The sequence below is a fragment of the Jaculus jaculus genome, chromosome 19, assembly GCF_020740685.1.
Source record: "Jaculus jaculus isolate mJacJac1 chromosome 19, mJacJac1.mat.Y.cur, whole genome shotgun sequence".
Classification (NCBI taxonomy): Eukaryota; Metazoa; Chordata; class Mammalia; order Rodentia; family Dipodidae; genus Jaculus; species Jaculus jaculus.
The window spans coordinates 58,587,188-58,722,320 of NC_059120.1; the positions used below are offsets into that span (position 1 = coordinate 58,587,188).

At 52.2% G+C, this 135,133-nt stretch overlaps 10 protein-coding genes and 1 non-coding gene across 26 annotated transcripts in view; 5 read left to right on the forward strand and 6 right to left on the reverse strand.

The window, feature by feature from the left end:
* The first annotated feature begins 31,794 nt into the window (after positions 1-31,794).
* Positions 31,795-41,554, forward strand: Efna1 (ephrin A1). 2 transcript variants are annotated; one of them, XM_045138379.1, is made up of 5 exons: positions 31,795-32,001; positions 35,830-36,125; positions 39,659-39,724; positions 39,865-39,915; positions 40,608-41,554. In XM_045138379.1, the coding sequence occupies exons 1-5, from the start codon at positions 31,910-31,912 to the stop codon at positions 40,718-40,720; spliced, it is 618 nt and encodes a 205-aa protein (XP_044994314.1). In that variant the 5' UTR covers positions 31,795-31,909; the 3' UTR covers positions 40,721-41,554. The 2 variants fall into 2 exon arrangements, with proteins under 2 accessions (XP_044994314.1, XP_044994315.1); XM_045138380.1 differs by lacking the exon at positions 31,795-32,001 and adding an exon at positions 34,294-34,412.
* Positions 38,693-38,794, forward strand: LOC123456115. The gene has a single exon (XR_006634335.1). It is a non-coding gene; the product is annotated as a U6 spliceosomal RNA (small nuclear RNA).
* Positions 41,555-44,021: 2,467 nt separating the features above from the next.
* Slc50a1 (solute carrier family 50 member 1) lies at positions 44,022-46,338 on the forward strand. 2 transcript variants are annotated; one of them, XM_045138316.1, is made up of 6 exons: positions 44,022-44,112; positions 44,451-44,528; positions 44,639-44,762; positions 45,210-45,371; positions 45,860-45,979; positions 46,060-46,338. In XM_045138316.1, exons 1-6 carry the CDS (start codon positions 44,033-44,035, stop codon positions 46,159-46,161), a joined length of 666 nt encoding a protein of 221 aa, XP_044994251.1. In that variant the 5' UTR covers positions 44,022-44,032; the 3' UTR covers positions 46,162-46,338. The 2 variants fall into 2 exon arrangements, with proteins under 2 accessions (XP_044994251.1, XP_044994252.1); XM_045138317.1 differs by lacking the exon at positions 45,210-45,371.
* Positions 46,339-46,394: 56 nt separating this feature from the next.
* Positions 46,395-48,811, reverse strand: Dpm3 (dolichyl-phosphate mannosyltransferase subunit 3, regulatory). The gene is made up of 3 exons (XM_004667238.2): positions 48,726-48,811; positions 48,322-48,634; positions 46,395-46,590 (listed from the first exon to the last, which is right to left on the reverse strand). Exon 2 carries the CDS (start codon positions 48,627-48,629, stop codon positions 48,351-48,353), a length of 279 nt encoding a protein of 92 aa, XP_004667295.1. The 5' UTR covers positions 48,630-48,634; positions 48,726-48,811; the 3' UTR covers positions 46,395-46,590; positions 48,322-48,350.
* Positions 48,812-64,898: 16,087 nt separating this feature from the next.
* On the reverse strand, positions 64,899-70,007 carry Krtcap2 (keratinocyte associated protein 2). Of its 3 annotated transcripts, none has more exons than XM_012950877.2 (5): positions 69,605-70,007; positions 68,629-68,783; positions 68,414-68,477; positions 65,267-65,333; positions 64,899-65,051 (listed from the first exon to the last, which is right to left on the reverse strand). In XM_012950877.2, exons 1-5 carry the CDS (start codon positions 69,816-69,818, stop codon positions 64,931-64,933), a joined length of 621 nt encoding a protein of 206 aa, XP_012806331.2. In that variant the 5' UTR covers positions 69,819-70,007; the 3' UTR covers positions 64,899-64,930. The 3 variants fall into 3 exon arrangements, with proteins under 3 accessions (XP_012806331.2, XP_044994444.1, XP_044994443.1); XM_045138509.1 differs by lacking the exon at positions 69,605-70,007 and adding an exon at positions 69,478-69,585; XM_045138508.1 differs by lacking the exon at positions 69,605-70,007 and adding an exon at positions 69,442-69,548.
* A 251-nt stretch (positions 70,008-70,258) lies between these two features.
* Positions 70,259-84,319, forward strand: Trim46 (tripartite motif containing 46). 7 transcript variants are annotated; one of them, XM_045138734.1, is made up of 11 exons: positions 70,328-70,344; positions 70,809-70,894; positions 71,674-71,935; positions 72,567-72,910; positions 74,910-75,053; positions 75,256-75,351; positions 78,591-78,844; positions 79,110-79,231; positions 80,219-80,521; positions 81,864-82,161; positions 83,217-84,319. In XM_045138734.1, exons 2-11 carry the CDS (start codon positions 70,871-70,873, stop codon positions 83,608-83,610), a joined length of 2,241 nt encoding a protein of 746 aa, XP_044994669.1. In that variant the 5' UTR covers positions 70,328-70,344; positions 70,809-70,870; the 3' UTR covers positions 83,611-84,319. The 7 variants fall into 7 exon arrangements, with proteins under 7 accessions (XP_004667296.2, XP_044994671.1, XP_044994672.1 ...); XM_004667239.2 differs by lacking the exon at positions 70,809-70,894 and having other exon boundaries at positions 70,259-70,344; XM_045138736.1 differs by lacking the exon at positions 70,809-70,894 and having other exon boundaries at positions 70,259-70,344; positions 81,864-82,093; positions 83,217-83,375.
* Positions 84,320-85,117: 798 nt separating this feature from the next.
* Positions 85,118-90,851, reverse strand: Muc1 (mucin 1, cell surface associated). Its single transcript, XM_045137893.1, has 8 exons — positions 90,834-90,851; positions 90,358-90,529; positions 87,626-89,403; positions 87,474-87,526; positions 87,178-87,314; positions 86,911-87,032; positions 86,679-86,828; positions 85,118-85,500 (listed from the first exon to the last, which is right to left on the reverse strand). The coding sequence occupies exons 1-8, from the start codon at positions 90,834-90,836 to the stop codon at positions 85,426-85,428; spliced, it is 2,490 nt and encodes an 829-aa protein (XP_044993828.1). The 5' UTR covers positions 90,837-90,851; the 3' UTR covers positions 85,118-85,425.
* Positions 90,852-93,037: 2,186 nt separating this feature from the next.
* Positions 93,038-105,647, reverse strand: Thbs3 (thrombospondin 3). Its single transcript, XM_004667242.2, has 23 exons — positions 105,420-105,647; positions 103,873-104,079; positions 102,969-103,225; positions 102,779-102,881; positions 102,097-102,123; positions 101,837-101,919; positions 101,698-101,749; positions 101,421-101,569; positions 100,996-101,136; positions 100,739-100,816; positions 100,272-100,424; positions 99,956-100,066; positions 99,760-99,867; positions 96,816-96,975; positions 96,420-96,538; positions 96,238-96,290; positions 95,766-95,959; positions 95,407-95,585; positions 95,263-95,311; positions 94,864-95,060; positions 94,448-94,620; positions 93,424-93,563; positions 93,038-93,336 (listed from the first exon to the last, which is right to left on the reverse strand). Exons 1-23 carry the CDS (start codon positions 105,496-105,498, stop codon positions 93,278-93,280), a joined length of 2,871 nt encoding a protein of 956 aa, XP_004667299.1. The 5' UTR covers positions 105,499-105,647; the 3' UTR covers positions 93,038-93,277.
* Positions 105,648-107,093: 1,446 nt separating this feature from the next.
* Mtx1 (metaxin 1) lies at positions 107,094-113,845 on the forward strand. The gene is made up of 8 exons (XM_004667245.2): positions 107,094-107,213; positions 109,199-109,268; positions 109,395-109,474; positions 112,301-112,393; positions 112,501-112,683; positions 112,793-112,869; positions 113,263-113,417; positions 113,507-113,845. The coding sequence occupies exons 1-8, from the start codon at positions 107,133-107,135 to the stop codon at positions 113,719-113,721; spliced, it is 954 nt and encodes a 317-aa protein (XP_004667302.2). The 5' UTR covers positions 107,094-107,132; the 3' UTR covers positions 113,722-113,845.
* A 271-nt stretch (positions 113,846-114,116) lies between these two features.
* Gba (glucosylceramidase beta) lies at positions 114,117-121,649 on the reverse strand. The gene is made up of 11 exons (XM_004667246.2): positions 121,464-121,649; positions 121,034-121,136; positions 120,599-120,790; positions 120,340-120,486; positions 119,109-119,242; positions 118,724-118,896; positions 117,697-117,934; positions 115,858-116,082; positions 115,388-115,551; positions 114,628-114,744; positions 114,117-114,539 (listed from the first exon to the last, which is right to left on the reverse strand). Exons 1-11 carry the CDS (start codon positions 121,488-121,490, stop codon positions 114,434-114,436), a joined length of 1,626 nt encoding a protein of 541 aa, XP_004667303.2. The 5' UTR covers positions 121,491-121,649; the 3' UTR covers positions 114,117-114,433.
* Positions 121,650-130,445: 8,796 nt separating this feature from the next.
* The window catches only part of Fam189b (family with sequence similarity 189 member B), a 9,039-nt gene continuing 4,351 nt past the window's right edge, over positions 130,446-135,133 (reverse strand). For all 6 annotated transcript variants that reach the window (XM_045138768.1, XM_045138766.1, XM_045138765.1 and 3 more), the window contains 5 exons: positions 134,626-134,695; positions 133,841-134,419; positions 132,323-132,391; positions 131,915-132,171; positions 130,446-131,167 (listed from right to left, as the gene is read on the reverse strand). In XM_045138768.1, the coding sequence (XP_044994703.1) occupies positions 130,994-131,167; positions 131,915-132,171; positions 132,323-132,391; positions 133,841-134,419; positions 134,626-134,695 (1,149 nt within the window). In that variant the 3' untranslated portion in view covers positions 130,446-130,993. The remainder of the gene's footprint in view (positions 131,168-131,914; positions 132,172-132,322; positions 132,392-133,840; positions 134,420-134,625; positions 134,696-135,133) is intronic.

Consider the following 135,133-nt stretch of genomic DNA (forward strand, 5'->3'; position numbering starts at 1 on the left):
ATACACCAAATTATTGGTGCATTGGTGTACAAGGACCCAAAATCCCTGTATCACAAGTTGAGGAACTGAGTTTGGACCTACCCCCTACCCCCCCCCCCCCACCGCAACACCTAGGTAAAATGCTGAGCATGGTGGTACATGTTTGTAATCCCAGCTCTGGGGAGGTAGAGATAGGGAACTCTTGGGGCTCACTGGCTAATCTAGGCAAATTGGTGAGTTCTAGATTCAGTAAGAGACCCTGTTTCAGGGCTGGAGAGATGGTTTAGCAGTTAAGGTGCTTGCCTGCAAAAGCCTAAGGACTAAGGTTCGATTCCCCAGGACCCACATAAGCCAGATGCACAAGGTGGCCCATGACTTCCACGTGTTCCTGTGTACACACTTGCACACACATGTGCACTCATACATGTTCACACCACACACACACACGCGTACACACTATATATATATGTACTTTAAACCGCAGCCTGGAGCACTAGGGGTGTGGGTACAGGCACAGTGCTGGAGCATGGATTTGGCATTTGTGAGGCCCAGAGTGAGATCTCCAGCTTCCAAAAATAAAAATCACCCTGTGGTGTGGAAGATCCTCTCAAAGTGCCTATGACCTTGCTGGGGCCCAGCCCCCAAGGAGATCAAGGAAGAGACAGCTTAATTTTTAGGTGGGCAGCTAGGAGAGGACCCAAAGAGGGGACCTCACCCAGCCTGCTTCAGCAGAACTCGAACTCAGTGTCTGACCCAGTCAGGTCTCTCGTGCCCCCTGCTTGGGCACGCAGACAGCCTCCCAAGCCAGCGCCCGGAGCCCAGACCAATCTGCTCTTCCTCTGAACTCACCCGAGCCTGAGGGTGGAGGCCACCACCATAAGATCACAGACGGAGCTGGAGGGATGGCTTAGCGGTTAAGGCGTTTGCTTGCAAAGCCAAAGGACCCTGGTTCGATTCCCCAGGGCCCACGTTAGCCATACGCACAGGGGGCACATGCGTCTGGAGTTCGTTTGCAGTGGCTGGAGGCCCTGGCGTGCCCGTTCTCTATCTATCTGTCTGCCTCTTTATCTCTCTCTGTTTGTCATTCTCAAATAAATAAATAAAAATAAAATAAATTAATAAGAGAAGGCAGTCTGTTGGGCTTGCCTTCAAAAAATAATTAAATTTCTAAATAAAATACTAGTAAGTGATTTTTTTCCTGTTTTTCTTTTTCTTTTATTTTTTTCCTCTTGTCAGTGTTAAGACTTCATTGACCCCCACTTTCTCTAACACCACTGCACAAGTACTGCGCCCCACCCTCCAAGAGAATTCAATGCAAAATTTTAGCTAAATCAATATTAAGCATTTAGCTGGTTATGAAACTAACAATTATTCACAACTGCGCCATGTATTATTCTATGATTCATTCTATCTCTTTTCCAACATTTTATTTTGCTTGGAACTAATAATTAACTGGAAAGACCAACAGCCTGATGGAGAAAGGCCAAAGCCTAGGAGCAGTTCGCAGAAAGGAGCTGCAAATGGCTTTTCAATTTTTAAAAAGATGCTCAATCTCACACAGAAGATAAGTGAAAATTAAAACTACATTGAGACAGTATTTCTCATTTATCAGCTTGGCAAAGATCCAAAAGTTTACAACGCAGTCTGTTGATGCGGCTTTGGGGAACAGGCGGTTTTCTGCAATGCCAGCGGTATAGCTAAGCAGTAAAACTCACATGGAGGGAGATGGGAGACAGCAAGCAAAATCACCCCGGGCATGTGTCCTTAGGCCCGCAGCTCTGCCTGCCCCTTTAGCAACGAGGAACGAGGAACGCACGAGATGCCGGCAGCCACCAAGGCACTCCTTCTGGGGAGGACCAGTTCAGTAGATCACCGCAGGCCCCACCTTGTTCGCTGGTCACGAGAGCAGAGGAGAGGCCTGGGGGGACGTAGTCTGCAGAGAAATCAGCCCTTAGAACAGCACCCCCAGCAAGGCTGGAAGACGCAGGCAGGGCCTTGCTTCCGTCACGCGAGTTCAGTTAATGCCGCTGAGCTGCACACTTCAATTCAAGATGGAAAAGCTGAAGGTGGTATTTTTGTAGTTGTTGTTTAAATATTTTGCTTTATTTATTTATTTGACAGAGAAAGAGGGAGAGAGGGAGAGAATGGGCGCACCAGGGCCTCCAGCCACTGCAAATGAACTCCAGACACATGTGCCTCCGTGTGCATCTGGCTAAGGTGGGATCCTGGGGAATCGAACCTGAGTCCTGTGGCTTTGCAGGCAAGCACCTTAACCTCTAAGCCATCCCTCCAGCCCTGGGTTTTTGGTTTTTGGCTGTTTTTTTGTTTATTTGTTTCTTTTGAGGTAGGGTTTCACTCTAGCCCAGGCTGACCTGGAATTCACCATATGGTCTCAGGCTGGCTTTGAAATCAGCCCTGATCCTTCTACCTCTGCATCCCAAATGCTGGAACTAAAGGTGTGTGCCACTATACCTGGCTCAATTTTTCTAGTCACAAAACCAGTAATTTTCCAGAGGCATATTTAAGAGCTAATTTTAAAAAGTGACTGCCTGTTCTGGGGGAGCCTGATTGTGTGCAATGAATATGCTTTTGATTGATTGATTAGTTGATTTTTGGTTGTTTTGTCAAGGCAGTATTTCACTACCCTAGGCTGACCTGGAATTCTGTAGTCCTGGGCTACCCTGGAACTCATGGCGATCCTCCTACCTCTGTCTCCCAAGTTCTGGGAGCCAAAGGCATGTGCCCACCACAACCACCTCTGATTTTGCTTTTTAAATAATTTTGATTTGGGGGCCTGGAAAGATGGCTCAGTGAATAAAAGGCTTGCGTGCAAAGCCTGGTGGTCCTGGTTCAGTTCCCCAGTACTCATGAGAAGCCAGATGCACAAAGTAAGCATGAAACCTGGAGTCCATTTGTGGTGCCAAGAGACTCTGGTGTGCCCATTTTCATTCTCTCTCTCTCTCTCTCCTCCTGCTTGCAAATAAAACAAATTTGGGGGGCTGGTGAGATGGCTTAGGGGTTAAGCGCTTGCCTGTGAAGCCTAAGGACCCCGGTTCGAGCCTCGATTCCCCAGGTCCCACATTAGTCAGATGCACAAGGGGGTGCACATGTCTGGAGTTCGTTTGCAGTGGCTGGAAGCCCTGGCACACCCATTCTCCCTTTCTCTCTGTCTCTTTCTCTCTCTTTCTGTCGCTCCCAAATAAATAAATAAAAATTTAAAAAAATTTTAAATGGTTTTGGTTGTTTCTTGATTTTGATTTTGGTTTTTTGAGGTAGGGTCATGCTCAAGCCCAGCCTAACCTGGAATTCACTTTGTAGTCTTGGAGTGCCTTTGAACTCACAGCAATCCTCCTGCCTCTGGGATTTAAGGTGTGCATGACCATGCCCAGCAGTTTTGGCTTTTGAGCCATTCGACTATATTACCAATTCCCAGATGAATTTAACAGTCAGATCTGGTGGTTCAGGCCTTCAATCTCAGCTACTCTGAAGGCTGAGGTAAGAAGATCTCAAGTTCAAGGCAAACCTCCACAATTCATTAAGACCCCTGTCTCAAAATAAAGGGGAGTGGATGGGCATGGTGGTGCATATCTTTAAATCCCAGCACTTGGGAGACAGAGGTAGGAGGATTGCTGTGAGTTCAAGGCCACCCTTAGACTACATAATGAATTCCTGGTCAACCTGGGTGAGAGTGAGACCCTACCTCAAAAAACCAAAAATAAACAAATAAATAGAACTAGCCGGGTGTGGTGGCGCACACCTTTAATCCTAGCACTCAGGAGGCAGAGGTAGGAAGATCACCATGAGTTCCAAGCCACTCTGACACTACATAGTGAATTCTAGGTCAGCCTCAGCTAGAAGGAAATCCCACATTGAAAAACCAAAATAAATAAATAAAAGGGGGAAAGTGGGGCTGGAGAGGTGGCTTAGCTGTTAAGGCACTCCTCAGCAAAGCCTAACAAGTTTGATTCCCCAGTACCCACGTAAAGCTAGATTCACAAGGTACCGCAGGTGTCTGGAGTTCGTTTGCAGCAGCAAGAGCCCTGCTATGCCCGTTCTCTCTCTCTCTCTCTCTCTCCCCCTTTCTCTCTACTTACAAATAAATGCATAAGATTTTTGAAAGTTATTGTGAGGCTGGGGAGATGGCTCAGTGGTTAAAGTCACATGCTTGTAAAGCCTCACAGGCGGGGCTCAATTCCCCAGCCACCCACATAGCTGGACACAAGAAGTGGCACAAGTGTTGTGTTCATTCGCGGTGGCAAGAGGCCCTGGCACATCCATGCACCACAATTAATCATTTATTTAAAAACTCAGCTATAATTGCATGTTTTGTTAGGTTTGGTTTTGCACATGGGTGTGTGTGTGTGTTGTGGTATGTGTGTGTTGTGATGTATGGTGTGTTGTGGTGTTGTGATGTGATGTGTGTGCGTGTGTGGTGTACACACATTTACATGCCCTGTGGTAGTCCTGTGCTCTCTCTTGGGACTAGGGGCGTTTGCCAGCTGTGACTGAGCTTATGGTACCCATGCTCAGAGCCTAATATCCCAATGGCAGGAGCCTAAATGTCCGGTGTCCATTGCTGCCCTGCGTGCTCTTAAAAACTTGCTGGATGAGGGCTGGAGAGATGGCTTAGCGGTTGAGCGCTTGCCTGTGAAGCCTAAGGACCCCGGTTCAAGGCTCGTTTCCCCAGGTCCCACGTTAGCCAGATGCACAAGGGGGCGCACGCATCTGGAGTTCGTTTGCAGAGGCTGGAAGCCCTGGCGCGCCCATTATCTCTCTCTCCCTCTATCTGTCTTTCTCTCTGTGTCTGTCGCTCTCAAATAAATAAAATATTAAAAAAAAAAAAAACTTGCGGGCTGATTCTCTGTCAATGGTCCCCTTAGGGACTGGGGCTAGGGGCCAAGAGGTTAGAACTCTACTGGTTTCAACTCCCCTCGGGCCCGCATTCTTTTGCAGGAAGTGCCTTTAGCCACTGAGGGCCCTTTTACCCCATTCATTTTTGTTGCTGTTGCTTTGTTTTGAGAGAGAGGTAGACAGACAGTACGACACACCAGGTCCTCTAGCCAGACAAACTCCAGACACATGCGCCACCTTATGCAGCTGGCTCACATGGGTCCTAGAGAATCAAACCTGGGTCCTTTGGCTTTACAGCCAAGGGCCTTAACAACTAAGCCGTCTCTCCAGCCCTCACCCCATTCTTGATTGCTAGTTTAGCTGGAGATAAAATTTTAGCTGGGAAATGCTTTCCCTCACGGCTTCAAGTTTGTTGATTCTGGTCTCCCACCTTCTGGCGTCGCCATGTAGAAATATAAACCGATTCCTGATACTGTATGTGACTACAAAGCTTTATCACATTCCTTCTAACATGTCAGTTCTTGGGCTGGGGAGATGGCTTAGCAGTTAAGGCATCTGCTTGTGAAGCCTAACGGCCCAGGTTCAATTCCCCAGGACCCACATAAGCCAGAGACACAAGGGGGCACATGCACCTGGAGTTCATTTGCAGTGTCTGCAGGCCCTGAAGCACCCACTCTCTCTTTCTCTCTGCTTCTTCCTCTCTCCCTCTCTCAAATAAATAAATAAATAAATAAATAAATAAATAAATAAAATATTTAAAAAATAAAATGTCTTAGCTGGGCATGGTGGTGCATGCCTTTAACCCCAGCACTAGGGAGGCAGAAGTAGGAGGATCGCTGTGAGTTTGAGGCCACCCTGAGACTCCATAGTGAATTCCAAGTCAGCTGGGGCTAGAGTGAGACCCTACCTCGAAAAACCAAAAATAAATAAAATAAATAAATAAAAATAAAAAATAAAATGTCAGTTCTCGTAAAATTTCTTGTATCATTTCTTTGATAACTTCTTCACATCTTTTTCCTTCTACTACTTGAATGCTCAGTCTCCTGGAAGGATTGTCTAATTTTTATATTAAAAATATATATATATTCCAGGCATGGTAGCACATGCCTTTAATCCTAGCATTTGGGAGGCAGAGGTAGGAGGATCGCTGAGAGTTTGAGGCCACCCTGAGACTACATAGTGAATTCCAGGTCAGCCTGGGCTAGAGTGAGACCCTACCTTTTATTAAAAAATAAAGCTAGGGCTAGAGAGATGGCTTAGCAGTTAAGGCACATGCCTACAAAGCCAAAGATCTGAGGTTTGATTCTCCAGTACCCACGTAATCCAGATACACAAAGTGGGGCATGCATTTGGAGTTTGTAGCAGCAAGCAGCCCTGGCGCACTCATCCATTTTCTCTCTCTCCCTCCTACCCCACCCCCACCCCCGCCTGTCTCTTTCAAGTAAATAAATAAAATGTTGTTTTTATAAATATTTTATTTATTTATTTATTTATTTATTTATATGACAGAGAAAGAGGGGGAGAGAGAGAGAAAGAATGGGTACAACAGGGCCTCCAGCCTCTGCAAACAAACTCCAGACGCGTGCACCCCCTTGTGCATCTGGCTAATGTGGGACCTGGGGAATCAAACCTGGGTCCTTTGGCTTTGCAGGCAAATGCCTTAACCACTAAGCAATCCCTCCAGCCCCAAAATGGTTTTTTGTTTTGGTTTGTTTTTTTGAGGAAGGGTCTCACTGTAGCCCAGGCTGACCTGGAATTCACTATGGAGTCTCAGGGTGGCCTTGAACTCACAGCGATCCTCTTACCTCTGCCTCTCGAGTCCTGGGATTACAGGCGTGCGCCACCACGCCCAGCTTCCAAAAATGTTTTTTAAATAAATAAATAAATAAAACAAGCTCATACCTGTAAGTCCAACACTTGAGCAGTGGAGGCCGGAGGATCAGGAGTTCAAGGTCATCCTCCACTGCTAAGGAAGCTCAGAGTCAGCGAGGGCTACATGAAACCTTGCCTTAAAATAATGGACCAGAGACAGGCAAGGTGGTCCACGCCTTTAATCCCAGCACTTGGGAGGCAGAGGTAGGAGGATCATTGGGCAATTTAGGGAGATCTGTTTCAATTTTTTTTTTTTTTTTTTTTTTGAGGTAGGGTCTCACTCTGGCCCAGGCTGACCTTGAATTCACTATGTAGTTTCAGGATGGCCTTGAACTCATGATGATCCTCCTACCTCTGCCTCCTGAGTACTAGGATTAATGGCGTACACCACCAGAGCTGGCACGTTCTCTCTCTCTCTCTCTCTCTCTCTCTCTCTCTCTCTCTCTCTCTTTCTCTTTCTCTTTCTCTCTCTCTCACTTTTCTTTTCTTTTCTTTTTTTTTTTTTTTTTTCAAGGCAGGGTCTCACTCTGGCCCAGGCTGACTGGAATTAACTATGTAGATCAGATCTCCCTAAATTGCCCAAACTGGTCTTAAACTTTTGGTCCACTTCAACCTTCCCAGTAGCTGAGGTTATAGGTGTGAGCCACCATGGATGGCCAGATACCCGATCTTTATGCTCCGGTGTCTGGTGTCTCCCTGACACAGGGGTGTCTGAGCCTAGGCCTTCATCCTCTTCTAGAATGGAGGCAGGAAAAGATTAATGTCACCAACGGGGAACCAAGTCCCTTCTGTTGTCAGGACCTCAGTTGGCACATTCATGTTGCTTCATGGTGTGTGCTTTCAAGACAGACATACAGGCCTGGTCAGATGCACAGACTTCCCAGGACCAACATGAATGGTAGTCTATGGGAACAGGTCCAGCTGTGGAGGTACCTGAGCTTGGTACAGGTGCCTTTTCTTTTCTTTCTTCTCAGGGTGGCCTCGAACTCACAGCAATCCTCCTACCTTTATCTCCCAAGTCCTGGGATTAAAGGCGTGCACCACCACGTTTGGCTCCAACTTTATTTTTATGTATTTATTTGAGAGAAAGAGGCAGAGACAGGGAGAGAGAGAATGAGCGCACCAGGGCCTCCAGCCACTACAAACAAAATTCCAGACACATACGCCCACTTGGCATCTGTCTTATGTGGGGTGGGTCCTGGGAAATCAAACCAAGGTCCTTTGGCTTTGCAGGCAAACTCCTTAACAGCTAAACCATCTCTCCAGCCCCACCCCTTTTTTTAATTGATTTTTATTTTATCTAGAGAGAGAGAGAAAACGAGCACACCAGACCTTCTGCCACTGCAAACAAACTCCAGACACACACGTCACTTTGGGCATCTGACTGTGTGTAAACACTGGGAATTCAAACCCAAGCCATCAGGCTTTACAAGAAAGCACCTTTATCTGTTGGGCCATCTCTCCAGCCTCTGGTGTCCTCTGGAAAGAGGACCACAGTGTCACTCTCAGGTCCCCCGAGGGTAAACCTGCAAAGTAAACACTAATGTGAGGTCTGACATCCCCAAACCTTTGCTACACGCCACGTGTCCCACACCACGCCACACGCATCACGAGCCATGTCTAGAAGGACTTTGCTCAGGGCTGTTCAGTTTTGCAATACTTCAAGGAACAATGTTCCAGTTCACACACTAAAGCAAACAACATTCTGGAAATTTCTAGGACTTAGAAATGCCCTTGTTTGTGTCTGAAAGCTCATGTCTTTGCCACAGTTTGGATTTAGGCACTGGGAGAGATCACAATATAATGGACCCCAAATCAATTCTGATACTGCTTTTTTTTTTTTTTTTTTTCGTTTTGTGAGGTAGGGTTTCACTCTAGCCCAAGCTGACCTGGAATTTACTATGTAGTCTCAGGGTGGCCTCGAACTCATGGAGATTCTTTTATCTCGGCCTCCTTAGTGCTGGGATTAAAGAAGTGTGCCACCACACCTGGCTGTTTCTTTCTTTTTTTTTTTTAATTATTAATTTATTTAAGAAGGAGGGGCAGAGAGAGAGAGAGTGAGAAAGGGAGAATGGGCACACCAGGGCCTCCAGCCATGGCAAATGAACTCCAGACACATGCTCCACCTTGTGCATCTGGCTTACGTGAGTTTCTGGGGAATCAAACCTGGGTCCTTAGGCTTCACAGTCAAACACCTTACCCACAAAGCCATCTCTCCAGCCCCTGATGCTGCTTTGTAAAGAAACACTTTCCACGGTCATCCTCCATGACCACAGACCACAGACCCGCCACTGTGTCCACATGGTGGCAGAGGCCAGTGAGACACTGCCCTCCAGGAGCAGCACGGTGGGCTCTGAATCCCATCCCGAGGCTGTGAGCCTGGAGCAGTGTGGCACTCAGGCCCTCCGGTGCCTCCCCAGGGACACCAGCCCCAGCCCTGCAGAGTCATTGAAGGGTTAATGTGGCAGCTTGCATGCAGTGGCGATGTGCCTGATACATCATAGATGGTTAAAAAGCAGTCATAGTTATCACTAAGAAGTAAAAGTCCTCCTGCTTCCTGGATGTCAGGCAAGTATTGAATCATAAAGGGCAACTGGAGTTCAGAGGGTGTGGCTGTCACCAAGTTGTCCTTTGTAGAAGGCATAGAACTTAATGTAGTATTTACCAGGCAATCTACAGCATTCCTACTGGATTTCAGGTAAACAATGAGGTTTTTTGTTTTTGTTTTTGTTTTTCCCTTGGTTTTTCAAGATAGGGTCTCACTCTGTCCCAGGCTGACCTGGAATTCACCATATAGTCTCAGGGGGCCCTCAAACTCACAGTGATCCTCCTACCTCTGCCTCCCGAGTGCTGGGATTAAAGGAGTGTGCCACCACACCTGGCAACAATGAATTCTTAAAATATAAGTATAACCCAAATATTGCATCAGACTTTTTTGTACTAGAAATCGTTCATTGGGGCTGGAGAGATGGCTTGGTGGTGAAGGCACTTGCCTGTGAAGTCTAAGGACCCCAGGTTGGATTCCCCACTACATAAGCCATATGCACAAGGTGGTACATGTGTCTAGAGTTTGTTTACAGCGGCTGGAGGCCCTGGCATGTCCATTCTCTCTGTCCCTCCTATTTATTTATTTATTTATTTATTTTTTGAGGTAGGATTTCACTCTAGCTCAGACTGATCTGGAATTCACTATGTAGTCTCAGGGTGGCCTCAAACTCACAACAATCCTCCTACCTCTGCCTCCTGAGTGCTGGATTTAAAGACGTGTGCCACCACGCCCAGCTCTCTCTCTTTCTATCTGCCTCTTTCTCTCTCCCCTCTTCTCCAATAAATAAAACATTTTTAAAACTTATATTTTATTTACTTATTACTATTTAAGAGAGAGAGGCAGATAGATAGATAGATAGAGAGAATGGGCTCACCAGGACCTCCAGCCACTGCAAACAAACTCCAGAAACATGTGCTACCTTGTGCATCTGGCTTACGTGGGTCCTGGGGAATCCAACCTGGGTCCTTTGGCTTTGCAGGCAAATGCCTTAACTTCTAAACCAGCTCTCCAGACCTAAAATATATATTTTTTGTTAATTTTTAAATTTTTTATTAACAACTTCCATGATTATAAAAAATACCCCGTGGTGATACCCTCTCCCCCCCCCCACTTACCCCTGTGAAATTCCACTCTCCATCATACCCCCTCCCCATCTCAATCAGTCTCTCTTTTACTTTTGATGTCTTGACCTTTTCCTTCTCTTATGATGGTCTTGTGCAGGTAGTGTCAGGCACTGTGAGGTCATGGATATCCAGGCCATTTTGTGTCTGGAGGGAGCATGTTGTATGGCATCCTGCCCTTCCTTGGGCTCTTACATTCTTTCCGCCACCTCTTCTGCATTAGACCCTGAGCCTTGGAAGGTGTGATACAGATATTGCAGTACAGAGCACTGCAGTCATTTCTTTCCATCACCATGATACCCTCTGAGTTGTCCCAAGGTCACTGCCATCTGAAAAGAGAAGATTCTCTACCAAAAGTGAGAGTAGCATTAATATGAACATTAACAGAAGTGCTTACTGGGCCATTTGATAAGCATAGTATATACTGTTGGCCAGACAACAGCAGACATTACACCCCTCTAAAATATATATATATATATATATATATATATATATATATATATATATATATATATATATATATATTTTTTTTTTTTAATTTTTAAATTTAGGCTTTATTTTCACACACTTCCCAAAAACATTGTCAGACACCAGATTGGCGGTGAGAGGACAAAGCTTGGAAGTTCACCCTCTGTCCAGGTAGCATGCTACAATGCAACATCCTTGATGGACTCCTTGTCAAACTGGTGACCACACTCCCTGGTACCTATAAAATATATATATTTTTTAAAGAAAGAGGTCATTTACTGTTAATCTGAAACTCAGGCTTACCTGGGTAAATCCACAGTTTTATGTGCTGGAGTGGTCGAAACGGAATGAAAGGGCAGCACAGAGGGGCTGGTTGAGGAGAGCCGGGGGAGCCCCGGGCTGCGGGCTGCGGGCGCAGCTGCCACAGCTGTGCGCCCGCCTTTTATGAGCTCGGCACCGGGCCCTTGAGGGAGTCATTACTCCTTACACTTTACATAGATGAGGGAACCGAGACTCCAGACCGTGGCCTTCCGAGCACCTGTTTCTTCCTCTGCCCCGTATCCTGGGGGCATGGACACCCATGGAAATGTCGGGGTGTACCCTAGCCCCCCCCCAAGTACAGTCCCTTTCAGTACAGTCACTGTGGCAACAGCAAGAGCATAGTTTTCTCATGCCCCCCCCCTTCCCTCTCTTCCTTCCTCCCACCTAGCTTTTTCTTTTTGCCTTTTTTTCTTTTTGGAACTTGCTTTTTTAAAAAAATATTTTTATTTTTTGGTTTTTCAAAGTAGGGTCTCACTCTGGCCCAGGCTGACCTGGAATGCACTATGGAGTCTCAGGCTGGTCTTGAACTCCTGGTGATCCTCCTACCTCTGCCTCCCCAGTGCTGGGATTAAAGGCGTGCGCCGCCACGCCTGGCGGAACTTGCTTTTGAAAGCCGAACACAGTAACTGTGCTTAGAGGTTGCCACTCCCTTTGCCATGCCCACTTTACCAGGCTACGTTTTGGGTGCCTTTGTGTTCCACAGCCTCTGTCACACAACCACCATGAGGAACCGTGCCCAGTGCCCGCAGTGCCACCATCCTTCATGATTCAAGGGCCGGGTGACCCTGGGATAAACAGAAGTCCCCCAGACCTCCCTGTCCCACATCTTCCCCAAACAGATCACGAGACACATGCCACGTATCGTGATGACAACAATTAACCCACCTTTTTGGGTTTTTTTGGCGTGTGTGTGTGTGTGTGTGTGTGTGTGTGTGGTGTGGCTGGTGTGTGGTGAATACACGTGTGTGCAGATGCACACGCCCCTGTGCACGTGCGTGAGGAAGCCAAGATAAGAAAGCCAGGTGTCCGTCTCTTGTTACTCATCCGTGTATTTCTTTCCTTGAGATTGAGCAGGGGAGGGGGGCTCTCCTTCAACCCAGAGCTGCTGTCAGCCAACAGTCCCTAGGGATTCTCTAGTTTCAATACCCCCAAATACTGGGGTTACACATGTGTGAGGCCATGCCCAGCTTTTTGGTTGGTTTGTTTGTTTTGTTGTCTTTTTTTTTTTTTTTTCAAGGTAGGGTCTCACTCTAGCCTAGGCTGATCTGGAATTCACTCTGTAGTCCCCCAGCCTGGCCTCAAACTCACGGCGATCCTCCTACCTCTGCCTCCCGAGTGCTGGGATTAAAGGCGTGCGCCGCCACACCTGGCCATGCCGGGTTTTTTGTTTGTTTGTTTTTACGTGGGTTCTGGGGAGTTGAACCTGGTTCTCTTCAGCCAAAGAGGCCCTCATGTTTAAGTGGCAAGTGTCCTAAACTACTAGGCCATCTCTCCAGCCCTAAAACCACATTTTTTAAAAATTATTTTTATTTGAGAGAGAGAAAGAGGGAGAGGGGTAGAGAAAGAGAGAATGGGCACGCTAGGGCCTCCAACCACTGCAAACAAACACCGGATGCACACGCCACCTTGTGCATCTGGCTTATGTTGGTCCTGGGAAATCGAACCTAGGTGCTTTGGCTCTGCAGGCAAGCACCTTAACTTGTAAGCCATCCCTCCAGCCCTCAATTTAGATGTTTAATTTCCACAGTTCTAAATTAATTATGATTATATTATACTCTAAATAATGCAAAGTTCACAGCATGAAGTTTTTTGCTTGTTTGTTTGTTTTTTTAATACCCTAAAGTGTGATAGCTTTTACCAAATGAGGTTTAAAAACAACAAATTAGGCCAAGGTCAATGAGGGATCTTTTCTTTTCTGCATGGGAATTCTCTCTTAGAATAAAACAACACAAGCAAGGCTGGCAGGATGGCTTAGTGATTGAAGAGCTTGCTGGCAAAGTAAAGATCCAGGTTCAATTCCCCAGTACCCACGTAAACCCGGATGCACAAGGTGGTGCATGCATCTGAAGTTTGTTTGCTGTGGCTACAGGCCCTGGTGTGCCCATTCTCTCTCTCTCTCTCTCTCTGCCTCTTCCTCTCTCTCTCAAATATATAAATTAAATTTAAAAAGAAAAAACAAAGAGTAAATAAATAAAAGAGAGACTGACTGAGAGGGGGGGATGGGGATGGAGAATGGAGGTGCAAAGTGGGGGAGGGAAGGGAATCACTATGGTTTATTGTCTATAATTATGGAAGTTGCCAATAAAAAAAACAACAACAGCCGGGCGTGGTGGCGCAAGCCTTTAATCCCAGCACTTGGGAGGCAGAGGTAGGAGGATCGCCATGAGTTCAAGGCCACCCTGAGACTACAGAGTTAATTCCAGGTCAGCCTGGACCAGAGTGAGACCCTACCTCAAAAAAAAAAAAAACAACAACAAAAGAAAAATAAAAACACCACAAGCAGCAGCAGCAGTTGAAGTCAATAAGCATTGATGGAGCCCCACTCTGGGCTCGCGACGCTTCAGGGAAGGCGACAGCCAAGAAAGACGCATTTCTGATCCTCAAAGCACTTGTCATGGGGAAGGGACACATTTAGCTAAATTTCAGAAGAGAAGGAACAAAGTAAACATTGTAACAGACAAAATGTCACAGGGTCCCAGAAGAAAGAGTGAGTAATCCTGGCTGTGGGGACGTGGTACGGAGCCAGGCCAGAAGGACGGGTAGGATTTGGGCAGCTGACAGAGACATGTCAGACGGAGGCCCGGTGCGCACACCGGTGCCCGGCCACAGGGCACAGGGCCTCCCTCCTCATCTCATCAATCAAGCTGTGTGCGGCTAGACTCTGCCCAGGGCATGCTGCCAAGTACAAGTACCCTCTCTCCTAATTCAGAAACGAAAATCACATACTTGGCACTCGGGAGGCAGAGGTAGGAGGATCGCCATGAGTTCGAGGCCACCCTGAGACTACATAGTGAATTCCAGGTCAGCCTGAACTAGAGTGAGACCCTACCTCGAAAAACAAAACAAACAAACAAACAAAACATCACGTACTTGGATTTTCAGCCTTCGAGGCCTTTAACTAGTGACTGTAACTGTCAGCTGGGAGTGTTGGCGTACACCTTTGACCCCAGCACTGGGTGTGTTGTGTGTTGGGGGGTGCGTGTGTGGGGGGTGTCGTGTGGGCAGATGCACAGGCCCCATGCCCACTCGTGTGAAGGGCAGAGGAGGAGGTCAGCGCTCTCCTAAAGCTCATCCGTGTGTCTCCGTGAGGGGGTGTCGCTCAACCACAAGCCGCTGTCTGTCAGAGACGGCTGGGGATTCTCCAGTCTTGGTCCTCACACCAGGGCTACAGATGTGCATGGCTATTCCTAGCTTTTACTTATCTATTTATTTGTGTGTGTGTGAGAGAGAGAATGAGACAGATAGAGAGAGAGAGAATGGGCATGCCAGGGCCTCTAACCACTGCAAAGGAACTCCAGACTCATGTGCCACCATGTGCATCTGGCTTACGTGGGTCCTGGGCAATCCAACATGGGTCCTTCGGCTTCGCAGGCAAGTGTCTTAACCACTAAGCAATCTCTCCAGCCCCCTTTCCTAGCTTTTTACATGGCTTCTGGGGAGTCGAACTTGGTGGTCTCCAGCCCAAGAGCCCCTCACGCTTAAATGACCAACACTTAACCACTGAGCCACCCGGAGCCCTTGGACCCTCCCTTTTGCACAGCCCTGGCTTTAACCACTGAGAAATCTCCCCAGCCTAATATGTGGGTGTTTTTTTTTGTTTGTTTGTTTTTGGTTTTTTTTGTTTTTTAAAGACGCTAATTTCCCAGACCAACTAAACCACCCTCCAGAGGCTGGAAGGCCCTTTACGTACATTCCAACACTAGGAACACACACCCTGACCAACGACCGACCTCTCTCCCAGCCCCGGATGCTCAGGGCCCCTTGGCATTTTTACCTCTACCTCCCTCCCTCGTTAACTCGACCTCCAGGCCACACATGCACATGCGTTACCAGCGCCAGACAGGAAACACATTGGAAGGATTTGAAACAATTTTAAAATGGGCCTTCAAATTTTACAGCTTACTTGACTTGCCCAAGGGGGGAATCCCAGCCCCTTATATAAATATCACCCCAACAGGCCTGTGCTGTAACCCACCCAGCCCAGGGAGCTGGTCCTCTCTGGCTGAGACTGGGTCTGGGGAAGGGGGAGGAGGCGGGCTGGAGACTTCTGTTTATTTTTTCCATTTCATCTGTGTCATCTGTAGTTACCAGCTTTCCTAATCATGTTTATTCATTTTATAGGCACTCCCAGTAGCCAGGGGGAGAGAGGCGTGCTCTCTTTGTTTCTCAAATCATTAGCCACCCAGAAGGCACTGGGTGGACTTGGGAGCAAGAAGTTTAAAGAAAGACTGAGATCAGGGTCGGGTCCCAGAATGAGGACAGCTGGGCCCAGGAGAGGCCTCTGGCCCTGTGTCTGCGTCCATCCTTACACGCTCTGTCTCACCAGGGTGGCTCTCCTGCTAGCCAGGTTGCTACTGTTTGCTCCACTTGATTACCTTCACTAACATATAGTACTCATACAATATAAGACAATAATATTCACACAGTTAAGTTTTTTGGTTTTTCAAGGTAGATTCTTACTGTAGACCAGGCTGACTTGGGATTCACTGTGGAGTCTCAGGGTGGCCTCGAACTCACAGCGATCCTCCTACCTCTGCCTCCCGAGTGCTGGGATTAAAGGTGTGCACCACCACGCCTGGCCCACATGTAAGTTTTTTTTAATGTATTTATTACTTTATTATTATTGTTATTATTGTTGTTGTTGTTTGTTTTTCAAGGTAGGGTCTCACTCTAGACCAAGCTGACCTGGAATTCACTATGTAGTCTCAGAGTGGCCCCCAAACTCACAGCGATCCTCCTACCTCTGCCTCCCAGGTGCTGGGAATAAAGGCATGCGCCACCACTCCCGGCTTTCTGTATTCATTTTATATGTGTGTGTACAGGTGCACGTGTGCCACAGCGTGTGTGGAAAGCACGGTCTAACCTCTCCGTTTCCATGGGTTCCTCCCCAGTGGATTCAATCATGGATGGAAAATAATAGGAAAAACAAATGTGGCTGCTGAACAAGTGCAGATTTTGGTTGTTATTATTCCTTAAAAAATACAATATAACAACTATTTAAATGACATGGCAGGAGGCAGAGAAAAGAAAATTTCCCAGAAGCAATGCCCAACACCAGAAACTTATCTTGATCTTCATGTATGGGCCAGGAAACGTGTACGCCTGAATTCACCTGCATAATGTCATGCACACAGCAAAATACAAAGATTGTGGCAGGTGTGGTGGTGTACACCTCTAATCCCAGCACAAGGGAGACAGAAGTAGGAGAACCAGTGTGAGTTCAAGGCCAGCCTAGGCCTACAGAATGAATTCAGGTCAGCCTGGGCTATAGTGAGACCCTACCTCAAAAACAAACAAGCCGGGCGTGGGGGCACACACCGTTAATCCCAGCACTTGGGAGGCAGAGATAGGAGGATCACGGTGAGTTTCAGCTCACCCTGGGACTGCATAGTGAATCCCAGGTCAGCCTGAGCTAGAGTGAGACCCTACCTCAAAAAACAAAAACAAAAGGGCGTACTAGCCTGGGGAGATGGCTAGGCAGTTAAAGGCGCTCACTTGCAAAGCTTGCCGGCCTGGGCTGACACAAATCCAATTTCCCAGAACACATATAAAGCCAGATGCATAAACTGGTACATGAGTCTAGAATTCATTCACAGTGGTAAGAGGTCCTGATGTGCCTGCTCATTCTCTCTCTGTCTCTGCTTGCAAATAAATTAATTAAAATATATTTTAAAATAGCCGGGCGTGGTGGCGCATACCTTTAATCCCAGCACTTGGGAAGCAGAGGTAGGAGGATCACCATGAGTTTAAGGTCACCCTGGGACTACATAGTGAATTCCAGGTCAGCCTGGGCCAGTGACCCTGAAGTGTGCGTGTAAAAATAGAAAAATAGCCAGTCAGTTAGAGGTTAAGGCACTTGCCTATGAAGCCCAAGGATCCAAGTTTTATTCCTCAGTGCCCACATAAGCAAGATGCACATGGTGGTGCGTGTGTCTGGAGTTTGTTTGCAGTGGTTAGAGGTCATGGCTTATCCATTCTCTCTCTCTCAAATAAATACAACAAAATATTTTTAAAAAGAATAGCCAGTCATGATGGTGCACGTCTTTAATCTCAGCACTCAGGAGACTGAGGTAGGATGATTGCTGTGAGTTTGAGGCCAGCCTTGGGTTACAAAGTAAATTCCAGGTCAGTCTGGGCTAGAGTAAGACCCTGCCTTGAAAAAAAAAATTAAGTTGATAAATAAATGGAGTATTTTTTGTTTGTTTGTTTGTTTGTTTGTTTGTTTGTTTGTTTGTTGAGGTAGGGTCTCACTCTAACCCAGACTGACCTAGAATTCACTATGGAGTCTCAGGGTGGCCCCGAACTCACGGCAATCCTCCTACCTCTGCCTCCCGAGAGCTGGGATTAAAGGCATGCGCCACCACGCCTGGCACTATTTTTATTTATTTATTTGAGAGCAACAGACAAACACAAAGAGAAACAGGCAGAGAGAGAGAGAGAATGGGTGCGCCAGGGCCTCCAGCCACTGCAAACAAACTCCAAATGCATGCACAACCTTGTGCATCTGGCTTACATGGGTTCTGGGGAGTTAAGCCTTGAACTGGGGTCCTTAGGCTTCACAGGGAAACACTTAACCACTAAGCTATCTCTCCAGCCCCCAAATAGAGTACTTTCATCTCCCGAGGAGCTCCATTCTGGCTGCTTCCAATCAGTCTCTACACAAACTACCTGCAGTCCCATCTCCGTCAACCCCTGGGCCATCCGTCTTCTATCGATGACAGCGCCCTGCTCTTCAGGGGACGACAGGAGTGTGACACTATTCCTACCCTGCCCGGTTCCAGTCCTTCAGAGTATACAGGCACAGTAAACGACATGCAGCGATGTCAGGAGAGGAGAGCTCAGTTGAACCTGGAGTCTGCTAAGAGACAGAGGTGAGGGATTTGATTTGCCCTCAGCTTGGCGGTGATGTGGCGGGCAGGAGCCTGACGATCAGCAGCTCGGAGGGTCTGCGCCAGGCTTCGCTGACTAAGTGTAGCCCAGAGTGGGAGAGATGAGCCGCTTCAACCTGTGCGAGGGACCCAGCTCTTCTTTTTTTTATTCTTTTTAAATTTTTATTTATTTATTTGAGAGCAACAGAGAGAGAAGGAGGCAGAGAGAGAGAGAGGGAGGGAGAGAATGGGTGCACCAGGGCCTCCAGCCACTGCAAATGAACTCCAGACGCATATGCCCCCTTGTGCATCTGGCTAACGTGGGTCCTGGGGAATGGAGCCTCAAACCAGGGTCCTTAGGCTTCACAGGCAAACGCTTAACCACTAATCCATCTCTCCAGCCCAGCTCTTTTTTTTTTTGTTTTGTTTTTTGTTTTTTGTTTTTTGTTTTTTTCGAAGTAGGGTTTCACTCTAGCCCAGTTTGACCTGGAATTCACTATGTAGTCTCAGGGTGGCTTTGAACTCATGGTGACCCTCCTACCTCTGCCTCACGAGTGCTGGGATTAATGTCGTGCGCCACCATGCCCCGCTCCTTCTTGATACTGACGGACTGACAGCTGGGTCTTCAGCTCCGGTCCCCTTGTCCTTGGTTGTCCTTGCCTAGGACAGAGCAGGTCCTTCGGTGTGCCCAGGCTTTGGGCAGGCCTGGGCGGTTGCCCCAGTAGGAGCTGTGACAAGACCACAGAGAAGCTGAGGGCTCGTGCACACTGGGGCCAGAAGTCACCAATGCAGCCACGAGGACACTCGCAGGGCCTGGTCCCGCTGGCCTAGGAAGCTCCCACCTGACTCCAGGAAAAACTGCCGTTCTCAGAAGAGACTGGAATCTGTACGGTACAGCAAGGGGCAGGTGCCCAGAGCCATCCCCCATCCAGCCCACAGAAGCCGACTGTGAGCCGACCAGGCCGCAAATGAAAGCTGGAGAGATAGCTTAGCCCTTAAGGTGCTTGCCCGCAAAGCTGAAGGACCCGGGTTCAATTCCCCAGTCCCCACTTAAGCCACCTGCACAAGGTAGAATATGAATCTGAAGCTCGTTTGCAGCAGCTGGAGGCCCTGGGTATGCCCATTCAATATCTTCCTCTCTCCCTCTCGATGTCTCTAGTAAATAAATAAAAATAAAACTTAAAAAAAAAAAAAGTTGAGCTGGGCGTGGTGGTGCACGCCTTTAATCCCAGCACTCGGGAGGCAGAGGTAGGAGGATCGCTGTGAATTCAGGGCCACGCTGAGACTACATAGTAATCCAGGTCAGCCTGAGCTAGAGTGAGACCCTACGGAAACAAACAAAACAAAAGTTGACGGATCAAACTCACAGTTGGAAACTCAAATGGCTTTCGTGGGAACCCCTCAGCAGAGGTGACACAGGAGTGGGAAAGCCCTGCCGCCGCTGGCTCCCATGGGCCTGGCTGAGTAACGGAAGGTCTCAGCAAGTATATACAATTATCCTTTCACAAGAGCCTCTGGGGATTGTCAGTAATATCTGAGGGAGCCCTTTCTCGACAAGGGAGGGCCTAAGTGTCCTTAGAATGTGGTGGGGGCAAATTGGATTGGAATTTGCTGTCATCACTATAAAAACCACAATCATGGGGCTGAAGAAATGGCTCAGCAGTTAAGGCGTTTGCAAAGCCAAAGGATCCAAGTGTGATATGATTCCCCAGGACCCACATAAGCCAGATGCACACGGGGCGCATGCATCTGGAGTTTGTTTGCAGTGGCTGGAGGCCCTGGCGTGCCCATTCTCTCTCTCTCTTCTATCTCTCTCTCTCCCTGCTTGCAAAATAACAAATAAAATTTAAAAACTAATTAAAAAAACACAATCACGATAATTAGCATAACATCTAATGCAAAGTACTTAACAAACATTATCTCATTTAATCCTAACCACAATCTGATGTGCCCTCAGTTCCTGGATGGGAAAACAGATGAGGCTGTGATTTGCCCAGGACCAGGTAAATTAACATAGCTAGGATTTAACTTTCTGAAATCTGTCCCCAAAGCCCACACTCCGCCTGGATGAGGCCTGGGGAAGCAAGTGGTCTGGAAACAGGTGCCAAGAAATTCCTTCCAAAGTGGGCCATCCTTCCTCTCACCTCTTCCTTCCTCCCAGGGCCGCATGAGGAGGGAGGAAGGCAGTAGCCTGGCATCATGTGGGAACTGGAGAACCCAACCTGGCGGCGCACGCCTTTAATCCCAGCACTCAGGAGGCAGCGGTAGGGGGATTGCCATGAGTTCAAGGCAGAGAGAGAGAGAGGCAGATAGATATATAGAGAGAACGGGTATGCCACTGCAATCAAACTACAGAAAAGCATGCGCCATCTTGTGCATCTGGCTTTATGTGGGTACTGGGGAATCAAGCCTGGGTCCTTAGGCTCTGGAGGCAAATGCCTTAACTGCTAAGCCATCTCTTCAGCCCTCAGGTCGAGTTTAAGGAGAAACAGATCTAGGGAACTCTTTTTATTTATTTATTTATTTATTTGAAGTAGAGTTTTACTCTAGCCCAGGTTGGCCTGGATTCACTCTGTAGTCTCAGGGTGGCCTCAAAGTCTCCATCATATCCCCTCCCCCTCTCAATCAATCTCTCTTTTATTTTAATGTCATCATCTTTTCCTCCTCTTACGATGGTCTTGTGTAGGTAGTGTCAGGCATTGCGAAGTCATGGATATCCAGGCCATTTTGTGTCTGGAGGAGCACGTTGTAAGGAGTCCTACCCTTCCTTTGGCTCTTACATTCTTTCTGCCACCTCTTCAGCAATGGACCCTGAGCCTTGGAAGGTGTGATAGAGATATTGCAGTGCTGAGCACTCCTCTGTCACTTCTTTCCAACACCATGATGCCTTCTGAGTCGTCCCAAGGTCACTGCCATCTGAAAAGAGAAGATTCTCTACCAAAAGTGAGAGTAACATTAATATATGGGTATAAACATTAAAAGAAGTGCTTATTGGGCCATTTGATAAGCATAGTATATACATTTAGCCAGACAGCAGCAGACGTTACACCCCTAGGACTCATGACTACCCCTGTTTTAAGTTTTCAGTATCAGGAATGTATTCCCTCACATGGAGCGGGTCTCCAGTTCAATTAGAGGGCAGTTGGTTTCCCCCATAACAGACGTGCCACTGTTGCATCCATTGGTTCATTTGGCCTGGCTGGCCAAGTATAAGGCTTGCAGTATCCACTGTTAAGTATCTTCACTGGTGATTTCTCTCTTCCACTGAACTGAGTGCAGAATGGCTTCTTCCAGCTTTCTGTCAGCTGGTCTACCTGGAGGAGGTTCTCAGCTCAGTTCCAGCAGGACCACTTCTTTTTTATGAGAGAGAGAATTGGAGTGCCAGGCCTTCTAGCCACTGGAGTCAAACTCTAGATATGTGTGCCACCTTGTGCATCTGGCTTACATAGGTTTTAGGACTCGAACCTGGGTCCTCAGGCTTTGCAGGCAAGCACCTTAACTGCTAAGCCATCTCTCCAGTTCATCCACTTCTTTTCTAAAAAATATTTTATTTACTTGAGAGAGAGAGAGAAAGACAGAGGGCATGCCAGAGCCTCTAGCCACAGCAAATGAACTCCAGATGCTGTACCACCTAGCGCATCTGGCTTCACGCAGGTACTGGGGAATCACACCTGGCTCCTTTGGCTCTTCCAGCAAGTGCCTTAACCACTGAGCATCTCTCCAGCCCAACTACTTCTCAGCTGTGTATTCTCAAGGCACAGTGGGCTTCTCTGTGCTTCAGGGTTGTTGTTTATTTTTTTTTTTTTTCTGTGCAAAATGAAGATATCGATGTTAGCTCCTTCTTATTGTGAACATGAAGTTGAAGTGTGTTAGTGCACGCAAAGTGCCTTCCGTCAAGTGGAGGATGTGTTCTATAAACACAAGCTAAAGCCGGGGGCACGCCTTTAATCCCAGCACTGGGGAGGCAGAGGTAGGAAGATCTCCATGAGTTCAAGGCCAGCCTGAGACTCCATAGTGAATTCCAGGTCAGCCTGAGCTAGAGTGAGACCGTACCCACTCTCCAAACATTCAACAGCTCTCTCTACCTTCCCCAGGAATCATAGGTCCCTATAATCTTATTCTGAAGCCTGCCAACCCCGAAATGCCCCAGCCCATTTCATCCCAGGCCCTTGGGAGTCTACTCACTGAAGGACCTCCACATCGACCGTCTGCATCTCCCAATAGGCATCTGTGGGGCTTTGTTCCCTGTATGTCCCACAGTTCAGCGTGTACTGCCCCTGGCCACGTTTACCTTACCACCTTGCATTCCAGCTGTTTCTATAGTTTTATTTGTTTGTTTTTCGAGGTAGGGTCTCCCTCTAACCCAGTCTGACCTGGAATTCACTATGTAGTCTCAGACTGGCCTCGAACTCACAACGACCCTCCTACCTCAGCCTCCCGAGTGCTGGGTAAAGACCTGTGCCACGGTTTTTTTATACTTTTGACCCACTTCTAGGCGGTTCTGGCTCCCTCCTTGCCTTGCCTTCCTGCTGTGCTCCTTGTCCTCCTCCCCACCATCGACGAGTACAGGCCCTGTTTGACACAGCTCAAGACTCCCGGCATTTAAGGCATTGTTAGTGAGCTTGATGGTGCCAAGCCCATGAGAAGGAAAAGCAGGAAAGGACGGGACAAGTAGAATGGAGTCAGGAAGAAGGAAGAGGAAGGAGGTTAAAAAAAAAAATAGGTGTAAAGGAAAGGTGGAGGGAGGGCTAATCAAAATCTAAGAGGATATAAATAAGTCATATGGAAATCTATTTTTCTGCACAATAGAGCACTCAGGAGCCATAGACTGTTACTAGAAAATTTTCAGTGCCAGGGATGGGATACCTTCCACTGAGTTGCTGGCCAGGGAGGTCCCTGATGTCCCAAAACATTATAGACCATTGCCAAGGCCCTTGGTTTCCCACCAGGAATGGATGGTAAGACCCTGTTGCTGAAGACTCCACATACTTGGGCTGCAAGGCCACTGAGAAATCCTGCTGGAACTGAGCTGAAAACCTCCCCCATGTAGACAAGCTGACAGAAAGCTAGAAAAAGCTATGCTGCATGCAGTTCAATGGGAGAGAGAGAAATAACCAGTGAAGATACCCAACAGTGAACATGGCAAGCCTTATATTTTGCCAGCCAGGCCAAATGAACCAACAGGTGCAATAGTGACATGTCTGTCGTGGTGGAAACCAACTTCCCTCTAATTGGATTGGAGGCCTGCTCCATGGGAGGGAATAAATCCCTGATACTGAAAACTTAAAACAGGGGTAGTCATGAGCCCTAGGGGTGTAACGTCTGCTGCTGTCTGGCTAAATGTATATACTATGCTCAGAAAACTGCCCAGTAAGCACTTCTCTTAATGTTCATACCCTTATATTAATGCTACTCTCACTTTTGGTTAGAGAACCTTCTCTTTTCAGATGGCAGTGACCTTGGGATGACTCAGAAGGCACCATGGTGCTGAGAAGAAGTGACAGAGACTCCTCACTCACTCAGCACTACAATATCTCTATCACACCTTCCAAGGCTCAGGGTCCATTGCTGAAGAGGTGGCGGAAAGAATGTAAGAGCCAAAGGAAGGGTAGGACTCCTTACAACGTGCTCCTCCAGACACAAAATGGCCTGGATATCCATGACCTCGCAGTGCCTGACACTACTTACACAAGACCATCATAAGAGGAGGAAAAGATGATGATATCAAAATAAAAGAGAGACTAATTGAGAGGGGATATAAGAGTGGAATTTCAAAGGGGAAAGTGGGGTGAGGGGAGAATTACCATGGGATATTGTTTACAATCATGGAAATTGTCAATAAAAAGTATTAATTAATAAACAAAAATAGGCTCTGGGCATGGTGATGCACACCTTTAATCCCAGCACTTGGGAGGCAGAGGTAGGAGGATCTCTGTGAGTTCAAGGCTATCCTGAGACTACATAGTGAATTCCAGGTCAGCCTGGGCCAGAGTGAGACCCTACCTCAAAAAACCAAAAAAAAAAAAAAAAAAAAGGCTCCAAGGACCTGGTCCTCTCATGTTACTCCCCCTGACCCATGCAGATGCCAGGCAGTAGAGCTGGCAGGTTCCCTTTGGGTACAGGCTATTTTTACCTATCATTGTGATCCAGGGAACTTTCAAAAGTCTTCCTGTCTTGCGCTCTCTCTCTCTCTGCTTGAAAATAAATAAAAATTTTTAAAAAATAGTTGCATGGAGAAAGTGGTCTTGCCTCTATCTCACAGACAAAAGCAAACAAAAAGCAGGCTCAAAGAGTTAAATAGCTTTCTCGAGTTGCCACAGCTGAGAACCAAATACAGGCTTCTCGACCCAGTCTTCTGGCTCACAGGTTGCCTTACCTGGTATCCTGTGACTCTCCTATGCCCGCAGCTGCCTAATACACAAGTAGATGAGCCACATTCTGCACCACCATTTGCAAGCTAGGCCAGGCTCAAGTTCTGGGGGACTCCATCTCAGAACCAGGACCCCCTCGTGTCCTTCTAGGGCCTCCCACATGACCCATGTCCTCCTTCTGCCCATGCACAGGGCTCTGGTTTGGGGGAAAGCTGCTTTCCTATAACTCCTTCCTTTTCCCTCTCTGCACACACTCCATTGCCTTGCCCGAAACTCAGCACTTTGTACCAAAACCAACGTGAAGCCAGATGCACAAAGTGGCTCATGCATCTGGATGAAGTCTGTTTGCAGTGGCAAAAGACCCTGATGTGCCCATTTTCTTTTTTCCGTCTCTCTTTCCTTGCAAATAAATACTAAATGCATTTTAAAAACATGAAAGGAGGGCTGGAGAGATGGCTTAGTGGTTAAGGCACTTGCCTGTGAAGCCTAAGGACCAAGGTCTCACTCCAGCCCAGGCTGACCTGGAATTCACTACATAGCCTCACGGTGGCCTCGATCTCATGACAATCCTCCTACCTCTGCCTCCTGAGGGCTGGGATTAAAGGCATGCACCACCACATCCGGCCAAGGTGATGATTTTGAGGGACCACCGGACTTCTCAGGGGCGGTGTCTGGGGTGGCTTGAGATGTGGGTCTGGATGGACGTTGGGTCACTCAGCGCTTGCCTGCAAATTCTAAAGACCTGCATTTGATTCCCCAGTACCACATAAAGATGCCCAGGCTTATGCATCTGGAGTTTGTGTGTAGTGGCTAGAGGCTCTGGCACACCCATTGTCTCTCTCTTCTCTCCCTATGTGTAAATAAACAAATAAAATCTAAACAATAAATAAATTATTTATTAGCAAGCAGGGAGGAAAAGAGAGAAAGAGAAAGAGAGATTGGGCACACCAAGACCTGTAGACCCTACCTCGAAAACCAAAAAGTACCAATAATAACTAATAAATACAAACAGAGGAAAGCCTTCGGAGCCGCATGGTGATGCAGGTGGCGTCAGGAGTTCAAGCCAGCCTCGGCTAGGAGAAAGAGAACACTCTGGAAGACCGTTGTTGCCTCCCAACCTTTCTCGTTGTGGCCCCTGAAGGCAGAGGTGGGCTTGCCTTACCTTTCTGAGGGAAGGTAAATAAATGTCTATTCGCCCAGAGAAGTCACTGATGACGGAGCAAATAAAACGAGTCCATCCAAGTCCAGCGCAGTGGACCAGTGAGTTTCAGGGCTTATTTGTGGTGACTTCAAAATAGCTTCATCACTAAGGAGCCCCAGCATGAGTCACGGCCCCCCAAATCTGCATGGGTGGAGTCCTCCTCTGCAGCTGGGAGCACTCACTGGTGTGCAAGAGGAAGTCACTGGGATCGGGAGACTCTCCTCCCACTCCTACTTCTTCCCAAGGGAATATTTACAGGTAGAATCTTGTGAGAGAGTGTTGTGTGTAAGCTCAGCCGCTCCGATTCAAGATGGTGAAGGCTATGTCATCTTCAGAGGACAGAGTTCTGCGCAGGCAGGCCACCTTGTCATGAGGGTCTTGATAACAGCAGAACAGAGACAGCGTAGGGCCTTTGATGATAACTAAATTGATAGCCACTTCTAACCCTTGATTAGGGAGAAAGGATTAAGCGTTCACTGTTTAAATAACTAGTCACTGGCAGTGCATGCAAACCTTTAATCCCAACTGTAAGTAAGTTCGAGGCCAGCCAGAGAGTACATAGTGAATTCCTGGTCAGACTGGGCTAGAGCAAGACCCTACCTCGAAAAACCAAAAGAAAAAAAAAAAGCCAGTTTGGGCAACAAATGAGACTCTTGATGTTGGAGAGATGGCTCAGTGTTTAAGGCACTTGCTTGCAAAGCCTAAGGACCTGGGTTCAATTCCTCAGGAACCATGTAAAGCCAGATGCATACATAAAGTGGCACATGCATCTGGAGTTTGTTTGTAGCAGCTGGAGGCCCTGGCATGCCCATTCTCTCTGTCTCTCTTCATCTCACTCTGTTTGCAAATAAAATAAATTAAAATATCTTTTAAATATTTGGAAAAAATAAGTCATTTATCACAATATCAAAAGCAAGCAAATCTCACAAGCAAAAGGCTGTCTTCTCCCCTTTACATCCCTCTATCTCCTAACCTTCAAAGATTGCGCAGCTGGGCTGGGTGTGGTGGTGCACACCTTTAATCCCAGTACTTGGGAGGCAGAGGTAGGAGCATTGCCATGAGTTCGAGGCCACCCTGAGACTACATAGTGAATCCCAGGTCAGCCTGAGTTACAGTGAGACCCTACCTCAAAAAAAACAAAAAAAACAAAAAAAAAAAAAACACTGTAGCTGGGTGTGGTGGCTCATGCCATTAATCCCAGCACTTGGGAGGCTGAGGTAGTTTGGTGAGTTCGAGGCCACCCTGAGACTATAGAGTGAATTCCATGTCAGCCTGGGCTAGAGCGAAACCCTACTTAGGAGGAAAAAAAACAAGAACAAACAAACAAACAAAACGCAAAACTGAGATCTGGAGAGATTGCCTAGTGGTTAAGGCACTTGCCTGCAATACCAAAGGACTCGGGTTTACTCCCCAGGACCCACGTAAGCCAGATGCACAAGGCAGAGCACACATCTGGAATTCACTTGCAGCAGCTGAAGGCCCTGTCGTGCCCATTCTCTCTTTCTCTCTATATGCCTCTCTCTCTCTCTCTCTCAAATAAATAAAGTAATAAATACTGAGCACACATTGCTAATAAAGTGGGAGACGTGCACTTTATTTTTCACAGTGACCTTCAGAGAGTGGGGCGGAGATGTCAAGGCTCAGGGACCACTCTGCCACAGCCCACCGGTACCTAGAGATGCTCTGGGTAGGAGGATTCAGCGAGGTTAGGTGTCGGAGTTGGGGCTAGACGTGCTAGGCAGCGCCTCACCCTGCGGCTCTGGCCTTCCCCTGGGTGAGCCATCAGGCCAATGCCGCTGGTAGCTTTGGTTCCCCAGTCTAGAAATGCCCTCTGGGAGGACAATGCCCCAGCCATTCCCTTCCTGGGGGCAGCACCTGCTCAGCCAGCACACTCAGAGTTAACCCTATGGGGCAGGAATTCCCAGACTTGCTCACTGAGGGAATTTCCCAGAGACCTCAGACACCCTCACCACTTGAACCCAGACATTCGCCTGGGAGTGGCGATGATGCTGAGTCAACTGGGGGTACACAGTCTAGTAAAGGAGAGGAGAGCCGCAGGGGGCAAGCAAGGGACCAGGGATGCTGAAAAGCCAGGCTTTGGTCCCTTGGGTGGTCCCTATGGGGATCGCACAGCGCCTGTAAATCTCCTCCCTGGCCACCAGGCGGCGCAGCGTGCAGGCAGTGCGGACGGGTGCAGAGGTCCGGGTGGAGGGACGGCAACCACTTAGCAAGCGTGTCCTTTAAGATTTTTGTCTATTCCTCTGCTCCCCAGACTCCAGGAAAAAAAAATAATTAATAATAATAATAATATGCACCAAACGCAAGCGCCCCCCGCCCCCGCTGAATGCAGGACTCGGGGAGAGCGGGGTCTTTATCCGAGCCCCATCCTTCCTCACCAGGGACCCACGGCGATGCAGTCTGGAGCGGTGGTGCACCAAGCTGATAGGCTGCCTCTAAACACAAATGCACGGGCAGGGTCGAGGCCCGAGGGGGTCACAGCGCCCACCTGACTTTCTGCCCGTCGTCTGTCTCCCCCACGGCTCGCTGCAGCCCAGGAGGATGCAGACAGGGCGGGCGGAAGCAGACGTGGCCGCGCCGGGCTGGGCCCAGCGAGCCCGAACCTGCCCAGCGAACGCCGCGCCGCGCGGGACCCGACACGTCCTCGCCCAGTCGCAGCTCGCCGAGGAGCGAGGAGTCCACCCCCGAAATCGTCTCCTCCAGGGGTAACCCCGGGCTGTCTTCTCGACAGCAGCAGCACCACCACCACTGCGCCCCAAGTTTCCACCTTCACTGAGAACAGTGAGTGACCTCATTCAACAAAGACACCACCTTATGCTGGAGAGAGCACAGCGTTAAAAGCCCTTGCTTGCAAAGCCGTATGCTACAGGTTCGAATTCCCAGTACCCACGTAAAGCCAGATGCAAAAGTGGCACTTGCGTCTGGAGTGCCTTTGCAATGGCAAGAGGCCATGGTGCAGTGCCCATCCCCCCTCTCTCTTTGCAAAGGAATTTTAAAAAATTGTTGTTGTTTACAAAATAGGGCCTCACTCTAGCCCAGGCTGATAAGGAACTCACTCTGTAGCTCCAGGCTGGCCTTGAACTCAAAAAGATCCTCCTACCTCTGCCTTCCGAATTAATGCAGGGACCAAAGAAGTGCATCATCACGCCTTGCTCGGTTTTTTTTTTTTTTTTTTTTTTTTTTTAAGTAGGTTCTCACTCTGTATCAAGCCCATTCTAGCCTAGGTTGACCTGGAATTCACTATGTAGTCCCAGGGTGGCCTCCCAACTCTCAGCGATCCTCTTACCTCTGCCTCCCCAGCTGGGGTTAAAGGCGTGTGCCACCACGCCCGGCTATTTATTTATTTATTAAATATTTATTTATTAGAGACTGAGAGGATAGAGAGAGACGGAGAGAGAAAGTGTGTGGCCGTGCCAGGGCCTCTAGCCACTGGAAACGAGCTCCAGACGCATGCCACACCATGTGCATCTGGCTTACCTGGGACCTGAAGAATCGAGCCTGGGTCCTTAGGCTTCGCAAGCAGGTGCTTTAACTGCTAAGCCATCTCTCCAACCCTATTTATTTATTTATTTATTTTGCAAGCAGAGACAAAAAGCAGAGAGAGAGAATGGGCACGCCAGGGCCTTCTGCCACTGCAAGCGAACTCCCGATGCATAAGCTACTTTGTGCATCTGGCTTTTACGTGGGATACTGGGGAATCGAACCTGAGTCGTTAGGTTTAACAGCTGAGCCATCTCTCCAGCCCCTATTTTTCTTTTTTTAGACTAGGCTGACGTGGAATTCACTATGTAGTCTCAGGGTGGCCTCGAACTCTCAGCGTTCCTCCTACCTCTGCCTCCCGAGTGCTGGGATTAAAGGCGTGCGCCACCACGCCCGGCCCTATTTTTTTTTTTTTAAGACACCTTTTGCAATCTGTTCTGGGTCCTACGCCAGGTGCCGGCAGTAGGACAGAGAACGGAACAAGAACCCGTCCTCAAGGCGCTTCCGTTCTACGAAGCACGCGAACTAGGATGGTGTACTCCCACCAGGGGGCACGTGGGAGACCGACACCCAGGTGTCCCTCCCAGGTGAGCAAAAAGCGCGTGAGGTGCGGCCGCGGGGCGGGCGGGTAGACTTCGGACCCGGCGGGAGTGGCGGGCCGCACCTCCGATGGACGTGGAACTCGAGCACGTCGCCTGGGGCAAGTGTGCGCGGGGAGCGGCCGTGCGCAAAGACCGTGACCGGGCCGCGGGGTTACTGGGCCCAACACCTAGCTGGCGCTCAGGGAATGTTTACGGTCAGCATGACCAGTCGTGCGCACAGTCTGGGGGAGGAGGCCGGCCAGAGCCCTCCTCCGCCCCAGGCTCCTCCCCCACCGGGGTCAGAGCCGGACTGCCGCGGCGTCCAGGCCTTGGGTAATTACAGGGGCAGTCGCCAGGCCTGGCCGTAAAAAAAAAAAAAAAAAAAAAAAAAAAAAGAGGTTGAAACAGCCTGGGAACCCTGGAAGCTGGGCCCGAGCCCCAGGTCCGCGGCTGGCCCTGATGCGCAGCCGCAGGGAGAGGCTGCCGGGGGGCGCACACACACACCCGGTGCGCCCCAGTAGGGCGCACAGCCTGGGCCACCAACACAAGCCGAGGAGCTTAGCTGCAGGGTCTCCGGCCCCTGCGAGCGCGCTCGAGCCTAATCAAACACCTGCCCGCCCCACCCCAGCCCGGGGGCCCACCCCCGCCGCCAGCCCCCGCTCCAGACGGCGGCAGATCCCCGGCTCCGAGCAAAGCCCGGAGAGGCAAAATTCCCGCAAGGGTGTCCACCCGGCCCCGGGGGATCGGAGGGGGGAAAGGGGACTCGATCTGGGCTTGGATGGAGCCCAACCGCACAGACGGGCCCAACTCAGCCTCACCAGCTCACCCCACCCCACCCCCCGCGGCTCTCGGAGCCCCCTTCCCCTCTTCTTCACGCGCCGTTCGCAAACATTAGCATGCGTATGTCAGAGACTTTCACACGCTTCCACGCATGCGGCTGCGATAGTTTTCGCAAACGTCTTCACACTTGCGCGCCATCACACGTCTCTCCACCCGCCAAATGTGCATGTGTGGGTTTATAGTTTTGTCACCCTGCGTGCCCATGTTTTCACAGTCCATATGCATGAGCCCATTCGCTTCACACACATACACACACACACACTCTCTCTCTCTCTCTCTCTCAATCACACGGGTCATTAGTGTCCCTAAAAATACGAACGGAGTCCCTCGCCAAACCGGGGTCCTCGTGCTTTTCCCGCGCAAAAAAACACGGAGGCCCTGGGACACCCGTGGCCCCAATCCGCACACGTTACCCAGTCGATCACACACACACACAGCGCCACACTTTATTCCCGGCATCTCGGCGATGGATGACACAATCTCTCGGAACAAAGACAACATTGACAAACCCAACAAAAACAAACAGCCGCGTGCGCGTGGGGAGGGGCCGCCCGGCCGGAGCGGAGTCCGGGGACGGGGATGGGGAATGGGGGGAGGAGAGAGTGTGGGAACGCGGGCGCCCAAGGCTGGGTGTATGTATGGGGGGATGAGTATCCAGCCAAGGTGTGTGCCCATCACCCCGACCCCCGCCAGCCTCGCAGCCCGGCGGGGTCCGCACCCGAGCCCGCTCCGCGCGCCCCCAGCCTTCACGTGCGTCTCGCTGCGCCCAGCACCGCGCAGACCTCCGAGGGAGCGCGGGCGCGGGGTCCCCGGGTTGGAGGGGTGCTCTATGGGAACCGAGGAGGCGCTCACTACATCCGCCCGAGATCCACCGCTCCCGGGACCTCCGCAGCGCTCCCCCCCCCCCCCGAGTCCTCCCCTCCTCCAACCCACCAGCCCCCAACAAGCCCCGGGGCAGCCGCGCTCCGCGAGAGGCGGGGGCGGGGGCGGGGCGGGCGGCGGGCGGCGCCGACCCAAAAGGCGGAGTCGCGCTGCGAAGGGGCCAGAGCCCGAGCGCCTCGCCGCCTGTGTTGGGGGAGAAGCCAGCGGGAACCCAGACCCCGAGGAGCCCCTAGTTCCCCACCCCACCCCAGCCCCGTCTGGCCTGGCCCTGCCCGGTCCCCCAGCGCTATGGAGTTCCTCTGGGCTCCTCTCTTGGGTCTCTGCTGCAGTCTGGCCGCTGCTGACCGACACACCGTCTTCTGGAACAGTTCAAATCCCAAGTAAGCCCCGAGACTCCCTCTGGCAACCTGGGCTCCTGGCTGGTAGTGCCTGCCTTCTCCTCACCCTCTCCTAGGGTAACTGGCCCGGAGCAGCTCCTGACCTGGGCATAGGGGAGGTGGCAGGGGTGGGAAGGATTCTGTAGTTTTCTTTCTTTTCACATTCGCCTAGTAACTGGGAGCACCCGGGCCCATGCCTACTTACAGGGGTGCTGTTTCTGCCCCCTGGCACCCCGTCACTGTAAAACTGAGCGTTTCTGCCTGGAGTATAAACAGCCCTGGCACCGGCCTCTGGGGCTCTTTTAGCCCCCACCGCTCGTGAAACTTGTGTGCCGCTGGGGCATTTGTCCGCAATGACAGGCACTTGCCGACACCCAGAGCAAGCGGGTGCTCAGTGTAATCCCGGGAAACCCCTCAGGAGGGTCTTAAAGCTTTTGGCTTCTAGGCACTGATTGTGTATTTAAGACCCTAAAGACTCTTCCCCAAGAATTTTGAGGTGTGGCGTGTCAGACACACGCGGTGCAATTGGGCAGGCCGAGGGAGTGAGCTGAGCCCTGGGCACCCCCATGGTGCTGGAAGGGCAGGTGCCCAGCTTCTGCAGACCTGTCAGCTCCCTTTGGCTGGAGTCCAGCGCTGGGGCAAACCAGTGGTGGGCTTGTCCATTTGACACGGGAGGTGAGGATGAGGTGGGTCACAGTGCAGAGCTGGTGAGAAGGTCACCGGAGGACCGACTTCTGGAGGAGCCGGAGGGCTTCAAAGGGCCCCCGAGGGCTCTGAGCAGGAAGGAGTTAATTGCTCCTGGTCAGGTTTTAGGGCTGCGAGGCAGATCGTAGTGGGTGAAGACTCCGTCAGGACCCTTTGTTCTTGCCCTTGAGTTTTCTGAAGTTATGGGAATAATATTTTCAAGGAAACGTGAGGGGCGTAAGGTGGAGCCAAGAGGGAAAGACCTAACAGCTGGGGACATGGGGGGGGGGGAGTCACCAAAACCACTAGTATGCCACCCCTCACCCCCGCTGTAGCGCACCTGCCTCCCACTCCCCTTCAGAAATATTTTGTGCCAACGTCCTGTGGCCTTAGGGCTTTGACTGATGAGGGATCTGTTGTCTGGGGCATGCTGGGAGGGGAGGAGGAAATAGCCAGCTGGCCATGGGGTACTACAGGGTGTCCCAGCCGGCCCTCCAGCTTCCCACTCCTTGTGTCTGCCCCTTGCTTCCTTGACGCAGTCTGCCCTAGTGGGAGAGAGCAAAGTCCCTGTTTATGCCCGTGCCAGGTGTTGGCTGAAGGAGGAGTGGGGTGGACAGGAAACCATGGGGGGGTTGGCCTTTTCCGTTCCCAAGCTGCCAGGTTTCCTTTCAGGAAAGAGCCTCTTCCTTGCTCCCCTCCCTCACCAGCAGCATGGCCCCTTTCTGAAAATGAAAACTAACAAACGGGCTCCAAGTGGAGACGGCACCCCCGAGAAGGAGTCTGTCTGTCCCAGCGAGTGTAGCTTCCGCCTGCTCAGAACGACGTGGGAAGCCAGCTCCAGGGGAGTCCCAGGGCCATCCTAGCTGGGCCCCACTTGGGGACAGAGATGAGATGCCAGTGAACTGGGTAGACAGGAAGCTGGCTGGCATGGGTGGCTCCGGGCAGTGGGCCGTTGGCCCTTGGGTCTCCAGGCCCTGGGCAGGTGCAGTGTTCAGAGCACTGCAACGGGGAACTGAGCCCTGGGCCCCCCCTGTGATGATGGAGGGGTAGTTCTCCCTTTGCCCAGGGTCCAGGGCCGGGGCAAACCAGGCATGAGCTACCCTGGGGTCCCGAAGGCTGTGCCTTTGACAAGGTAAATTTTCACAGGTTCTCCTGTGTGCCAGGGAGGGGAGCACTGGTAGATGAGGCATGAGTCAGTCAGTGCCCGTCACGGGAATGGGGGAAAGACGCCAGGCCCAGAGCTGAAATACCTGTTCTGAAATGGCTTCTGTGTTTATCTCTCCAGAGAGGAATTTTAAATGCCTCCCTCTGCTCCGCTCGCCTCTCTCCAGGGTGGGGGAGGGGCTCGTACATTCCCTTCTAGAGGTTACAAGCTGCTGCAAGGCCCGGGTCTCTTTAAGGATCTTGATGTCTGGGGCAGTGGTTGACCACCCCTGAAGCCCAGTTCTGCCCCTCACACTCTCCACCCCGCCCACCGCACCACCACCCATGCCCAGGGCTTGGGTTTGGAGCAAGTTGGCTGCCAGCTCTGCTGAGTTTCTCACTGGCAATACTTGGGGGGAGCGGGCGGGGGGGATGGGGGGGTGGAGTGGCAGTTCAGAGAAGCTGACCAGCTTTAACTGGAGGGAGAAGGCACTTTCCCCTGCTAGGACCCCATCCAGGCTGGAGCCAGGTGTCTGGAACTGGGGGGAGGGGACGGTGGGCAGTCTGGCTGGAGCCCCAGGGCTGGGGTGAGTGTGTGTGGAGGGGGAGCGGACTGGGGGAGGGGAGCTGGCTCCACCTGGGGGTGAGGGGAGGGCAGAGGCAGCCTCAGGTCTGAGAAACCAGGATGTTTGGGAGTACCATGGGAAAATGAGACCAGAAGACCGGGGTATAAATCTGAGTAACAAAAGAAAGGGAGATTTGAGCAAACTGATGAGAATGGTTTACGTAAAGGACTGGGCCTTTATCTGTGGGCCTGGGGACAAAGAGAGGCTGGGAAACTTGAGGCTTAGTGGTTGGGGGAGAATGCCAACAGACGGAGAGGAGTTGAACGGCTCAGCAGTTTAGGAGAGAGACAGGGCTCCCTGGATCTTGACCACAGAACGCCCCAGATTGAGGTCTGCCAGGTGGACTGGCATTCACAGGAGCAGCAGCCTGTCGCTTACATTTGGGGAAATGCGTAGAAGAGAATGAGGAGTTAAGAAATACTTAGAAGCCCGTCCCCTAGGCAAATACCTGGGGAGTTGTGAAGAGTGCCATGGTACTTGAAAGGCACTGAGTGGAGGCTGTTTGGAGGATGGTGGGGAGACGGTAGTGAGGGCAGGGCTGTGGTGGTAGAAAGAGACGTGAGAGATCAAGATCAGACGGGCGGGAGTGGTGGCACACACTCTAAATCCCAGCACCCTCTTTTGAGGAGGAGGTAGGAGGATCGCTGTGAGTTCAAGACTAGCCTTAGACTACATAGTGAGTTCCAGGTCAGCTTGGGCTAGAGGGAGACTCTGCCTCACAAAAACAAAAGAGGAAGGAAAAAAGAGAAAGATTGAGAAATCAAGATCAGTCAATGTTGGGAATTGAGATTTTTTTTTTAACTTAAAATTTTTTTTTGTTAGAGAGAATTGGGGTGACAGGGCCTCAGCCACTGGAGTTGAATGCCAGGTGCTTGCGCCACCTAGTGGCCATGTGTGACCTTGCACTTGCCTCACTTTTGTGCATCTGACTTAATGGGATCTGGGGAGTCAAACATGGGTCCTCAGGCTTCTCAGGCAAGCGCCTTGACCGCTAAGCCATCTCTCCAGCCCCCCCCCCCTTTTTTTAAAACTTTTAAAAATATTTTATGATTTAGTTGAGAGAGAGACAGGCAGATAGAATGGGCATGCTAGGGCCTATAGCCACTGCAAACAATCTCCAGATGCATGTGCCACGTTGTGCATCTGGCCTATGTGAGTCCAGGGAAATTGAACATGGGCCCTTAGGTTTCACAGGCAAGCGCCTTAACCACTAAGCCATCACTGCAGCCTGGGAGTTGAAATTTCGGGAAAAAAGAAAAAAAAAATCTTTGGTGATCCTGTATGAAATGTGAGGGATAATACCGTTACCATGTGGAGACTGCAGATCATGGCCTGGGTTCTGAGTGACCACCGCTTCTCCCACTCTGCATGGACCCAGGTTCCGGGATGAGGAGTACACAGTGCACGTGAGGCTGAACGACTACCTGGACATTGTCTGCCCGCACTATGAGGATGAGTCCGTGCCCGATGCTGCCATGGAGCAGTATACCCTGTACCTGGTGGAACATCAGGAGTACCAGATTTGCCAGCCCCAGTCCAAGGACCAGGTCCGTTGGCAGTGCAACCACCCCAATGCCAGGCATGGTCCAGAGAAGCTGTCTGAGAAGTTCCAGCGCTTCACGCCTTTCACCCTGGGCAAAGAGTTCAAAGAAGGCCACAGCTACTACTACATCTGTAAGTGCGCGGGGACGGACCACGGTGCGCGAAGCACAGGCACAGCCATGTGCTTGGAATTCATTGCCTCAGGCTGGCCTCGAACTCACAGCGTTCCTCCTACCTCTGCCTCCTGAGTGCTGGGATGAAGGGCGTGTGCCACCATGCCTGGCCTGAATTCTTTAAAGAGGAAGTCTCTTTAAAAAAAAAAAAAAAAACTTCTTTATTAAGTTTTATTTATTGATTTACTTGAGAAAGTCAGAGAGAATGGTGCGCCAGGGCCTCCAGCCACTGCAAAACAAACTCCATGCGCATGCGCTACCTTGTACATTTGGCTCGCGTGGGTCCAGGGGAATCGAACCTGGGTCCTTTGGTTTTGCAGGCAAACGCCTTAACTGCTGCTAAGCCATCCCTCCAGCCCCTGAGCCTGAATTCTATCTGTTGTTGTTCATTCCTCATATCACAGATGTGGAGTGAAGTTCTACTGGGTACTGGCACTCTGCTTGGCACTGTGGGCACAAAGATAAAAAGCACTTCAGAGTTCATGTCCTCGGGGAAGCTGGGAAAGAACTTACAGGTCACCAGGCCAGCGGAGAAGCGTCATGTGATGCATAGGAGCAACGACGGGGGTTGGGGCGGGTGTTGGGAAAGCGACCTGCGTGGCTGCCAAGGTTGAAGACAGAGCAGTGTAGAAATAACTCAGAAGGATGAGGGACGGGGCAGGGGGTTAACTTAGCACAAAAGCATGCATTCGAAAAGACCATGAGGCCAGGAGTGGAAATCCCAGCACTTGGGAGGCAAAGGTAGGAGGGTCACTCGATGCCAGCCTGAGACTACCGAGTGAGTGCCCAGTCAGCCTGGGCTAGAGTGAGACCCTGTTTCAAGGCGGGGGAGGGGAGCAAGCAAGACTTGTTCACAGCCTGGAGAGTGGACAGGACAGGTTCTGGGAGCCCAAACATTGTTACTTTATCCTGAGGGCAGTGTAGTTACAAGGTCAACTTGGTATAGACCAGATCTAGCACTCACTTTTAGTGGGGCTTAGGCAAGGGTGGTATAAAATAGCCCACATGAAGAGAAATACATGGCAAAGCCTCCCCAACTTTTTTTTATTTTTGAGGTAGGGTCTTTCTTTAGCCTTTTCTGTAGGTTATCCTGGGATTTACTGTGCAGTCTCAGGGTAGTCTCAGACTCACAGCAGTCCGTCTACCTCTGCCTCCCGAGTGGGTGCTTTGACTAGAGGCGTGTGCCACCATGCCTGGCTGCAACTTTTTTTGTTGTTTTCAAGGTATGGTCTCACTCTGGCCCAGAGTGACTTTGAATTCACTATGTAGTCTCAGGGTGGCCTTGAACCTATGATGATTCTCCTACTTGTCTCCTGGGTGCTAGGTTTTAAAGGCATGTGCCACCACCATACCCAGCACACAACTTTTTTTTATAAGCTTGTTCTGTCATATATATATATATATATATATGACTCCAAAGATGGCCTCTTGCTGTTGTTATTATTGTGTTGTTGTTTTTTTTTTTTTTTAGGTTTTTGGTGTTTGTTTTTTCAAGGTAGGGTTTCACTCTAGCCCAGGCTGACCTGGAATTCACTATGGAGTCTCAGGGTGGCCTCGAACTCATGGCGATCCTCCTACCTCTGCCTCTCGAGTGCTGGGATTAAAGGCGTGCGCCACCACGCCCGGCTTGTTGTTGTTATTATTATTTTATTTGTTTATTTGAGAAAGAGGCAGAGAGAGAGAGAATGGGCACACCAGGCCCTCCAGCCCCTGCAAACAAACACTAGACATATACACCACCTTGTGCATCTGGCTTATGTGGGCCCTACGGAATCAAACCTAGGTCCTTTGGTTTTGCAGGCTTAACCACTAAGCCAGCCCTCTCACAACTTTAAAAAAAAATTTGAGAGAGAATGGGCACACCAGGGCTTCTTGCCACTGCAAATGAACTCCAGACATATGTGCCACTTTGTCTGGCTTTACATGGGTACTAGGGAATCAAACCTGGGCTGTCAAGCTTTACAAGCAAGTACCTTTTAACTACTGTGCCATCTCCCTAGCTGGCATCTCACCCAACTTTGGGCTTAGAAGAGTGAAAGATGGAATATATGGAAGGAACACGTGTCTATGTCCTTGTCATGTTCTCTGCTAAAGCTAAGAGTCGCTCCAAAGAATGGGAGGTAGGCCAGGCGTGATGGTGCACCCCTTTAATCCCAGCACTCGGGAGGCAGAGGTAGGAGGATCCTGTGAGTTCACGGCCACCCTGAGACTACAGAGTGAATTCCAGCAGCCTGGGCTAAAGTGAGACCCTACCTCAAAAAAAAAAAGAAAGAAAATGGATGATGAGACAGAAAGCTAGCCAAAAACAAGGTATGAAGCAAGGTTAAGCTGGGCATGGTAAAACATCTGGTGTGGGGACACACACCTTTAATCCCAGAGGTAGGAGCAGGAGGATCGCTGAGACTTTGAAGTCACCCTAAGACTACATAGTGAATTCCTGGTTAGCCTGTGCTACAGTGAGACCCTACTTCAAAAGGCAAAAAAAAAAAAAAAAAAAAATTAAAAACCCAAAATAATAATGACAGTGTACACTTAGGCAGCACATATACTAAAACTGAAACAATACAGAGATTAGAATGGTCCCTGGACAAAGATGACATGAAAATCTATGAAACAGACCATATTTTTTGTTAGAAAATACTGTGCTACACAATATATAATAGAGCTAGGTGTGGTGGCACAAGCCTTTAATCCCAGCAGTTGGAAGGCAGAGGTACGAGGATTGCTGTGAGTTCAAGGCCAGCCTGGAACTATAGAGTGAGTTCCATGTCAGCCTGGGCTAGAGTGAGACCCTACCTTGAAAAAAAAATCTATATATATGCATATGTATATAGAGAGAGGGGGGAGGGAGCACACGCCAAGCATGGTGGCATGCCTTTAGTACCAGCATATAGAGGCAGTGGTAGGAGGATCGCTGTGAGTTTGAGGCCACCCTGGTTCTACAGAGTGAGTTCCAGGTCAGCTTGGCCTAGAGTGAGACCCTACTCTGGAAAAGAAGATATATATATATAAATAGTAATAATTTTTTTTTAAAGTGAACAAGGGTCGGAGAAATGGCTCAGCAGTTAAAAATGCTTGTTTCCGAAGCTGATGGCCCAGGTTCAATTTCCCCAGTACCCATGTAAAGCCAGATGTACCAAGCGGTGCAAGGGTCTGGCATTTGTAGTGACAAGAGGCCCTGGTGCACCCATACTCTCTCTCCACTAAATAAATAAATGAATAAAATTTAAATAAATAATGAGCCAGGTGTAGTGGGCACACCCCTTTCACCCCAGCGCTTGCCAGGCTGAGTAGGAGGATCACTGTGAGGTCCAGGCCACCAGTTCCGGGTCAGCCTGGGCTTGAGTGAGACCCTACCTCAGAGACCAAAAAAACAAACAAACAAACAAACAAGCAGACAAGGAGCTGAGAAAGCAGAGCTAGGCCCTTTTGAACTTATATTGTCTTCCGACATAGGTCCTTTCCTTAGCATGATGTGCATTTATTTTACAGCCAAACCCATCTACCATCAAGAAAACCAGTGCTTGAAGTTGAGGGTGACTGTCGATGGCAAAATCAGTGAGTGTCCAGCCCTAGGGGCCTCCTTCCTCTGTCTCTGACGCGCTGGGTCTGGTGATCTGGAGTGGGAAAGCAGTGAGCACTCAAACCCCGCTGCCTCCTGGTACAGTCCCTCATCAGCCACCACTTTTACCTTTCAGCTCACAGTCCCCAGACTCATGCAGATCCACAAGAGAAGAGGCTCTCAGCAGGTGGGTAGGCCATGCTAATTGGGGCCCTGAGGCATAGGGAAGAGCTTTGCTTGAGGAGGTGGGGTACCAGAGATGTTTTGTTGTTGTTGTTGTTATTGTTTTGTTGAGGTAGGGTCTCACTCTAGCTCAGGCTGACCTGGAATTCACTATGTATTCTCAGGGTGGCCTCGAACTCACAGCTATCCTCCTACCTCTGCCTCCCGAGTGCTGGGATTAAAGGCGTGTGCCACCACACCCAGTTTGTTTTTTTTTAAATAATATTTTTTGTTTATTTTTATTTATTTATTTGAGAGTGACAGAGAAAGAAAGAGGCAGAGAGAGAGAGAGAGAATGGGCATGCCAGGGCCTCCAGCCACTGCAAACGAACTGCAGACGCATGCACCCCCTTGTGCATCTGGCTAACGTGGGTCCTGGAGAATCGAGCCTCGAACCGGGGTCCTTAGCCTTCACAGGCAAGCACTTAACCACTAAGCCATCTCTCCAGCCCTGGTTTGGTTTTTTGAGGTAGGGTCTCATCCCTCTAGCTCACTAGCTCAGGCTGACCTGGAATTCACTATGCAGTCTCTTGGCAATCCTCCTACCTCTGCCTCCCCGAGTGCTGGGATCAAAGGCGTGCGCCACCACGCATGTCTTGTGGGACGGGGGCTGGGCAAACCCTGTTGAGCTGAGAGCTGTGCCCTCTCGCCTTGCAGATGACCCTGAGGTGCGGGTTCTACACAGCGTCGGGCACAGTGCCGCGCCCCGCCTCTTCCCGCTGGCCTGGGCTGTGCTGCTCCTGCCCCTGCTGCTGCTGCAGACCCAGTGAGAATGACTGCGCCCCTGAGCCTGACTCGAGGATCCAGGATCGAGGATCGAGGATCGGAGCTGGGCTGAGGGGTGGGGCGGGCACCCGTCGTGCGCCCTGTCCCGAGGCCCCCTCCCAGGGAACTCCTTCTCCGTGCACAAGCTGCCAGCCGCCACCCAGCAGCCTCAGAACGGGGGTCGTGACTAGGGGTTTTCCACCCAAAGGAGTTCCACCAGCCTGACCGTGCCCTTCCTGCCTCCACTTCAGAGGGATGGAGAAAGAAGTGGGGAAGGTCCTTTCCCTGCCTTTTAAGCCAAAGAAACAAGCCCTGCAGCCCTGGCCCTTTGAGATGGCCCAGCGGGAGCTAAGCTGGAAGAGCCTGAGGCCGTGCTAATGGACAGCAGCGGACTTGGCAAAGACGCCCTTCCGAGGAGACAGCCAAGATACCCAGATGAACTGACCGAAGGAAAAGCTCGAGACGGCTTCCTGAGTGGGGGCCAGGTACGGGGGGTGGCCGTGCGCTTGCGCTGACCCGGCATCTCCACCAGACTTCCATCTGTGAAGCGGCCAAAGAGGTTTGTAGCACTGCAGCCTCCCTCTCCCAGGGCTGCACTTCCTGGAGCTGTGCCAGCAGGGGGCTGTGCCAACCTGATCTTAAGAGTATAGCTGTTAAGGGCAGTGCCCTGTGTGTACAGTCCGCCTAGAATGTAGCTAAAGGGCAGGGCCCATGTGTACAGTACCTGTATATAAACTTTGCCATGTGTCTGCTGATTTATACAACTGGAGTTTTTGTTTTGTTTTGTTTTTTTTTATACAGTGTTATTTGTCTCTTAATAAAGCAGTTTGTTTTTTGGACATGTCTTTCTGCCCCTCCACATCGACTTATGATTGCAGAGTCCCTGCTATGTGCCAGGCTCTGCTGTATTAGAAGAAACTGGTGCTGGGGGCCGGGGCAGGGGGGCTGATGCCCACTTGTAATCCCAGTGATTGTGATGTCTGAGGTGCAGGGACTACAAGTTTGAGGCCAGCTCCCAACAACTTAGACCTCGCCTCAAAATAAAAAATACGGGGCTTGGGCTGAAGAGATGGCTTAGTAGTTAAGGCATTTGCCTGCAAAGCCAGAGGATCCAGGTTCTATTCCCCAGGACCCACATAAGCCAGATACACAAGGGGGGGGCGCATGCATTTGGAGTTTCTTTGCAGTGGCTGGAGGCCCCGGTGCGCCCATTCCCTCTCTCTGTCTCTTTCTCTCAAAGTAAGTAAATAAAAATAAAGTTAAAAATATATATATAGGGCTGGGGATGTACCTCACTTGTAGAGTGTTTATCTAACATGTGCAAGGTCCTGGGTTCAATCTCCAGAACCACTAAAAGAAAATAGCCAGGCATGGTATCTCATGCCTGGAAGCTGAGGAAAGGGGGTTACCTAAAGATTGATGCCAGCCTGGGCTTTATACAAAGTTAAGACCCTGCCTCGAAATAAGTTTAAAAAAAAAAAAAAAAAGACTGGAGTTGTAGCTAGACAGTACAGTTCTGACCTTAGCACGTCTGAGGCCTAAGGATCAATCCTAGGTAGAAAAAAGAAAAGAAAAAGAACAACTTGGTTTGAATTTCTCTCTCCAAATACATGCCTCTCACCAGGTCAAAAGAATTGACTCTTACTGGGGGGGGGGGAGCTGTGAGGAACAAGACCGCTCCCCACCACAGTAACCCTGGTTCTGTCCCAGCCCCATTCTGGAAGTTTTTCCTGTCCAACCTCTACCCCACTTCCACCCCCTCGGCGTCCGGCTCTGGCATGGCATTCAGGTACTCATGCTGTCTGGATGAGTCAGGGAAGCTGGAAGCCGCTGAGGCATGTGCCCAGCCCCACAGCGTAGGAAGGAAGCTGGGAGGGAACGTTCCCAGCAGTAAGTAGGTTGGACTTGGGGGGCAGGGAGGGTCAGTGGACTGAGCAGGTCATGTAAAGTTGGCCTCGTGGCTGAGGAGAGAGAAGATGGCAATACCTGGAGATGGCTGTGACATGTATATATGTTATTTGAGAAAGAAGCAGACACAGAGAGGCAGATAGAGAATAGGCAAACCAGGGCCTCCAGCCAACTGCAAAAGAGACGCATGTGCCACCTTGTGCAGCTGGTTTACATGGGTCCTGGGGAATCGAACCTACGTCTTCTGGCTTTGCAGGCAAAAGTTAAAGATATTTATATAGCCCGATTTTTTTTTTATTTTTAATTTTATTTTTATTTATTTATTTTCTGTTTTTTCAAGGCAAGGTCTCACTATAGCCCATAGTGACCTGGAATTCAGTATGTAGTTTCAGGGTGGACTTGGACTCAAGTTCCTACCTCTCCCAAATGCTGGGATTAAAGGTTTAAAGCATGCATCACCATGCTAAATTTTGATTTTTTTTTTTTTTGGCCCTTTTTATTTTGTGTGTGTGTGTGTTTTCGAGATAGGTTCTAGCTGTAGCCCATAGTGACCTGGAATTCACTATGTAATCTCAAGCTGGCCTCAAACTCAAGATGATCCTCCTACCTCTACCTCCCAAGGCATGCACCACCATGCCCGGCTAGATTGTGATTCTTAAAAAATCAAAGAGAGGGGGCTGAAGATATGGTTTAGCGGTTAAGCGCTTGCCTGTGAAGCCTAAGGACCCCGGTTCGAGGATCCATTCCCCAGGACCAACATAAGCCAGGTGCACAATGGGGCGCATGCACCTGGAGTTCATTTGCAGTGGCTGGAGGCCCTGGTGCGCCCACTCTCTCTCTGCCTTTCTCTGTCACTCTCAAACAAATAAATAAAAATAAAAAAAATTTTTTAAAGATTTGAAAGACAAAGAGGCACGTACAGACAGAGAATGGGCGCGCCAGGGCCTCCTGCCACTGCAAAACGAACTCCAGGCGCATGCGCCCCCTTGTGCATCTGCTCAACGTGGGTCCTGGGGAATCGAACCTGGGTCCTTAGGCCATCCCTCCAGCCCCTGGATTTTGACTTTTGAGTTCTACCGCTCAGAACAGTGGAAACAAAGAGTGGACGCGGCGGGTGGCGGTGATGCTCCAAGACTCAAGTAGGACGAGCAGCCTCGGGACACCCCCAGCGGGCCCGGGAAGACGAGCCAGGAGGGCGCCCCACCCCGCCGCGCCGCGCCGCGCACACACGGACACGCGCACGCGCGCGCGCAGCGAGGCCGACTTCCGGCGCGCCGTCCTGGGGAGGGCGGGTTCCGGTGAGAGCGCGGGGGCGGGGCCTGCTCTCGGGGGCGGGGCCTGGACGGGGCGGGGCGGGGCTCCCGCGGCGGGCTTCGCGGAGGCGCGGGCGCGGCCCCGGCGGTGGCGGGATGGAGGCGGGCGGCGTGGGCGACGCGGTGCTCTCTGGAGCCTGCGTGCTCTTCACCCTGGGCATGTTCTCCACCGGCCTGTGAGAGCGAGCGCGGCCGGGCCGGGCCGGGCCGGGGCGGGGGCAGTGCCAGGAAGTCGGGACAGGAGGGGCAACGACAGACGTGGCCGTAATCCCGGGCTGCGTCCGCAACGCAAGGGTCAAAATGCACCAGCTTCGCGGGGGTGGGGGGGGAGGCGCGGAGGGGACTGGGTGCAAAGGGGGCTGGGGGGAGGGACTGGTCACTCGTCCCGAGGGAGACGGCCAGGACGCCGATCTGCTGCCGTTCGTTGGGGAGGGGGTGTGTGTGTCTGTGTTGACAAGCACTGGGGAGCACAGCCACCCGCCCCCTAACTCCTCCCTTCGGGTCCCCATCACAGCTCGGACCTCAGGCACATGCAGAGAACGCGGAGCGTGGACAACGTCCAGTTCCTGCCTTTTCTCACCACGGATGTCAAGTGAGAGGACCGACATCTGGGAAAGGCAGAGGGAGGCGGGAGGCGCCCCTGGGGAAGGTCCTGTCATGTTCATCCCCATTCCCGCGGACCATAACCACCACCCCCCGCAGCAACTTGGGCTGGCTGAGTTATGGGGTCTTGAAGGGGGACTGGACCCTCATCATCGTCAACAGCGTGGGCGCTGTGCTTCAGACCCTCTATATCCTGGCCTATCTGCGCTACAGCCCTCGGAAGGTAAAAGCCCTCCACCTCACCCACGCCCTGCCATGGTGGCAAACATTGGTCCCTAGAAGGCTGTAAAAGGCTGGCACTACTTCCTTTTCCTAGATAGGCCCTCTAGCCTTCCCTTTCTCCTTCCTCTCTGAAGTCAGCCTTCTGAGATTCACACAAGCCCTCACCCCCACAATTCTGGCAAGTCTGGTCTCCCACCTAGCCTGGCATGATAGCGCACGCCTTCATCCCAGCACTCAGGAGGCAGAGGTAGGAGGATCACCATGAGTTCGAGGCCACCCTGAGACTCCATAGTGAATTCCACATCAGCCTGAGCTAGAGTGAGACCCTACCTCGAAAAACAAAACAAAAAGCTGGCTTCCCCACTGGTGCCTGGGAGAAGGCAGGATAATTCCAGAAGGGTCAGCGTACTCTGGGTCCATCTTCAAGTAAGACCTCTCTTCCCCACAGCACGCTGTGCTCCTACAGACTGCAAGCCTGCTGGGGGTCCTTCTCGCGGGTTACGGCTACTTTTGGCTCCTGGTGCCCAACCTTGAGGCCCGGCTTCAGCAGCTGGGCCTCTTCTGCAGTGTCTTCACCGTCAGCATGTACCTCTCACCACTAGCTGACTTGGTGAGTTGGGGTGGCCAGGAGGTAGAAGAGATTTGACAGGCCAGGTTCCCTTAGTCAAAGATTGGTTTACAGTCCAGACAAAAGGGAGACTGAGGGCTGGAGGGATGGCTTGGCAGTTAAGGCGTTTTCCTGCAAAGCCAAAGGATCCAGATTCAATTCCCCAGGACCCACGTAGGCCGGATGCACAACGGGGCGTGTGTATCTGGAGCTCATTTGCAGTGGCGGGAGACCCTGGAGCACCCATTCTCTCCCTGTCTCTCTCCGTCTTTCTCTGTCAAATAAATAAAAATAAAACTTTTTTTTAAAAAACAAAAAGGGAGATTGAGCTCCTGGAAAGGAGACAAGGCAGTAGAGGTGGGTGATTAGTAGGAGGCAGAAGAAAAAGCCTGGGTGACAGATCACAGAGCCTTTGGCCTTCTTCCCTGAGGAAATCCATAGGCAAGATGGAAATGTTATTATGAACCTGGACCATGGTTGTCTTTCCACAGGCCAAGGTCATTCAGACTAAATCAACCCAGAACCTCTCTTTCTCACTCACCATTGCCACCCTCCTCACCTCCGCCTCCTGGTCGTTCTATGGGTTTCGGCTCAGAGACCCATACATAATGGTAAGCAGAATGTGGATGGAATGACAAGCCTACGACGTGAGAAATGGACTCCTGTCTTCATAGAAGACTTCTGATTTCAGGTGCCCAACCTTCCAGGAATCCTCACCAGCATTATCCGCCTCTGGCTTTTCTGGAAGTACTCCCTAGGGCAAGACAAGAACTATAGGCTCCTGCAAACCTGAGGCAGCTCAGTGGCCATAGGCACCTCAATGCCAACGCGATACCAAAGAGAGCTCCTTGCTTCAGCTGGTCCTACTGACCAATTCCATTGGTACAGCAGGTTGCAGGAGGAAAAGGAAAAAAAAAAACAAAAAACCTTGGGACCAAAGGAATCAAAGAAAAACTTTGACTTAGAATATCAGGTGGGATATGATATGAAATCATTTTTTACAAAGAGATTGTCATTTTTAATTTTGGAAATTGGGGTGGTATCTTTAGAATGTGCCTTAAAATAAACTCTTCCCCATCCCTGTCTGTCACAGATCATGCTTTACTCCTGACTCCCAGCTTGTCTGGTTGGATAAAGGGTGGGTCCACTTATTCTCAAGCTGTCACAGTTGGCTCAGAAAAGGTATCTGAAAGAATCAGACGTTGCAAAGACCCAGGAATACCTGAAAAAAGAAGGTACACCTGAAAGTTAGTTATTTAAAAAAATGAAGTTATGGGGCTGAAGAAATGGCTTAGCAGTTAAAGCGCTTGCCTGCAAAACCTGAGGCCCCATACTCATTTCCCCAGGACTCACATAAGCCAGATGCACAGGGTGACGCGTGAGTGTGAAGTTCGTTTCCAGTGGCTGATGGCCCTCGTGCGCCCATCCTCTCTGTCTGCCTCTTTCTCTTTCAAATAAATAAATGTTTAAGAAAGAAAGAAAAATGAAGTTATGGTTAAGTACTTCTTGCTCTGCCTGCTGACAAAAGCCCCATTATTCCATCATCATTTGTGAGGCTGAGCAAGGAAGATCACAAGGTCCAGGCCAGGCTGGACCACACAGCAAAACCACCTCAGGGGCTGAGAACACGGCTCAGTGGTAAAAGGTACTTGCAAAGCTTTCTGCACAGGTTCAAATTCCAAACCTTCCAAGTAAGCCATACAGAAAAAGTGGCACAAGCATTTGGTATTCATCTGCAGCAGCAAAAAGTCGCAGGATACCATTCCCCCACCCCCACATAAGCAAATAAATTAACAATTAAAAAAAAGGTTACAAAACAAACAGAGCTGGAGAGATGGCTTAGTGGTTAAGGTGCTTGCCTGCAAAGCCAAAGGACCCAGGTTCAACTCCCCAGGGCCCACGTAAGCCAGATGTGCTTCTGGAGTTTGTTTGCAGTGGCTGGAGGCCCTGGCGCACCCATTCTCTTTATCTGCCTCTTTCTCTCTCTCTCTCTCTCTCTTAAATAAATAAATACAGCTTGGGATGTAGCTCAGTTGTTAGGAGTGCTTGCCTAGTGTGCAGGAAGCCTGGGTTCCACCCCCAGCATGGCTGTGATCCTGGCACTTTGAAGGTGGAGGCAGAAAGATCACAAGTTAAAAGTCATTCTCATCTCTGAGTTTAAGGCCAATCTGTGATACAACCCTGTCTCAACAAAAAAGGATTTCTGGACTAGGAGTGTTGAACAAATGGCTTAGAGGTTAAGGTGTTTGCTGCAAAGCCTAAGGACCCCGGTTCTATTCCCCAGTACCCATGTAAAGCCACATGCACAAGGTGGTGCATGCAGTAGCTAGAGGCCCTGCCATGCCAACTTTATGTTTCTCTCTCAAATTTAAAAAAAAAAAAAAAAAGCTTAAGAAAGGACTAACAGGGCTGGAAAGATGGTTCAGTGGTTAAGGTACTTGCCTGCAAAACCTAAGTACTCAGATTCGATTTTCCAGATCCCACGTAAACCAGATACACGTGGTGACACTTGCATCTGGAGTTCCTTTACAGTGGCTAGAGGCCCTGGTGTGCCCACTTTTTCTCTCTCTGTCTAATAAATAAATAAATCACCAAAGGGGCAAAAGGGACTAGGGATGTAAAATGGCAGTCCCAGGCTGACCTGGAATTCACTATGGAGTCTCAGGGTGGCCTTGAACTCATGGAGATCCTCCTCTCTCTGCCTCCCGAGTGCTGGGATTAAAGGCGTGCGCCCTGGAGAGATTTTTAAGAAGGGCTCTGCACCTCCTTTGGAGCACAGATGGGGAACACAAGACAGACGTAGTGGGGTGCGTCTGAATCCCAGCACTGAGGAGGTTGAGGCAAGATTGGTGCGAATGGCCAGGACTAGATAGACGGTATCGAAGCAGAGTGTAGGGCTGACACACTGATTCCTAATCTCCACACTCAAGCTACACACGGTTAGAAAATACACCTGCTCTTTAATGGGAAATGGTTCGGGTGTCAGAAGCGAAGGCCCCTGCGGGCTAGGTCGGCTCGGGCCTCCACGATCTGGTCCTGCAGCTCTCGGGCGGCGTCCTCGCAGTCGTGGAAAGTGGCCAAACGATAGCCCACAGTGCCCAGGGCATAGCAGCCGGCGGACACCAGCAAGTAGGCGGGCAGTGGCCACAGGACCTCCTGGCATGAGGAGGGCAGCTCCAGGCCCAGAGCTCCCATGGTCAGGGCTGCCCAGGCGGAACCCAGGAGAGCCAGTGCCCAAAGCCACTGCGCTAACTTCGTCATGGTCGCTGGAGGAAGAGAAAGCAAGAATGTGAGGCCCTTTCCACCCTGCTACCCTGCTCTGCCGCTGAGACTCGGCCCCATTCTTGGTCGCGTTACCTCCTCGGCAGCAGTCTAGTTGCCCGCGCCGCCCGTCTAGCGTCGGCGTCCCGAAGTCCTTTGCGACAACCCTCCTCCCGCACTGCCTGCTGGGAATTGTAGTTCTCAGGACAGCGCCTAGGGTGCTCCGGGAGGCACGCTGGTTTTGGCCACTTACATATGGTTCTGCTCCGCAAATCACAGTCTGCAGGAGCGTCTGCATTGCTCCCCTTCCTCCCCCCCACCCTCCCTCTCTCTCTCTCTTCCTCTCCCTCGCTCTCTCCCTTTCTCCCTCTCTCCCTCCCTCCTTCTCCCTCTCTCTGTCTCTCCTCTGGGCCCATTCAAAGCTGGCGTGGTAATTATGGAAAGTTAGAGGACACTTCCAAACTTTGCGACAGGATGGGAATGTCATACAGTAGTTCTTAAAATTCTTCCAAGCTGGGCGTGCTAAAGCACAAATTTAATCCCAGCCCTCAGGAGGCAGAGGTAGGAAGAGCTCCGTGAGTTCAAGGCCACTCTGAGACTTCATAGTGAATTCCAGGTCAGCCTGGGTTAGTGCGAGACCATACCTCGAAAAGCCAAAAAAAAAAAGATATATGAGTTTGAAATCTGACGTAATTTTGGTTTGGTTTGGTTTGATTTTTATTTATTTGAGAAAGACAGAAAGAGGCAGAGAGAGAATGGGCACACCAGGGCCTCCAGCCACTGCAAACAAACTGCAAATGCATGCGCCACCTTGTGCATCTGGCTTATGTGGGTCCTGGGGAATCAAGCCTCAAACCGGGGTCTTTAGGCTTCGCAGGCAAGCGCTTAACCGCTAGGCCATCTCTCCAACCCTTAGCTTTGGTTTTTAGATGGTAAATTCATTGCAAATGCTTGTTGTTTTCCTTCCTTTTTTTTTTTTTTTTCTTTCCTCCCTCCCTCTCTCTCTCTCTCTCTCACCCATTCCCTCCTTCCCTGCCCCTCTCTCTTTTGGAGGATTGAATCCAGGGCCTCTCACATGCTAATTACCTGTTCTACAGCTACATTCCCAGGCCTGCAATGGCTTTTCCAACGACCCATCTTTTCTTCCTGGCGATGCTGTCTGTGACATGATTTTATTCTGTTGCATTGACTTCGTGAAGGAGGTGCTAGATTGCAGTGGTAACCCATGCCGGCTCCACGTTGTCTAGGTTTTGTTTCAGTTTTTCCATGTGCTCAGTAGTGCCAATAACACTGTATGTTTTAGAAAGAAACAAGACAATGAGGCACTCACCAAAACCATCTGGCACCCAGCAACCCACAGGTGAATGTCTACTGTCCTGGAGATCCCTGGGCCAGCAAAACAGCGCAGGAAGAATGCCCGGAATCCAGATTGCAGTTGGGTGGCACAGTATGCTTCTGATTTATCTCAAGATCTTGGGCAAGTTCCCTTTGGCCTCTATGTGGTTTCTCATTCAGACAGAGATATTAAAAATACTATAGCGTGTTGTAAAAATTAAATACGGTAATGTCATACATACTAACCCCTCAATGAATGTTTGTTGTTCTGCTTCTAGTCATTATTATAACTTTATAATTATCATCTGTCTTTATATAGAGAAGGGGTGAAACTTCCTATTGTCTGGAGGATTCCCCCCCACCCTGGGGATGATGGTGTTTCCAGGCCAGGTCTACTGGAGTAAATAAAATAGAATTTCTGATTCTACAAGGCTGATGTCCAGCCCCTGCAATGTATTAGTATTTGAAAGTCATTGTGACTAGTGGAGGCTTTGATTGAGCAACCAGTAAAGTATGAGATTGGGGTGAGGATGAGTTTTTTAAGCTTATATGTAAGTTTTAAAAATTAGAAAAAAAAAACAAAAAGAAAGAAAGAAAAAACAAAACCAAAAAAGATCAGGGCTGGGCATGGTGGTGCACACCTTTAATCCCAGCACTCAGAAAGCAGAGGTAGGAGGATCACTGTAATGAGTTCAAGGTCACTCTGAGACGACATAGTGAATTCCAGGTCAGCCTGGACCAGAGTGAGATCCTGCCTCAAAAAACAAAAAACAAACAAACAAAAAAATTCAGGCCAGGCATGGTGGTACATGCCTTTAATCCTAGCACTCAGAAGACATTAAAAAAAAAAAAAAAAAAAGATGGAGGTAGGGCAATTTTCTTTTGCTTGTGTGTGTGTGTGTGTTTTCAAGGTAGGGTCCCACTCACTATGTAGTCTCAGGGTGGCCTGGAACTCACAGGAATCCTCCTACCTCTGCTTCCTAAGTGCTGGAATTAAAGGTGTGCGCCACCATGCCCAGCTTGTGTGTGTGTGTGCTTTAATGGTGATCAAACCCAAACACAGGCCTTGTACCTGCTTGGCAAGTGCTCAACCAATGAGTTCCCTATCATAGAAACTGAACATTTAGGGTGGGAGAGATGGCTTAGCGGTTAAGGTGTTTGCCTGAAAAGCCAAAGAACCCCAGTTTGATTCCCCAGGACCAACATAAGCCAGATGCACAAGGGGGCACATGCATCTGGAATTTGTTTACAGTGGCTAGATGCCCTGGCATGTCTATTCTCTCCATATATATCTGCCTCTCTCTCTGCCTCTTTTGCTCCCTTTCTCTCTCAAATAAATTAATAAATAGCCAGGCATGGTGGTGCACTCCTTGAATCCCAGCACTTGGGAGGCAGAGGTAGGAGGATCACCATGAGTTCGAGGCCACCCTGAGACTACATAGTGAGTTCCAGGTCAGCCTGGGCTACAGTGAGACCCTACCTCAAAAAAAAAAAAAAAAAAGAATAAACAAATAAATAGATGAAATTTTTTTTTAAAAAAAAAAGAAGCTTAACATTTTATTCTAATTTCCACTTTCCTAATATACTCCATTCCCTTACCCTCTTGATTTACATGTATACTACTTTTTGGCTTAAATCTGGACAAAAAGTACTGCATGCATCTGGAGTCTGGGCTGACAAGAGACCCTGGCACCCCCCCTCCACACCACACTCATGCAAATGAATTAATTAATTAGAAAACAAATAAAGCAATGTGTGGCATTTAGGAGGCATGTGACAAGGGCCAGTGACTTATTAAGAATACCTACATTGGGCTGGGAAGACAATTAAAGGCACTTGCCTGCTTGCCAAGTCGGCTGGCCCTGGTTCAATTCCCAAGCCACCCACATAAGTCAGACGCAAAAAGTGTTGTAAGTGTCTAGCATTTGTTTGTAGTGGCAAAGGGCCCTGACACCCCCCCCCCCAACACACACACACAGACACACATGCCAACAAGTAACTTTTTTAAAAAGAGGATAGCTGTGGCGTTATGTAGATGCACCTCAGTGCCGGATGTCCACATCGGCCCTGTTCTACCACGAACCCAACACCACGCCCAAGTCATCTGAAGGAAGTTAACCGTGCAGACAGCTTAACATGCGTTTGCTGGGATTATTTTTTTCTTTTTCTTTTTTGGTTTGTTTTGATTTCTCAAGGTAGGGTCTCACTCTAGCCCAGGCCGACCTGGAATACACTATGGAATCTCAGGGTGGCCTGGAACTCACGGAGATCCTCTACCTCTGCCTCCCAAGTGCTGGGATAAAAGGCATGCGCCACTACGCCTGGCTTCTGCTGGGATTTTCTGCTCTCCTGAGGTTAGGTAAGGTTTCAGGAGACAGATTCCGGAATCTGAAAGCCACTTATTCTGGTCCCCTTGGAGGGAGGAAGGTGCACAGAGAAGTAAAACACAACAGAGGCGGGGAGGTGCTGAGTTGTCCGGAGGAAGGCTTCTCGGGAGCCCAGAAGCTTGAATTGATTCTGGGCGGGTGAGTAAGACCTGTTCAGGTGGCGGGGAGCGGAGCCAGGGCCTGAACAAAGGCCCAAAGGCATGGGGAGTTCAGGGTGAGTAACCCTGTGTCTGTCTGCTGCAGGAAGAATGCCCCAGTGGGGGTGGTGGGAGCTGAGGCCGGGAGAGCTGGCCAGGGACAGGTGATTAAAGATCTTCACTGTATTTGTGTTGGGGACGTAAGGTCAGTCTGGCTTGTGCAAGACCCTGAGGTCACTGTCAGAACTGGGGAGGGGAGGGGAGGTGAATACTTATGTTGGGGGCTGGTGGGAGGAGTTATCAGGGGTCTCACCCCATGGCCCTAATTCAGGGACTCACTGGTGCCAAAGTGATTACTAGGTCCTTGGGGAGGGCTCCCGAGAGCCAGGTTGTGTCCATCCCTGTCCTCGGGGGCACCCACAGTTTCCTAGAGGCAACAGGACACACATACATATAATCAACAAAGACACATACTTAACACAATTACAGACAGGCTTTAGGGAGAAATGATAGCTCAGGGATGTGGTGCCTACTGGAGGAAGGGCTCGGTGAGACTGGGTTTCCAGAGAAGGCAGCCTAGAGTACCCTAGAGGGAAAAGATGACAGCCTGAGGGAGGAGAGACCTGGACTGCTGGGAGCCTCACCCCATTCATCGGGGTTCTGTGATTGGCAGTTGACTGAGGGTGGCAGCTGCGTTTCAACAAGGAGCTTGAAGTACCACTGCCTTGCTGCCAATGGGGTTCTCTCTCTCTCCTTACAAATAAGTAAATATTTAAAAATACATTTGGGCTGGGGGTCTGTAGCTTAGTGGTAGAGCACTTAGCCTTTTTTAAACAATTGCTTTTTAATTTTATTATTATTATTATTTTTTGGGGGGGTGGTTTTCAAGGTAGGGTCTCACTCTAGCCCAGGATGACCTGGAATTCACTATGGAGTCTCAGTGTGGCCTCGAACTCACGGCAATCCTCCTACCTCTGCTGGGATTAAAGGCATGCGCCACCACGCCTGGCTTTATTTTATTATTATTTTTGTTTGTTTTGTTTTTTCCTTTTTTTAAAGACTTTTTAAAAAATTGTTTTTAAACTTTATTTTCATTTATTTATTTGAGAGAGAGAAAGAGGCAGAGAGAGGGAGAAAGAATGGGCACACCAGGGCCTCCAGCCATTGCAAATAAACTCCAGATTCATGCGCCCCTTTGTGCATCTGGCTTACATGGGTAACAACCCAAGGTCCTTTGGCTTTGCAGGCAGATACCTTAACTGCTAAGCCATTTATCCAGCCCCAGCCCCCTTTTTTATACCTCTATTTTTATTTATTTGTGAGGAGAGAGGCAGAGAGAATGGGCGTACTAGGGGCTCTTGCCACTGCAAATCAACTCCAGGTGCATGTGACCCTTTGTATATGTGGCTTAACATACTGGGGAATTAAACTTGGCCCAGCAGGCTTTGCAACCAAGTGCCTTTAACGGCTAAGCCATCTCTCTAGACCCACTTATGGCCTCCCCCCACACACACAAAAACAGTGTTTGAGGCTGGAGAGATGGCCTAGCGGTCAAGACACTTGGCGGCAAAGCCAAAGGACAGTTTGGTTCCCCAAGCCACATGCACTGGGTTCCCCAGGACCCAAGGAGGTACATGTGTCTAGAGTTCGTTGGCAGTGGCTATAGGCCCTGGCATGCCCATTCTCTCCCTCCCTTCTTCCATATATACACACACATACATATATACACACACATGTATATATGTGAGTGTGTATGTATGTATATAGTAAAATTTATATATATATATATATATATATATATATATATATATATTTTTTTTTTTTAAGAGTGTTTGAAGCCGGGCATGGTGGCGCACACCTTTAATTCCAGCACTGGGGAAGCAGAGGTAGGAGGATCGCTGTGAGTTCAAGGCCACCCTGATACTACCTAGTGAATTCCAGGTCAGCCTGGACCACAGTGAGACCCTACCTCGAAAAAAACCCAACAATAACAACAAAAAAAAGTGTTTGAATCAGGGTCCTCTGCAGAAACATTACCAAGAGGGAGAGGGTATGATTGATTGTTGATCAAGTAGTTGATCAAAACCTTGGCTCACGAGTTCTGGAGGCCGCACACCCAAAGCTCACAGAGTGGGCTTCAGCTGAGACCGGGGTGGCTCAGTAGCGCCGCTCCGGTGTGAAGGCCGTGCGCTGCAAGCTCTCACTTGCACATGGGAGATCAGATACCTTGTGTTCTATTTAGACGTCTGCTGTTTGCATGAGGCCTGTCCCAGCAGGGAGGGTAATCTGCTTTACTCAAAGTCTACCAATCTAAAAAAATTTTTTTTTTCAAGGTAGGGTATCGCTGTAGCCCAGGCTGACCTGGAATTCATTATGTAGTTTCAGGGTGGCCTCAAACTCACGGTGATTCTCCTAACTCTGCCTCCTGAGGGCTTTATTTAAAAATTATATTTACTTGTTTATTTGCAAGCAAAAAGAGACAGACAAGAGAGAGAGAGAGACGGAAAGAAAGGGTGCACCAGGGCCCCCAGCTGCTGCAAACAAACACCAGATGTGTGTAGCACTTTGTGCAAGTCGCTTTCTGTAGGTACTGGGTCGTTAGTTAAGTGCCTTAACCACTAAGCAAGCCATCTCTCCAGCCCCTAATTTCCTCCCACCCTTCCTTCCCTCCTTCCATCTTTCTTTCTTTTTTTTGAGGTAGAGTCTTACTCTAGTCCAGGCTGACCTGGAATTCACTATGTAGTCTCAGGGTGGCCTGGAATTCACAGTGATCCTCCTATCTCTGCCTTCTGAGTGCTGGAATTAAAGGTGTGTGCCACCATGCCCACCTTGGCCTTTTTTTGGAGGTAAGGTCTCACTCTAGCCCAGGCTGACAGCAATCTTCCTACCTCAGCCTCCTCAGTACTGGGACTAAAGGCATGCCCCAGGTCAGTTTTCATTGTTTTTATGGTAAATGTTAATCTTATAAAAAACAACTTTGCAGGGTTGGGGATATAGCTCAGTGGTAAAGTGCCTGCTGAGTACAGTGAGGCCCAGGGTTCCATCTCCAGCACCAGAAACTAAAAATTAAAGGAGCTCAGGCGGAAGAGATTGCCCAGTGGTTAAGATGCTTGTCTGCAAAGCCTAACAACCCGGGTTTGATTCCCCAGTACCCACCTGAAAGCCAGATGCACAAAGTGGAACGAGCATCTGGAGTTCATTTGCAGTGGCTGCAGGCCTTGATGTGCCCATTCTCTGTCTCTCTTCTATCTCCCTCTGCTTACAAATAAATAAATTTTTAAAGGAGCTGGTTGCCGGGAGTGGTGACACACGCCTTTACTCCCAGCACTGAGGAGGCAGAGGTAAGAGGATAGCCAGCAGTTCAAAGCCACCCTCAGACTACATAGTGAATTCCCAGGTCAGAATGAGGCCCTGCTCACGATAGTGCACACCCTGTAATCCTGACACCTGAGCAGGTGGAGGCAGGAGGATCAGAAGTTCAAAGCCAGCCTGGGGCTGACCCTTTCTCTGCTCAGCATCACATCACTGCTCTATCATTTTTCCTAAAAGCCTGTCTCAAATTTTGTAAGAAACACAAGACTTTGTCTCAAACACACACACACACACACACACACACACACACACACACACACACCACGGGGGGGGGGGGCAGTTGCTGTTGTCACACAGGAAACAGCATTTGTCAAATGCAAGCCAGTGCTCCATTCAAACCCTCACGCTCATACCCTGAGGTAGCTGTTCTTGGCTTCATTTCACAGTCAGCCTCCGAGATCACTCAACGTGCCCAGCCCCGCAGCCTCAGCTCTTGTGCCTAAAAATGTAGCCAAGTGGGTAGAGTTCTGGCCTACCATTCATGAGAACCTGAGTTTGATCCTCAGCGCCAAGTAAAACCAGGCATGAAGTGGTCAATAAAAAAAAAAAATTAAAATTAAGGCGGGGGGGGGGCTGGAGAGATGGCATAGCGGTTAAGCGCTTGCCTGTGAAGCCTATGGACCCCGGTTCGAGGCTCGGTTCCCCAGGTCCCACGTTAGCCAGATGCACAAGGGGGCGCACACGTCTGGAGTTCGTTTGCAGAGGCTGGAAGCCCTGGCGCGCCCATTCTCTCTCTCACTCTCTATCTGCCTCTTTCTCTCTCTGTCACTCCCAAATAATCAAATAAATAAATAAAAATCTTAAAAAAAAATCAAAGCCTGGCGTGGTGGTGCATGCCTTTAATCCCAGCACTCAGGAGGTGGAGGTAGAAGAATCGCCGTGAGTTCGAGGCCACCCTGAGACTACATAGTGAACTGCAGGTCAGCCTGGGCCAGAGTGAGACCCTACCTCAAAAAAAAACCAAAAATTAAATTAAATTAAAAACAACAACAAAAAAACCAGGCGTGGTAGCTATTGTCCTAGCCCTCGGGAGACAGAGGCAAGAGGATCAGGAAGTTCAGGGTCACCCTCAGCTACAGTTTGAGTTCAAACCCAGCAGCTCTTTCCCACTGCCACACACTGCAGAAACCTTGAAGCTCTCTGACTCATAACTGGGCCCAAAGCGCAGTCTGGAAACAGAGGCAGGAAGGGGTGGGGCTTCCTGGGGTGCTCACAGCCAGTAGCTCACATACATACACACATGTGCCCCAGTCCCAGAAGTCCTTGGAGCAGCCTGAGGTCATGCCTGGGGACACTCCTTGGCCCAGACACTGAGACACAAAGGGCTTCCTCTAGAACCTGGAGCTGTCGACAGTGAGCTGCTCTCGGGTCCCCTGGGCAGTGGAGGCCTGTCTCAAAGGGACAGGCCAACTTTCCCTGTTCTTCTCTTCCTTTCCCGATTGCCTGAGGTGAGAGGACTTCTGAGAGAACCATGAGAGCGCCTCTCAAGTCCACAGAACCATTTGGCTCCAGCTTTATTACCACACAGGGCCTCAAATTTAGACTTCTGGTGTTATCTCCAAGTGTGACTAGTCACACTGTTAGAAAAGGGGAAAAAAAAAAACAAACAGACAAAAAGAAAGGACTTACATAAAATTGAACTTTTTTTTTTCAACATAGGGTCTCACTCTAACCCAGGCCGGGCTCCAACTCACAGCACAGCAATTCTCCTACTTCTGCTGGGATTAAAGGTGTGCACCACCACACTTGGCTGGATTGAATTTTTTTTAATTAAAAAAAAAAATACTTTGCTTTTACTTGTTTGAGAGAGAGAGAGAGGCAGGTAGAGAGACACAGAGAGAGAATGGGCGCACCAGGGCCTCCAGCCATTGCAAACTAATGCCAGATGCATGCACCACCCTGTTCATCTGGTTTACATGGGTCCTGGAGAAACGAACCTGGGTCCTTAGGCTTCATAGGCAAGTGCCTTAACGCTAAACCATCTCTCCAGTCTTGGATTGAGGATTGATATATATATATATGTATATGTATATGTATATGTATATGTATATGTATATGTATATGTATATGTATATGTGTATATATATATATATATGTAATTTATTTATTTATTTTAAGTTTTGAGGTAGGGTCTTGCTCTAGACCAGGCTGACCTGGAAGTACTCACTGTGATCCTCCTACCTCTGCCTCCCTAGTGCTGGGATTAAAGGCGTGCGCCACCATGCCCGGCCTCAACTCACACCTTTAAATATATATGTGTGTGTATGTATGTATGTATGCATGCATGCTTTTATATATATATATGTATGTATGTATTTGACAGAGAGAGAGAGAGACAATAGGAGTGCCAGGGCCTTCAGCCACTGCAAACAACTCCAGACACATGTGCCACCTTGTGCATTTGGCTAATGTGGGTCCTGGGGAATTGGACCTGGGTCCTTTGGCTTTGAAGGCAAACATCTTAACATCTTAACCTCTAAGCCATCCCTCCAGCCCGCCACCTTTTTTAAAAAATATATTTTTAAATTTATTTTAGAGAAAGAGAAAATGGGTGCTCCAGGGTCTCTAGCCACTGCAGGTGAACTCCAGATGCATGCGCCACCTTGTGCATCTGGCTTACATGGGTACTGGGTAATCAAACCTAGGTCCTTAGGCTTCGCAGGCAAGTGCCTTAACCACTAAACCGTTTCTCCAGCCCATAATTCACACCTTTAATCCAAGCACTTGGGAGGATTGCTGTGAGTTCAAGGCCAGCCTGGGACTACAGAGTGAGTTCCAGGTTAGTCTGGGCTAGACACTATCTTGAAACAAACAAGTGGCTAGAGGCCCTGGCACACCCATCAATTTGTGAAGTGTAGCCGTGCCTATTTTTCTGTAGTGGTCTTTGAACCTCCTTAAGTCCTGGGGACCTGGATCTCTCCAGCTGGCTAAGGAGCTGAATCCTCCTGAGCAGTTGCTGAGAGCTGTGGTCTAGGATTTACACACACATCCCACCCACCCCAGGGAGTCTCCACCCCCTGCCCAGGCCCCAGTGCTATAGAGGTTATGTGGGCATGGCTGCCCTGTTGTAGCCCAGTGGTGTGCCTGCAGCTGTTCGCTCTGGGTGTTGGGAATGACTAACTTTAGAAAGGTCAGCTAAGAGCTTCTCTCTGAGACTGGAGAGATGGCTTAGCGGTTAAGCGCTTGCCTGTGAAGCCTAAGGACCCTGGTTCCAGGCTTGATTCCCCAGGACCCACGTTAGCCAGATGCACAAAGGGGTGCATGCGTCTGCAGTGGCTGGAAGCCCTGGTGTGCTCCTCCCCCCACCTCTCTCTCTGCCTCTTTCTCTCTCTGTCACTCTCAATTTTTTTTTTAAAAAAAGAGCTTCTCTTTGCCTCTTCAGGAACTCAACACAGCAGTATTACAGCAAAACATCTGTGGGTCCAGCAGGTAGGAGGAGAGGGTTGGGGAGGGTTGGGGCACATGCTTCAAGCCCTGCCCCCATGCCCTAGAAACTTCCAGATTGCTGGAAGGCAAAGAAATGTACCTAAAGGGAGCAGTTAAGACCCCCAGACTGGCAGCCTTAAGGTTCCAGTTCCAGCCATTGTTTGCTTAGGAGGCATCCTGGTTAGTGACCCGAAGTCAAAGCTCACTGTGCACACAGCAGGCCAGCCCGGAGGCACCCCAGAAGGGCAGGGCCTCCCGCCTCCCATTCTTCCAGGGTTCCTTCCCACAGCTCCCAGGCTGGCTTCACAAAGCACTTCAATGCGTGCCTTTTGTATCTGTCTCTGTGTCTCTCAGCATCTCTGTCTCCACAGGTCTCTGGCTGTCTCTTGTTTCCCAACATCCTTCCAGAGCCCCTGGGAAGCAGAGCTGGGGGTGGGGGGAAGGCAGTGGGAACAGGCCAGCGTCCTGTTCTCACCAAGGACAATAAGGGCCGGAAAGGGCTGGAGCCAAGGCCTGGGGTAGACACCCCCCCCCCCCCCCCCCCCCGCCTTGCCTGCCCTGGGCGCCCCAGGCCCTGCCCTGTGCCATTAGCATGCCCTAAATGCCAGGCGCCCCTCATGCTAATGCTCATCCTGGGGAGGCTATTCCTACCAGAGTTTAGAGGAGCTGCTTGCCCTGGGTCTCAACATCCCACTGTCAGGCCCAAGGGTGGTATCACAGGCTGCCCGAGGGGCACATTCCAGGGTGAGAAGCCAAAGGCCAGGCCTCCAGCACAGACCCCACCCCCAGATTATTTACTCCTGTTTCCGGAGCTGTCTGCGGCTGCCTGCGGGAGTGTCGCGGCCATGTGTGAGGGCGGGTGGGCAGCCTGAGGAAACATCTGGCTTCCCTCTGTCCTCCAGCCCCGGGGAATGTCCCTCTCTCCCTCAAGTCTACTGCCTCTGGGGTGGAGCACAGCGTGCGAGAGCCCAGGGCCAAGAGGTTAGGTCCTTGTCCTTTTCACCCTTGGGTCTCCCAGAAGCCACCAAGTCACCGGGTCTTCACACCCCCTTACTAAATGACGGTTTGGTGGCTGCGATACCCCTGCCAGGGTTAATTGGCACGTCAGGTGCATGCAGCTTGCAGCTAGACAGCGCAAGATAGGCTGGGCGGAGACCTGCTGTTGGCGCCAACCTGCTCTGTAGATGTGCCCAACCCCTGAAGAAGGGTTCATTACTCCCCGGGCCACGCACTGCCCCAGGTCTCCCAAGGTAGGTGCTCAAATCCCTTGGCACTGCTCTGACACTCACGCTATCTTCCTCGCCATCCCCTAGCTACAGGAGTGACACTAACCGCCTGGCAGCCCCACCTAAGCAAGTCCTCACTGTGGACGGTCGGTCCCCTCAGGGGAGGACCGGCCTGGCCCGGCAGGCCTGGGACCGAGCTCTTTGCACACTGCTCCCCCTGCAGGAGAACGTCAAGCTTTGACAGTAAGACCAGCTGGAGCAGCGGTTAGAGGTACTTGCTTACAAAGCTGACAGCCTGGGTTCGATTCCATAGTACCCACATAATGTCAGATGCACAAAGTGGTATGTGCATCTGGAATTCCTTTGCAATAGTAAGAGGCCTTGGCATGGGCTGGAGCGATGGCTTAGCAGCTGAGCGCTTGCCTGTCAAACCGTAGGACCCCGGTTCGAGGCTCGATTCCCCAGGACCCACGTTAGCCAAATGCACAAGGGGTGCATGCGTCTGGAGGTCCTTTGCAGTGGCTAGAGGCCCTGGTGTGCCCATTCTCTATCTATCTATCTATCTGCCTCTTTGTCTGTCGCTCTCAAATAAATAAAATAAAAATAAAAAAGAGGCCTTGGCATGCCCAAACTCTGTGTCTCTCAAATAAATAAGTTCTTTTTAAAGGGCTGGAAGCTGGGCGTGGTGGCGCATGCCTGAAATCCCAGCACTTGAGAGGCAGAGGTAGAAGGATCACCATGAGTTCAAGACCACCCTGAGACTACACATTGTATTCCAGGTCGGCCTGAACTAGAGTGAGACCCTACCTTGAAAAAAAAAGGGGGAGGCTGAGGCCAGGTGTGGTGATGCACATCTTTAATCTCGTCTTTAATCTCAGCACTCGGGAGACAGAGGTAGGTGGATCACTGTGAGTTCGAGGCCATCCTGACAGCACATAGTGAATTCCAGGTCAGCCTGGGCTAGAGAGCTACACCCTCCCTCATTAAAAAAAAAAAAAAAAAAAAAATGGGGAGGGGGAGCTTAGTGGTTAAGGTACTTGCCTGAAAAGCCAAAGGACCCAGGTTCCATTCTCCAGGACCCAAATAAGCCAGATGCACAAGGTGGCGCCTGTGCCTGGCGTTCAGTTGCAGTGGCTAGAGGCCTGGTGCCCTCATTTTCTCTCTCTGCCTCTTTCATAAATAAATAAATAGACCTTGCCGAGAGTAGAGGCGTATGTGAAAAATCCAAGCATTTGGGAGGTTGAGGTAGGAGGAGCCCTGGTGAGTTTGAGGCCAGCCTCTGACTACATAATGAATTCCAGGCCAGCTTGGGCTAGAGAGAGACCCTACCTGGAAAAAGTAAAGCAAAAAAAGAAAACAGGACCTGGAACCAAGACTCAATCCATTTTGGACCTGTTTTCTTCCTAACAGTCCCACATTATCACAGCTCTCTCCCTCCCCCTCCCAGTGGGTGAGCTTGCAGCTAGAATTGCTATTCTTTCAGGGTGGCAGCCTCAAGTCCTCCCGAAGGTGGGCTTCCTCTAGCTATTAGCTGCCACCCCTGGGGACCAAATTGTAAGGGAGCGCAGAGCCAAATCTCCAAAGCCATGAGCTCGTCACGCCCTCTGCAGGTACACTGGGTAAACTACACAGCACTCACTCCTAAACCAAGGAATAAAAGGAACAAATGGGCATCTGGAGGCTGGGGAGATGGATGACTTCGCAGTGAAGGCGGTGGCCTGCAAAGGGAAAGCACCCAGGCTCGATTCCCCAGCACCCACGTAAGCCAGATGCACAAGGTAGGGCACGTGCCTGGAATTCATTTGCAGTGGCTGGAGGCCCTGTCATGCCCATTTTTTCTCTCTCTCTCAAATAAATATTTTTTAAGATTTTATTTTTATTTATATATTACAGGCAGAGAGAGAGGGAGAGAAGAGAGAGAGGGAGAATTGTCATGCCAGGGCTTCTAGCCACTGAAAACGAACTCTAGACACATGCGTTACTATGTGCAGCTGGCTTAAGTGGGACCTGGAGGATCGAACCTGGATCCTTAGGCTTCCCAGGCATGTGCCTTAACCTCTAAGCCATCTCTCCAGCCCTAAATAAGTATTTTTGAAAGTGCAGCTTAGAGTCCTCTACTTCTAGACAGGAAGTTTTATTCTCATTCGTCCTCAGTGGGTCTTCTTCCCTAACTTAGTCCCCTCCCTCCCACTTAGATCATTTTGTTCTAGGTGGTGGAAGGGTTAGTCCTTTCATCCAGCCAACCCTCTGGGCACCAAGGCCTGCTGTGGTGGCATGCACCTTTAGTCCCCACACCAGGCAGAGGGAGGAGGAGTGCCGTGAGTTCCATGCCAGTGTGGGCTAGAGCAAGACCCTACCTCGAGAAACCAAAACAGAAACAAAGATAGAACCAACATGGCCACCTGCTTCATTTCCATCAACACTACCTCAGAGGCTGGTAGCCCTGCCATTGTCATTTTCTGTACCTTGGCAAAACTTACTTCTAAGTTTCTAATATCTTGCAAGACGGAGGGGGAACAAAGGAACCAGAACAGAGTGGAGGGAGGAGTGACTAACTTGGGAGGACTGAACACAGGCATGTGCCACGCGCAATGCAATGGATGGGTCCAAAGGGCAACATCAGTAGGCACTTCCGCTTGCAGACTTGCAGCAGAAGGGACAGGGCTCAGCTAGGGAGCTGGAGCAAGGTGGAACTCCATGGCATAGGAGGGAGGGTCCTGCCTCCCCTTCCTCTTGTAACAAGAGCCCAGTTCTTGCCTGGCATGCTTACCCTCTCCTCACAGGTCAAAGGTGCAGGGCTGGGGAGATGGCCCAGAGGTTAAAGGCACTGCTTGCCAATACCTGACTGCCTGGATTCAATTCCCCAGTACCCACATAGTCAGATGCCCAAAGTGGTGCATGCATCTGGAGGGTTTGTTACTTTTTTAATTTTTGGGTTTTCGAGGTAGGATGTCACTTCACTCTAACCCAAGTTGACGAGTTCACTGTGTAGTCTCAGGATGGCCTCAAACTTACAGCGATCCTCTTACCTCCGCCTCCTGAATGCTGGGATTAAAGGCATCTGCCACCATGCCTGGATTATTTGAGAAAGAGGCAGAGACAGAGAGAGTGAGAATGGGCATGCCAGGCCCTTCAACCCCAGACGTGTTCACCCCGTTGTGCACATGTACGACGTGTGTGCTTGCGTCACTGTGCATCTGGCTTACGCGGGACCTGGAGATTTAGACAGGAATTCTTAGGCTTCACAGGCAAGTGCCTTAACTGCTAAACCATCGCTCTGGCCCCTCTCTTTTTTTTAAGGTAGGGTTTCACTCTGGTCCAGACTGACCTGGAATTAACTATGTACTCTCAGGCTGGCCTGGAACTCACGGCAATCCTCCTACCTCTGTTGGGATTAAAGGCATGCACCACCACACCACGCTCTTTCTTTTTGAGGTAGGGTCTTGCTCTAGCCAAGCTGACATGGAATTCACTATGTAGTCTCAGGGTGGCCTTGAATTCAGTGATCCATCTACCGCTGCCTCCTGAGTGCTGGGATTAAAGGTGTGCATCAGCACCTGGATGGAGCTCTTTTCAGTGGCAAGAGGCCCTGGTGCATACATGTGCCCGAACACATTCACACACACTCTCTCTCTGATTGCAAGGCACATATTCACACACACTCTCTCTGATTGCAAACCACACATTCTCACACACACACACACACTCTCTCTCTCTCTGATTGCAAACCATACATTCACACACACTCTCTCTGATTGCAAACCACACATTCACACACACACACTCTCTCTGATTGCAAACCACACATTCACACACATACTCTCTCTGATTGCAAACCACACATTCACACACATACTCTCTCTGATTGCAAACCACACATTCACACACTCTCTCTCTGATTGCAAACCACACATTCACACACATACTCTCTCTGATTGCAAACCACACATTCACACACTCTCTCTGATTGCAAACCACACATTCACACACATACTGATTGCAAACCACACATTCACACACACACACTCTCTCTCTCTCTGCAAACCACACATTCACACACTCTCTCTGATTGCAAACCACATTCACACACACACACTCTCTCTCTGATTGCAAATCACACATTCACACACACACACTCTCTGATTGCAAACCACATTCACATACACACACACTCTCTCTGATTGCAAACCACATTCACACACACACTATCTGATCGCAAATAAATAAAGCGATCGCAGATCGTTCCTGCACTTGTTCTCCCACAGTGACTCACAAGCAGGTGGCTGTCGCAATGGCTGGCGCGCTGGAGTTCTAGTGGACTTCCATCCTGGAGAAGGGTACGGGCATTTGGCAGAGGAGGCTAAAACACACCACAACTCACAGAGCTACAAAGAATCAACTTTATTGGATATTCCGTGTTAGTTCCTCTTCTTGCCCTTGCCAGTGACCTTGGCTGGTGTGAGGACTGGAGCCGTGGCCTGGTACAGGGTAGAGGAGATCTTGTTGATGTAGTACAGACCAATCATGGAGAAGATGAGGCTACAGGGTCAAAACAGCAAGGTCATGGCATCAGTGCATGCCGGCAGCCTAGCAGGACAGACACTAGCTCCAGGGAAAGACCATGGTCAGGAGAAGGGGGAGCAAAGGAAGAACAGAGAAGTTGTGGGTACTGTGGGCTCTGCAGGAACCTAGCAGGATCCAGTGACAGGCGGCAAGGCATACGTGTCCCCCTCACCCAAATGCCTGGAACGTACCACGTGGTGACACAGACTCGGTGGATGAGGCCCGACGCAAACAGTGCCAACAGCAGGCAGAGGAGGACTGGGGAGGCAAGAACAAGGGGGGTCAGGAGGTGCTGAAAACGGAAATACGAGGCATTCATTTGCGGCGTCTCAGAGAAATCTGGGGTTCTCTAAATCTTGGGAATCTGCTTAGAAGGTCACTGCATGGCAACAGCTGAATTACTGAGGCAAGCACTTGAACCATTGAACTCTCTTCACCTTTGCATGCACACTCTTGGGGTACACATCTGCACACATATAGACAAGAAAAAAAAAGCTGGATGCAGTGGTAAGTGTCTATACAGCTACTCCAGAGGCTGAGACAGGAGGATCACGTGAGCTAAGGAATTCAAGATTCAAGATGCCAGTCTGGGCAACACAGGGAGTTCCTGTCTTAAAAAAAGGGGGGGGGGGCAGAGGAGGCTGGAGAGATGGCTTAGTGGTTAAGGAGCTTGTCTGCAGAGCCTAAGGACTTTTTTTTTTTTTTTTTGGTTGTTTCAGGTAGGGTCTCAGGGTGGCCTCGAACTCACAGTGATCCTCCTACCTCTGCCTCCCCAGTGCTGGGATTAAAGGCATGCACGTCACCATGCCCGGCACTTCTTTTTAATTTTACATTTTTAATTTTATTTTATTTCAGACAGAAAGAGGCAGATATAGAGAATAGTGGGCGTGCCAGGGCCTTCAGCTGCTGCAAATGAACTCCAGATGCATGCACCAACTTGTGCATCTGGCTTATTACATAGGTCCTGGGGAATCGAACCTGGGCCCTTTGGCATTGCAAGCAAATGCCCTAACCACTAAGCCATCTTTCCAGCCCATAAGGACCCATGTTTAACTTTCCAGATCCCACAGAAGCCAGATGCACAAAAGTGAGGTAAGTGCAAAGTTACACATGCTCACTAGGTGGCAAAAGTGTCTGGAATTCAATTTCAATTTCAGTGGCTGAGGTCCTGGTGTGCAAATTTTCTTTCTCTCTCTCTCTCTAAAATAATCTCTGTTTTTAATTTAAAAAGTGAGGAATGGTGGCACAAGCCTTTAATTCCAGCACTCCAGAGGCTGAGGTAGGAGGATATTGAGTTTAAGGCTAGCTGGAGGCTACAGAGTGAGCTCCAGGGAAGCCTGGGTGAGTGAGCTATACCTTGGGGAAAAAAAAAAAAAAAGGAGAGGGGTGAGGGGTGGCTGGGCGTGGCGGCACACGCCTTTAAACCCAGCACCTGGGAGGCAGAGGTAGGAGAATTGCCATGAATTCGAGGCCACCCTACCTCAAAAAAAAAAAAGAAAAAAAAAAAAACAAGCTTGTTTCCAGTCCTGCCAGGAAGAGGGTTAAGGCTTTTCCAACAAGACTGCAGATAGGTGGGAAGGCAGATAGCATGGCAAAGGGGCCCCACCTGTCCACCTGGAGAGGACAAGGAAGAAGACAGAACTTTGCTCCTCAATGATATGTGTGTATGTTCCAGAAGATAAACAAGTCAGGGCTCAGATGATGGCTCAGCAATTAAGTGCACTTGCTTGCAAAGACCACTGGCCCAGGTTCAATTCCCAAGCCATCTACATAAACCAGGTGCAAAAAGTGGCACACATTTGCTTGCAGTGGCAAGACGCCTTGGTGTACACATGTACACACACCCAAGTAAGTAACTTTAAAAGGAGATGAAGTCAGTATTCATGGGATGAACTGTAACAGAGACAACTCCTGGAATCACTGAGTAGACAGAGTTCTGTGACTAGGTGAGGAAAGCAAAATCTAGAAGGACAAGGAAAAGTGGACACCATGACTGACCTTTGTTTTACCTGAAGAAGGTTCCACCTATGGTGGCATCTACTGTAGATTTCTGAGTATGTGGTATTCCTTAGGCTACCTGGCCTTGATATACCTAAACTGCTTTATGAACTTAATTATCCATAATTAAATCAACAATTCTCAATTACATCAACAATTAAACAAGGATTAATCCATACAGAAAATGACCTAACACTTATTCTCATTTGGTCAGGAGTCCTACTGCCATAAAAATCCAGTGTAGGGCTGGAGAGATGGCTTAGTGGTTAAGGCACTTGCCTGCAAAGCCTAAGGACCCAGGTTCAATTCTCTAAGTCCCATGTAAGACAGATGCACAAGGTGGCATTCTCTCTCTGTCTCAAATAAAAATAAAATTTTTAAAGATTTTATTCTGATTATTTATTAGAGACGGAGAGTGAGAATGGGCACACCAGGGCCTCTAGCCACTGCAAAGGGACTCCAGATGAATGTGCTACCATGTGCACCTGGCTTATGTGGGACCTGAAGAATCAAACCTGGGTCCTTAGGTTTCTCAGGCAAGTGTTTTAACCACTAAGCCATCTCTCCAGCCAGAATTTTTAAAAAATCCAGTGTAACACTTAGGCTCATCACAATCATCTTGATCGACGACATTACTATATTTGGTCTACTTCACACCAGAACCCTTGGGTGAACCTGGTCCTGCTTGTTCTTCCAGTGGGACAAAGAGCACCGCCCTGATGACGGGTACCAGACACCAGCTCAAACTTGACTGTTCCCTTGACACCTTCCCCGGGAGCTGGCCAGGTATCTTACTTTGGAGGTCTTCTCTGCAAGGAACTAGCCAGGAACTAGATGCGATGCCAAATTCAAAAGCACCATCTAAAGCCGGGCGTGGTGGCGCACGCTTTTCATCCCAGCACTGGGGAGGCAGAGGTAGGAGGATCACTGTGAGTTTGAGGCCAGCCTGAGAATAAAGTGAATTGCAGGTCAGCCTGAACTAGAGCAAGACACTACCTTGAAAAACATAAACAAAAAAAAAACCCAACATCAACAAAAAGCACCATGCAGCCAGGTGTGGTGGCGCACACCTATAATCCCAGCACTAGGGAGGTGGAGGTAGGAAGATTGCTAAATTTCAGTTCATCCTAAACTTACAAGTAAATTCCAGGTCAGCCTGGGCTAAAATGAGACCCTGTCTCAAGGAGAGAGAGAGCGTGCGCGCATTATCTGTCTTCAGTTTCAGGAAATATATTTTTTTCCTCAACGACCTTCACCACCTAGGAGCCAGGTAATTCAGCATCACCTATGGGGAATGTTGGAGAGGCTCTGCATTCATTCAACCCCGACGGTTCACTTACTCTCCGGGAAGATCTTGGCTTGGAACCCTTTGCCAAAGACCAGATTCTCCAAATTATTGAAGGCCTGGGTTGAGGGAGTTAAGGAAAAAAGGCATGCCACAGACAGAGAGAGCGAGCTGTGGTGGGCTCAACCCTGCGGGTCTCTCTCCACTCATCCCTCCCTGCTGAAACACCGCCCCCGTCCCACCCCCACCATCCCAGCGCAGGGAGGATACGGTGAGAGAGAAGACGAAGAGGCCGGAGCCCAGCAGGCCTCCCTGGATGGTGAGCCACTCGGTGGAAGCCAGCTGTCTGCTGTACATCTGCATGCCCGCGAAGAGCAGCAGGGAGAGGAGGGAGGAGAGCGCCAAGGAGGTGCCGGTACCCACCACTGGGGATGAGAAAAAGACACGGCGGCTAAGGCGCTTGCCTGCAAAGCCCAAGGACCCAGGTTCGACTCCCCAGGACCCACGTAAGCCAGGTGCATAAGGGGGCGTATGCATCTGGAGTTCGTTTGCAGTGTCTGGAGGTCCTGGCGAGCCCATTCTCTCTCTGTCTGTCTGCCTCCTTCTCTCCTTGTCTCTTAAGTAAATAAATATATTTTAAAAGAGACACAGTTGGGCTGGGGAAGACGGCTCAGGGGTTAAAGCTGCTTGCAAACTTGCAGGCATGAATCAGCTTCCCCAGGACCCATGTAAATGCAGATGCAGATGCTCAAAGCATGCATCTGGGGTTTATCTGCGGCAGCAGAAGGCCCTGGAGCGTCTATATTCTCTTCTCTCTCCTCACCAAAAAATAAATAAATAAAAATAAAACAGACACAGTTAAGGCTAAGTTGGCAAGGAGGATTCACAGGGTGCCGGGTTGGAGGGGTGGGCTCAGCAGTCACCCAGCCACACTCCACAGCCAGCGCCGCGACCCTGGGGCGGGGGTCCCGCAGCCTCGAACACCCACACGGGCCCTCGTCCCCCGCTCCCGGGGACAGCAGCAGACACGTCAGCTCTACGGAAAGACAGCCGAGGAAGCCGCTCCCCAGCTGCAGCGCTCACCACCCCAGCCCAGGGGTCCTGGCGGGCCGCGTTTACCCATCACGGCCCGTCGGTGGATCTAATCGCCGCTGCCCGTGCTCCCAAAAGCAAGAGCGGAACCGAACCGGGCGCGACGAGCTGCGCGCATGCGTCACGGCCCGGCGCGGGACCCGCTAGCCCCCACCTGGGCCTCTATCGTCCTCGCGGCGCCCGGGGCACGCGGCGCCCCCTGCCGGCGCGGAGGACGTAACGCGTTGAAGAGCATCTTCGGCCACCGCCCTGATCCCAGCCAAGCCTTCTTTGGGTACCCAGGGCATCTGCTGCCTCTCGGCCACACGTACGTCTCCGAATCGTGGCCCCGTGGCTCTCTGGCCATTTACGTCTTCTTTGCCATTCATGCCATCTTTAGTGCCTGTCCCTTAAACTTCCCTGCCCCACGGGACTCATTGCCTCAAACATCTCTCCCTGCACCTGCACAACTGAAGAATGTAGTGATCTTAACCTCGAACCCCGAAAGTAGCCTCTTGCTTTACAGGAGGTAAGATCTGAAGTTAATGCGGAATTCTAATAATATAAGGAACGCTTTCCCCCGCCTCCGCCCCCCACGCGCCTCAAATACACGTCCATGTTAACCCACCCCCAAACTGCTTTTCCAGAACCACGTGGGGAGAACTATTTCCCACCCCTTACCCCCGATGGGCGCTGTTGAAGATGGTCCCTGGAGCATGCGCAGTGACACCTCACCCCCCCTCCTCCCCTCACCCCCCCCGCTGGGCTCCTGCGTTAAGACCCGTGTTCGCAGCAGCAGCCGGGATCGGGCACCCGGGCACCCGGGGGCGGGCGGGCGGGCACGGCAGGGCCATGGCTGAGGGCGAGGATTTGCAGACGTTCACTTCCATCATGGACGCACTAGTCCGCATCAGTGTGAGTTAAGGTGGGGGTCGAGGGGAACGGGAGGAGGCGTAGAGGGTCGGGGCAAGCCCGAACCTGGAACAGGTGGGGATCCAGGAAGGGGGTGAGCGTGACAGCTGGAGGATCGGGATGCACGCGGGCAGTGCAGAGGGGAGTGCTCCCCCGAAGACTCCAGTTTGCTGGGGTGTGGGCAGCTCTCGGGAAGCTGCTCAGACGCAGCGGGGAGCTGGGGTAACTGCCAGCATGCACTAGGGCTATGAAAAGGGGGCAAGTTGTGAGCTTGGATATTCCCCCCCAAAAAAAATCTGAGGACAGGTGTGTGTGGGGGGGGTGATGAAGAGCCACCCCAGGGTGCAGTTCCCAATTTGGACCCCTCCCCGAGACCCCACCCTGCTGCCTCTGAGCCTGAGGTTGTCATAGCAACCCGTGCCCGGCTCTCCCAGGGGCGGTGCCAACCCTGCTCCCCCCCCCACCAGCACTTCCTTCCCCCTCCTTCCCCGCCCCTCCCTCCTTTGTGTCAGCTGCGCCCCTGGCCGGGATGGCTGCGAAGAGAGGGACCAAGGTGAGGTGTGGGGGTGGGGCATAGCCTGAGGGCCCCTCACCAAAAGGGGGAGGGACACTTCCGGCGGGGAGGGGGCAAGTAGGCGGGGCGCTTGTCATCCTGTTTTTTTTTCTCCCCTCCCCCCTCCCCCCCCCCCCCCGTCCCTGCTTGGGCAAGAAATTACTGCGGGCGATGGCTCACCCGCCGAAGGGGGCAGAAGGGACAGGCAGGAGGGTAGGAAGAGGCCTGGGTTGGCGTCGGGAGGACTGGAGGAGATGGGTGAATGCAGGATGGAGGATGGGGCTGGGACAGCTGCGGCCCGAGCCGCGGCAGGATGGAGAGCTGGTGCGCCCGGCCGTGGGGAGCAGTCACGCGACAGAGGGGTGCTAGAGAAGTGGACAAGGGGGTCCGCGCCCAGCTGTGGAGTTGGCGATGCCCTTGATATAAATGTCAGATGCAGGTAGCCCAGAGATGGAAGAATGGAGACAGGTGAGGAGGGCTGCCGGCGGGCAGTGCTACAGCGAGAGTGATGGGGGTAGGGTTGACGCTGGTGCGGGGGGGGGGGACCCCAGTATGCCTTCTTGGTGGTCCTTTAGCTCTTCCGAAGGGAAACAAGCAAGGGAGAGAATTGGGAAGGTATTATGAGCCAGACCAGGGCAGGCACTGAGCAAAAGCCGTAGTTTGTTTTGTCCCCTCCTGCCTTCCTGAGGAGGGGTGGGGTGTCCCTAAAGGCAGTCAAGGGGCCTGCTGAGATGTCCGAGGCATCCAAGCTCGGACCCAACCTCCTGGTCCCTCCACAGACAAGCATGAAGAACATGGAGAAGGAACTGCTGTGCCCAGTGTGCCAAGAGATGTACAAGCAGCCGCTCGTGCTGCCCTGTACCCACAACGTGTGCCAAGCCTGTGCCCGGGAGCTGTTGGGGCAGCAGGGCTACATAGGCCACGGGTGCGACCCCAGTTCGGAGCCCACTTCTCCGGCTTCCACCCCTTCCACCCGCAGCCCCCGCCTTTCCCGGAGAACTCTCCCCAAGCCAGATCGTTTGGACCGGCTGCTTAAGTCAGGTGGGGCCTGGGGCCCGTGGGATGGGGTGGGAATGCAGAGCTGTCCACTACTGGTCAGGGCCATCAGTCTATCCTTTGGGATATAGATATATATACTATTCGGACTCTTAATAAGCTTGAAGTCTGGCACAAGAAAATTTTACTTTAAAAAAATTTTTTATTTAGCCGGGCGTGGTGGCACACGCCTTTAATCCCAGCACTCGGGAGGCAGAGGTAGGAGGATCGCTGAGAGTTCGAGCCCACCCTGAGACTACAGAGTGAATTTCAGGTCAGCCTGAGCCAGAGTGAGACCCTACCTTGAAAAACCAAAAAAAAAAAAAAAAAAAATTATTTATTTGAGCGAGCTAGAAAAAGGCAGAGATAGAGAAAGAGAGAGAGAATGGGTGCGCCAGGGCTTCCAGCTACTGCAAACAAACTCCAGAGCATGCGCCACCTTGTGCATCTGGCTTACTGGTTCCTGGGGAATCTAACCTGGGTCCTTTGTCTTTGCAGGCAGGCAGACACCTTAACTGCTAAGCCAACTCTCCAGCCCCCGCCTTTTTTTTTTCTTTTTTTTTTTTTTTTAATTAAACAGAATCCACTCATCCCCACTGTAACTCACACCTCCCGCACTTCTTGGGTCCATTCACAGGCTTCGGGACATATCCCGGGAGGAAGCGAGGTGCCTTGCACCCCCAGGTGATCATGTTTCCGTGCCCAGCCTGCCAGGGCGACGTGGAGCTGGGGGAGCGGGGCCTCGCAGGGCTTTTCCGGAATCTGACTCTGGAGCGCGTGGTGGAGCGGTACCGGCAGAGCGTGAGCGTGGGGGGCGCCATCCTGTGCCAGCTGTGCAAGCCCCCCCCACTGGAAGCCACCAAGGGCTGCACGGAGTGTCGCGCCACCTTCTGCAATGAGTGCTTCAAGCTCTTCCACCCCTGGGGCACTCAGAAGGCCCAGCACGAGCCCACCCTACCCACCCTCTCCTTCCGCCCTAAGGTGAGCCAGTCCTTGCAGGGCCTAGGGGTTTGGGGTGGGCCGTGGGGATGTATGGCATGGGGGGGGGCGCTTTCAGAAGGCGGTGGGCAAGCGTTTGCAACCAAGCTCTTAAAAAAAAAAAAATTGGGGGCTGGAGAGATGGCTTCGCGGTTAAGCGCTTGCCTGTGAAGCTTAAGGACCCCAGTTCAAGGCTTGATTCTCCAGGACCCACGTTAGCCAGATGCACAAGGGGGTGCACGCGTCTGGAGTTAGTTGGCAGTGGCTGGAAGCCCTGGCGCGCCCATTCTCTCTCTCTCTCTCTGCCTCGTTCTCTCTCTGTCACTCTCATATAAATAAATGAACACACACAAAAAATTTAATTAAAATTTAAAATATATATTTTATTTAAGCCAGGCGTGGTGGTGCACACCTTTAATCCCAGCACCCAGGAGGCAGAGGTAAGAGGATCACCATGAGTTTGAGGCCACCCTGAGACTACCTAGTGAATTCCAGGTCAGCCTGGACTAGAGTGAGACCCTACCTCGAAAAACCAAAATAAAAATAAAAATATTTATTTATGAGGTGTTGAGGGGGAGAATGGGCACCCTAGGGCCTCTAGCCACTGCAAACAAACTCCAGATGCATGTGCCACCTTGTGCATCTGGCTTTATGTGGTTACTGGGGAATCAAACCCATCTCCTTAAGCTTTGCAGGTGAGTGCCTCAACCACTGAGCCATCTCTTCAGCTCTCTTTTTATGTGTTCATGTTTGTTTTTTTTGCTTTTGATTTTTGAGGTAGAGCCTCGCTTTAGCCCAGGCTGACCCAGAATTCACTGTGTAGTCTCAGGGTGGTTTCAAACTCTTGCCTCCTGAGTGCTGGGATTAAAGGTGTGCGCTACCACACCTGGCTCTTTATTTTTTTGGCACAGAGTCTTGTTCTGTAGACCAGGCTGTCCTTGAACTTGAGGCAGTTTTCCTGCCTCAGTCATATACCACCATTCTAGTAACAAAATCATGAGACAACTGTTTTTTTCAAGGTAGGGTCTCACTTTAGCCTAGGTTGACTTGGAATTCACTATTGTAGTCTCTGGCTGTCTTCAAACTCATGGCAATCCTACCTGTGCCTCCCAAGTGCTGGGATTAAAGGTGTGTGCTGCCATGCCTGGCCCGGCCAAATATTTGCAGTGAAAAAGGGGAGAGAGAGAATAGGTGTACTAGGGCCTCTTGCCACTGCAGATAAACTCCAGATGCATGCATCATCACTTTGTGCATCTGGCTTACATGGGTTCTGGGGAACCAAACCTGGTTGGAAGGCTTTGTAAGCAAGTGTTCTTAAGTGCTGAGACATCTCTCCAGCCTCTAGTTTAGTTTTTATTATTTTATTTATTTGACAGAGAGAGAGAATGGGCGTGCCAGGGCCCCCAGCCACTGCAAACTAACTCCAGACACCATGTGCGCACCCTTGTGCACCTGGCTAACATGGGTCCTGGGGAATTGAACCAAGTTTCCTTTGGCTTTGCAGGCAAATGCCTTAACCACTAAGCCATCCCTCCAGCTCCGCTGGTTTAGTTTTTTTGAGGCGCGGTCTCACTGTAGCCCAGGTTGGCCTCAAACAGCAATCCTCTTACCTCAGCCTCCTGAGTGATGGAATTAAAGGCTTGAGCCACCACACCTGGCTTAAAACATGTATTTATTGAGACTATATTGAGCACATAATGCTATTATAGGCATTGGGGTATAGAGCAAGACAAGATGAACAAAGTTGATTATAAGCCATAGGCTTAGGCTAATTATCATAATTATTATTGTTGCCACACATTCCAGCGAGGAGTAATGGTAAAATGGACATGGCTGGAGCCAGCAAGAAGAGGGTGTTGATGCCAGCGTGCACCACGAGGTGGCACTGTCGGCCCACCATCTGATCTCTCCTCACCTCTGACCGGTGGCGGGCGAGAGCGCGCAGAACAGTAGTGATAGGTCAGCACTTTAATGGCTGTCTCATTATTCTTTGGGTCCCTAGGGCCTGATGTGCCCTGATCATAAGGAAGAGGTGACCCACTACTGCAAGACCTGTCAACGGCTGGTATGCCAACTCTGCAGGGTGCGGCGCACCCACAGCGGGCACAAGATCACACCAGTGCTCAGCGCCTACCAGGCTCTCAAGGTGAGGACCCCTAGCGGCTCAACCCCCACGCTAAGCGCCCTCAAACACCTCCTCCCGACCGCTGGCTTCTGCAGCGCCTGGGAAGGAAGGCGCCCCCTCCTTCCACCGGGCTGCCGCCGCCGCCTGCTGCTTTCCTCCAGTGTGGACCGAAGAGCAGCCTGGACCCGGCATGACGTCTGTCGACCTCTTTCTTCACCCTTAGGAGAAGCTGGCAAAGAGCCTGACATACATCTTGGGAAATCAGGACACGGTGCAGACCCAGATCTGTGAGCTGGAGGAGACCATCAGGCACACTGAGGTGAGCGTGGAGGTGGGCCAGCCTGGGAGTTGAGGCAAAAGGGGCTGTGGGCGGGAGTGCCCCCCATTTCTTTGCTTGCCAGCTCCAGAAGCCCGTCGGGGGAGCAGGAGTGTGGGGATATGGAGGTTCCGGTTATACCTGGCTGGCCAGAATGTAAGTGCCCCAGGCTGGGCTGTGGCTGGGGTTGCAGTGGGAACAGGATGTGTGCCTGGGGGTGGAAGAGCTCCCATGCCCCTGGGCTGTGTTACCTGCTGAGGCCAGCACATCCTTGGCACTAGGGTGAGGAGAGGCTCAGACATCTGCTAGGTGGCCTGAATCAGCTCACGGTAAGAATTGACAATGTGGGCTGGAGACACGGCTCAGTGGTGAAAGGCACTCACCTGCAAAGTCTGACGGTCTGAGTTAGGGTCCCCAGGACCCACAAAGTGGTGCCTGTGTCTGGAGGCCATTTGCATGGCAAAAGATAATCTTCATTCATTCATTCATTTGTGTTCTTTCTCTTTCTCTCTCTCTCTCATTCTCTCTGCTTGCAAATAAATAAAAACAGTAAAGCCGGGCCTGATGGCGCACGCCTTTAATCCCAACACCTGGGAGGCAGAGGTAGGAGAATCACCATGAGTTCAAGGCCACCCTTAGACTACACAGTGAATTCCAGGTCAGCCTAAGCTAGAGTGAGACCTTGCATTGAAAAAACAACTAAAGGGCTGGAGAGATGGCTTAGTGGTTGAGGCGCTTGCTTGCGAAGCCTAAGGACCCAGGTTTGCTTCCCCAGTACCTATGTAAGCCAGATGCACAAAGTGGTATATGTGGCTGGAGTCCGTTTGCAGTGGCTGGAGGGCCTGGCACACCCATTCTCTCTGTCTGTCTCCTCTCTATCTCTGTTTGCAAATAATTAAAGAAAAAAAATTTTTTTAATTTTTTTTGAGGTAGGGTCTCTCTCTAGCCCAGGCTGACCTGGAACTCACTCTGTAATTTCAGGGTGGCCTCGCTCATGGCGATCCTCCTACGCCAGCCTCCCCAGTGCAGGGATTAAAGACGTGTGCCACCACACCTGGGTAAATAAAATATGTTTTTAAAATAGAAAGGAAGAAGGGAGCAAAAAAAAAAAAAAAAAAAAAAAAGGAAGGAAGGAAGAAAAGGCCATTATTTCTATTTCTTTTCTGACATGTCTCAAACCATAAGGATTCCTTGGGCAAAGCTTCCTTCACACCCCGAGGCCTAAAACTAGACGTGATCATTAGCAGCTGGTAGCAGGGGCTGCAGTGAACTGGAATCGCAAACCCTTTGAGGCAGCTTCTGGTGCTTTTGCCCATTTATCTCCTAGCAGCATCCCTGCAATTTACCACCCAGTCCAGATAGTCATTGGTCCTGTCATTCCTTCCAAACCTATTGCTCTGGAGTGTAGCTCCCAAAAGCATCAGAGCATGTGCATACCGCACATGACATTGTGGGTCCCATCCCCAGCCCTCCTCACCACAAAAGGCAAAAGCGTTGTTCTTTCACCAAAAAAGGTGATTAAAAAAAATTTTTTTTTGAGGCAGGGTCTCACTGTAGCCCAGGTTAACCTGGAATTAACCATGTAATCTCAGGGTGGCCTGGAACTCATGGGCGATCCTCCTGCCTCTGCCTCCCGAGTGCTGGGATTAAAGGTGTGCGCCACCATGCCCAGCTTTCAAACAATATTTTTAATTATTTACAAGAAGAGAGAGAGAATGAGAATGGGTGTTTCAGGTCCTCTTGCCACTGCAAACAAACTCCAGACATTCGTACCACTTTATGCTTCTGGCTTTACATGGGTACTGGGGAATTGAACTCTGGCAGTCAGGCATTTCAATCAAGCACCTTTAAGCACTGAGCCATCTCCCTAGCCCCACCAAGAGGTTTTTAAAAGCTGGATGTGTTAAAAAAAAAAAAAAAAAGCTGGACGTGGTAGCACATGCCTATAATCTCCGCACTGGGGATGCTGAAACAGAAGGATCAGAAATTCAAGGTCATTTTCCCTTATATATTGAACCTGGAGTCAGCCTGGGCTATGTTAGAACTGTGTCATCTTCCACCACCTAAGGGAGCAAAAGCATTTTTTTGTTTGTTTGTTTGTTTGGTTTGGTTTTTCAAGGTAGGGTCTCTCTAGCTCAGGCTGACCTGGAACTCACTATGTAGTCTCAGGGTGGCCTTGAACTCACAGTGATCCTCCTACTTCAGCCTTTTGAGTGCAGGGATTAAAGGTGTGTGCCGGGGTTGGGGAAATGGCTTAGACTGAAGCATTTACCTGTGAAGCCTAAGGACCCAGGTTCAATTCCCCAGGACCCATGTAAGCCAGATCCACAATGGGGCACATGTCTTTGCAAGTCCTATGCAGTGGATAGAGGCCCTGGCATGCCCATACTGTCTATCTATTTATCTTTCATAAATAAATAAAATATTTAAAAAATTAAAAATAAAGCTGTGTGCCACCATGCTTGGCTGAAGAAAAAGTTTTAAAGCATTATGCTTTGGTCATTTCTTTTGAACTTCATTCTCTTATGAGCATCCTCAAGTGGGTATAAAATTAATGAAACCTTAAAAATATTTATTTACTTGAGAAGAGAGACAAATAGAGAGAGAGAGAATGGACATGGCAGGTTCTCCAGACACATGCACCACCTTGTGCATCTATCTGGTTTACAAGGGTGCTGGGGAGTCATACCTGGGTCCTTAGGCTTCCCTGGCAAGCACTTTAACTGCTAAGCCATCTCTCCGGCCCCAAACTTTTTTTTTTTTTTTTTTTTTTTTGAGGCAAGGTCTAGCTCTAGCCCAGGCTGGCCTGCAATTCATTCTGTAGTCTCAGTCTAGCCTTGAACTCACTGCGAACCTCCTTCTCCTGTCTCCCAAGTGCCGGGATTAAAGATATGCGCCACCATGCCCGGCTAATAAAACTTTTATGCTTTTAAGATATTTTTCTCCCTACATTAGTTAGGTTTTCTAGGTCCTGCCTAAAATAGGGGGTAGAATAGAAGGTTTCACTCTCCCCTACAATTATGTGGGCATCCAGGTCAATTAACACACATGGGTGAGATTTGAGCATATCTGGGTCACAGGTGTCTTGGCCTTCATGGGTCTGGCCGGACGGAGGCGGATGGGGGAGATTTCCCTGAATTCCCTGTGCTCCTTGCCGTGGCGTGACATCCTTGGAGGTTGGTACAGGCACCAGCCTTCTGTTAAGGTACGCATCTTTCCCTCTGGTATCGCTCCCCGGACAGGTGGCTGGACAGCAGGCAAAGGAGGAAGTGTCACAGCTGGTCCTAGGACTGGGCGCCGTGCTGGAGGAGAAACGGGCCTCGCTGCTTCAGGCCATTGAAGAGTGCCAGCAAGAACGCTTGGCCCGGCTCAGCACCCAGATCCAGGAGCACCGGAGCCTGCTGGACGGCTCAGGTCTGGTGGGTTATGCCCAGGAAGTGCTTAAGGAAACCGACCAGCCTTGCTTTGTTCAAGCAGCCAAGCAGCTGCACAGCAGGTACTGAGGGGCACGGGCTCCCGGGAGGCAGGGGCATTGCGGGCGCAGCCAGCACCTTAGACAATGGCTAGAGTACTGCCAGGTGGAGAGAGAGCTGGGTCCTGAGGATTTTCTCGAGGCCAGACTGATGCCAGCTTTCTCCAGGGCGGGAGGAGGATCCCCAAAGTGGAAGCCAAGGCCCCTGGGGCGGCCGAGGCGGTATCTATCCAGGGGAAGCGTGGCTGCCCACCTGGCGGTGCCTGACCCTTTCCCTCTCCCATCCCAGGATTGCCCGAGCCACCGAGGCCCTCCAGACATTCCGGCCAGTTGCCAGCTCCAACTTCCGCCATTGCCAGCTGGACGTGGGGCGTGAGATGAAGCTGCTGACAGAGCTGAACTTCCTGAGAGGTAAGGAGATAGCCAGGCCCGTGCCCAGCCACAGCCTTCTCCCCTTCCTCCCCAGCAGCGGGGCCGGGGGGGCACTGTCCACCAGGGACTTCCTGGCCAGCCACTCCTCCCACCCAGCCAACCCTGCCACACCGTCCTACTGCGCTCAGCGCCGCTTCTCCATCTCTCTTTGTAGGCTGTGGCCACCGCGGACTCTGCTCGGAGCACCCCAGGCAAGTCAGCCGCCGGGCCCCCTCCCTGCCCCGCGCCCCCACCCGGCTGGGCCAGCCGCACATCGCTCCCTTCTTTTCTGACCTCTCCCTACCCTTGACCAAAGCCCCGTCCCTCTTCTGCCTTCTTTAGACTTGCCTACTCCGGTCCTTTTGACCTTTTGTCCCCTGCCCTCTGGTCTCTTTTACTCTCTTCCTCTTCCCCTCCATGCCCTGACCTGCTAACAAGCTCAGCTCTCTCCTGTCGGCCTCCTCCTCCTCTGTCTTGCTAACTTCCTCCCCTCCATCCTCCCACCTCCCTCCCCACGCACCTCACCTCACGGCTCTCTTGCCTGGGTTCGGTGGTCCTCGCCAGCTCATCCTGAGGCTCCCTTAACTCCCAGACCCTAAGCTAGAAGGACCCTCGGGACTCCTTTTGCTCTGATGCCCCCTCATTTGACTAAGGGCTGGGGAGATGGCTCAGGGGTTAGGAGCACTCGCTTGACTAAGGAGGAAACTGAGGCCCAGATCGTGGCTTGCCTCAGGCAGAGTGAGAGAGTTGGCAGCCTAGGACCAAAGCATAGGTCTCTTGACCATAGCTCTCTCCCACCTCTTTCTCTCTTGGGCCCAGTGCCAGAAGACTGCTCCCCTCCCCCTACCCACCCTGGGGTTGCCTTCCTCAGCTCCCTCACCCACACTCATCCCCTCGGTTCCCGCTGCTTCCCCTGCCCTGCCTAGCCTGCCCTCCATGCCAGGCGAAGGCCATGCCCTGGCTGAACCCTGTTGTCTCTCCCAACAGTGCCCGAAGCTCCTGTCATCGACACCCAGCGCACCTTTGCCTACGACCAGATCTTCCTGTGCTGGCGGCTGCCCCCCCACTCGCCACCCGCCTGGCACTACACTGTTGAGTTCCGGCGCACGGACGTGCCTGCCCAGCCAGGTCCTACCCGCTGGCAGCGGCGGGAGGAGGTGAGGGGCACGAGCGCTCTTCTGGAGAACCCCGACATAGGCTCCGTGTATGTGCTGCGCGTCCGTGGCTGCAACAAGGCGGGCTACGGGGAGTACAGCGAGGACGTGCACCTGCACACGCCGCCCGCGCCCGGTGAGTAGGCAGGTTGCGCCATGTGGTGGGCACAGGTGTGCACGCAAAGGGTGCGGGATGCCCGGCTAGATACTCAGCTGTTCTCGGCTCTGGCCCTGGAGAAGTGGTTTAATAAAGTGGGATAGGCCCACGCCCTCTGGACCTAGACCGTCTGGGTTCAAATCCCAGCTTTACCTACCTTTCGCCAACTGTGTATCTCTGGCCAAGTTTTTCCACCTTTCCGAAAGTCCCGTCCTCTTCTCCAGGGGTGGAAGCAACACACTGTGGAGTTCTTTGAGAATTAAACTGTTGTTAGAACTTAACAGCCTCTGACTTCACAGTAAGGGCTCAATCACTGTTGGCAAAGTGATTCCCAAGCCCGGTGTGTGACGCCTTTAAACCCAGTGCTCGGGAGGCAGAGGTAGGAGGATCACCATCAGTTCGAGGCCCCCCTGAGACTACATAGTGAATTCCAGGTCAGCGTGGGCTAGAGTGAGGCCCTACCTCAAAAACCAAATATAAGCCGGGCGTGGTGGCGCACGCCTTTAATCCCAGCACTCGGGAGGCAGAGGTAGGAGGATTGCCATGAGTTCAAGGCCACCCTGAGACTACATAGTGAATTTCAGGTCAGCCTGGGCTAGAGTGAGACCCTACCTTGAAAAATCAAAAAACCAAAAAAAAACCAAATATATATATATATAGTGACTCTCTAGGAATGCCTTTCACCCTGGGTCCTGGCCTGGTGGAAGGTGCTTATCGCTTTAGTAAGGGGGGGGGGCGGGGGGGAGGAATTGGGTGTAAGAGCAGGATGTGGGCCCTAGAGTATGGACTGAAGAGGTACAGGTCAACAGTAGAAGAAACATCAGCAGGTAGCCAGGTGTGATGGTGCATGCCTTTAATCCCACCACTCAGCAGGCAGAGATAGGAGGATCACCGAGAGTTCAAGTCCACCCTGAGACTCCATAGTGAATTCCTGGTCAGCCTGAGCTAGAGTGAGACCAGAAGAGAAAAGAAATGTCACCAGGTGGAACAGGACAACAGTAAGAATGTCTCTGTCTATAGGGTCAACTACAGGGGACACTGCAGGAAGCATTGAGCCAGCTAGGTTCAGGACACTGGTTTCTGTGGCTTTAGTCATCACTAAGCTCTTCCTGGGGTCCCATGCCCATTTGGGATGTTTCTTTCTTCCTCTCTGTCCCAATTTCTGTTGCCCAAGCTCTGTTCCCCTGAGCCTTTCTGATGACTGAACCCCTTGACCATTTGTTTCTTGTTCCAAAAACTCCCGTCGGTTGTGATAACACCTCACGATCCCCAGTCTGTCCCTGAAGACCTTCCTTCTGTCTTAACCCTCCTCCACTTCTAGTCCTGCACTTCTTCCTTGATGGCCGCTGGGGTGCCAGCCGAGAGCGGCTGGCCATCAGCAAGGACCAGCGAGCGGTGCGGAGTGTTCCGGGGCTGCCCCTGCTGTTGGCTGCTGACCGGCTGCTCACGGGCTGCCACCTGAGTGTGGACGTGGTCCTGGGCGATGTGGCTGTGACCCAGGGCCGCAGCTACTGGGCCTGTGTCGTAGACCCTGCCTCCTACTTGGTCAAGGTGGGCGTCGGGCTGGAGAGCAAGCTTCAGGAAAGCTTCCAGGGTGCCCCCGATGTGATCAGCCCCAGGTCAGGCCCCTCGGCGGGGGGGGGGGGGTGAGGGATGGGGTCCCTGGGTGGGGAGCTGTGGGTGGCAGAGGTGATAAGGGGAGCGCAGACTTGCTGGGGAGGAGACGAAAGGAAGTAGCGGGGTAGCCAGACTGGGAGGCCCGCGACCGAGAGGCGTGTGGGTGGGCTCAGCAGAAGGGTCTCTGGACTGCTTTTCAGAGTACGTGGTTGGGGAAAGGGCGGACAAGAGGCAGAGCCACTACCTCTTCCTTCCATCTGCCGCTCAGGACTAGTTTACCACCTCTGCAAGTTCCCCCGTCCTTTCTTTCTCACACCCCGTTTCCGACTTTCTCCTTTCTCCGTGAAACTTTTGCTCTCCAAGAACTCCCTCACCTACACCCTCCTCAGCATCCCCAAGGTCTCCCCTTAAGCATCTCCCCGTGCAACTTCCTTTGCCCTTGCAGCCTGTGTAACCCTTTCTCATGTCAACCTCCCTTCTGAACTTCTTTTCCCAGCCTCACCTCCCTCAGCACCCCACTTCTCCAAAACGCTCTCTCCCAACACGTTCCCTTCTGATTCTTTTTTTTTTTTTCCCTTCTGATTCTTAATTGCCACTAATCCCGCACGCCTCTAACACCAGTCCACCCTCTCTCTGTCCCGACGCCACCTTTACGTCATCCTTTCTCTGCCTGCTCCCCGTGGTCTCCTCATCACTGTGCCCTCATTCCTCCAACAACCCCAGCTGTCAAAACTGCTTCCCTGACAGTACCTCCATGCCATCGTTTTTCTCAACCCCTTCCTCTCGTAACAGGCTGCGCATTTCTTTCCGGTGTTTCATGTCCTTCCTGCCTGCCCACACCTCCCTTGCCCAAGTGCCATCCGTCCGTCTTCTTTTCCCACCCGGCCAAGCCTCCACGTCTATACCGTGGCCCTGTCTCCTCAACACGTGTTTGCCTCAATACCAAGTTGACCCTTACAACCTCTTGCTCCCAACGCCCCGTCCTTCCAACACTTCAGCTCCCTCACCTCCTCACTCCGTCTCCCAACACCCTCCTACCCAATACCCATTCCTACAGGTACGACCCGGACAGTGGGCATGACAGCGGTGCTGAGGATGCCACCGTGGAGGCCTCGCCGCCCTTTGCTTTCCTGACCATTGGCATGGGCAAGATCCTGCTGGGCTCTGGAGCGAGCTCAAATGCAGGGCTGACAGGGCGGGATGGCCCGACAGCCAGCTGCACGGTGCCCCTGCCACCCCGCCTGGGCATCTGCCTGGACTACGAGCGGGGCCGGGTTTCCTTCCTGGATGCTGTGTCCTTCCGCGGACTCCTGGAGTGCCCGCTGGACTGCTCGGGGCCCGTGTGCCCTGCCTTCTGCTTCATTGGTGGGGGTGCGGTACAGCTGCAAGAGCCTGTGGGCACCAAGCCTGAGAGGAAAGTCACCATTGGGGGCTTTGCCAAACTGGACTGAGCCTTCCAGGCCCCTCTTTCAAAACTAAGCCCTGATCTCCCCTCCCCCCGAGCCTCCTGGGCACTCGGTTATTCCCCAGCAGCTTGTCCCCCAAACTACCCTCTCTTGCGGTCCCTTCCCCTCGGTCTGTCTTTCCGGGGTTTCCTCCTGACCAGGCCTCTTCTCCCTTCTGGACGTCCTCCAGTCTCTCGGTGCCTGTTGGCCCACACGCACCAAGTCTCTGCCTCATGCCTTTCCCTCGGCATCGTCACCGAGGCACCGGGAGATTCCCTACCACATCCTCGGCCTGTGCCCCTGAGGCTGACTGGGAGGGAGGGCACCTGGAACACCGGGCATGATTGCCAGCTCTGCCCTTCGCCTTGCCAAGCTCCTTGCCCGACTGCTGCGGAACTACAACCTTGGGCAGGAAGGCTTTGGGCCTCCCTGGTATGGGAGGGGAGACCCGATTCTGCTTAATTTATTTGGGTCTCCCTACTCCCCAGTCGCATGTCTCTACGTCCCTCTCCTTCTTGCATGCTTTTCTTGTCCTGCACCCATGCCAACGTGCCATGTCTCCCTTGGCACTCACGCTCAGGCTGGGTATATGTTGGGCTGGGCCAGGTCTGGCCTCTGGTGCCCGCTGCTGCCTCCTTGAGGCACTGCTAGGCCTGTGCTGACAATAGCTGTACTTTTCATGGTTTATAAACAATAAACTGTGACTCCGAGCACATTTCTGCCTTTCCTGAGCATGGCCATTCCTCGTAGTTTCGTGCCTGGCATGGGGATGGTACAGTTTCAGAATAGCGGCCCCCAAGCCAGGGGCTCACAGCCTCCTCCACCCGTATAGGACCCAGCCTCAGACCACCATCGCGACCAGGCCCCAGATGGGGGTACCCTCCACACGGCCGCAGCAGGCCCTGGGGGAATGTGACTGAGGGTGTAGGCATAGCGACTGGTCCCAAAGGGGCCAGGGAACCAGAACCACTTCCCCATTCCCAGGGTGCCTGGGAACCCGCCTCAGAGGCAGCAGGAGGGTGAGGCAGTGGAGGGCCAGAGAGGGGGCAAGCTTCCGTGCCAGCAGCGCCCGGATCTGGCCCAGCGTCTGTGTATAGTGGCTGTGTTGACTTTACCACTGTTATCTCTTGGCCAAGGGTTTACTTCACACCAGGACAGCTAAGAATAGCGTTGCTGCCTTGGGGGCACCATGCCAGCCAGAGAGCAGGGCGTGAGCTGGCCCAAGAGTGACCCAGACCTGGGAGAGGGGACAGCCCGTGGACCTGCCCACTGGAACCTGTCTAAGTTTCGTTTCCTTCTTCCTGCAGTGCCGCCAGGGATGGGGAAAAGAGGTGACTCCTGGGTTATTTCACAGGCCACCTCTCTGCCACGATGTTATCTCTTCCCCACATCTCAGATGAACTCGTCCCTTCCCTTCCTGTGGGTGTCTTTTCCCAAAGGCCCCTCCAGGCAGCCCACTGACGCTTTTCTGGCCGCTCCTCTTATCTGAGTAACTAAGATGAAGAAAGGCAAGTTAACATAACATACCTTTTTATTCACCCGTGTTAGGGTTCCTGTCCCCCCCACACACATCTCCAGGCTTCCTAGGCCAGTCCTTCAGGGAGCCACCACTGCCCCTGTGTCCCCCAGGGCTTGACCAGGCTTCACCACGCTAAGGCAGGCTGGGCTGGGGTGCTTGGCAGAGCCTCCCAAAGAGGCTTCCAGCAGCCCGCTGGAAGTCCTGGCTCACCAGCCCAGATCAGCGAGCGGCTCCGAGGCGGGCAGGCCCCAGGAAAAGGACTGGAACTGCTGGCCCCTGAACTGGCGACCTGCTCCTTCCTGTTACAAGTTGGCAGAAGTGACTGCCACAGCTGGATTCGTGTAAGCGAGACTGCCACCACCATTGCCCGTAGAAACCTGGATGGAGGGACAAAGGCACGCCAGGCTGAGGCCAACAGGGCCAGGGTCCTGGCCGCCTCCCAAGGGGTTAAGTGAGAGTGTGCACCTGCGGGCCCCAGAGCAGCCAGGTGGCCGGCTGTAAACACACAGAGGCCCCCCTCCCCTCCGCTCCACTCAGCCCCCTGTTGGCCCCTCCCAGCTCTTTCCCCTTCCAGTCTGGGCTCCTGAAACCCCAAGGTGCTTGCTTGTGTGGAAAATTGGAAGAAGGAGAGATCTTCAGGAAAACAGGAGGTGGGGGGGGGGGCAAGGAAAGAAACACTTGTCTCCTGACCCTTGGCTTTCCAGTCCCAGGTGACCTCAGTAATTATTTACCAGGTCCTGTCAGGCCAGGCCAGGTGGGGAGAGAAGGAGGGAGCCTTGCTTCCCAGAGCTTCCAAGAGTCCCTTCAACCCACTCACCTGGCCACCCCCCAGCTTTCTCTATCCACTCTCCACTCTCGGAAGCTGAGCAGGACACAAGTGCTCGCTTCTGGCAACTCTGCAAGCAGCGGGGGCTCCCCTGGACACAGCACCCCATTTTACCCATGGGCATTCTAGTGCCAATTCAGTCAGTGGTAGATGTTGGCAGACCACACTTCTTTTGGAAGACTGGTAGGGGAACTGCCTCTTAAGAACCCCTTTCTGGGCTGGAGAGATGGCTTAGCAGTTAAGCGCTTGCCTATGAAGCCTAAGGACCCCGGTTCGAGGCTCAGTTCCCCAGGACCCATGTTAGACAGATGCAAAAGATGGCACACACATCTGGAGTTCGTTTGCAGTGGCTGGAGGCCCTGGCGCGTACATTCCCCCCCCCCCCCCGCCTCTTTCTCTGTCTGTTGCTCTCAAACACTTTTTTTTTTAAAGAACCCCTTTCCTTTCTTTTTGTATTTTTGGTTTTTTGAGGTAGGGTCTAGCTCTAGTGGAGGCTGACCTGGAATTCACTATGTATTCTCAGGGTGGCTTTGAACTCAAGGTGGCAAGAACCCTTTTCTAATGTGGTTTCTTCAGGCCTGACCCCCAGAACACTGACCTCTACCTCCACCCTTGCCAGACCCTCCACTGGTCACCTCTGCCAAGATACTTGGGTTTTCCCAGCACCCCTCCAGAAACCTTACCCCCAGAGCCCCTGTCCCTCCCTCCACCTGTAGGACCCAGCCTCACCTCCTCATAGGGGTTACGTTTAGTGCTTCCAGGGGGCACATAGCGCCCATGGGTGTGGTAGGTGGGGTATTCACTCATTGGGTGGTACGTGTCCTGAGTGGGAAAGATGTCCAATTGTCCGTACCTCTTCCTGCGGCACTGGCACACAGCCTGGGAAGACAAGAGGTTACCCTGGCCCGTGGGGCTTCTTGTACCAGAGCACTCTGGTGATGCCAGGAGACGGAACACTTACCACGGCAAGGAGATAAACGCTGGCCAGTACAACCAGAACACAGACCAGCACCAGCAAGGCAATGCCCCAGCCTGGCACCCCGGACTCAGACTGGGCAGAGGAAGTAAATGGCCTCTCATTCACTAAAAGGGAGAGCAGTTGTCAGAGCAGTCTCCTTTGAAAGTGGCTTTTTTTCCCTGGCAACACCAAAGGGAAGAGCTGGAGCCCAGAGCTGGAGGGAGAAGGGCCCTGCCCGGCACAGGGTTGCAGCTGGGGACGCAGTCTCACCACGGAATTTGGAGATCTGCAGACCATAGCCTCTTGCTGCTAAGTTTTTAAGCCACGTAAACTTTGATGTTATCGCAGAGGCATTGACAGCACCCTCCCGGAAGATCACGACGGACTCCACCACCACAGAGCCTGACCTGGTCACAGGAAGTGGGATCAGACACGGGTCCTCCATTATGGCTCAGCAGCCAAGCCTCCCCACTCCCTGCCCTCCGCAGCCCCAAAGGCACCAGTCTTTCCCCACAGTCATAACAATACCAACCACACTACACCCAGAGTCCTTCCCAGAATGGTACCTGAACTGGAGGCTAGCAAAGCCCAGAAAATCCTGGTTAAAAGTCTGCAAAAACTGGGATGAGAAGGAAAGGGCTCAGGCTTGATGTCACGGACTCATGCAGCCCTGAAGGCTACTTCAGGGACACACGGCCGAGAAAGCGCAGATACCCACCAGCTGGGAAATGTTCCTCTTCAGCTCCCGATAGTACGGGCTGTCGGAATCTTCCAGGGAAGAATTAAACTGGCGGTTCTCAATGGAGAAAGACAACGAGAAGGAAGAGACCCCAAGAGAAGGCGGGAGAGAACCATGACTGGGGAGGATGGGAGACAGTACTGTGCTGTGGTCAGTGCCACTGGGAACCGTGTTACTGCTGGGGCTGACCAGGGTGCTGGAAGTGACGGACTGCTGGCTGGAAACTGAGGAGTCAGTGCTACTGCCAAGCGGAGACGTAGCCACGGCAGAGGTGGCATTGTGGACTGGAGTGGTAGCCAAGCCCGAGGTAAACCTGGTGGCTGGGACGGAGGCGCCACTGGGGGCTGGGGTGGTGGTCGAGCCCGACACGGAGCTGGTGGGTGTGACGGAGGTGCCACTGGGGGCTGGGGTGGTGGTCGATCCCGACACGGAGCTGGTGGGTGTGACGGAGGTGCCACTGGAGGCTGGGGTGGTGGTCGATCCCGACACGGAGCTGGTGGGTGTGACGGAGGTGCCACTGGAGGCTGGGGTGGTGGTCGAGCCCGACACAGCGCTGGTGGGTGTGACGGAGGTGCCACTGGGGGCTGGGGTGGTGGTCGAGCCCGACACGGAGCTGGTGGGTGTGACGGAGGTGCCACTGGGGGCTGGGGTGGTGGTCGAGCCCGACACGGAGCTGGTGGGTGTGACGGAGGTGCCACTGGGGGCTGGGGTGGTGGTCGAGCCCGACACGGAGCTGGTGGGTGTGACGGAGGTGCCACTGGGGGCTGGGGTGGTGGTCGAGCCCGACACGGAGCTGGTGGGTGTGACGGAGGTGCCACTGGGGACTGGGGTTGTGGTCGAGCCCGACACGGCGCTGGTGGGTGTGACGGAGGTGCCACTGGGGGCTGGGGTGGTGGTCGAGCCCGAGACGGAGCTGGTGGGTGTGACGGAGGTGCCACTGGGGGCTGAGGTGGTGGTCGAGCCCGAGACAGAGCTGGTGGGTGTGACGGAGGTGCCACTGGGGGCTGAGGTGGTGGTCGAGCCCGAGACGGAGCTGGTGGGTGTGACGGAGGCGCCGCTGGGGGCTGGGGTGGTGGTCGAGCCCGACACGGAGCTGGTGGGTGTGACGGAGGCGCCGCTGGGGGCTGGGGTGGTGGTCGATCCCGACACGGAGCTGGTGGGTGTGACGGAGGCGCCGCTGGGGGCTGGGGTGGTGGTCGAGCCTGACATGGAGCTGGTGGGTGTGACGGAGGTGCCGCTGGGGGCTGGGGTGGTGGTCGATCCCGACACGGAGCTGGTGGGTGTGACGGAGGCGCCACTGGGGGCTGGGGTGGTGGTCGAGCCTGACATGGAGCTGGTGGGTGTGACGGAGGTGCCACTGGGGGCTGGGGTGGTGGTCGATCCCGACACGGAGCTGGTGGGTGTGACGGAGGCGCCACTGGGGGCTGGGGTGGTGGTCGAGCCTGACATGGAGCTGGTGGGTGTGACGGAGGTGCTGCTGGGGGCTGGGGTGGTGGTCGATCCCGACACGGCGCTGGTTGGTGTGATGGAGGCGCCCCTGGGGGCTGGGGTGGTGGTCGAGCCCGACACGGCGCTGGTTGGTGTGATGGAGGCGCCCCTGGGGGCTGGGGTGGTGGTCGAGCCCCACACGGAGCTGGTGGGTGTGACGGAGGCGCCGCTGGGGGCTGGGGTGGTGGTCGATCCCCACACAGCGCTGATGGGTGTGCTCAAGGTTGGGGTACTGTTGGCAGTGGCACCTGAGTTAGCCCACCTCTGATCTGAAACGGCAAGAGAGTGTGCACCAGGCCTGAGGTGCTGACCATACCCACATCTCTGCTCCCTACAGGGCCGGATGTTGGGTTGCTGTGGGTAGCCTGTCTGGTTTTTGGCTCTTGTCAGAGCCTGAAATTATAAGAACCATTTGGTTGGAGGGCAAAATCAGAGGAAAGGGGAAAATTTAATCTCTGAAACCAGAAAGGTAACCAGGAGAAATGGGAACTGGACAGACCCTGGGTCTGCCTTCTTCCTTCTTGCCAGCAATCTCCCTCTTTTCCATAAGACTGGCCTCTGCTTCTGGCCTGTCCCTTCCTCCGCCAGTCTCTTGTTGCTGCAAAGGTGACAGTTTTACGTGGGTGGCTGGGGGTTGAACCCAGGCAGCAGCCCTCGCCAGCCTTTAACTGCTGAGCCACCACCCCAGCCGCTACTTGTATGTCTTTAAGCATAGGTGTCACAGGCTGGAGAGATGGCTTAGCGGTTAAGCCTAAGGTGAAGCCTAAGGATCCAGGTTCGATTCTCCATGTCCCACGTAAGGCAGATGCACAAGGTGGCGCATGAGTCTCGATTGCAGTGGCTAGGGGCCTTGGCATGCCCATTCTCTCTCTTTCCCTCTTCCTCTCTGTCTCCAATAAATAAATAAAAATTTAAAAAGAGAGTAGGTGTCACAAAGTAGTTCAGGCTGTCCTGAACTCACAGCAACACTCCTGCCTCATCCACCAGCGTGCTGTGAGCACAGGCATGCACCCTTCTCTTACCTCTCCTGACTCCTGCTCCCTGGACCTCTCTTCAAGGCCTTTGCCTACTAGGGTGACCAGTCTCCCAGGGGTGCCTATTCTCCATTCTGGCCCAGACAAGACCGTCCCTATTGTAATTTCTGACTCCGGTGGTGCCATCTGCCAGTAACCAAACCCAAAGAAAGGCCAGAACCCCCCTCCCCACCTGATACTTCGTCTCACCTGTTGAGAGCGCCAGTAGTAGCAGGAAGAAAGGGGCCCGGGTGCCCGGTGTCATGGTGGTGGCGAGCAGGTGGGGAAGGGGCAGAGTGGACTCTGAGCGGGCGGGCGGGCGCAGCGTGTGCAGTTGGGCGGCTCTGGTGCCTGCTGCTTTATACCGGTCCCCTCTCCCGCCCTAAGGCACAGCCGGAGCAGGTGACAGGTAACAAAACTCCACCCCCTCCCCTACCTCCTACTTTTTCCTCCTCCTCCCCAACCTTTCCTGGGTAGGGTACCTTAGCCTCTAGCCTCAACCTGATGACCACCTGTTTATTTTCCAACTGGTCTCTCCCTTCCACCAGCCACTCCATGCCTCCACCAGATATGTGTCCAGGGCCTGGGCTCTGGGGTCGCCCTGGCTCTGTTTTTAGCCTTGGGGGGGGCCACATGATTCAAGGGAGCAGAGAAAGAGCACTGGATAGCAAGGCCAGGAAGCCCACCATTAGATGCCCTCAACAGCCTTCTCTGTTTTCTCTGGGTTCTTTGAAACCGCACTCCACGGGCTGAGAAGAAATAAGAGGGCTTGAGAAGGAGTGGACGGCTCGCTGGTTCTGGACTCCCTCCCCCAACACTTCCCGGAATAGCCCCACCCTTCTGGCCGCTCCCTGCCCGGTTCCACACGAGCCTCTACTCTGAAACCCGCAGTCCCCGCCCCAGGCCGGACTTTCCAGCAGCCTGGGTCCCTCTTTGGCTCTCTCCCAGGACAGGGGTGGTGTGTGTGGGGCGGGGGGGGGGGGGAAATTTCCACTTAAAGAAGGACTAATGTTGGGACTGGGCCCCAGCCTACTGTCCTTCCTTCCCAACCCCTGCTCCACCTGGAGCAGCAGCCAGCGAGTGTGCCCTCTCGTGGTCACCAGGAGTCTTGCGGGGGCACCGGCCAGAGGGCTGACGGGACAGGGGGACCCGCTGCCCAAAGAGAGGTAGAGCTCCTGGGGAGGAGGTGGGATCCGAGCGAGAATAATCCTGGACGGACCGAGAGGAACGCACGCTGCCGCGCGGTGGCTTGGAGCCGGTGGGCTAAGGATGGTATCTAGAGGAAGGGGTGTTAAGTGGGTGGGGTCTTAAGGTTTGTGCCAGGGGCACGGAGTTCAGTGGGTAAGGACGTCGGAATGCGGGAAGCGGAGCGGAATGGGTGATGTGCGGGCACCTGGGCATCTGGGAGGCAGTGAGGTGGGGGGGGGTCACCGAATGGAGTTTGGGGGCGTGATCGTATTTGGGGAGTGGTGTCTGGGGTAGGTGAGCACGGGGTGGACGAAACCATGTGTGAGGGTGGGTAGCTTGCTGCAATTTTGAAGGATGGGCACGGGCATTCTTGGGGCACGGAGGTGTCTGGGGCCCCGGCAGCACGTGGGCTGAGGATGCGAGGCGGGACCCCGTTCAGTCGGATGCCACCTAAAGCAGTTACGAGGGCTGGAGAGATGGCTTAGCGGTTAAGCGCTTGCCTGTGAAGCCTAAGGACCCCGGTTCGAGGCTCGATTCCCCAGGACCCACATTAGCCAGATGCACAAGGGGCGCACGCGTCTGGAGTTCGTTTGCAGTGGCTGGAGGCCCTGATGCGCCCATTCTCTCTCTCTCTCCCTCTTTCTCTTTGTGGCCCTCAAATAAATAAAAATAAAAAGAATTAAAGTAGTTCGAGCCGGGCGTGGTGGCGCACGCCTTTAATCCCAGCACTCAAGAGGCAGAAGTAGAGGATCGCCGTAAGTTCGGGGCCACCCTGAGACTACATAGTGAATTCCAGGTCAGCCTGGGATAGAGTGAGACCCTACCTCGGAAAACCAAAAAAAACAGACAGTTACGACGGTTGTGGGCAAACAATGCTAAGCCCAAAAGAATGCGGACGTGAACCTAACGCTTTACGGACGTTTGGGGGCGTGGGAACGGGAGGCGGGGAAGCCGGTCTGCGGACCCGCGCGCGCCTGGGCCCAGGAGGCGGGCTTCGGGGCGCCGACGTCGGCGAGCGTGCGTGCGCGCGGGGGCGGGAAGGACCGGCTTCTAGCTGGGCGGCCCCAAACCGCAGCTCCCGGAGTTGCCGGGCAACAGCCATTCAGTTCGGTTGCTGGGACACGCGTCACCATGGCTACGGCTCCGCGCCGCGCCGTCTGCGTATTTAAAGAGCTAGCGCGCGCAGCGCCGGGGCGTCGGAGCGCGGCCTTCCGGGGCGCCGCTGGCTCCCCGTCTTCCTCCGCTCGGCCCCGCCCCTCCCCCGCAGCCGTCCCGGGCCGGCGCTCCCGGGTGCTCGCGCTTCAGGACGCGGCGGCGGCGGCGGCGGCGAGCGGGATCCCGGGCCTCGGGCGGGCGGGAGGGACGGGACGCGGTGCAGTGTTGTTCTTTCCCACGCCAATATTGCACTCGTCCCGGCCTCCGGCCCCTTCGGCCCCCCGGCCTCCCCGTCCCGTCCCTGCGGAGCGCAGCGGAGATGGACTGGAGTGTCGCCGCCGCGGCCACCATGAGTAAGTGGGCTGGAAGAGCTTCAGCCGTCTTCCGACCAGCACCTCGTCCTTCACCCCATCCGGTACCCTTCCCACCCAGAATTCCCTCTGCCTCCTAACTTGCAGCCTGCCAGCGTTTCTTACCCTCTCAAGTTCCTTTCTAACCCCCACTCTAGCCTGGAAAAGAAACCCCTCAAATAAGCAAGTGCACTGGCTTAGAAAACTGGAATTTTATGGCAATGTGCGGTGTGTTTCCTGGGGTTAGTACCTGAGTATTACCCCTTCAGATCCTCCAAACCCTGCACAATGGGGTCACTACCCCTCTGGGGCTCCTTACGGATGCCGCAGAATCCTCCGTTTGGCTGAGGGGCTGTAGTTTAGACCTCAGAGTTTCCTGAATGGACCCCAAAGGCCAAAGGGTCAGATCAGGATTCCAGATCTGGTGGGGCATCACCTCACACCCTTCCCTGGAGCAACTGCCTCCGGAAGGGCTCAAAATCCTCAGGCACTGTGTCTGAAGGGGGAAAGAAGACAGGTCAGAGGTTGTGGTTTTCCCAGGACGTGAGGGGTCAGGTTGGTTGGTCCCTATCTAGAGCCTCACCATTGCATCGATACTGGAGATTGGACCAAATGATGTTTTCTTGGGAGAAGCAGAATACTCCAAGACGCCCCCCGCGCATGGATGTGTCAATGATCACCCCAGAATCCGCCACTAGCTGGGGACCCTCATAGAGCTTCACCCTGTGCAAGATAGGGGTATCGATTAGTGCTTAGGTGCAGTGGGCACTGTGCCACCATGCCCAGGTCTTGTGCATCCCCAGCCCCCCCCCCCCACTTTGCTCTCTAGGCCTGGGTGCAGGGAGGGAAGGAGAGGAAGTAAGGGAAGGGGAGGTAGGGTGCATTTCGCAGGCCTAGGGCCCCTGGCTCTTTGTCCAGCCCCTTTTGCATCTCAAAGCACCAGCACATTCCAAGGGAGGATTGGGTTGCTATGACAATGAGCACAATGGGCTAGGGGGTGAAGTCACCCGCTTCCCAGGCTCTAGTTCGCTCCCTTTATCCCCTGCCCTGGCACCCCACGGCTCTAGGCACCTTAAAGGGGAATCAGCCCTGCCCACTAGGCACTAGACGGTGGGGAAGTACAGCTTGTCAGCAGACCTGATTCCCTCCCGGGTCACTCCCATAAACTAGGGACACTTGTAAAAAGGGAAAGTAAAGTTGTGGACGAACTGCTGAAGTGAGAGGCTGTGAACTGTGGCCTGCAGTGGCTGTTTTCTAAGTGATGGCGCCCTTCCACAGTCACATGCTGAGGAGCAGGTCCTAGGCACTGACCGGGTGGAGGTGACCAGCCCCTTCAGAGACTCCCAGAGGACTGAAAGGGCATCTTGCTCAGCACCCTGGATTTACAGAGGGAAAGGGGGTGCACAGGAGAAATGTGGGCACCATCTTCCTCAGTTGTGAGAAGGTCCATGGGGAGAACTGGCCATAGTTCCTACCCATGGCACCAAGCAGAGGAGAGGTCACTGGTGAGTCCCAGCCAGCTTCAGGGCATAGGAAGGACTGAATCTTGCCCTCCCTCCCTCCGGTTCCCCCCCCACCACACCATGCAGCTCAGCTCCCCTCCTCACCGAATGTAGCCAACTTGAGGCCGGTGCAACAGCTGCCAGCGATAAGAGGTCTTGTCACGCCAGCCCACGTTTCGTGGATCTGTCCACAGCAGTCGTACCTGATCTGGGGTGTGGCCTGTATGCCACAGGGCATTTCGCAGGTGCTCACCTGGGCCAGATACTGATGTCACTGCCTGGAGAGTTGTTGGCAAAAACAGTATGTCACCACAGGAGCAGGATGAAGGGGAGACAAAGGCTGGTGAGTGAAGGTGGGAAAGGGAGTTGGGAGAATTCTCTAGAATCCCACTAAGCTGACCTCCAGGTCAGATGGCTGCTGAAGAAGGTGTTCCAGACAGGCAGTTGGGGAGGTCTTGATATTGGACAGAGAGAGCTCTGAGAGAGGGCCCTGGGTTGGGAAAACTGGACAGCTGGGGTACCTTGAGCTGCAGCCCAGGCTGGGCCACTGCCCGGAAAGGTGTGGCCTGCCAGTAGGTCTGTTCTGTCTGCTTCCACATGACCACGTAGAAGCGGCCGCTGTCCTGGTAACTGAAGAGAAAACCTGCGTAGTCGTCGTCAGTGACCGTGTTCACGTGGAATGTGCCTTCAAAGTCCACCCCGTTGAAGGCTGTGTACCCTGGGGTAAGAGTGGGGTGCCTGTCAGGAGTAGCACAGCTGCTGTTGGGGAGCTGTGTGGTGGGGGGGTGATGCCTGATGCGCGCGGGGCCAGTGTCCACTATGAAAGCCTCTGGCCCTCCTTCCCATCCTGGTCTTCCCTCACCCGTGGCCCCTGAGGAGTCTTGATTTGGAAATTACTGAATTGGGTGTCCCTTACATACCAACTGCCAGGCCAGGGTCACTGTTCATGGTCTGAACAATTTCCATGCCCTAGGGTTATTTAGGAAAGAACAAACCAGACTTGATCCACGTACACTGTGCTACCCAGATCCCAGCCGGTGGTCCCAGCCCACGGCCCCGCCTACCTGATTGAGCACCACCCAGTTAGGGTCAATCTGAGCGTCACCCTCGGGATCAAGGACCACGGTCTGATAGGCCCGGAAGTCCGTGAGGGTCACCTCGGAACTTTCAGGACACACATCCAGGGGGTCAACCACTGCATCATTGTCAAAGTCTTCCTCGCACACATCACCAACGCCATTTCCTGCATGGAGAGAAGCCAGGTGCTCAGGGAAGCCAGGTCAACTGCCGCTGACCAACACTGCCACCACAGGATCCTGCCTTCCTAACCTCCCTCCCTCCACACCTCCCCTGCAGCATGGCCTGCTGCCTCTCCTTGAGCAAAGTCCCCATCCATCCACCCTGACTGGGGCCTCATACTTACCATCGGAGTCCTTCTGGTTAGGATTGGATACCAGGCGACAGTTATCAGGCCCTGGAGGCACATAATCTGGGATACCATCGTTGTCATCGTCCCCGTCACACTCATCTCCAAGTCCATCATTATCTGAGTCCAGCTGGGAGCTATTGGGCAGCTGTGGGCAGTTGTCCTTGGTATCCTGATGCCCATCCCCATCACTGCTCGGAAGAATAGGTGACAAATAGCAGTCTAAAGGTTAGGACCCATCTTTCTCTCTTCTGTGTAAGAGCTCAGTGGAGCCTGCTTGACCTCTGACCCTGTCCCTTGCTCTCAGCAGATGAGGTAAGATCCAGCAGAAGGAATGGAGGGCAGACTGTGAGAATGGCCTTCTGCTTAGCAGTGGTGGGAAGTCAAGGCTAAACCACAGAGGCAACTGAGAATGCACTGGAGGAAAGGAAAGTGTCTGGAACACCTTGTGTCTCTTGGCCGACCCTACCTGTCTTCATTGGTATCACAGACATCTCCCACCAGGTCGCTGTCTGCATCTGTCTGAGAGACAGGGGTCTGATCTCACCATTTCCTGATAACTGGAGAGAGAGGGTGACCCACTTCCCATCCGAATGGCTGAGCCTCATCTGCCCGATCGCCCCCTCCCCCGCCCTCCCCATTCTCCTGTACCTGGGTAGGGTTGCTCATTTCAGGGCAGCTATCACAAGCATCTCCCACCCCATCTTCATCCCGGTCTGTCTGTAGTGGGTTGGGCACTCTGAGGCAATTATCCAATCCATTGGGAATGCCTAGAAGACATAGGAACGAGGCTGCCCCTAGACATGTGGCATTCTCTTCTCAGTTGATGAAAGCCCTGAACTTTGTCTTCTCACCCAAGGACAACTGGCATAGACCTATAGCTCCAGGCCCTGCCTATACCCACCTCATGTTTCCCGCAACACCTGCCGCAGGTGATCCCCACCCAGGCCAGCTTCCACAAGCTTACTTGCCCGCTGTCCTTACCCTACCTCTGGGCAGGTCCTACAGGTCCGTACCCCCCCACCCCCCGCCCCTGCAGGCCCGCACCATCCCCATCCACATCGTCATCACAGGCGTCTCCTTCTCCATTGCCATCTGTGTCCTTCTGGTCATTGTTGGGAACGTTGGGGCAGTTGTCACAGGCATCGCCAAACGAGTCTGTATCCGAGTTCTGCTGGTCCTTGTTGGGGAACAGTCGGCAGTTGTCCTGGACAAGAGGGTTGGAGGGAAGAGTCAGGAATCCCCCGACCCACTGCATCTGCATCGGAGATCAAAAACCTGTGCTGACGGCTGGAGAGATGGCTTAGCGGTTAAGTGCTTGCCTATGAAGCCAAAGGACCCTGGTTCCAGGCTCGATTCCCCAGGACCCATGTTAGCCAGATGCACAAGATGACGCATGCATCAGGAGTTCGTTTGCAGTGGCTGGAGGCCCTGGTGTGCCCATTTTTTCTCTCTCCCTCTTTCTCTGTCAAATAAATAAATGGATAAAATATTTTTAAAAACTACCTGCCTTTTTCTCTGTCTGTTACTCTCAAATAAATAGATAAATGAAAAAAAAAAATTTTAAAAACCTGTGGTGAGGAGCTGGAGAGATGGTTTAGGGTTAAGGCATCTGCCTGCAAAGCTAAAGGACCAAGGTTCGGTTCCCTAGAACACACGTAAACCAGATGCACAAGGTGGCACATGTGTCTGGAGTTGGCAACAGTGGAAGGCCCTGTTCTGCCCATTCTCTGTCTGCCATATATATATATATATATAACTTAAGAAAAAACGAGTAAAAGCTGTGAGAAGCTCAAACTCGTCCCCCTGGCCCTCGGTTAACATTTTATGCACAAGGACGCCGGTGCTCCGCGCTCGCTCGCTGTGGCCCCAGCTCCCAAGTAGCTCCTCCTGTCCTGGCCCTGGATCCCCTCCCCCTTGGGATCATCAAGAGCCAAGGTGGCAGGATTATGGGATGCAGCAAGAAACAGCCTAAGTACAGGACAAACTGGGAGCTACTTCAACAAACAAAAAAGTTAGTTGATGGCCTCGGGACTAAAATCTAAGGCTCTTTGACTCAAATTAATCATATGGTATAGCTCCTCTGCTTTTTTGTTGTTGTTTTGTTTTTTTGTTTTTTTCCTGAGTCAGGGTCTCACTTTAGCCCAGGCTGACCTGGAATTCACTATATAGTCTCAGGGTGGCCTCGAACTCAGTGATCCACCTACCTCTGCCTCCCAAGTGCTGGGGTTAAAGGTACGTGCCACCATGCCAGGCCTTTTTTTTTTAATTGAGACTAAGAAAGAGGCAGACAGCGAGTATGGGCAAACCAGGGCTTCCTGCTGCCACATAAACCATAGAAACAGGTGCCGCTTTGTGCATCTTCCTTTTACTTGGATACTAGGAAATCAAACTCAGGTTATCTGGCATTGCAAGCAAGCACTTGAACCACTGAGTTGTCTCTTTAGGCCCTCTTTTCTTTCCTTTTTTTTTTTAATTTTTAAATTTTTATTAACATTTTCCATGATTATAAAAAAAAATATCCCATGGTACTTCCCTCCCTCCCCCCTGACACTTTCCCCTTTGGAATTCCATTCTCTTTTCTAGGTTTGTCTGTTGCCTTCCTCACCCCGACTCCGCATGCTGAGGACAGAGCACAGGGCCTTGTACTTACTAGACAAGGGCTCGTCCACCAAACCAACTCCCCACTCCCCATTTCTATGTTTTTAAGACTTTGTTTGTTTGTTTGAAGTAAGGTCTCACTCTATCTCAGGTTGACCTGGAATTCACTAAGTAGTCTCAGGCTGTCCTCAAACTCAGGGTGATCCTCCTACTTCTGCCTCCCCAGTGCTGGGATTGAAGATGTGCACCACCATATTCAGCTAAAGACTTTAAACATTTTATTTTATTTAAATATTTTTTTTAAATTTATTTGACAGAGAGAAAGAGGGAGTGAGAGAATGGGCGTGCCAGGCCTCCAGCCACTGCTAATGAACCGCAGACATATGCACCCTCTTACGCATCTGGCTTATATGGGTCCTGGGGAATCACACCTGGGTCCTTTGGCTTTGCAGACAAATGCCTTAACTGCTAAGCCATCCCTCCAGCCCTAAACATTTTATTTAGTTGAGAGAATGGGGACACCGGGGTCTATAGCTATTGCAAATGAACTCCAGATGCACATGCCACCTTGTGCATCTGGCTTATGTGGGTACTGGGTAATTGAACCTGTGTCCCTAGGGATGTGACTTAACTGCTAATCCATCTCTCAGCCCTCTTATTTATTTATATTTATTTATTTTAGTTTTCCAAGGTAGGGTCTCACTCTAGCTCAGGCTGACCTGAAATTCACTATGTAGTTTCAGGGTGGCCTTGAATGGTAATCCACCTACCCCTGCCTCCCAAGTGCTGGGATTAACAGTGTGTGCCATCACACCTGGCTCTTTTTTTGTGTGTATTTTTTTTTCAATTTTATTTATTTATTTATTTTGGTTTTTCGAGGTAGGGTCTCACTTTGGCACAGGCTGACCTGGAATTCATTATGTAGTCTCAGGGTGGCCTCGAACTCATGGCGATCCTCCTACTTCTGCCTCCTGAGTGCTGGGATTATAGGTGTGTGTCACCACGCCCAACTGTATTTTATTTTAGAGAGAGAGAGGGGGAGAGGATTGGCGTGCCAGGGCTTCAGCCACTGCACTTGAACTCCAGACGCACAAGCCATCTTGTGCGCATGCGCGGCTTTGCACGCTTGTGTCACCTAGTATGTTTGGCTTACATGGGATCTGGAGAGTTGAACATGAGTCCTTAGCCTTCACAGGCAAGTGCCTTAACTGCTAAGCCATCTCTCCAGCCTGGCTTTTTTTGTTTGTTTGTTTGTTTTTTTGGTTTTGTTTTTTTTGAGACAGGATCTTATTCTAGCTCAGGCTGGCCTTGAGCTCTCAGTGGTCCCCTTGCCTCTACTGCCCAGGTACTTCAGGGTTGCAGGCAAGCATCACTGCCATGCCCAGCCTACCTCAACATTCTTGATCCCATCCCCATCAGCGTCGTCGTCACACTGGTCCCCCACGCCGTCATTATCAGCATCTTCCTGCCCAGAGTTAGGTGTCAAGAGGCAGTTGTCCTGAAGTTCAGTGGGGAGGGGAACAGGTGAGCTCGGACGTGACTCGGCCTGGAGCTCCCCACCACACGCTGTGGCCGCAGCCCTGTACCTGCTTGCAGTGTTTGTTGTTATCCATGCAGGGCAGGGCCTGGTCAGGGTAGCCATCGATGTCTGTATCAGGCCCACACACATTCCCGTTTCCTGCCCAGCCCACATTACACTAGGGCAACATAAATGGTAGACGTCAGCAGTTTAGGTTGGCTCTCCATGCCCACTACTCTCCCTACTCTAGACCCTGATTCTCCCACTAGTCTGTTCCATGGGCAGTTTCACCTCTCTCCAACCATGCAGGCCCTCACCCCACTCCCTAAACATGTCACTAGTTTGGCCCGCTCCTCCAGCTCTGCGCCCTGGGCCTGACTCACCTGGCAGGAAACCGCCCCGTTGCGTTCAAAGAGACAGTGAGCGTGCACGTGGCAGGGGCTGTGGGCTGGGCTGTGGCACGTCCTTGCTGGGAGGCAGCCCTGGCTCTGGTTGCCCAGGAAACCCAGGCGACAGGGTCCACATTTGAAAGAGCCCTAAGAGTGAGGAAGAGGAGACAGGAAGGGAGTGAACCCACCAGGACCACCACCACCTGTATGGGACGGGCACTCAGACAGGCCCAAGGTGTACTTGTCTCCTCTAGGTTGGGGCTGAGTCTTCCAGGTAGATAACAGCCCTACTCTCCAGGGAGGGCAGTGAAGCTCACAAGAGGTAGACAGCTTGCTAAAGGTCATGGCTAGTAAAGGGCGGAAACCGGAATTCCTTGCCAGGTTAACACGAACACCTGAGTAGTGGGCTCCAAGGAAACGGGATCCCATCTCCCCAGACACCTACGTGGTATTCGGCTCACCACAGTGTTGGTGCAGATGGAGTTCGGGTCACAGCCTCCGTTATTGCCATCACTGCATTCATCAATGTCACTGCAGACCTAGAAGGGCAGCGTGTGGGTCGAACCAGACCTATGGTGGGCCTCAAAGACACAGAAGACAGCAGCGGTGGGGCCTTGCTGGTGAGCGCCGATATGCCCAGACCCAAAGCCAAGCGGCTGCACAGCCAGACTCCTCCCCAGGCCGAGACCCCTTGTCCATGCAGACTACCCAGTCTGACCTGTTTGCTGGCCCGAGCATAGTCGATGCCCACACCGGACACCTGGGTGCCCTTGTACCCTTGAGGACAGGCCTCACAGTGGAAGCCAGGCATGGTGTTGATGCAGCTGGAGCCCGGGAAACAGGGGTCAGCATGAGCACACTGGGGACCAGAGAGGGCACACGTCGGGAAGTTTCCCCCTTGGAAACTTGAGGCTCCTGCAGCCTCGCTGCAGGCCTCCCTTTTGCAATTCTCCCAGCCCAGCCTCAGGGTGCTCCAGGTCCACTGCCTTTCCTGACTGCTGCCTGCTTCTGTCTGCTCCTCGCCCTCTCCAGCCGTGCCCTAGGCCTCTCCTCCCTCCTGCTGCTTTCTGGTCCCTCCACCTCCACCCGCTGAGGCCTTCACCCCAGCTTCCTTGCTCCCGTGGGGGCTCTGCCGCTCTGCACCTCATCGATGTCAGCGCAGTGGGTCCCGTTGCCCTGCAGGCCCGGGGGGCAGGGGCCGCAGCGGTAGCCCGGATACTCGTACACTTCCATGCAGTCCACGCCTCGGAAACAGGGGTTGGGGCTGCAGTGGGAACGCTGCTCGTGGAAGCCTGGGAGGTGGGCACAGTCAGGGCCTCCCTGGGGTCACCATTCAAATTGCCAGGAGGGAACATCTACGAGCCATGGGGCGGGGAGCACGCCCATGCCATGGGGAGCCCTCCTCTACTCTCCCACTCACCGCACACCTGACACTCCATGATGGTGTTTCTGATGAGGGACATCTCTTTCACCTGAAGGACGAGGTGCAGTCAGCTCCCAGCACCTGCCGCCCCGCCCCACCCCCAGATCAGTAGCATCCCTGGCGGGTTCCCCCAAACCTGGTCTCGGATGTCATCCCGCAGCTCCACCAGGATCTGGTTGAAGAGGGTGAGTTGGGTGACCAGCGCCTTGGTCTGCTCCCCTGTCAGGGCCAGGCGTATGAGGCTCTGCTGGGCACACTCTGGCCCGCGCGGGCTGTAAGCCAGTTCCTATCCCTGGTGTCCACTCAACACCTTTAAACACCCGTGCCCGACCAAAGATGACTTGGGGTGACATAGCTGCCTGCCCTCGCCCTGCCCACTGCCTTGTGGCGACTCACCTAGAATGGACTGCAGCACACTGGTCACTAGAGAGGAAAAGTACCAGTCAGTGAAGGCAGGCTGGTGGGAAGGAGGAAAGGGTGCAGACAGGCTAGGGGCTCAGTGAAGGCTGCTGCAGAGGAACAGAGAAAAAGTGGCCAGCACTGCACCACTGGCCACTCCCCAGCTTCTACCAGCTCTTTCCACCAGGCCAGAGACCCCCTGAGTTGCCCGGTTCCCAGGCATTGTAGACCCAGAGGGGATCCAAGCTAGCGTCACCCAAAGAGCAGCCAGAGCCCTGGTATGTTCCATTCCCAAGCTTGCACTGCAAGAGCTCTTCTGTGACATCTCGGTGAGTTTACTGAGCCTCTGAGCATCCCTGAAAGGAGCCAGGCAGACAGCTGCCAGATGACGTCACGCCGGTACATTGGCCAAGGCCAGGCGGCCAAACATCCTCATGTAATCCCATCCCCGACAGTCACAGTCCTGGCAGATCACTGAATTTCTCTGGCCACCCTGGTAGGTGGACATTACTGAGCAGAGAGAGTTTTGATCCAGTTTTACTGTAGAGGATGTCATGTGTGGAAAATTTAGAGTGACAGGGTCAGAAGCCCCAGGGAAGGGCAAACCAGAGGATGGGGAGGGAGGCCAAAGACCAGGGAGCTGTGGTGTGGTGGTAGCTACTGGAAGTTTCCATATTACCTGCACTGTGGATGGACTCGTCGCCTTGGAAGGGACACTCGCTCAGGGCTCCTACTCGAGCCATGGACCCACCCAGGATAATTTTCATTGATTCCACAAAGCCCTGGCAAGGACCGGGAGGTGGGAGCTATTAACCTGTCCTCCTATTACAAAGTTTCTCCAAAATCCAGAGGGTTTTTGCCCTGCTCACCTGCATCCTCAGGTAAGCCCTCTGGCCAGTTCTAATCTCCAGCCCGCCGACCTCCGCTGGAGGAATAGGGGCCAGTGCTGGGAGGCCGGCATGTTGGTCACCCAATTTGCAGTCCACATAGAGCTGCAGGCCAGGGCTAGGTCGAGATGGTCCTCGGAGCCTCAGGAGAGCCGTGTGTGTGCGTCCGTCGGCCAGGCCTGCTTGCTGTAGGTTCACTGCATGAACTTTGCCATCCTCCCGCTGGTACCGCACCAGTACTGCCCAGGAGTAGAGGTCAGTATGGACACTGCCCCCCATCCCATGACCCAGGTGACCTGTGGATCACTTTCCAGATACTACGCTTCCACGGCTACCATCCCCAATTCAGCTGTTATCTCTCAATACCTTGTAGCTATACAATAAGTGTTTTCCACATTGGTTGAGATAAGGACCTGGTTAGTAGTCTGTCTGTGCCTCCATCACTCTGTCCTCTCCTGATGACTTTTTTTTTTTTTGGTTTTTGAGGTAGGGTCTCACTGTAGCTCAGGCTGACCTGAAATTCACTATGGAGTCTCAGGCTGGCCTCGAACTCATAGTAATCCTCCTACTTCTGCCTCTTGAGTGCTGGGATTAAAGGCGTGCACCACCATGCCCCAGCTCACAATGGCTCTAAATCAAGGATCCAAGATATTGGCTCCACCATTGCTGGGACAAAAAGACACCTCACCTTCCCTCTAAGCATTCCCAAGTGCACCTTCCCTCCCTATAAATGCTAGGCCTCACCCTGCTTAGGAACCTCCACGTCAGGTGCCCCTAGTGTCTAGCCACAGCCTGCTGCGGCCTTGTCCCATGTAGGTCTCGGAGGATAAAGCACCCCGTACGACTACTCAAGGGCGCCAGGGCAGGAGAGATGCCCGCTAGTCACCTTTGTTGATCTTCCCAACAACAGAAGCTTCCAGCCATCGTGTGTTGTCTTGACGAGAATACAGGCCAAAGAGGACGCCGCCTTGCTTGGGAGGGAGGCGGAAGGTGGACAAGAGGTAGATGTCCCCAGCAGTAAGGAGAGCTGTCCGGATCTTCTCTGCCACGGCCGCCATCTGCCGGGACTCGCCCACAGTCAGCAGGTCAATTACTGGCCAGGCAGGGGTTATTAAGGTCAAAGAAACTCAGTGAAGGTCAAAGAAGTTCATCCTCTCCCTGAGCCTTCAGGACTCTCTCGTCACTCCCCATCCACCACCGGGTAGGTTACATCACCTCAGAGCTCAGCCCTGCTTGCTGTAGTGGCCCATGGACTAACCCCAGCAATCTGCAGCTGACGCAGGAAGAGGCCAGCCTGGGCTACATAGCCAGAGCAAGACTGTCTCAAAAGACAAAAATCCTTGGGGCTGGGGAGATGGCTCAGTGGCTAAAGGTGGATCCTTGCAAAGGGTTCAGTTCCCCAGTACTCATGTAAAGCCACAAAGTGACACATGCTGGAGTTTGTTTGCAGTAGCAAGAGACCCTGATGTGTGCCTGTTCTCTCTCTCCAGCCCTCTCTATTTACAAATAAATATTAAAAAAAAAAAAACTTAATCCTTTCTGCTCTAAGCGAACAGAAGCAGGAGTTTCTCCTTCTGGTATTGTCTGCTGCCTCCAGAGCTCTGGGAACCTGAAGGCCTGGGGCTCACTTGGGGCCCAGTCGTAAATACAGAAACCACCCCACGAAATTGAGATGTCCCCACCAGGTGGCGCAAAGGAGACACCGCTAACCAGAGCGGCAGGAGTGGCACCTGGTGCCCAGCAGTGCAGAAATGGAAAACCGCTCCTCTCCGAGGCAGAGCTTGGCTCATTGTACACCTTGTGCAGCCCCTCCCATCTTGGGGGCTCAGCACACCCCTCTGGATGGGAGCAGCTGTTCACTGACGGCGCCGCCCCGCCCACTGTCTGGCCTCTCCCCCTGGGAATGAAGACCCAGCTCCTTCGCCTCGTGTGTCCTGGCCAGTCTGTGGTTTTTCCCTCCCGCCGGTAAAGAATCTTCGCTTGTGTCATCTGCTCCAGCTACCTCTCCCACACCCATGCGCCCATCACACCACCAGACCTCCCAGACGGCTTGGACCTCAATCTCCACCCCCCCACACACACACTGTTTCAGCCGCCAAGAGTCAGGGGAGAAAGGGGATGGAGCCCAGACACCCTGATTGTGCACCCATCTTTAAAGCTGCTTTGCCACACTGGCTGCTTGCAAATGCCGACACTAACCCAGCGGGACAACCCTGGCTCCACGCCTAACAGTGGGCCGGTCTGCTCTCGTCCACCACCCTCGTGTCCACTCCTGCCACCACCAGGCCCGATCACCAACTCTTAACTATTCCTCTTTAGCCCAATCTCAGGGCTATTATTTCCCTTTCCCCATGCCCACATGTTGGCTGCTACCTGGGCTGAGGGGCAGAAGGGAGGGTGGAGGGGCGCCTAGGAGGATGGAGACTGGCTTACCCTGCAGGTCCTGACTGGCAGACGCGAAAGAGCAGAGGAGGAGGAAAGCCAAGGCCCCCCGAAGTTCTAGCGACTCCATGCCGCTCAGCCGGCTCACTACCCCTGGCAGGCAGGCAGGCAGCTGGGAGGGGAAAAGACTAGGCGGAGAGCAAGGGGCGGAGGGATCGGAGGGAAGAGTTGGAGGGGGGGCAGCAGGCTAGTGAAGGGGGGCTGAAACAAAGAGCTGCCAATCACCCTGAAGGCATCACCCGCTCGGGAAGGCAGGGGCACTGGGAAGTCCTGAAGGCATCCCTCCCTCCTGTGTCTCCCTGATTCATAATGGTCCTCCTGTCCCCCTAGGTGCCTCCTTGGCTCCTGTCATCCGCTTGTTGGGTGGGGTGGGGGGGTAGGGGGCTCAGTTTACAGCACTACTTAATGCTACTGTTTTCTGGAAGCCACGGTTGGGGAAGCAAGGACCCCCCCCCACCCCGCCACTGGCAGTTAGTGCTAGACAGTGGGCATTATTCCACAGTTGGCAGAAAAAGATGCCAAGGGAGTGGCCGAAAGTAGCTTGCTAGGGTACCCAGAGGATGGCATGAAGTTAACTGCTCTGGTGGAGAGATCTTTTATTAGGGTGTACGGGAGAGATCGCGAGCGGGGGGCAAGTCATTGACACGTGCGTGTTCCTCCATTTTTCCCTCATTACTAAGAAATACAGGAGTCGCATCCCGATGGGACCTGGGGTCTCAAAAGTGTTCAGTGACGTCCGAGTGATGGAGATCAGGACAGACACACCAGGGACGGGAGAAAACCGGCGGGAGGGGGGACAGTCCAGGGGCAGGAGTTCAGAATGGTGGACACGGCGCGTGCTGGTGGACAGGCCATGACCCGGATGAAACCCGTTCGGAAGGCCACCGCGCGGGGGCCGCCTCTCCCCTGCCCTCCCCTCCCCCACCCAGGCTCCAGCCCGGCCCGCGCTCCGGCCGCCGCCGCCCCTGTTTTGTTTCCATGGCGACAGGCGGCGCTGGGGCCCCGCTCCAAACATAACGCGCAGTGGAAAACATGCGGCTCGGGGGATCCCCCCGCCACCCCCGCCCGGGGCCGAGTCCCCAGGGGCCGCGGAGCAGTCCAGGCCACGTGCAGTTTGGCACATGTCCCCAGAGCCGGACGAGCCACTCGACAGCCCACTCTCCGAGACCCGCGATTCGGGACAGCGCTTCACCCCGGCGCTGCGACTCTCCGAGGAGCCCCGGGCCCGCGGCCACGCTGCCCCCCTGCTCCTGCCACCTCCGGAGGGGCCAGCGGCCGTCCTCCCCCTGCCAACCGCCCGCCCAGCGGCCGTCCTCCCCCTGCCGCCCTCCCGCCCAGCGGCCGTCCTCCCCCTGCCGCCCTCCCGCCCAGCGGCCGTCCTCCCCCTGCCGCCCTCCCGCCCAGCGGCCGTCCTCCCCCTGCCGCCCTCCCGCCCAGCGGCCGTCCTCCCCGTGCCCTCCGCCCGCCCAGCGGCCGTCCTCCCCTTGCCGCCCTCCCGCCCAGCGGCCGTCCTCCGCCGAATCCCGCCGACCCGCCCCCTGCCGCCCACCCCATTGGCCGCCCGCCCCCTGCCGTCCATCCTATTGGCCGCCCTCCCCGGGGCCCCCGCCCCCGGCAACTAGAGGAGTGCTGGTGGTGGGCGGGCCCTGCAGGGGGCGGGCCAAAGCGCGCCGGGAAATACTTCCGGGTCGGAGGCCGAGCAAGATGGCGGCGCCCATGGAGCTGTTCTGCTGGTCGGGGGCTTGGGGGCTGCCGTCAGTGGACCTGGACAGTCTGGCCGTGCTGGTGAGGGGCGTGGGTGGGTGCGGGCGCCCTCTGCCGCTCTCTCAGGGGGCTGGGGAGGATGCCGAACTAGCGAGCTTAACCCCGAGAGCACGAGCTCATGGAGGGAAACTGAGGCAGAGGGTGCCTGGCCCATCTGGGCTCGGTGCCCCCTTCACCCCCCCACCCAGTCTCGTGGCTTCCTAGGCTAGGTTCTGTAACGAAGGAAATAGGCCTGATCAAGGTATCCGGGAGATGGGTTTTTCTTTGTGCTTGTCCATTTTCTTGGCCCCGTGACCTTGGGGTACTCTCTTCTGGGTGTTCTCCGAGATCTTCAGCTTGGTATTCCTAACTTCTCAGCCCGGCGTTCACTCTCCCATTTCACTAAACAGCGCTTACTTAATAGAGCCTAGTTTCATCGGAACGAACAGCCCACAGACAGACCTGGTTCATTTCATTCATTCATCTTTTCTGTGATCTTAAAAGCATGTATTAAGGGTCATCCAGATATCAAGAATTGTCATGCAAACAAAAAAAGTAACTTTGGTCCCTACACTGAAACTATTTACAGCAGATATGTAAGCAAATAAACCAATAAAATGTTCACGTGTCAGATATAAAAACCAGGGCTAGGAGCTGGAGAGATGGCTCAGCTGTTTAGGCACTTGCCTGCAAAGCCTAATGACTTAGGTTAGATTCCCCAGTACCCACATAAAGCCAGAAACACAAGTGGTGCCCGTGTCTGGAGTTCCTTTCCAGTGCTTGGAGGCCCTGTTGTGTCCATCATCTGTCTCTCTTCGATCTCCCGCTCGCTCGCTCGCGCTCTCTCTCTCGCTCTCTCTCTCTCCTTGCAAATAAATAAATAAATATTAAAAACAAAACAGGGCTAGGGCTAGGCTAAAGACAAGCATGGCCAGAACCTCCCAGGGAGGTATTTAGGAAAAGCTTCAGGTTAGGTGGTCAAAGTGAGTGACAGAAGAAGAGGAGAGACAGGATTTTCCTGACTTGTGATTATAGGCATATCCATAGTCTGAGTCCTGTTTTGCCCATTTCTAAAAGGAGAGTGCCATTATTTTATTTATCTGAGAGAGAAAGAAAAGAGTCTAAGAGAGAGAGTGCCTGTGAGCACACCAAGGTCTCTTGCCACTGCACATGAACTCCAGGCACATTGCCAAGTTATGCGTCTGACTTTGTGTGGATACTGGGGAATAGAACCCAGGCTATCGGGCTATGCATGCAAGTACCTTTATCTGTTGAGCTGTCTCTCCAGGCTCTAAAATAGGAATAGTAATGACTACCTTTCAAAAATGGAGAGGGGCTGGAGAGATCTCTCAGCAGTTAAGGTGTTTGTCTGCGAAGCTAGAGGACCCAGGTTCAATTCCCCAGGACCCATTTAAGACAGATGCACAAGGTGGCACATACATCTGGAATTCTTTTGCAGTGGCTGAAGGCCCTGGTACACCTATTATCTCCCACTTTTTCTGTCTTCCTTTTTCTATCTCTCTATCTCAAATAAGTAAAATTTAAAAATTACAAAAAGGGGGAGGGAGCCTTCTGGCGTGGTGCCACACACCTTTAATCCCAGCACTCGGGAGCCAGAGGTAGGAGGATCACCATGAGTTCCAGGCCACCTTGCGACTACATAGTCAAGTCAGCCTGCACCAGAGTGAGACCCTAACCAAGAAAAAAAAAGGGGGGGGCTCCTGGAGAGATGGCTTAGCAGTTAAGGTACTTGCCAGCAAAGCCAAAGGACCCACCTTCTATTCCGTCATTCTCTAGGACTAACGTGAAACTGGATGCATGAAGTGGTGTCTGCATCTGGAACTCTTTGCAATGGCTAGAGGCCCTGACACACCCATCCCCTCTCAATTAAATACATACACACACACACACACACACAAAGGTGGTAAGCATAGGGCATAGCACATAAGATAGTCAGTAAATATTTCTCTTATTGGTTCTCTGTGGCCATGCCCTGACTTCCCTACCTTCTGCTTCCTTCTCTGCAGACTTACGCCAGATTTACTGGTGCTCCGCTCAAGGTGCACAAGATAAGCAACCCCTGGAGGAGCCCCTCAGGTATGCAGTGTCCCCCGGGTACAGGAGAACACGTAAGGGAGGGGGGAGCAGGTAGGAATGCAGTGCAATGCAGATATTGTGACTAGGCAGTCAGAGATCTTATGTGCATACTTCTCTCAATACCAGGAGCTCTGCCTGCCCTTCAAACCAGTCAGGGAGAAGTCATCTCAGTGCCACACAAGATCATCACCCATCTTCGAAAAGAGGTGAGTGGCTTGCATGGGGAGGGGTGTGCCAGTGAAAGTTCAGTCAGCTCAGTGGGATATTTATTTATTTTTCGACGTAGGGTTTTGCTCTAACCCAGGTTGACCTGGAATTCACTCTGTAGTCTCCAGCTGGCTGTGAATTTACAGCAGTCCTCCTACCTCTGCCTCCCGAGCACAGGGACTAAAAGCATGTGTCATCATGCTCGGCTAGTGTAACATTTACTGACCAGCAGACATCTGCAAGCTAGACACGGATGGATGGCCCAGAGCATCAGGCAACATATGTTCTGATGAGGAAGACACAGTGTCACTGTGATAAGCAGTTGCCAAAGATTAATAGCTCATGGCACCCTGAGGAAATCATGAGGCACAGTGCCTTCTGCATACTGGGAAGAGAAAAGCTTATCACTCATGGAAGAAAAGTAGAGAATGGCAGTTGGCTCTGATAGGGTCCTCAAAGGTGTGACTGGAAAAGGACTTTTTATTTTTACTTTATCTTTCAGTTTTCTGAGGTAGGGTCTCACTCTAGCCCACGTTGACCTGGAACTCACTCTGTAGTTCCAAGCTGGCCTCAAATTCGCAGTAATCTTCCTGTCTCCCAAGTGCTGGGATTAAAGGCATACACCACCACACTCAGCTTGAGGGCTGGTGAGAAAGATTGTTTAGCAGTTAAGGCACTTGCCAGCAAAGTCAAAGGGCCCAGGTTCAATTCCCCAGGACCCATGGAAAGCCAGATGCACAAGGTGGCACATGTGTCTGCCTAGAGGCCCTGGTGCACCCATTTTCTATCTGCCTCTTTTTATCTCAAATAAATAAGAATGCTTTCTCTCTCTCTCTCTCTTTCTTTCTATTTATTTATTTATTAGATAAAATGAGTGTGAATATGGGCATGCCAGGGCCACCTGCCACTGCAAACAAGCTCAAGAAAAATACACCACTTTGTGCATCTGGGAAATTGAACCCAGGCCATCACGCAAATGCCTTTAACTGCTGAATCATCTCTTCATCCCTGGAAAAGGGCTTCTTTTTCTTTTTTTTTTTTTTTTTTCTTTTTTTTTCGAGGTAGGGTTTCATTCTAGCCCTAGCTGCCCTCAAACTCACATCTATTATCTGACCTCTGCCTCCCACGTGCTGGGATTAAAGATATGTGCCACCGTGCCTGGTTCTGGAAAGGGACTTCTAAGGGCCACTTAACCTCATTTCAAGGACAACTTTGGGCTGAATATAGGGCTCAATATGGACAAGGTTTAGAGATAGGTGAGGGAATTTGAAAGCATTACAAGAGTGGGGAGGCCTAGGCAGGATTTCTGCCACTGACTGTGGTTCAGGGCAGCTCACTTAGCCTCCCAAAGCAGTAGACTCCGTATTTGTAAAGTCGGGGGCTTCGCCAGCATACTCTCCAAGGGTGGGTCTAGCATCAGAGTGGTTCCTAGAGGGAAAACATTGTCAGAAATGGAAACCTCTTTCTCATTTCTACTTTCCCAGAGATTAAGGATCTGGGGAACTAATGGAAACTTGAGAAACCTGGAGAAATAGGATACAGATAAAAGCCAAAGTTACTGGCAGAGCCTGGGCCACTGCCTTCATTCCTTAAGTATAAACAGCTTTTCTAACTTCCAAAGTGCTTTTCCCTAAGTTATTTCCAAACACAGCAACACTGAGGAAGAGAGATTATTTCTTCATTCCATGGGGGAAAAAAAACCAGGTCCAGGGAAGTCTTATTATTTTGTTTTTATTTATTTATTTATTTATTTATTTGAGAGAGACAAAGGGAGAGGGGAGGGGGCATGCCAGGCCTTCCAGCCCCTGCAGACAAACTCCAGATTTATGTGCCACCTTGTGCATCTGGCTTATGTGGGTCCTGGGGGATCAAACCTGGGTCCTTTGGCTTTGAAGGCATCTCTCAGCCCCAGGGAATTATTATTATTATTTTTTTTGTGAGTGCACATACCAGGGTCTCTTGCTGCAGTAAATGAATGTCAGCTGCATGCACAGAAACTGCACCACAGTGCATCCAGCTGGGCCAACAGGCTTTGCATGTGAGCACCTTTAACCACTGAGCCATCTCCCCATCCTGTTCAGGGTGATTTAAGAATCATCCTTAGCTGGGCATGGTAGCACATGCTCTTAATCCCAGCACTCAGGAGGCAGAGGTAGGAGGATCGCTGTGAGTTTGAGGACACCCTGAGACTACATAGTAAATTCTAAGTCAGCCTGTGCAAAAATGAGACCCAACCTGGGCGGGGGGGGGGGGGGTAAGAACCATGCTCAGGAGCGTATGTGGAGAAAGGGCTTATGCAGCAAGTATGGGTCCTGCTGGGACGTGTGTGCTGGGCGGCACTAAGACTATGGAAGGCAATGGAAGCAGCAGCCATGAGAGACAAACCAAGTGACCCCTGGGCATAAGTTCACTAGGTCCAGGGTGGGTGAGGATGGCGCCACCTAGAACCCGAGTTGAGGTCCTATTAGGTTTTCATGTCTGCATTGGGAAATTACTGTTCACAAGTTGCTGTCAGCAGGCACACTTCCAGCTTTCCGTGGAAACTCTGGGAGCTGCTCCCACTTTGTGGCCAGACCTTCCTTCCTCCCCCCTGCCAGTGGGCACAGGACCTTAACAGCCAGTGGGCTCTGAGGCCCAGGCTTGCTGCCAACAGCAACAGGCTACTGGCTGGCCCGAGGCAGGGGGCCTCGGAAGGAAAAATGCCCTACTCGACTTGCACGCTACTCAGGGCCTAGTGAGGGGTCCCATTGCTTCTCTACCAGGAAAGCACCCTTGCAGCCCCCCCCCCGCCCCCCCACTGTATCTCACGGCTACTTCTTCCACAGAAATACAACGCCGACTACGATCTGTCAGCCCGGCAAGGAGCAGATACGCTGGCCTTCATGTCCCTGCTGGAGGAGAAACTGCTCCCGGTGCTGGTATGACCAGGCCTCCCAGTGCCCACGGCCTGCAGCGGGGCGACGCCGCCCACTGTGTGACAGGCAGGTGCACTGGCTCAGACTTTCTTTCTGCCTACCCAATCCAGATACATACTTTTTGGGTAGACCCCAAGAACTATGTGGAAGTGACCCGGAAGTGGTATGCTGAGGCAATGCCCTTCCCCCTCAACTTCTTCCTGCCGGGGCGGATGCAGCGGCAGCACATGGAGCGCCTGCAGCTGCTGTGTGGGCAGCACGAGGCCGACAGCGAGGAAGAGCTGGAGAAGGAGGTAGCTCCGGGACAGGGCCTGCCTTGACGTGAGCCCCGAGGATCGAGGGGGCACGGGGCTGGGGGTTGTCACTGTTGTCACTCCCAAAACCCTACGTCCTTCCTTCCAGCTCTACCAAGAGGCTCGGGAGTGCCTGACCCTTCTTTCCCAGCGCCTGGGCTCACAGAAGTTCTTCTTCGGAGACGCGTGAGTCTGACTGCAACGGGACTAATGGGTGTTTGAAGACGATCCCAGGTCAGACGTGGGGACGGGGGGTGGGGGGGACTTGGTTCTGGACTGGCCATCCTCAGGACAGTGACCGGCTCAGGTAACAGTGGGGCTGTGTGTAGAGCCAGAGCGTCCTTGGTGGCACAGGAGGGGCCTGCAGAGCTGTGGGGCACTCAATGTGCCCTTTATGCAGCCCTGGGATAGAGAGCCCCATTCAGGGCTGAGCTGGCGCCACCTGGGGAAAACTCCCCTTCCCAGGTCCAGGACTGTGTGTCCTACCCTCCTCTGCTGGCCCCTCACTGCCCACAGCCTACCCAAGCAAGCTCTTCTGCCTAGTTATCGGCCCCCATCTCCCCCTTTCTGTCTCCCCAGCCCCGCCTCCCTGGACGCGTTTGTTTTCAGCCACTTGGCCTTGCTGCTGCAGGCGAAGCTGCCCAGTGGGAAGCTGCAGACCCACCTCCGGGGGCTGCCCAATCTCTGTGCCTACTGTGCCCACATTCTCAGCCTTTACTTCCCCTGGGATGGAGGTAAGTCAGGGGCAGGGGGCAGCCCGGGGCAGAGTAGGCCGGGATCCGGGAACTACTTCCCCTTCCCACCTTCCGTCCTCGCCCCTCAGCTGAGGTGCCACCCCCACGCCAGACACCAGCAGGCCCAGACACTGAGGAGGAGCCATACCGGCGGCGGACGCAGGTCCTCTCCGTGCTGGCGGGGCTGGCGGCCATGGTGGGCTATGCCTTGCTCAGTGGCATCATCTCTATCCAGCGGTCAACCCCTGCCCGGGCCCCAGGTGCCCGGGGTCTGGCCATGGCTGAGGAGGATGAAGAGGAATGACGTGTGCTCTTGTCCCAGGACTGACTTTTCTACTGTCGTGCATTCCAGAGACCCCTCTGCCTCCCCACTGTTGAGACAGACAGACATGGGGTGCTCCCCCCGGAATAAAGCTGCTCACACCGAGCAGGATCGCTCTGTCCTGTCAAGGGCTGCCATCTCCCCAGCCGGCTCTGCGAGGGCACGTGGGCATGCGCACTTCCTCCCTGGCAAGGGCTGCTCAACCTGCTCCATCCCTGAGGCTGGCCTTGCTTTAGGGCCCACTTCTGCACCTCCAGGGAAGAGGAACAGTCCCTCATCTGGGGCCCAACTTTCCTAGTTTCTTCTTTTCCTTATCCCCAAGCCCCAACCATCTTGTGTTTACATAGACAGTGAGCTCACCTTGGACCTAGGCCTAGTTTCCACAGGCAACCAGCATGTAATACACATTTATATAAGCTTGGGGAGTGGAGTGCGGGGACACCAGGGCTTCCTGACTTTCCTTCGGGGCCTCCAGCCTCTGGCACCTACCAGAGAGGAAAATGAGTCACCCAAACCCTGCCTCTGGGCCTGCATCCATCCCTGCTAGCTCTGCACGCCGCTGCCCCCAGGCTTACGTCCCTGTCAGCTCACCCAGCACTGCAGGGCCCTGTTTAGCCACAGACTGCTCAGGAGCTAACTTTCCCTTTAATGCCCACGCTCAGCCCAGTGCCTGCCAGGGTGTCACTGGCGGGTGTCACTGGCGACGCCACAAGTAGGTGTGAATGGAGTAGCCAGGTGAGATGGTCTCCAGGAAGCCCAGGGCAGGATCACTGATGGTAAGGGGCACATCCTTAGAGGAGCTGGAGAGCAGGAGAAGCTGAGAGTGAGCCTGTTGAGACCCACCACCCTGCTCGGCCCAGGCCCACCCCTCCCTTGTGCCCAGCTTACCGATTTAGCACCACCACAACTACGGAGCCATCAGGGCGCATCAGTGCCACTGTGTCCAGGTCATGCTCCTCACTAGCTACCAGTCCCACTCTCTGGGAGCCCTCGGGAATGAACTTGCTAAAAGTGGAGACAGACATCAGTCAGGCACCCCAGCCCAATTCCTCTTGCCCTCGGGACCACGCCCATCAAACTCTTCTCTGAGAAGCTACACACTCAGAACCACCCAGGCTGAAGAGTTCTGCTGAAATGGCCTGGGGCATTCATGTACAGTTCCAGCTATTTAGGAGGCCCAGCCAGGAGGAAAACAGTTTTAAGGGCAGCCTGGGCAACATGGGCAAATTATTAAACACACACACACGCTGGGTACGGTGGCCAGGCTGTTAGTCCCAGCATTCAGGAGGCAGAGGTAGGTGGTTCACCATGAGTTCGAGGCCACCCTGAAACTACATAGTGAATTCCAGGTCAGCCTGAGTTAGAGACCCTACCTGGGAGGGGGGGGGGACCACATGCGCACGCAGCAGGCAAGGTGGCCCAGGCCTGTAATTTTGGTCTTTACAACTGTAGGCCTTACCAGTGACAGCTGGGCCCGCGCCTTGCCCTCCTGAATCCCAACACTAGCATTAGGCATTCAGGGATTATCTGTGTCTCTAATACCAAGTCACTTCCTGCCCACATGGTGCAAGAATGGAGGGGTGTGCCTCTCCCAGAGTTCCCTCCCGCTGTGGTAAGAAGCAAGCCTGATACAGATAGGCTCACTCACCTGAAGTGGCCAAGGTGGTAGAACATGGGCTGTTTGTAAAACGTGTCTTTGGCAGTGTCTACAATGATGGGGCTGTCCACGAAGTTTCGGACCCAGTTGGGGCCCCCTTCAGGATTCAGGGCGAGGTTCCAGTCGGTCCAGCCGGCCACGTAGTAGAGCAGGTTCTAGGATAGGGGCAGGGGCAAAGAGACTCAGCACTGGCTTACCCAGAGAATATAACCAAGGGTCACAAGAAGGAGCTTGGTGGGGGTGGTGCCAGGAGTGGCTCCTTCCCGGGAGGGAGAGCCAGAGAAAGACGGTCAGACTCAAGGGGAACTTAAACATCAGACAGATACAGCTGCCCCGCCCCAAGCATGAACAAAGGGAACATGGAGCATAGATATTAAAGGAAAGCAGGGGAAGAGAACCGTGGCATCCCACAGAGCCAGCTGGGGGCCCTGGCTGCGCGGGCGGGGCGGGGCGGGGCTCACCGTGATGATGCTGTGGCTGTACCGCGTCCCTCGGTCCCAGGAGCCCAGCCGCACACTCTGCTCCCAGAACTTGGAGCCCACGCATGCCTCCGAGGCAAAGAGCATGGTGTTGGGGAACAGACGGTGTGTCTCCCCCAGGGTGGCTTTTGCCGGAGCCAGGAAGTCCAGGTACCAGTGCACAGCAATGCCGTGAACATACTTGGCTGCCTCTGGGTCTGCGAGGACCTGCGCGGAGGAGGAGGCACACCGCGTAAGGGCGCCACCGCCCCCAGGCCTGCGAAGAATAGGCGTCCTCGGGCAGGGCAGGGCGAAGGCAACCAGAGGGAGACTAAGCCACGGCCAGGGATCCACGGCCCTGGAGGTCCAGAGGGGAAAGTGGCCTGTGCACCTGGACCCGCCCCGGGGCGTTTTAGGAGTCAAGAGGCAGGGCAGAAGCCAACCGTGGGGGCAGAAGTTGGGTGTGGTGGCACACGCCTATTCTAGCCCTTGGGAGGCAGTCAGGAGGATCAGTAAACCAGCCTCAGTTACAGGTAAGTTCGAGACCAGCCTAGACTGCATAAGGCACTGTCAAAAAAAACAACAAAACAAACAAGCCAGGCGTGGTGGCTCATGCCTTTAATCTCAGCACTTGGAGAGGCAGAGGTGGTAGGATCGCCTTGAGTTTGAGGCCACCCTGAGACTACGTGGTGAATTCTAGGTGAGCCTGAGCTAGAGTGAGATTCCCACTTGCAAAAACAAAACAACAACAACAACAAAAGGCCACCTTTCTAAGACTGGTCGGGTTAAGGGATGCTGGAGAGGAGGTGATGTTTCCCTCAGTGGTGGTGGTGCTGGTACTTTGCAAGTGCTCTGATAACCCCTTAACCAAGAAACCCTAATTAAACCCAGGGGGATACGCACAATACATTGGGGGCTGGGGATTTAGCTTGGTTGGGAGAGTTCTTGCCTAACATGGGTGAGGCTCACGGTTCGATCCCCAGCACTGCATAAACCTGGTGTGGTGGTACATGCCTGGAATCCCAACACTCAGGAGAGCAAGGCAGTAGGGTCAGAAGTTCGAGGTTGAGGCCAGCCTAGGCAAGAGACAATTTCTCAAAAAAAAAAAAATTTTTTTAAAGGTCAAAATGTAAGGACGGGCTGCAGACATGGCTTAGCGGTTCAAGCACTTGCCTGCAAAGACAAAGGACCCAGGTTCAATTCCCCAGAATCCATGTAAACCAGATGTGCAAGGTGGCGCATGCAAATGGAGTTCATTTGCAATGACTGCAGGCCCTGGCATGCCTATCCTCCCTGCCCCTCTCTCTCCCTCCCTCTCTCTCTCTCTCTCCCTCTGCCTCTTTCTCAAGTAAATGAAAATAAAATATTAAAAAAGAAATAGGCCGGGTGTGGTGGCGCACGCCTTTAATCCCAGCACTCAGGAGGCAGAGGAAGGAAGATCACTGTGAGTTCGAAGTCACCCTAAGACCACATAGTGAATTTCAGGTCAGCTTGAACTAAAGTGAGACCCTACCTCAAAAAGAAGAAAGGAAGAAATAGAAGAAGGACTCACCCAGAAGGAGCGGGGACAAGAGATGAATAATGGGAGGGTATTTATATCAGAATGTGTTACACGTATAACAGAAGAAAGGGGCAGAAGCCGGGGTGATGCACATACTTATAAGCACCACAGGAGGCAAAGGCAAGAGGATCACACGTTTGAGGCCAGCCTGGTCTACACAGAAAGATCCTGTGTCAACCAACATTAAAAAGACACAACAGAGTTAGTGCAGGAAAGGCACATCAAACTTGGATGCCAGAGTTGAGGGCCACTGGGGTACCCTCAGAGGTCCTAGGCCTTACCACCTGTGCCCAGCGGGGCAGCAGCAAACGCTGGTCATCTAGCATGAGCAGTTTGATATCGCGATGGGTGCTGTTGGCAAGGATTGGACCCAGGTCACGGGCAATGAAGTCTCGCTGATGCTCCGCAGTGAAGCCCAGGCACTGGAAGGGGTACCCAGTAATCAGCCCTGCCGAAGGCTCATTCTCCACCGTCACTGCCCAGAACTTTAACTTGTACCCCGCATAGGCCGTCAGGAACCTGGCAGGAAAAAGGCCATGAGTGGACCAAGACTGAGGAACAGAGAAAACTCAAAGTCCCAAGTCTGAAAGGCCTAGAAGGGAGAAAGACAAGGTGAGGGGCTGGGGGGATGGCTTAGCAGTTAAGGCATTTGTCACAAAGCCAAAGAACCCAGGTTCCATACTCCAGGACCCACGTTAGCCAGATGCACAACAGGGCACATGCGACTGGAGTTCATTTGCAGTAGATGGAGCCCTGGTGCACTTATTTCTCTCTCTTTCCCCATTTCTCCCTTTCTCTCTGTCAAATAAATAAATAAATAAGAAAGACAAAGTGAGAGCTGTAGGGATGGCTTAGTAGTTAAGGCACTTGGCTGCAAAGCCAAAGGACCCAGGTTCAGTTCCCTAGCACCCGTGTAAAGGTAGATGCACAAAGTGGCCCAAGTGTCTGGAGTTTGTTTGCAGTGGTTGGAGACCCTGGCGCACCCATTCTCTCTAACTCAAATAAATAAAATATTTTTATTTTAGTTTTTGGTTTTTCGAGGTAGGATCCTACTCTAGCCCAGGCTGATCTGGAATTCATTCTGTAATCTCAGGGTGGCCTGCAACTCACATTGATCCTCCTACCTCTGCCTCCGAAGGGCTGGGATTAAAGGTGTGCACCACCACGCCTGGCCAAATAAGATATTTGGGGGGGGGGAACAAGGTGAGAGGCAGATCTGGAAGTAGTGACAGGTTGAAGGGTGGGATGCAGACAAAAGTGTCCAGAGGGGAGATTGGTCCAGACCCCATGGCTTGGCTGACCCCTTACTTGACAAAATAGTTGGCCCAGGTCTGGTGGTAGATATCCCCTGGCTGACCCTTGAGTGTCCCCTTCCCATTCACTGCCCCATTGGTCTTGAGCCAAGTAGGTGCTGTCCAGGGACTGGCGAAGAGTGACACAGGACGTTGGGCCAACTGCAGGGCTCGATGAATCAGGGGTATCTGGAAACAAATATAGTGAGAAGAGAGACACCCAGAGTTGGAACATAGACTAGCCCAACCAGTGCATCAGGTCCAACTAGCAGCCCCCACCTTCTCATCCCAGGAAATCAGGCCACGGGAACAGGTTTTGTATCTCTGTAGACTACCCTGGCCAGAACCTTCCCAACCCTAGACAGCAATGCCACCAGGACTGAATCAGCCCCAGCGCCTGCCTTGAGCTTAGTGTCCTCCTCTGGGAGGCTGAAGTTGTTTAACTGGAAGTCGTCAGGGGTGTCAGCGTAGGTGTAGATACGGATGGAGAAGTCACAGCTGGCCATGGGTACCCGGATAATGTTATATTCAATTCCTGCAGCAAAAAAGGGTGAGCCGGATGTAGATGTGTAAATGAAATAGGGGACTTGGCTTAATCTCTTGTCAGTCCTCAGCAGAGTCTCAGCCAGGACCAGAGAGAATCCAGGCGTCTAGGTGGTTGTGGACCACAGAGACCGGAGCATGAGTGAAGCCCAAGCTTTCTGAACCTGAGTCTGCAAGCACTGAGCACACTGATGGGATAATCATATTCCTGTGACCTGAAGAGATGAATGAAGCCAGCCTTGGAAGATCATGTCTTCAATACCAGCCCTTAGGCTGAGACAGAAGGATTGCTGTGAGTTTGAGGCCAGCCTAGGCTACAGAGTGAGTTCCAAGTCAGCCCGGGCTAGAGTGAGGGCCTGTTCTCTGGAGAGGAACCAAATGGCCCGGCCTCCTTGGTGGTACATACCTATAATCACAGCCCATGGGAGGCTGAGACAGGAGGTTTGAGAGTTTGAAGCTAGCTTGGGCTACTTATGGAGTTCCAAGCTAGCCTGAGTTACAGGAAGAGGGAGAAGGAGAGGAAGAGAAAAGAGAGGGGCTAGGAGTATGGCACAGTTGGCAGAGTGCTTTCCCGGCTGGAAGTCCTAGGTTTGAACCAGCACTGCATAAGCTAGGTGCAGTGGTACTTACGCTCCTCTACTCCCCACACAGAGGAGGCAGGGGCAGGAAGATCAGAAGTTCAAGGTCATTTTTTGCTGCAAGATTGAGGCTAGCTGAGCATACATGAGACCTTATTGGAAGAAGAAAGAAAGGAGAGAGGGAGAAGGAAAGAAAGAACTAATAACTGTCTGGGAGGGTAAAAGTCAGGGGACAAAGAAAAATATCAATTGCAAGGCTGAAGAGATGGCTTTGTGGTGAAGGTGTTTGCCTGCAAAGTCAAAGAACCCAGGACACTCGTAAGCCAGATGCACAAAGTGGTACATGCATCTGGAATTCATTTACAGCAACTGAAGGCCCTGGCACACCCCACCTCTCTATCTGTCTCTTCCCCCCACCACCTCTCTCTCTCTCTCTCTCTCTCTCTTTCTCTCTCTCTCTCAAATAAAAGAAAAATATCAATTGCACTGTATCAGCTCATCCCATCCTCACCTTCTTTAGAGAAGTAAGACTTGAGAAGCAAATCCTGGGCAGCAGGTGACAGAGAAAGAATGTTGAGAGCAGCAGCATCTGTCATGGCCCCTCCAAACCCTTTCACTTTCTGGAATTTCTCTTCTGGCTGCAGGGTTAGTAGTAGCCCTGGGGACACCATCAAGGAGAAAGAAGCGTCAGTGAGTGTACAGAAGGGAACTCTACAGTAATCACTGCATGGCATGTCCCAGCTTCCGGGGACCCAAGGTACAATGGTTACCTGAGCCTGTGCGATTGGCCTGGATTTTCCCCACACTCAGCTCCATCCGCCGCCCACTGCGTGTGCTCTCATAGCGGCTGAAGGTGCCAGGGGCAGGGAGGGTCAGAGGGTCAAGAGAATCACAGTACGTGGCATTGCAGACGCAAACCACCGAGCTGTAGCCAAAGCTTTTAGGGACGCAAGGTCGAGCACCTGGGAGGCAGGTGAACACGCGGGACGGCAGTTAGACGCTTAGATACTTACAGGTGATGAAAGAAACATTAATTAATTGGAAAGCTCCCTTAGCTGTAGCTATAGGAACCGGGCATGCTGCTCCGGAGACCAGACATCGATTTCAGGAATCCCCTCCCTCTACCCCCCACCGAAGGTTGGCCTCAGTCGCTCAAAAGCGTTTTATGGCACCCCTGCTGCCTTCCCCCTCCTGGGCTCACTTACCTGAAGTCCACGACACTGCCTGAAGTAGGAACAATCCAATGAACCTGGCAACGGCGACACCTGCCCTGCCCCAGTGTTTGGGACACTCCTGAGAACAGCCACGCTGGAAGGAAAGCCCATCTTTGCCCTCAGTTACATTTCTAGCCAGGGTCTGACGACCTACACATCTCTGCAGTGTAGCCTTCCTTTTCCTAGGAAATAGTCAGGACCAGGGTCCTCCCTGCTGCCACCCTTCTGGTGAGGTTTCTGCTCGTTCCTAAGCGGGCTCTCTTAACCCCTCTACCCATAGATTTCAACCTTCCCTCCATCTGTGGCTCGCTCAGAGAGCCATGATGGCCTGGATTCAAAGAGTCTACTATTAATTGAATTCCAGAGCCAGGATGGTCAGGGTTCTAGAAGCAGGGCCAGCGGGGACTTCTTGCCTGCATACCTTTCCCGGAAGACTTGAGAACTTCATCCCCTCAGGGTCGACGAGCGGGAAGACTGTGGGAGTTCCAGTGTCCTGGAGAGATTTGAGTAGCCACTAAAAACAAACAAACAAACAAGGAAGCCCGGTATCTTTGTAGCTATAGGAACTGGCTAGCCTGCAGCTTAATTCCAACTGCTTGAGGTGTGTGGGGTCACGTGACGACTAAGGGAGAGTCACATGAGACAGGAAGTGAGGCAGTCGTAGACATATTTGTAATGGGCAACTGGCTTCTTTGCCTTGTCCCTGACCACCCCCTCCTCCTGCTGTTCATGGTTCCTTCTGTATCCTATGAAACTGACGGCTGTATGGATGACTTTAGGAAGAGCCTGGAACGAGGGTTTCATTGACGACTTAGGTCGAGGCTCCTGAATCCTGGAGAAAGGGAGACTACCAGAAGCACGTCATGAGTTAAAATAAATAATGAAATACTAGTAAGGCCCTGGAGGTATAACTTGGTAATAGATCACTCAACTAGCATGATGAGGCCTGGCTTTTTTAAATTTTTAGTTTTTTTTTTTTTTTTCAAGGTAGGGTCTCACTCTAGCCCAGGTGGACCTGGAATTCACTATGTAGCCTCAGGGTGGCCTTGAACTCGTGGTGATCCTCCTACCTCTGCCTCCCAAGTGCTGGGATTAAAGGCATGCACCACCATGCCTGGCCCTTTTAGCATGTTTTTCAAAAAATATTTCATTTACTTATTTATTTCAGAGAAAGAGAGAGAGGGAGATAGAGAGAAAGGGAGAATGGGCACGCCAGGGCCTTTAGCCAGTGCAAACGAACTCCAGACACATGCGCCCCCTTGTGCATCTATCTGGCTTACATGGGTCCTGGGGAATCAAACCAGGGTCCTCAGGCTTCACAGGCAAATGCCTTAACCACTAAGCCATTTCACCAGCCCCGAGACCTGGCTTTTCATCCACAGTACTCTACTCCAAAAACTCACTAATAAAGGTTATACTAACAAGAGGTTTACTTGCAAATACCAAGGTGACAGATTTTTCAGATCCAGTTCTTGCCCTAAAGGGACCCACAAGGCGCAGCAGTTAGACACTTAGATACTTACAGGTGACGACAGAAACGTTAACAGGTATGCTTGGAAAGCTCGAGGGAGGAGGAAGGATCCTTTGTGGGTGAGCAGTTCTCCAGAAAGGTTTCTCAGAGGAAAAGGTAGGGGAGTTATTAACCAGTGAAGTACAGGGAGGTTGGGACCTGGCCCGGTGGCATGAGGGAGTGGTCGGCACTGCCCCTTTCTGGATTCCCTTGTTTCATCATCAGATGCTGATTATAGCAACTGTCCTTCCGCCTCCCAGGAACAGGAGGCTCAGAAGCCGGAAAGGGCTGTACAAAGTTACAACCTCGTTGGACACAAGAAGGAAGCTGAGGGCTGGAGAGATAGTTTAGTGACTAAGGCATTTGCCAGTGAAGCCAAAGGACCCAAGAGCGATTCCCCAGGATCCACGTAAGCCAGAGGCACAAGGCATGCATCTGGAGTTTGTTCACAGCAGCTGAAGGCTCTGGTATGCTCATTCCCTCTCTATATATCTGCCTTTTTCTCTCTGTCTCTCTTTGAAATAAATAAAAATAAATAAATAAAATACTACAAAAAAAAAAAGAAGAAGAAGAAGAAGAGGAAGCCAGGCATGGTGGTACAGTCCTTGATCCCAGAGGTAGAAGATCACCATGAGTTCAAGGCCACCCTGAAACTACATAGTGAATTCTAGGTCAGCCTGGGCTAGAGTGAAACATTACCTCAAAAAAAAAAAAATATATATATATATATGTATGTATGTATGTATGTTACAAATATATATAATATATTATAAAAATTAAAATAAATTAAAAAACAACAAAGAATGAGGAGACTGGCCATGAGATTGCCTCATGAACTACATCAAGACTGAGCAGCAGTGACACACACACAATATGAGCTGAGTAACTCCAGCTTTGAGCCTGGTTTCTTCTGTGTAAAACACAGGCAATACCATGACTGCACAGGGTCATTACTGGAATCAGTGAGATAAACATAGTTCTGGGCTTAGTAGGCATCAGGAACTACATGCCTGTTAGATGAATCTTTTAGAATTATTTCTGTAAAGATTTTATAAGACATCCTCTAAACAAAATTAACCACTTTAGTCTGGAGAGATGGCTCAGTGGTTAAAGGTGCTTGCTTACTTGCCAAGCCTAAAAGCCTGACAACTGGGGTTCAATTTCCCAGAACCCACATAAAGCCAGATGCACAAAATGGTGAATGTGTATAGAGTCTGCTTACCAGTGGCAAGAGGCCCTGGTGCACCTGTACTCTCTTCCTGCTTCTTTCTCTGTCTCAAATAAATAAATATCTCTTTAATTGATCATTTCAGCTGGGCGTGGTGTTACACACCTTTAATCCCAATATTCAGGAGGTGGAGGTAGAAAGATCCCATGAGTTCAAGGCCAGCCTGAGACTACATAGTGAATTCTAGGTCTGCCTAGGCTAGAGTGAGACCTTACCTCAAAAAAACACAAACAAAAACAAATTGATCATTTCTTCTCCTACCTTTCTTCAACATAAGTATTGTCTCTGGGAGATGAGTAACGTTTGAATCCTGACTCCATTATTCATTGGCCAGTCGGCCATCAGTAGATTACTCTGTAAGGATGTTTCTCATATATAAAAGAGAAGTGAGGGCTAGAGAGATGGCTCAGCATTTAAGGCGTTTGCCTGCAAAGCTTTACAACCTGGGTTCAATTCTCCAGTACCCACATAAAGCCACATGCATTAAGTGGTGCATGTGTCCAGAGGAATTCATTTGCAGAGGCTCGTGGCCCTGATGTGCCCATTCTCCCCACCCCCTACCCTTGCAAACAAAAATAACTTTTTAGAGCTGGGCATAGTGGCACGCATCTTTAATCCCAGCACTTGGGAGGCAAGGGAAGGAGGATCACTGTGAGCTCGAGGTCACCCTGAGACTATATAGTGAATTCCAGGTCAACCTGGACTAGAGCAAAACCCTACATCAAAAAACCAAAAAGGAATCTTCAGGGTTTCTTGAGTTGTGGAAACATTAAATATATAACCTTCATACTAAAATATTCGCATTCAGTCACAATAAAAATATGTGGGTCATTCAGACACCTAATTTTCAAAAAGAAAAAAAATGGAGCCAGGCATTGGTGGCACACGCCTTTAATCCCAGCATTCAGGAGGCAGAGGTAGGAGGATCATGCTGAGTTCAAGGCCAGCCTGAGACTAAATAGTGAGTTCCAGGTCACCCTGAGCTAGTGTGTGAAACCCTACCTCGAAAAACCAAAAAAAAAAAAAAAAAAAAAAAAAAGGAGAGGAGGAGTGATAATGCCAACTATGAGGGTTACTATGATGTTTAAGTACAATGAGGTGTGCTGAGAACATTGCTCGACACCATATGTTGCAACAAGATTAACCTGTGCTTACTCAGAGAACCTCCAAGGAAATGTCTTACTCCTTCTAGACAGGCTCATATCCTGGTACACAACCTGGCTCAGAGATATGTGTCAATGACATTATTGAATTAGATGGAATTACCTGCTGGGCACAGTGGCACACGTCTGTAATCCCAGCACTCTGGAGGCAGAGGTAGGGGGGATCGCCAAGAGTTCAAGGCCACCATGAAATTCCACAGTGAATTCCAAGGTCAGCCTGGGCTAGAGTGAGACCCTACCTTGAAAAATCAAAAAATGAAATATTTTTTATTATTTATATTTAATTATTTATTTGAGAGAGACAGATAGACAAAGAAGGAGCCTCTTCTTCTGGCCGCTGGAAACAAGCTCCAGACACTTTTCTCACTTTGTGCATCTGGCTAACGTGGTTAATGGGGAATCGAACCTGGGTCTATAGGCTTTCCAGGCAAGTGCCTTAACTGCTAAGTCATCTCTCCAGCTCCCCCCCTTTTTAAAAATTTTTATTTATTTACTTGAGAGAGACAAAGAGAGAGAGAGAGAGAGAGAGAGAGAGAGAATGGGCACACCAGGGCCTCCAGCCACTGCAAACAAACTCCATATGCATGTGCGCCACCTTGTGCATCTGGCTTACGTGGGTCCTGGGGAATCCAGCCTGAACTGGGATCCTCAGACTTCACAGGCAAGTGCTTAACCACTGAGCCATCTCTCCAGCCTTTTTTTTTTTTTTTTTTTAGGTTTTTCAAGGTAGGGTCTCACTCTAGCTCAGGCTGACCTAGAAGTCACCATGTAGTCTCAGGGTGGCCTTGAACTCACAGCAATCCGACCTCTGCCTCCCAAGTGCTGGGATTAAAGGTGTGCGCCACCACGCCCAGTTTATTTTCATTCATTTGCGAGCAGAGAGAAAAAGCGAGAGAGAGACGATGGAGAAGAGAGAGAATGAGCGTGCCTGGGCCTCCAGCTGCTGCAGAGGAACGCCAGATGCATGGGCCACTGTGCATCTGGCCTAACATGGGTGCTGGGGAATTGAACCTGGGTCCTTTGGCTTTGCAGGCAAGCGCCTTAACAGCTGAACTCTTTAGCCCTTCATCTCTTCTTTATTAATAAACTACGGCTATCTGCAACTAATGGTGTTGATGATAAGGTTAAGCGGGAGAAGTCAGTCTACACCAGTTCCAGAGAAGGTAAAGAGCGACCCCAGCCAGGCTCCCAAGGAAGTCCCAGTGCAGACCACAAAGCCGGGGAGGGGGCGGGGGAGTACCGAGGTGCGCAGGAGAGAGCACTGAGGAGCAGCGGAGGGAGCACGAAGGGGTGTTAGTATCAAGGAGCGGGGAGGGAGCACCGAGAAGGGGGAAGAGGGAGCGTTGAGGAGCGGGGGGGGAAGGAGTACCGAGGATCAGGAAGGGAGTACTGAGGACAGGGGGAAGGAGCACTTTGGAGCGGGGAGGGAGTACCGAGGAGCAAGACCGGAGTACCGAGGAGCGGGAAAGGGAGTGCGCAGGAGCGCGCGGGCGCGGGAAGGGCCGCAGCTCTGAAGTGCGCAGGCGCGAGGCTGGCACCCCCCACCCCCCCCCACCCCGCGGCTTTGCCCCTTTAAGGAGAGGGACCACCCTTCGCGTGGAGGCGGGTCTCGGCCCGGGCGGGCGGGGACGGACCGAGCGTGGCCGCGGGCGGCGCGGGGAGGGCGGCGCGGGAGCGCGGCGCGGGGCGTACCCCGTGGGGACCTTCAGGACCGGGCACGCGCGGCCTCCAGAAACTGCCCCCGCGGGGACGCCAGTGTCCACCTCCTACCTCCTCTTGTCTTGGCAGCGCCCCAACCCTGCCTGAGGCTAAATAGTCAGGATTGTGAATTATTCAGAAAGCCTGGCAGCTTGACGCCATCTCTGGGCAGTGCCCCTTCCTGGAGGGCATCGTGTTGCTTCTGGCCCTGTTTGCAAGGCCCCCACGCTGCCACTTTATTATTATTATTTTTTATTTGTTTATTTACTTGAGAGAGCGAGAATGGCCTCCAGCTACTGCAAACCATCATGTGCATCTGGCTTTTACGTGGGTCCTTGGGAATCGAACCTGGGTCCTTTGGCATTGTGGGCAAGTGTCTTAACCACGAAGCCATCTCTTCAGCCCCTCTGCCAATTTAGTGACGGGAGTGATTTTGATTTGTTTGCCTGTGTGTGTGTATGTGTGTGTGTACCGGGTGTGTGCAGTGCGTGCCCTTGAAGGGCTCTATGGGCATTTTGTTGTTGTTGTTTGTTTTTGTTTTTCGAGGTACGGTCTCACTCTAGCCCAGGCTGACCTGAAATTCACCCTGTAGTCTCAGGGTGGCCTTGAACTCACGGCGATCCTCCTACTTCTGCCTCCTGGGTGCTGGGATTAAAGGCGTGCCCACCACACTGGCTCATAGGCAGCTTCTTACTTGAGTTGGTCTCTTACTGATAGCAGAGCTTGCTGTTTTCTTTCAGCCTGGCTGTTTCCTTGGCTTCTTCCCCCGCCTCCCCCGCCACAAACTGGGCTTGCGGGTGTGAGTGGCCACATCCAGCTGTTTAGTTGGGTTCTGGAGATTCAAACTCCAAACGCTAGCTCTTCAAGGCCCAAATGATTGCACAGGAAGCTCATCTGATGGCTGAGCCGTCTCACCAGGCCTGTTTAGACACAGGGCCTCACTCTGTATTCCAGATTGGACTCAAATGCACACCAGTCCTGTTTCAGCTTCTCAGCTGCCCAGTGTTAACTGTTTTTTTCTGAGTGGAGTTCGTTTGTTTCACCATTGCCAAGAAGGACAGAATGTCCACAGTGGAAGAAGGGCAAAGCTTCAAAGCTTATTGTATTTATTGAGAAGAAAAGGATCCAGGCATGTACCACCAAGCACGCCTTTAATCCAGCAGCAGTAGCGGAGCACTGAGTTCCAAGCCAGCCTGAGACTATATAGTGAATTCCAGGTCTCCCTGGGCTAGAGCGAGATCATACCATGCCTTGGCTCTCTTTATTTATTTTTTGGAGGAGCCTCGATCAGAAGGACTTGGGCCCCCCCATGAGCAACACCAAGGAGTGGATATTACATCCGCCTTTTTTTTTTTTTTTTTTTTGAGGCAGGGTCTCACTCTAGCTCAGGCTGACCTGGAACTCAATATGTAGTTTCACAGTGGCCTTGAGCTCATGGTGATCCTCCTATCTCTGCCTCCCGAGTGCTGGGATTAAAGGTGTGTGCCACCATGCCAGGCTTGGATTTATTTATTTCTGAATATTGGGATTAGCTCTATTTTCAACTCTAGAATCTAACAACACTTCATTCCATACAATAAAGTGTTCCCACAAGATAACTTTAGGCAGTGATGCCAGCACTAAACCCCATGGCGGGGCTGGTTTGGTGGTAGAGGCTTCATGTGTGTGCCTGAGGCCCTGGGCACACTTTCCATCACTGCAGATCAGCAATGGGATGTTATCTGTGTGCATTGCTCCTTAGAGACTGAGAAGAAGCCAGAGAAATGAAACCATTGTCAAGACCTGTGGCTGGGGAAACTGAGGAGCCCAGTGGAAATGCTTGAGAAGAGAATGGATGTTCAGAGCCGTTGGGAGGCGTGGTGGCGCACGCCTTTAATCCCAGCACTTGGGAGACAGGGGTAGGTGGATCGCTGTGAGTTCGAGGCCAGCCTGAGACTACATAGTGAATCCCAGTTTAGCCTGGGCTAGTATGAGACAACTACTTCGATAAATCAAAAAAAAAAAAAAATTCCGTTAGCCGGGCATGGTGATACACGCCTTTAATCCCAGCACTCGGGAGGCAGGTCATCCTCAGCCTGGACTAGAGTGAGACCCTACCTCGGAAAAAAAAAAAAAAAAAAAAAGAGTGGCCTTTAGTCTCAGTATTTGGCAGCAGAGGCAGGAGGATCGCCATGAGTTTGAGGCCACCCTGAGACTACATGGTGAATTTCAGGTCAGCCTGGGCTAGAGTGAGACCCTACCTTGATAAGTCAACCCCCCCTCGAAAATAAAAGAGTGGATGGGGGCTGGAGATATGGCTGAGCTATTAATGCATTTGCCTGTGAAGCTAAGGATCTAAGTTCAATTCCCTAGAACCCATGTAAGCCAGACGCACATGGTGGTGCATGCATCTGGAGTTTGTTTGCAGTGGCCAGGGCACCTGGCATACACATTCTTTTCCCCTCTAACAAATAAATAAAAAGCTGGGCATGGTGGGGCACACTTTTAATCCCAGCACTTGAATGGCAGAGGTAGGAAGACCACCACATGAGTTCAAGGCCACCCTGAAAAAATTACATAGTGAATTCCAGGTCAGCCTGGGCTACAGTAAGACCCTACCTCAAAAAAAAAAAAAAAAAAAAAAAAAAAGTAAAGAAAAGAAAAGAAAAGAAAATTCATGGTGCTTGGAGGTATTTTTGGCTAGGCAAACATGAACCAGGACTTTTTGTTTGGTTTGGTTGGGTTTGGTTTTTCAAGGTAGGGTCTCACTCTAGCCCAGGCTGACCTATAGTTTACTACATGGCCTCAGGGTGGCCTTGAACCCACAGCAATCCTCCTACCTCTGCCTCCCCAGAGCTGGGACTAAAGTTGAGTGTCACCATGCCAGGGCTTTGGACTGATTTATTTATCTGTCATCACCTCTATCTATTTATCTATGTTTAGATATAAGATCTTGTTATGTGACCCAGGATAGCCTCAAACTCACCATGTAGCCCTGCCTGTTCTCCTACTTAGAATATTTCTACATCTGAATACTGAAATTATAGGTGTGAGTCATCCTGAAATTATAGGTGTGAGTCATCCATTCTGGTTTGGAGACTACATTAAATATAATAGAAAAGCCATAGGTCAATAGATTTAGTTGAACTGTTTTATTTAAAAAAAAAAAACATTTTAGGGGCTGGAGAGATGGCTTAGCAGTTAAGGCACTTGCTTGCGAAGCCTAAGGACCCAGGTTCTATTCTCCAGGCCCTATGTAAGCCAGATGCACATGGTGGCACATGCATCTGGACTTCATTTGCAGTGGCTAGAGGGCCTGCAGCGCCCATTCTTTCTCTCTCTCTCTCTCTCCATCTCTAATAAATAAATAAAAATAAATCTTTATAAAACATTTTAGGAGCTGGGCATGGTGACGCATGCCTTTAATTCCAGCACTTGGGAGGGCCTAGAGTGAGACAGTACATCAAAAAAATTCAAAAAGACGGGCTGGAGAGATGGCTTAGTGGTTAAGCGCTTGCCTGTGAAGCCTAAGGACCCCGGTTCAAGGCTCGACTCTCCAGGTCCCACGTTAGCCAGATGCACAAGGGGGTGCACGCGTCTGGAGTTTGTTTGCAGAGGCTGGAAGCCCTGGCGCGCCCATTCTCTCTCTCTCCCTCTATCTGTCTTTCTGTGTCTGTCGCTCTCAAATAAATAAATAAATAATTTTTTTTTAAAATTCAAAAACAAACAAAAACTGGAAAGGACAAGATGATTCCGATATAGTGTATGGAAACAGTGTTCTGAGTTTTCTTAAATATGCGGGTTAAAAAAAAAAAGTCCAAAACAGAAGGGGAAAAACGAAATTTATTGAAGGCTTACTCAGTGTGTTAAGAGCTTTACATTCATTTTCACGGGATTTCTATGAATCAGGCGATTGAGGTTAAATAACTTGCCCAAGGTCATGCAGCTCGAGGTGGCAGAGCGGAGAGGCCACCAGGACTTCTGTGTTTCCTCACTGCCTGCCTCACCACCACTTTGCGCGGGCACCAATTCCCCGCAAGTCAACACCTAGGCCAGGCCTGCGCTGGCTGACCACGATGTCCCTGAGGATCAGAAGGAGCGAGTCTGGAAACCATGCTGGAGGCAGCTGATTTACTTTTCTCTCCCAATACTGTAAGCAGGGCCATCTCTTCTCCCTACAGCCCAAACACCCATGCCACCCAGGGCGGAGGCTAGTGCCCTCCAATAGCTGGAGTCCCCAGAGGCAGGGCGTGCAGCGGGTTTGTCTGCCAGCCAGTATGAGGGGGTGCTGGGGGGTGCTGCTCCCGACCAGCTGGTGCCTGAGGGCCCAGCATTCATTTGGATCTGTTGGGGGGTGGGGGGTGAGAATCTCCTCAGAGCCCTGTCTCCCTGGTGCCCCCGTTGAGGCTCAGGCTGTGGGGGCGGGTCCCATGCTCCAGGCGGCGGCCAGACAGGAGCCTCCGCAGCGAGGAGCCAGAGCTCAAGTCCCCACAGCTTCGAAGGTGGAGGCTCTCCCGGCCAGGTCTTCCCCAGGGGTTCCGGGGCACCTGGAAAAATGGCAGGTGTTGGGGGCTGGAGAGATGGCTTAGCAGCTAAGGCCCTCGCAGGCAAAAGCCTGGGGACCACAGCTTGATTCCCCAGGACCGCCTTAAGCCAGACGCACAAAGTGGTGCATGTGTCTGGAGTTTGTTTGCAGTAGCTAGAGGCCCTGGTGTGCCCATTCTCTCGCACTATAAGCCTCTCTCTCTCAAAATAAATAAAAATAATAAATAAATAATATGTTTTAGGGGTTGGAAAGATGACTTAGTAGTTAAGGGCTTACCTGTCAAGCCTAAAGACCCAAGTTTGATTCCCCAGTACCCACATAAGCCGATGCACAAAGGGGTAGAAGCCCTGGCTCACCCACTCTCATTCACTACCTGCCTCTATCTCTCTGAAAATGGAGAAAATAAATAAATATTTTAAAAAATTGTTTCAGGGCTGGAGAGATGGCTTAGCGGTTAAGGCACTTGCCTGTGGAGCCTAAGGGCCCAGGTTCAATTTCCCAGGACCCATATAAACCAAATGGCACAAGTATCTGGCTCTCGTTTGCAGAGGCTGGAGGCCCTAGCGCTCCCATTGTCTCTTTATCTGTCTTTCTCTCTCTCTCAAATATATATATATATATATATATATATATATATATATATATATATATATATATATGGATATGTATTTTTTTTAAGAGGGCATTGGTACAGTCCAATCTAAAGCTCTGCATTTCCCCAGGACTCTTCCTGGCTCCTAAGGCGTACTTGCTTATGTCCATGGGTTCCAGTCCCAGTAGGATCCGGGGACTTCCTGGACATCTGGAGGAAACGAGTGACCAGGCCTCGCCCTGGCCAGCCTCCTCCTTTCAGGTCCCCCAGAGAGTGGGCAGGTGCGGGACCCGAAGGCAGGGGAACCTTCTGGAAAGTGGGCACAGGGCGGCGTTTCTCTGCTGAGCGGGCTCGGAGCAACTTGGGGGAAGGGCAACGGGCTAGGCGGAAGAGGCAGGCTTCAGAGCAGAGCCCTGGGGAGCGAGAGAGAGAGAGAGAGAGAGAGAGAGAGAGAGAGAGAGAGAGAGAGAGAGATGGAGATGTAGGGCCCGGGAGGCCCAGGCTCACAGCATTAGAGTGGAGGGAGGCCCCTTCCCTCTCCAGCTACCCCATCCCATGCCTGACCTGTATCTGCAGAAGAAACCGAGGCAGCTTCTTCCTCAAGCACTTTGGTATAAAGGTCCCTGAAGTCAGCTGGGGAGGAGACACAGGAACTGAGTGGGAGCCTGCCCAGCCGTCCTCCCGTAGGGGTGCTCAAGCTCAGAGGAGCTCCCCTTCATGGCCATGCCCAGGGTGGGGGGCGGTAGTTATCTCTGCCCACATCTGCATGGTTTACTAGAGCAGCTGCCTTTGCTGTGGCCTCACTCAGATAGGAAGCTCAAGTGAAGGATTCGCTGGAGAGATGGCTTAGCAGTTAAGCGCTTGCCTGTGAAGCCTAAGGACCCTGGTTCGAGGCTCGACTCCCCAGGACCCACGTTAGCCAGATGTACAAGGGGGCGCACGCATCTGGGTGGCTGGAGGCCCTGATAAGCCCTCTCTCTCTCCCTCTCTCCCTCTCTCTCTCTCTGTCACTCTGAAATAAATAAACAAAAATAAAATAAAAAGGCTGTGGGCTATTTGTATTTTCTCCTTCCTCAGCAACTCTATAAACTTTCTTTCTTGTTGGTGTGTTACTGTTTTCTTCTCCTCCTCCTTTCTTTTTTTTCTTTTTCTTTTTTTTTTTTTTTTTTTTGTCTTTCGAGGTAGTATCTCACTCTAGTCCAGGCTGATCTGACCTGGAATTCACTATGTACTGTCACCGTGGTCGCGAACTCATGGGGTGATTCTCCTGCCTCAGACCCACCTCACCCAGCTGTACTCTGTGTGGATTTTTTTTTTATTTTTTGTTTTTTCGAGGTAGGGTCTTGCTCTTGCCCAGGTTGACCTGGAATTCGCTACGTAGTCTCAGGGTGGCCTCGAACTCACGACAATCCTCCTCCCTCTGCCGCCCCAGTGCTGGGATTAAAGGTGTGCGCCATCAAGCCCAGCCTCTTTGTGTGGATTTTTGTTTTGTTTTTCAAGGTAGGGTCTCACTCTAGCTCAGCTAACCTGTAATTCACTATGTGAATTCTCAGCCTGGCCTCGAACTTGCAGGGACCCTCCTAACTCTGCCTCCCACGTGCTGGCATTAAAGGCGCGTGCCACCATGCCCTGCTGGTCCTGTGTGGATTTCCCCTCTACCTCCTCCCCAGGTAGGGTCTCACTCTGGCCCAGGCTGACCTGGAACTCACTCTGTAGCTCCAGGCTGACTTGGAGCTCACCTCTTGCGATGAACTTTTTTTTTTCTCTTCTCCTAAGCGGTAGGGTCTCACTGTAGCCCAGGCTGACCTGGAACTCACTATGTCGTCTCAGGGTGGCCTCGAACTCATGGTGATCCTCCTACCTGTGCTTCCCGAGGGTGCTGGGACTTGAGCTTGTTTTCATAAAGTGAGGAACAGGCTTGCAAGTATGTGTGTGTGTGTGTGTGTGTGTGTGTGTGTGTGCCCTGCTTGGGACTCTTCCCCGTGCATGAAGGGGACTCCCCAAGGGACTCAACAGGACCCCAACTCTGGTGGGGCACCCCTGACCCTCTAGGAAGCGTGGGGGACGGGGGGAGCTGCTCACCGGCGTGGCTGGACGTGGCGATGCCTGGGTCGCTGTGGGACCGGGGCAGCAGCGGCGGCTGGGGCGGGGGCGCCGCCGGGTGGGGAGCCGGCGGCGGCCGGGGGTGCCCGGGCGGGGGGGTGAGGGACCCTGAGCTGTCGCTGTAGCGTCGCGCGGGGGCTCGGGCCGGGGCAGGCGGCGGCGGGGGCCCGGCGGGCCGGTGGCCTCCCCGGGGCACCCGGCGCCGCAGCTCGGGGAAGCACGGTCCCACCCAGGGCGGCCAGCCCTCCAGGCGGTGGCAGCTGCGGGCGGCGGCGGGGGCGCCGGGCGGCGGCGGGGCCTCGGGGGCCGAGCAGGAGTAGGAGCGGGCGGCCCGCGGGGGTCGCCGCGGCAGGGGGCTGTCCTCGAAGGGGCCCCGCAGGCCGCAGTCCAGGCTGAGGCAGTAGCCGGCGCGGCTGCGCTGGATGGAGCGGAAGAGCACGTAATCCACCGAGCGCACCGAGCCCTGCAGCTCCAGCAGGCACGAGTCCTCCGACGGGCTCGAGCCGCCCGCCAGGTCGCCGATGGCCGACAGCACCAGGGAGCCGCTGTCCATGGACACTGTGGGCGGCAGGGGCGAGGGCGGCAGTCAGAGGGTCCGGCCTGGTGACCCCCAGGCCTCTCGCCTTCCAGGACCAGGGTTGCAAGGAGCCAAGGAGCCGCGACCCCCAGACCCTCCGAAACCAGCTACGGCTAGCCCCCCCGCCGCACCCCCCGGCTTGCTGTCCTTCACCCGGCCCTCGTCCACTCCTGTCCGCTCTGCTCACCGTCGACGATGGAGACCACGCGTTCGCAGACGCAGGAGCCGTCATGAAGCTGCGGTTCAAACAGAGTAGCCTGCAGAAGGCAACAGGGTCAAGCGGCCGGCCCTTCACGCTGGCATGACCATTCCCATGCACTGGACAGAGCGCTGGAGGCCGAGGTGCCAGACCAGCTTTTTCACTTTGTGCCAGTTCTTTTGATTATTATTTTTGTTTTGTTTTGTGGTTTTTTTTGCAAGGAAGGGTCTCACTCTAGCCCAGGCAGACCTGGAATTCAATATGGAGTCTCAGGCTGCCCTGGAACTCACAGCGATCCTCCCACCTCTGCTTCCTGAGTGCTGGGATTAAAGGCGTGCACCACCACACCCAGCTCTTATGTACTTATTATAATTAAAAAAAATATTTATTTATTGGAAATAGAGAGAGAGATGAGAGAGAGTGAAAGAATGGGCACGCCAGGGCCTCCAGCCACTGCAAATGAACTCCAGATGCGTGTGCCAACATGTGCCATCTG

What these genes read in the sequence shown, in the direction of transcription:
- Efna1 (XM_045138379.1), top strand. Translation starts at nt 31,910, where the DNA reads ATGGAGTTCCTCTGGGCTCCTCTCTTGGGTCTCTGCTGCAGTCTGGCC. An exon ending in TGGAACAGTTCAAATCCCAA is followed by an intron (nt 32,002 to 35,829) that starts GTAAGCCCCGAG and finishes GCATGGACCCAG; the next exon opens with GTTCCGGGATGAGGAGTACA. An exon ending in AGAGAAGAGGCTCTCAGCAG is followed by an intron (nt 39,916 to 40,607) that starts GTGGGTAGGCCA and finishes CTCGCCTTGCAG; the next exon opens with ATGACCCTGAGGTGCGGGTT.
- Trim46 (XM_004667239.2), top strand. Translation starts at nt 70,282, where the DNA reads ATGGCTGAGGGCGAGGATTTGCAGACGTTCACTTCCATCATGGACGCA. An exon ending in AGACCATCAGGCACACTGAG is followed by an intron (nt 75,352 to 78,590) that starts GTGAGCGTGGAG and finishes CTCCCCGGACAG; the next exon opens with GTGGCTGGACAGCAGGCAAA. An exon ending in AGAGCTGAACTTCCTGAGAG is followed by an intron (nt 79,232 to 80,218) that starts GTAAGGAGATAG and finishes CTCTCCCAACAG; the next exon opens with TGCCCGAAGCTCCTGTCATC.
- Muc1 (XM_045137893.1), bottom strand. An exon ending in ACTACTGGCGCTCTCAACAG is followed by an intron (nt 89,404 to 90,357) that starts GTGAGACGAAGT and finishes TTGCCGTTTCAG; the next exon opens with ATCAGAGGTGGGCTAACTCA. An exon ending in GCGTTTATCTCCTTGCCGTG is followed by an intron (nt 86,829 to 86,910) that starts GTAAGTGTTCCG and finishes TTGTCTTCCCAG; the next exon opens with GCTGTGTGCCAGTGCCGCAG.
- Krtcap2 (XM_012950877.2), bottom strand. Translation starts at nt 69,818, where the DNA reads ATGAATGGCAAAGAAGACGTAAATGGCCAGAGAGCCACGGGGCCACGA. An exon ending in TCTTCGTCTTCTCTCTCACC is followed by an intron (nt 68,478 to 68,628) that starts GTATCCTCCCTG and finishes CCCTCAACCCAG; the next exon opens with GCCTTCAATAATTTGGAGAA. An exon ending in CGAGTCTGTGTCACCACGTG is followed by an intron (nt 65,052 to 65,266) that starts GTACGTTCCAGG and finishes TTGACCCTGTAG; the next exon opens with CCTCATCTTCTCCATGATTG.
- Thbs3 (XM_004667242.2), bottom strand. Translation starts at nt 105,498, where the DNA reads ATGGAGTCGCTAGAACTTCGGGGGGCCTTGGCTTTCCTCCTCCTCTGC. An exon ending in ACGGGGCGGTTTCCTGCCAG is followed by an intron (nt 100,067 to 100,271) that starts GTGAGTCAGGCC and finishes ATGTTGCCCTAG; the next exon opens with TGTAATGTGGGCTGGGCAGG. An exon ending in CCTCAAGTTGGCTACATTCG is followed by an intron (nt 93,564 to 94,447) that starts GTGAGGAGGGGA and finishes TATCTTGCACAG; the next exon opens with GGTGAAGCTCTATGAGGGTC.
- Mtx1 (XM_004667245.2), top strand. Translation starts at nt 107,133, where the DNA reads ATGGCGGCGCCCATGGAGCTGTTCTGCTGGTCGGGGGCTTGGGGGCTG. An exon ending in TGGACAGTCTGGCCGTGCTG is followed by an intron (nt 107,214 to 109,198) that starts GTGAGGGGCGTG and finishes CCTTCTCTGCAG; the next exon opens with ACTTACGCCAGATTTACTGG. An exon ending in CCCCTGGAGGAGCCCCTCAG is followed by an intron (nt 109,269 to 109,394) that starts GTATGCAGTGTC and finishes TCTCAATACCAG; the next exon opens with GAGCTCTGCCTGCCCTTCAA.
- Gba (XM_004667246.2), bottom strand. Translation starts at nt 121,490, where the DNA reads ATGAAGTTCTCAAGTCTTCCGGGAAAG. An exon ending in TCTCAAGTCTTCCGGGAAAG is followed by an intron (nt 121,137 to 121,463) that starts GTATGCAGGCAA and finishes CTTTCCTTCCAG; the next exon opens with CGTGGCTGTTCTCAGGAGTG. An exon ending in ACAGCCACAGCATCATCACG is followed by an intron (nt 115,552 to 115,857) that starts GTGAGCCCCGCC and finishes CCCCTATCCTAG; the next exon opens with AACCTGCTCTACTACGTGGC.
- Dpm3 (XM_004667238.2), bottom strand. Translation starts at nt 48,629, where the DNA reads ATGACGAAGTTAGCGCAGTGGCTTTGGGCACTGGCTCTCCTGGGTTCC.
- Slc50a1 (XM_045138316.1), top strand. Translation starts at nt 44,033, where the DNA reads ATGGAGGCGGGCGGCGTGGGCGACGCGGTGCTCTCTGGAGCCTGCGTG. An exon ending in GGCATGTTCTCCACCGGCCT is followed by an intron (nt 44,113 to 44,450) that starts GTGAGAGCGAGC and finishes TCCCCATCACAG; the next exon opens with CTCGGACCTCAGGCACATGC. An exon ending in TCAGAGACCCATACATAATG is followed by an intron (nt 45,980 to 46,059) that starts GTAAGCAGAATG and finishes TTCTGATTTCAG; the next exon opens with GTGCCCAACCTTCCAGGAAT.